The 101,356-nt window shown below is 36.2% G+C and overlaps 9 protein-coding genes and 1 non-coding gene across 13 annotated transcripts; 7 read left to right on the forward strand and 3 right to left on the reverse strand.

Annotated features, from left to right (window-relative positions):
- Positions 1-15,050: 15,050 nt before the first annotated feature.
- Positions 15,051-19,124, reverse strand: LOC126715642 (uncharacterized). 2 transcript variants are annotated; one of them, XM_050416370.1, is made up of 4 exons: positions 18,792-19,124; positions 18,288-18,679; positions 16,803-16,827; positions 15,051-15,776 (listed from the first exon to the last, which is right to left on the reverse strand). In XM_050416370.1, the coding sequence occupies exons 1-4, from the start codon at positions 18,907-18,909 to the stop codon at positions 15,340-15,342; spliced, it is 972 nt and encodes a 323-aa protein (XP_050272327.1). In that variant the 5' UTR covers positions 18,910-19,124; the 3' UTR covers positions 15,051-15,339. The 2 variants fall into 2 exon arrangements, with proteins under 2 accessions (XP_050272327.1, XP_050272319.1); XM_050416362.1 differs by having other exon boundaries at positions 16,785-16,827; positions 18,792-19,116.
- Positions 19,125-26,911: 7,787 nt separating this feature from the next.
- LOC126692565 (uncharacterized) lies at positions 26,912-29,595 on the reverse strand. Its single transcript, XM_050388208.1, has 4 exons — positions 28,366-29,595; positions 28,112-28,288; positions 27,632-28,035; positions 26,912-27,551 (listed from the first exon to the last, which is right to left on the reverse strand). The coding sequence occupies exons 1-4, from the start codon at positions 29,213-29,215 to the stop codon at positions 27,006-27,008; spliced, it is 1,977 nt and encodes a 658-aa protein (XP_050244165.1). The 5' UTR covers positions 29,216-29,595; the 3' UTR covers positions 26,912-27,005.
- A 1,465-nt stretch (positions 29,596-31,060) lies between these two features.
- On the forward strand, positions 31,061-39,930 carry LOC126715657 (ABC transporter G family member 7). The gene is made up of 12 exons (XM_050416381.1): positions 31,061-31,547; positions 31,764-31,954; positions 32,067-32,217; positions 32,984-33,116; positions 33,877-34,078; positions 34,811-35,087; positions 35,298-35,429; positions 36,437-36,657; positions 37,927-38,139; positions 38,277-38,361; positions 39,086-39,386; positions 39,458-39,930. The coding sequence occupies exons 1-12, from the start codon at positions 31,272-31,274 to the stop codon at positions 39,466-39,468; spliced, it is 2,193 nt and encodes a 730-aa protein (XP_050272338.1). The 5' UTR covers positions 31,061-31,271; the 3' UTR covers positions 39,469-39,930.
- A 1,400-nt stretch (positions 39,931-41,330) lies between these two features.
- Positions 41,331-41,816, forward strand: LOC126692571 (uncharacterized). The gene has a single exon (XM_050388222.1). It carries the CDS (start codon positions 41,331-41,333, stop codon positions 41,814-41,816), a length of 486 nt encoding a protein of 161 aa, XP_050244179.1.
- Positions 41,817-47,476: 5,660 nt separating this feature from the next.
- LOC126715661 (uncharacterized) lies at positions 47,477-48,119 on the forward strand. The gene has a single exon (XM_050416393.1). It carries the CDS (start codon positions 47,523-47,525, stop codon positions 47,976-47,978), a length of 456 nt encoding a protein of 151 aa, XP_050272350.1. The 5' UTR covers positions 47,477-47,522; the 3' UTR covers positions 47,979-48,119.
- Positions 48,120-57,252: 9,133 nt separating this feature from the next.
- On the forward strand, positions 57,253-57,335 carry TRNAL-UAA (transfer RNA leucine (anticodon UAA)). Its single transcript has one exon. It is a non-coding gene; the product is annotated as a tRNA-Leu (tRNA).
- A 2,689-nt stretch (positions 57,336-60,024) lies between these two features.
- Positions 60,025-62,585, forward strand: LOC126715669 (protein PIN-LIKES 2-like). Its single transcript, XM_050416404.1, has 2 exons — positions 60,025-60,207; positions 60,719-62,585. The coding sequence occupies exon 2, from the start codon at positions 60,749-60,751 to the stop codon at positions 62,105-62,107; it is 1,359 nt and encodes a 452-aa protein (XP_050272361.1). The 5' UTR covers positions 60,025-60,207; positions 60,719-60,748; the 3' UTR covers positions 62,108-62,585.
- A 3,776-nt stretch (positions 62,586-66,361) lies between these two features.
- LOC126715675 (golgin candidate 4-like) lies at positions 66,362-70,770 on the reverse strand. 2 transcript variants are annotated; one of them, XM_050416417.1, is made up of 7 exons: positions 70,479-70,770; positions 68,455-68,670; positions 68,255-68,326; positions 67,891-68,093; positions 67,590-67,644; positions 67,264-67,428; positions 66,362-66,703 (listed from the first exon to the last, which is right to left on the reverse strand). In XM_050416417.1, the coding sequence occupies exons 2-7, from the start codon at positions 68,647-68,649 to the stop codon at positions 66,602-66,604; spliced, it is 792 nt and encodes a 263-aa protein (XP_050272374.1). In that variant the 5' UTR covers positions 68,650-68,670; positions 70,479-70,770; the 3' UTR covers positions 66,362-66,601. The 2 variants fall into 2 exon arrangements, with proteins under 2 accessions (XP_050272374.1, XP_050272382.1); XM_050416425.1 differs by lacking the exon at positions 70,479-70,770 and adding an exon at positions 69,429-70,455.
- Positions 70,771-82,121: 11,351 nt separating this feature from the next.
- On the forward strand, positions 82,122-82,931 carry LOC126692578 (uncharacterized). Its single transcript, XM_050388235.1, has one exon. It carries the CDS (start codon positions 82,122-82,124, stop codon positions 82,929-82,931), a length of 810 nt encoding a protein of 269 aa, XP_050244192.1.
- Positions 82,932-88,261: 5,330 nt separating this feature from the next.
- LOC126715691 (protein PIN-LIKES 2) lies at positions 88,262-91,174 on the forward strand. 2 transcript variants are annotated; one of them, XM_050416442.1, is made up of 3 exons: positions 88,262-88,591; positions 88,827-88,938; positions 89,451-91,174. In XM_050416442.1, exon 3 carries the CDS (start codon positions 89,487-89,489, stop codon positions 90,846-90,848), a length of 1,362 nt encoding a protein of 453 aa, XP_050272399.1. In that variant the 5' UTR covers positions 88,262-88,591; positions 88,827-88,938; positions 89,451-89,486; the 3' UTR covers positions 90,849-91,174. The 2 variants fall into 2 exon arrangements, with proteins under 2 accessions (XP_050272399.1, XP_050272392.1); XM_050416435.1 differs by lacking the exon at positions 88,827-88,938 and having other exon boundaries at positions 88,263-88,591.
- Positions 91,175-101,356: the final 10,182 nt, after the last annotated feature.

Here is a 101,356-nt window from a genome sequence, read left to right on the forward strand (position 1 = left end):
TGAACTCAAAGAGTCTTGGACAGAACCTAGGACTTGCATGGTCCTCGGACTCAAGCCTATGGGAAAACCAAGCACGAAAAAGATATCTTATAAGTCTTGGGCAGAACCTAGGACTTGCATGTCCTCGGACTCAAGCCTATGGGGAAACCGAACACCTAAAAGAAAAAGTATAAGTCCTAAACAAAACCCTGGCTGTGCGAAGTCCTCGGACTCAGGCCTTTTGGGAAATCAACTACTCGGATGGAGAAGTTTCTCGACTTAAATACTGGAAAAGGTTAAGGCCAGTGTGTTAAGAATATGGCGTAACGAACCGATGACCGTTAGCCTAAGGAAATTGCTCAGTGAAAGGGTGACATGTCCTCGGATAATTACTTCTTACGCCTTATCAAGCACTTAGTCCCCATTGCAACAAATGTTAAGGGAAGTCTCGTTCCTCACTGGTCGGATTGTTATGTCGAATAATAATTTTGTTAAAGTTATTATGGCGTCATTTTATTAGCAAGTATTTTGGCCTTAGTTGTCATTGGTTCAAATGCTATACTACTGTGCCGAGCAGAACTTGCAATTTTATTAAAACATATAAACAGAACATGCGAAATAGAATGACAGTAACTTTTATTAATATAAAAAAAAAATTATTATTACAACGTACAAGGAAGGGCTTACACAAGCCTATACAAAAATGAACTGCCGAAGCAGTAATAACATCCGTAATACAGATAAGTAAACCGCCAGGTGTCTTCTGAAATCGCCTTCAAAGTCTCTCTGAAATCTTTGCCTCAGTACTGCTCATATCAGGATAAGAACCTTTTACAGAGAAGAAGAAGAAGGAAGAAGAATTGGAACACATGGAAGCACTTCAGCAAACTCTTGTCGCTGAAGAAAGCAAGGGAAAAATAAAATGGAGAACATGAGTAGGAAGGAGGAGAAGAAGAGGGAAGCAATGAAAAGAAAGTAAAAGGAGCAAAAGAGGGAGAAGGGGAGCCATATTAGGTATGCTCATGAGAGAGCGGATGGAGATGACAAGGGAGGTTTTCAACTCAGTCACACCGGAAATGAGGTGTGACGAGTCCCTGCTTCGGATTTTGGCTAAAAGAATGGGGAGGCAAATCTTGAGTCTCCGCCATCCTTGCCCTGACCGAGCCATCTCAAGTTTTGTTAGGACATGGCGTTTCTGAGAAAGGAAGGATTTATTCATGGCTGACTATCATAGAGGATGTATTATGGGATAAGGAATAACCATACGGAAGAGGTGAACTATGAGAAGGGCCTGAGGGATTCAGATATGAGAGAATCACCTTTTGTCTTCTCTCTTTATATAGGGGAGTAAGACGAGGGTGCGTAACACGTTCTGATCCCCAAGGAAATCTGTGAATAAATGTGCGTCCGTTTCATTCCCCCACGCTATCAGTAACCGTTAGATCGGGGAGGTCTCGTAAAAGGAAGATATTAAAGGCGTGCTACGGATAACCAAGCGGAATAAGCGCATCACGCGTAAATCGAGGGAAATATCTTGTAGACCGGCGCATTCCTCGTGGAGGTGAAGAGTCGCCAACGTTGATCAATGGCCGAATTAAATGAGCCACAGTTAAGGCTCGGTATTACCAAAACCCACCTTTCCAACCAAGACGTTGGACAGCAGGGTTTTGAGGGGCTATTGTGGGGCCCAATAGTTTATGGGCCCGACTCGCTCGCTTATAGGGAGTCCACAGGCCCCAAACTAAAGAAGGCCAAGGCCCAAGCCCAAAAATAGTGAGCCCGATGTGGCCCAAAGATACGTCCGAGGACCGCTCAGTCCTCGGAGGACCCAGAATCCCATTGACGAAAGTGGAGTACAAGCAAACTTAAAAGATCAGAAAATATCTCAGTGAAATAGTCCTTAATACCCTTCATTGACATGACATCACACCTAACAGAGTCGGATTCTTAGGCTTTATGGACCATCTCCCATAATTTCGGGATTAGACTGATGGGACAAACCTCTGTCCTGGAAAAGTCGACCCTACACGTGGACGGGGGATAATGAACGTAGGCTAGTATAAAAGAAAACGCAAGGTAACAAAGTAGAGGGCCCCCATCTCACTTCAGGAAAAAAGACTCCAGGAATGAGAATGCCCGGATAGTCTATACGCTCCACCATGGATAACCCATCGACGGGTAATCGGAGAATACACTAGTGCTCCTCGGACATTATCCGAGGAGCCCAATCCCTCAATTCATAAAGTTAAAGGGCTTAGATAACCGGACTAAAGCCTTTTCCAGTCTAGGTTTATCTAATGCCCGGCCTGTACTAACGTCCCGTGACCCAACTCCAGCCTTTCAAGCCCACTCTCTACAAAATTTATTGTGGGGGATCCATCACGCGCGAGCCCAACGACATCGTTGGGCCGCTTGAGAATCGTGTCCCCACAATGTCTTTTCCTAATCTTACTTTATATAATGTACAATTCATATTAAGATGCATCACAACAAAAAATGACAAGACATATAATATACTTATCCAAAATAGAATAAATTGCACAAATTTAGAAAAAAAAGGAATAAATTATTTAGAAACTAGTATACAGAAGGACGAAAATTGAATTAATCTCTTAAATTTTGTAATCATAAACTAAATAGTTCAGTATAGAAAGTTTAAAATTTCAAATATGGAGAACATAAAATAATAATATTGGAATGGAAAAAATAAAAGTATTGTGCTATATGTATAATACACTTTATGCCTAATTCAAGTGAGTTTTTGTGGCAAAGAAAAATACATATAATTAACCCTAAATAGATTGTTGAAGATTCATAATTGGCTTCAAAATTTTGTGATTAAGACTGTGTTGCTATATTGTTGGCTTCTTGTAGTTTTATGCTGATATAGTTTTATGAATTAGACGCACACTTTGGGAGCAATAAAATGGTAAGTTGGACACTCTCACACGATCACAAAAGCTAGATTCGTGAAATTATCATAATCAGTCAAATTCAATAACTTGCAGAATTAGGTGAGAATGAGATCAAGGTTGAAGAAGACTCACCAGTGCACCAACCTGCAGTCAAGAACTTAAGAAAAGGTATTCTTTTCTATACCATATGAATCTTCCTAGTTTCTCCCATTATTGTACATTTGCCAAATGCCAGCCAGTTCGCTTATAAACAAGATGATTTGCCCCTTGTCATGAATAGAAAATTAGGCAGTGTAACATTGCCTATTAATAATAATTGAACTTCTAATTATCAAGGTTGAATTATTGGTGGCAGAGGCACCCTAACAGAATTTGCTAATTCAATTTCTTGTTGCTTATAATTCTTTGATAGCAATTCTTTGAGCTATATTGTGCTATGTAACATTCATGAGGTAGTTTTATTGCAATAAAATCTATTACTTATCAAAGAAAAAAAAATATATACCACTTCTTTCAGGGTGATTTGCAACCCAAATTGCTCATAATTCCAACCAAATTTACTTGCAACCTCTCATAGGCCAGCCTTAGAGCACATGCTATATAGTGATTTCCTCTTACGTCCCTTGAACTCTCCTACAACTTCATCTGGTGAGAAATGCAAATTAAACTTCATGTCAACATCATCAACTACTCTCTCTTATTCAGCATTCCTTGTAGATTTCAGAATTGATTTGCAGATTTGCTTATTAAGATTAAGCCTTGCTTCATCATAGGTTCTGTGAACTTCTTCATAACGCTGGTTGTAGTTAGAAATGAAAGCACGCCTCCACCCCTGTAGAAGTAACCACTTTGTGTCCAAGTCCTTGATGGCCTATAGTACCTGCATACAAAAGGATTACTTCATCAATGCAACACAAAGCCTATGTTCTCATTCTCCACATTGGATCCAGGGGAAGGGAAAACACAATACCTTATGCCACTTTAGTTTTGGCACTCTCTCCATCTCTTCTCCTTCATCGTTTTCCATTTCATCTTCCTCTGGATCTTTCAATAGACTTAGCCACTGCTCCTTTCGATACATAGCAATAAAAGGAATCTGAGGGATAAAAAATCAAGTCAAATACAATAGAGTACTTTTAATAATTAGAGAGAAAATTTTGAAAATGTTAAGGGATTACATCACACTTCTCCACATGATGCAACTTTAAGAATCTTATAATATCTACCTTAAAATATTTTAACTCATTAGATTCTTCGCTATAAGATATGGACATAGTAATTAGAGTAGGTAAAATCTATATGAAAATTTGGCAATTTATGTAGTATTAAACTTCTATTGCTATAAGATATGGATATGTGTTTAATTAATTATTAACAGTACAATATGGATCTTACGTTTATTTAGCAGTTACATGTTTGTCATTGCAATAGATTATAAAAGAATTAATATCAAATTATTACAATGGTAACTTCAATGCAATAGCTATTAATTTGAAATTTTCATTGCAATAAATTGCAAAAACAAATGGTATCAATTTATTACAACGACTCTTTCATTTTAAGTTCTTGCAACAATTTTTTCTTATATATTAAAGCTTCTATTGCAATTGAAAATTATAAGTGATTTCCTCTTAGGTCTCTTGAACTCTCCTACAACTTCATTTGGTGGGAAATGCAAATTAAACTTCATGTCAACATCATCAACTACTCTCTCTGATTCAGCATTCCTTATAGATTTCAGAATTGATTTGAAGATTTGCTTATTAAGATTAAGCCTTGCTTCATCATAGGTTCTGTGAACTTCTTCATAACGCTGGTTGTAGTTAGAAATGAAAGCACGCCTCCACCTCTGCAGAAGTATCCACTTTGTGTCCAAGTCCTTGATGGCCCATAATACCTGCATACAAAATGATTACTTCATCTATGCAACACAAAGCCTATGTTTTCATTCTCCACATTGGATCCAGGGGAAGGGAAGACACAATATCTTATGCCACTTCAGTTTTGGCACTCTCTCCATCTCTTCCCCTTCATCATTTTCCATTTCACCTTCCTCTGGATCTTTCAATAGACTTAGGCACTGCTCCTTTCGGTACATAGCAATAAAAGGAATCTGAGGTAAGTACTTTTAATAATTAGAGAGAATTTTGAAAATGTTAAAGGCTTACATCACATTTCTCCACATGATGCAACTTTAAGAATCTTATAATATCTGCCTTAAAATATTTTAACTCATTAGATTCTTCGCTATAAGATATGGATATAGTAATTAGAGTAGGTAAAATCTATATGAAAATTTGGTAGTTTATGTAGTATTGAACTTTTGTTGCTATAAGATATGGATATGTGTTTAATTAATTATTAAGAGTATAATATGGATCTTATGCTTATGTAGCAGTTACGTGTTTGTTATTGTAATAGATTGTAAAATAATTAATATCAAATTATTACAATGGTAACTTCGATGCAACAGCTATTAATTTGAAATTTTCGTTATAATAGATTGCAAAAACAAATGGTATCAATTTATTGCAACGATTCTTTCATTTTAAGTTATTACAACAATTTTTCCTTATATATTAAAGCTTCTATTGCAGCTGGAAATTATAAGTTATTGCAACTTATTATTGTTGGTGCAATAATTTAATACTTTTAAGTTACTATTGCAACCATTTTAACTTGTAGATACGATATTTTGTCTAAAACTATTATATACATATATTTTTTTGTATTATTAAAATATTCATTAAAACTCCAACAAGAAGAAAAAGAAAAAAAATCAGGAGCTATATTATTATTATGTATTTACTTGATGAAATAACTTAATAAACTAAATGCGTATTGTGAGATTTAAATAATTTTTCATTTTTGTGCTGACTCTTATGCTTGGAAGAGTATACTTAGTGCATATTGGGCAAGAAAATCTTGATTTCTTGCAGAAAATGACTGGTTTGAATTGACATCACACAAATATGGTCACAAACACTTGTTCCAATATATATATATATATATATATATATATATATATATATATTTCTATATATATGTGTGTGTGTGTGTGTTATCACATATACATCAAGTTTTATGCCAATAATATAACTTAGATAACGTGCATGCAAAAACATTTCAATTTATAAAGTTCTTTCTACACTTCAACTTATCGTCATGGCTCATGCTGCTGTAAAGGAATTGTTGGCGTTAGGAAAGAAAGAAAGAAATAGAAAAAGCGGACACAGAATGTAATAGCAAGAGGAAGTGGTAAGCCTACTGCATTTTATTACTTCTTGATGGTCGATTTTGACAAAAAAGTGAAGAATGCAATTCTAACTTTAAATTTTTCATTGTGTTTATGCAGGTAAACCTTCCAACCAACAGCAATATCGTATGTTTATGTAGTATTTTTTTTTTTTTGGTAAACAATTTATGTAGTATTGAACTTCTGTTGCTATAAGATATGGATATGTGTTTAATTAATTATTAAGAGTATAATATGGATTTTATGCTTATGTAACAGTTATGTGTTTGTCATTGTAATAGATTGTAAAAGAATTAATATCAAATTATTACAATGGTAACTTCAATGCAATAGCTATTAATTCGAAATTTTTGTTGCAATAGATTGCAAAAATAATTGATATCAATTTATTGCAACGATTCTTTCGTTTTAGGTTATTGCAACAATTTTTCCTTATATATTAAAGCTTCTATTGTAGCTTAAAATTATAGGTTATCGCAACTTATTATTGTTGATGCAAAAATTTAACACTTTTAAGCTAATATTGCAACCATTTTAACTTGTAGATGCGATATTTTGTCTAAAACTACTATATACATATTTTGTTGTATTATTAAAATATTTATTAAAACTCCAACAAGAAAAAAAAAAAGAAAAAAGATCAGGAGATATATTATTATTATGTATTTACTTGATGAAATAACTTAATAAACTAAATGCATATTGTGGGATTTAAATAATTTTTCATTTTTGTGCTGGCTCTTATGCTTAGAAGAGTATGCTTAGTGCGTATTGGGCAAGAGAATCTTGATTTCTTGCAGAAAATGATTGGTTTGAGTTGACATCACACAAATATCATCACAAACACTTGTTCCAATATATATATTATCACATATACATCAAATTTTATGCCAGTAATATAACTTAGGCCACATGCATGCAAAAACATTTCAATTTATGAAGTTCTTTCTACATTTCAGCTTATAGCCATGGCCCATGGTGTCCGGCTCCTCTCCAGTTTAGTCTCTCATGTTTTCTCCTGTTTTTAAACAGATGAACGACACGTGGCGTCTATAAAATCCAATGGTAAAAACAAGGCCACATCAAATTATCATTTATTTCTCTTTTACCCCACTCTTCAGCAGTAACCCACTACACCGATCGAGTCTGAGAAACAGAGCTGCAAGAGAGAATGGGCTGAGAAATTGCAGAAGAACAACAAAGGCTTCTTGTGTATTTGTATGTGTGAACTAACTGCTAAATGCTAATTGCTAGTTGTGGTTGTGTGTGTTTAACTGGTTGGTTTATTCTTCATTTTTGTTGGGATTTGGTTGATTTTGGACTTGGTAGTTTGATACTGAGCTCTCTCTTGCCATTTCTACAGTGGATGGGTCTAGTTTGAATTGAAATGAAATGGATTTTCTCCCTTTTGTTTCTTTATTTTTTTTCTTTATTTTTAGAATCAATATAATTTTTTCTTTGTTTGTGCTTATGGGTTCTCTTCCTCTCTTGAGGCTCTCTATTTATGCTTATGGATTCTCAGATCCGGTGATATTTCTGGCATGATTTCTGACGGGTCCTTATCATCCACTGCCAAGTGCAGTGGGGTGTGAACAGTAGATTTATTGCTGAAGAGTGTTGGTAAAATAGAAATAATGATGCTGTGATGTGGCCTTATATCTTACCATTAGATTTTGTAGATGCCATGTGTCATTTATCTGTTTAAAAACAGGAGAAAACATGAGACACTAAAACGGGAGAGAAGCCGTCCCCATGGCCCATGCTGCTGTAAAGACATTGTTGGCGTTAGGAAAGAAAGAAATAGAAAAAGTGGATGCAAAACGTAATAGCAAGAGGAAGCGGTAAGCCTACTGCATTTTATTTCCTCTTGATGGTTGGTTTTGACAGAAAAGTGAAGGATGCAGTTCTAACTTTAAATTCTTCATTATGTTTATGCAGGTAAACCATCCAACCAATAACAATATCATATGTTTATGTAGTATTTTTTTTTTTTTTTTTTTTGTAAACAGTTTATGTAGTATTGAACTTCTGTTGCTATAAGATATGGATATGTGTTTAATTAATTATTAAGAGTATACTATGAATCTCATGCTTATGTAGCAGTTACGTGTTTGTCATTGCAATAGATTGTAAAAGAATTAATATTAAATTATTATAATGGTAACTTCGATCCAATAGCTATTAATTTAAAATTTTTGTTGCAATAGATTGCAAAAACAAATGGCATCAATTTATTGCAACGATTCTTTCATTTGATGTTATTGCAACAATTTTTCCTTATATATTAAAGTTTCTATTGCAGTTGAAAATTATAAGTTATTGCAATTTATTATTTTTGGTGCAATAATTTAATACTTTTAAGTTACTAGTGCAACCATTTTAACTTGTAGATACGATATTTTGTCTAAAACTATTATATACATATTTCATTGTATTATTAAAATATTCATTAAAACTCCAACAAGAAGAAAAAGAAAAAAAGATCAGGAGGTATATTATTATTATGTATTTACTTGATGAAATAACTTAATAAACTAAATGCGTATTGTGGGATTTAAATAATTTTTCATTTTTGTGCTGACTCTTATGCTTGGAAGAGTATGCTTAGTGCGTATTAGGCAAGAGAATCTTGATTTCTTGCAGAAAATGACTGGTTTGAATTGACATCACACAAATTTGATCATAAATACTTGTTCCAAAAAATTATATATATGTGTGTGTGTTATCACATATACATCAAGTTTTATGCCAATAATATAATTTAGACCACGTGCATGCAAAAACATTTCAATTTATAAAGTTCTTTCTACACTTCAGCTTATAGTCATGGCCCATGCTGCTGTAAAGGCATTGTTGGCGTTAGGAAAGAAATAAATAGAAAAAGCGGACGCAGAACGTAATAGTAAGAGGAAGCGGTAAACCTACTACATTTTATTTCCTCTTGATGGTCGGTTTTGACAGAAAAGTGAAGGATGCAGTTCTAACTTTAAATTCTTCATTGTGTTTATGTAGGTAAACCGTCCAACCAACAATAGTAACGTATGTTTATGTAGTATTTTTTTTTGGTAAATAGTTTATGTAGTATTGAACTTTTGTTGCCGTAAGATATGGATATGCATTTAATTAATTATTAGGAGTATAATATGGATCTTATGCTTATGTAGCAGTTACATGTTTGTCATTACAATAGATTGTAAAAGAATTAATATCAAATTATTACAATGGTAACTTCGATGCAATAGCTATTAATTCGAAATTTTCGTTGCAATAGATTACAAAAATAATTGGTATCAATTTATTGCAACGATTCTTTCGTTTTAGGTTATTGCAACAATTTTTCCTTATATATTAAAGCTTCTATTGCAGCTGAAAATTATAAGTTATTGCAACTTATTATTGTTGATGTAATAATTTAACACTTTTAAGCTAATATTGCAACTATTTTAACTTGTAGATGCGATATTTTGTCTAAAACTACCATATACATATTTCGTTGTATTATTAAAATATTCATTAAAACTCCAACAAGAAAAAAAAGAAAAAAAGATCAGGAGATATATTATTATTATGTATTTACTTGATGAAATAACTTAATAAACTAAATGCATATTGTGGGATTTAAATAATTTTTCATTTTTGTGCTGGCTCTTATGCTTGGAAGAGTATGCTTAGTGCGTATTGGGCAAGAGAATCTTGATTTCTTGCAGAAAATGATTGGTTTGAGTTGACATTACACAAATATGATCACAAACACTTGTTCCAGTATATATATATATATATATATATATATATATATATATATATATTATCACATATACATCAAATTTTGTGCCAGAAAAATAACTTAGGCCACATGCATGCAAAAACATTTCAATTTATAAAGTTCTTTCTGCATTTCAGCTTATAGCCATAGCCCATGCTGCTGTAAAGGCATTGTTGGCGTTAGAAAAGAAAGAAATAGAAAAAGTGGATGCAAAACGTAATAGCAAGAGGAAGCGGTAAGCCTACTGCATTTTATTTCCTCTTGATGGTTGGTTTTGACAGAAAAGTGAAAGATGCAGTTCTAACTTTAAATTCTTCTTTGTGTTTATGCAGGTAAATCGTCCAACTAACAACAGTATCGTATGTTTATGTAGTATTTTTTTTTTTTTTGATAAAAAATTTATGTAGTATTGAACTTCTGTTGCTATAAGATATGGATATGTGTTTAATTAATTATTAAGAGTATAATATGGATCTTATACTTATGTAGCATTAAACTTCTCTTGCTATAAGAGATGGATATGCTTGTATTAAGAATATAATATGAATGACTAGATTAATGCTAAGTTGGTCATATTAGTATAATATAGTATAAATTGTATAATATGCTTGGCATCTAAAGGTGGTTATGTTTGGAATTTATCTATTTTATGTTTATGCTATCTAATATTCACATTCTGAAAATATTCAGCTATTTCTCAACTTTTTGGAGCTATTCTGGAGTGTAGCTCTAGGCGGTTGTCTTTGCCTTTCTCGTTTATCCTGTTAGCTTTAGGCATGTTTGGATAAGCTATTTTAAAAAGTGCGTATTTAAAACACGCTTTTTAAAATAACTATTTTTAAAACTACAAAATAAGTGTTTTGGTAACATTAATAAATTAAAAAAAGCTGTTTTGGATATAAATTACCAAAAAAGATTTTCCCGTATAAGTAATGCTATAGTCACAAATTATTAATTCTATAATTTGTAAAAAAATTTGTATCTCTAATATTACTTTTATCGTATTGTTAAAAATATCTGGTCATTTTTTATTTGATCAACAATTTTTTAAACGTAAAATATGTTAGGATTGTTAACAATTGCATCTATAATAATAATAACTATTTTTTGGGTAAAAATAACTGTATTGTTATGTTCTTTTGCCATCTTCTTAGATATATAATATTAATTTTTTAATTAATAGGGTAATGGCAACAAGTACACTTTCACTTAAAAAAAAAAACATTTTATTAAAAGGTAGATATTTATTAAAAAAATGAAATTACAAGCGAAAATATGTAAATGACTCTTTTGTAGACAAACTAGTATGTACTAGTCTACAACATAGCAATACAACATTAAAGCCAACAACAAATTAAAAATGCCCTACCCCTCATGATTTTTTTATTTTTTTTTGCGCTAAACCTATTGATTTGATTCATTCTTTGTTGTACACTTAACTACTGTGTACAACAGTGGTAGTGTATTTTTCAGGGTTTGACAAATGAGAATAACTTAGATATGGAGGTTGTGTAAAAGATCCCTTTTACGCCAGCCAATCTAGAAACGCCATGTCAGCCATCAAACTTAAATTTAATACACCTATTACACATAATTACAACCCACATAAAACCTCCATCTTTCTTGTTCAAAGGAAATTGAAACCTTTTAGCAAAGGATATTGAAACCTGCAACAATACAGTAAAAAAGACCAATCACATGCATTTGACATTAAGGAATTTAAGCTAGTATCTAAGATAAATAATTTATAAATTTCAACGATTATAAAGAGAATCATATACAATTCACGTAAGAAAATACCTATATATTAATTTCTCATCAGATTTTACCACTAGGCCTTGTAGCCTAAGTGGTACCCGGTTTACGATATATTTTTTTTTGAGAAAATTTTCTATCCAATTTAGTGTATTTGAATATCACTTATTTTGTTAAAAATTGAAAATTAAAAAAAAAATTCTGATTACTGTTTATTAATGAAATCATTGTGCATTTGTCTGATTGCACTGTCCATGTCTTATGAAAAGGCAAACGCAGGAATTATAATTCCTATCCAAATGCCTTCTTAGAATGACATGAAAAACACAAACAAAAATCAATGAGCTTGCAATAAATCACTAACTTTTAAAATTTCAAAAGCAAACAAAAGGAACCCAAACAGAGGGGAAACCCCACATACCAAAACAACAATAAATTAGCAAACCACCCCATGCCTATATTTATAATAACTTTAAAGTTTCTAACAGACATTTTCACAAACATCGTCTGTGCAGTCCAAAAATTAACGTTAAAATTAAAATGAAAGCCAAACCCAAGCAATAAATTGTTGTAGTATTGTCACCAGTGGTGGTGAAGCAGGTGAGAAGCACTGCCAGCGATGGTGGAGTTGGTGCAAGCATAAACTCTGCCATAGCTGGATTTGGGCTAGAGAGAATGAGAAATCAGAGAGAACCTTAAGATAGGAGAAGGCCACAACGGCAAGCACCGCCAGTAGTGGTGGTGTGGGATTCGGTGGCATGGAGATTCAACCATGGGTGTCTCACAGAAAGGTACGATGGAAGAGAGATTTTGAAATTTGGTGAAGATGAAGTTGAAGAGAAAGAACAGGAAAGAGAGAGGTTTTACATGGGTTTTAATTGTGTGTAATAGGTTTATTAAATTTAAGTTAAAATGGTTGACGTGGCATTTCTGAATTGGTTGGCGTAAATGAGGCCTTTTATGCCACTTCCGGACCTAAGTTATTCTCTTTGTAATTTTATTTTGTGAGGAAGAAAGGAATTTTTTTTTTTTTTGACAGTAAAGCGATAGAAGTATATTAAGTCTAAAAAAAATACAACGATTTTAGCACCTGAAGGTTGTACAATTAGAAGAGCCAACTCAGTGGCTATCAACCTCAAGGAAAAAACCAAAAAAATAAAGAATTCTGAAAAAAAAAGAAAAAGAAAAACAGAGACACAAACAAATATAAAAAAGGGGATGAGTCCCACAAACAGAGCTCATCAGTTGGAAAATGCCCCAGTAAGTCTCTTGTACTCTTCCAGAAAAGACGAAGCACCTTTAAAAATCACACAAGGAGGAGAGTCTGCACCTGCTCAAAATGGAACTTGTTTCTAGCATTCCATATAGACCACGAAACCATTGCCCAAGTCTCCAGCTCTGAGGTTGTTAGCCGCGTCATCATCATTTGTGCTAGCTCATAGAAACTTAAAACCCCCGATCTACTCTTCTGCAGCTTCCCACGCACCAAGGCCCAAACATTTCGAGCATACGGGCAATCCCATAAGATATGAGTCGTTGTCTCATCATGCTGTCCACACAGGGTGCATCGTGGATCAACCTGGATCTTGCGACGGAGTAAATTCACTCGAGTGGGGAGGATGTCTGAGCTCGCACGCCATAGAAAGTTACGGACCTTAGGAGGGGTGTTCAGGGACCAAAACGTCTTCCACATTCTCACATCCTGCCTTGCATTAGAGTGCTCACCTGATGGAGGGTTCAGGAGCTTCACAGCGATCTGGTAGGCAGTTTTGACCGAGAATGTTTTACTCTTGTTCTCATTCCAACAAAGCTTGTCTCGTGACCCAGGCGGACCAAGCTTTAGGTGGAAAATATCACTTCTCGTGGAGTCATGGAATAGAGACTGGATTTTTGCTCGATCCCATTGCCGTGTGGTTGCATTGAGTAAACTACTCACCTTGAGGGATTTGTCTACCCCAGGACGAAAACATGGCGGGCGAGGCAGCCACTTATGACTTTCTATCCCAATCTGCTCCCCATCACCAACCTGCCATATTGAACCCTCCCGGATGAGGTCTCTCGTTTGGAGCAGACTACGCCAAACATAAGATGGATTTGATCCGAGTTCAGCATCCATAAAGGAGCAAGAGGGGAAATATCGTGCTTTGTATACCCTATAGAAGAGGGAGTGTGATTCATGAATAAGCCTCCATGCTTGTTTGGCAAGCATAGCAAGATTGAACGCATTAAGATCACGGAAGCCCATGCCCCCTCTATTCTTTGGACTACAAAGCTTGCCCCAATTAATCCAATGAACTTTCTTCTCATTTTTGGTTTGCCTCCACCAATACTTTGACAATGCTGAGTTTATGCTATCACAAATAGACTTGGGAAGTTTGAATATGCCCATGGAGTAAGTTGGTATAGCCTGAGCCACTGTTTTAATTAAAATCTCTCGCCCTGCCTTGGAAAGAAACTTCTCCTTCCACCCCATTACTTTATTTGCAATCCTTTCATGAATCTCCCGAAAGGTACCAACCTTAGACTTTCCTCCCACCATAGGCAAACCCAAATATTTCTCACACTCCGATATGATTTGGCCTCCTAACATGTCACGGATTTCATTCTTAACTTCTGGTTGGGTATTTCGGCTAAAAAACAAAGTTGTCTTTTGCCGATTAATTGCTTGACCCGAAGCTTGTTCATACTGAGCTAAGATGTTTAGGAGATTTTGACATTCAGTGACCCTTGCCTCACAGAACAGAAGACTGTCATCAGCAAAGAGGAGGTGAGAGATGCGTACACCCCCCCTACATGATAACAAACCCCGCAGATGGCAATTTGCAGTTGCCTTTTGTAACATGTTTGACAATCCCTCTGTGCAAAACAAGAATAGGTATGGGGATAGTGGATCACCTTGCCGAATACCACGTGATGGGGTGACAAAACCCTTTGGTTTTTTTTTAAAATTTTAATTGGGCTTAAACGGTGCATTTTAAACTTGTTAAAGTAAAGTTACTACCGATAGTGTTTAACAAAAGGATTTTATTGAGCTGAGTAAAATCTCAATCGTTTTGTTTTGAAGAAAACTATTTTCCGGAAATATTCTTCCCAATTTTAGATATTAGGTGCCACTGAAATTATTCGTAAAATTTTACCTCAAGAGGGGTAAACCATTTTCCACCTCACACACAACTCATCACCGTGACAGAAGAACCATGACATTGTCAAGGAGTGTATTCCAAATTTGTTTTCAGAATATTTTCACTACCAACCAAACGCATGAAAATATTTCGTAATATTTTATGTCAAAATAAACACAATTATTCAATGTAGGTAGAATTGAGTTTCTAACAACTTTTTTTTTTTTTTAAATTGAGGAGAAATTAAGAACTCACTAAAATTAAAATAAAAGATGAGTCAAGCTCAATTGAATGTAATAACTGATCTTGAGAGCATTTTAAGATTTTGAGAAGTTTCCTGCTCTTCTTAAGAATTCACACATTATTACATTTGCCAAATGAGATGTTGTTAGGTGTAACACTAATGGGGAAGAAATACTATAACATGATCCACACCGATTTTACTCTATATAACCAAAAAAAATGTCAAAAAAAATGTCTCCCAAAACAGCAGGATGGCTTATTTTAAATTTGCAAGCCATGCTTCTTCTGGTACGTATCCAGTGAATCTCAGATGGAGTTAACCGAGTCGTCATCACTGGCTTCAGTGTCACTACTGCTGCTACTCCCACTACCACTTCCGCTCCCGCTGCTCCCACTTCCGCTACTAGTACTAGAACTAGAAGTCGGCTCTTCCCTCACCTCTGCATTGACCTGGGCTCTAAGTGCTTCTGCAGCATTGGGCCCCTTATCCGCTTCATCACCACTATCATCTACATCTGCAATCTCATCATCACTGTCATTATGACGTGACATATTGATATCAAATCCAGTGTTTTCTTTTTCTTCAGCAGTTTCATCTTCTGGTGTTGCACTACCAAAAAGGTCCTCAATATCTATATCTTGATGATCCTCAGCTTCGTCATTCTTAGGGTCAGGAGAGAACATAGAAATGTTTGGTGCATCAGATGGGTAATCAACAGTCCTTTTACCAGCTGGTTTTGCACCTGTCATAACATAAATATTACATTAATGGTTTTGTGATTCTACAAGACTCATAAAAAGGGAAAAATTTACAGCAAACACCCTCAACATAGACAACAGAAATGATGAATCAATAAGCTGGAGAAGCTTGTAGATCCGTACTGAACCCAATAGGTAGCTGTTTAACTGCCTCTTGGTTACACAAAATGCCAAAAATATAGGCATCAATTACTGGTTCTTTTTTTTTTTTTTTTTTTTGATCCTTTTGAACTTCAGAGTTATAGATTCATTTTCATCTAGAAATATTTTAGTCATGGGGTAGAACACTATTGTTCAACCCAAAACAAGAAACAAATTCCATGAGTACACAAACAGAGAGAGGAAGTTAAATCAAAGGGCTCTGAAAGAGATCTGCTATAAATATTAGAAGGTCTCTCAAGTTGAAGGTATGAAATCAGAGAAAAGAAGAGTTAGCAGCAGCATTTTGGTAAATGCAAGTGATAACAAAGGCAGACCTGTACATATTTAAGTCACTTCTAACATTATGTGAAGCATTCCACTTCAATACTACAACAGAAATACTACCCTCAATCTGAGATAGTAGACTTAAACATAAAATGTTGAAGTGGCAAACCAGTTAATAAACTTATTTAAAATAAAAATAGATAAATGCAAAGTTTCTCCATGCTTTTAGATGACAACAATATAAGCATATGGACGGACTTAAAACAACAGCAACAATATAAGCATACAGATGGACTAAAGATAATAGCATTGCAGCAAATGTGGACAAATGCAACAAACTACAAAGTTTGACTCAAAAGTAAAGAACCCAAAGGGTAGCAAGGATAGAAAATCTAATTTCAAAGCTGCAGTGACTGTCAGAGTAGCAAATCATTTTGAGAATCAATCCAACTTAAAATATGCCAGGTTTAAAATAGATTTTAAAATACCAATAAAAACATCTAGCAACACATTGCCACATTAGAAAAAATATATACAGGAAGAAAATATAAGCAGATTACAGAAACCTGAATTCTCTGGCTCACCAATATCAATTCGTTCCACCTCAACCTGTACAAATCCAGAGCACATAAAAGCTAAAGACATCAGACAAGAAGGGAAAGTGTATTAGCAATTCTAACTCCTGTTTATTTCTTTTAAAGAACTAAAACAGATGAAAACACAGCTAAACAAAAACTCCCAAGCTTTGCTAAGGTTTAATTAACAATGAGAAATACTTCCAATATCAATGAAACAAAATACTTACAGATGCTTACAAAAATTTTTAAACAACTCAAGGCCTAAGTTACTTCGCAAAAGTTCCAAACAATACGTAGTATCAAATAATCTTTACTGGCATTCAAAAATATATGAACAAATACCATGGACATGCATTTTTGTCTCAAGCTTTAGGAGTTGCCAAGAATTGATATTTCCTCAAGTAAGAGTTAGCCCTTAGCAGGTATGAGGTTTTGGTCTGACTTTGTCAGGCTTGTGTTAGCTTCCATTGCTACATTTAACTAATTTAGGTAATCACCTGGTCCTAGAATTACCAGCCCTATTTTCTCCAGCGGTATCATATTATGATAACCAAAGAATAAGAGAATAATTATTTTCTTTCTATCTACCTCATGTTCTATAGTAATCAATCTTCTCCCTTTGCTTAATGAAAAATTTGGTCAAGAATTTCATTGCAACCGGAAAGGATTATTTGATAACTTAATGTGTTATTACACCCCAATGTACAAGTATAGGATTTTAATTCTAACTTTGAGAATTAAAAGAAATTACATAATATATTCCATTCTCAAAGTTGTAATCAACAGCACGTATTGTTGCTTAGCCGTGGGGTAATTTCAATTTCTTCCCTATGCATTTAATTGTGTCAATATCAGTACTTAACTTTCAACATCAAGTCAATTTTATCCTTAATCAAGTCAACTTGTGAGGATAATATTGACTAAATTTTGAAAGATGAGGTACAAAACTGACACAACTAAATGTATTGGGACAAGTTGAACTCTAACAAATGCAAAGGGACCAAAATTATAGTTTGATTCTGATCATGTAATATGCCAAATGTTCTAGCAAGTTGTATTGGGACAAGTTCAACTCAACCCAACAATGCCTTACTACACTAAGATGTGCCTTATTATCTTCAACAAAACTAGGGACACACTCAATTTCACAACTTATTGAAGTGGTCAATTATAATTGGCAGAAAGAAATTGGTGGGTCCATGTGAAAAGTAGTGGAAAGAAGCCAGAAAGTGTCCACCACTCACAGTCAACCACTTCAGCATGTTATGAAATTGGGTATATCCCTAGATTTATTAAGGTTCCATAGATAGCTTTTCACAACCAACACTTCCATCGCAATTCACTTGTACCTCAAAAGAGTTACAAGTTACATCGTAAAATTGGGTGTGATTCATTCACACATTCCTAATAACTAAATCACACACATTATACATTGTGTTTGCAATAGCTCAAAATTAAATCTTAATGCAAAATTCAATCTTAAAAACTCACCGGCACAGCTTGAAATGCGGGTTTACTCAAATGGGCCTGTGGCTGCGAAGGCTTGGCACCGCCCTTGGCAACCGGAGACAACCGCGGCTCTACCGCAGCTGCCGCAGCAGGGGGCGCCGACGATGCAGCGGCAGCGGCGGCGGCGGCAGATTCACCGGGCTTGCGGAGGTGGCGGAGCTGCTTGACGGCACGGTGAAGGCGCTCAAGACGGAAAGACTCGCCGTCGAAGAACAAAACGGCGTCGTTTTCTTTGTACTCCTCGCTGCTACCTTCGAAAGTGACTTTGGGTTTTCCCAATTGGTTGTTGTGAAATTCGACCGAAACCCTATTCTCCTTCGTCTTGTGTAGCGATCCCGCCTTCGTTTTATCGATCGAAGCCGGTTTAAATTCATCTACAATATCAAACCCCCAAAAAAAAAATACAAAGAAAAATCAGTTTTTTGTTTCAATTTTGATTAAACCAAACAGAGCGTAGAGTTAGGGGGTGGGTTTTATGGGACTTACAACGTAGGGTGCAGAATTTGTTGGAGGATTCGTTTTTGAAGGAAGGGCCTAAGGTGAGGTTGTACCACCGATCTGACTGAGGAGCTGACTTCGGTTCTTCTTTCGTGTTGTTCGCCATTGGGACCCCACCGTTTGATTACGTGGAGAGATGTGATTGGATGGGAACTGAGTTTGGAGTTTCGAGTTCAGAGGAGGAGGAGGAGGAGGATGAGGAGCTTTTAGAACTTGGAAGAAGTAGACAGCGACAGCAAGGAACTATTTTTTTGTTATTTTTTATTTTTATTTTTTGTGCGTGAAGAAATTATATAAACACAAGAAGTATCTTTATTGTTTTTCAAAAACAAAAAAACAACTTTTTTTCTTTTCTTTTTTGAGGATGAAAGAAAAGAGAGTATTTTTATTGTAGCAAAAATTATAAAAATATATAAACACAAGAAGTTGTCACAAAATTTTCATATTTATTTAGCGTTAGTTTATCATAGGGCACAATAAGATTAAATACTACTACAATAATACCAAAAAGGGATTTGATTTGAGAGAATGAAGGAGATAGAGCGAGAGAGAGAGGAGGGAATTGGGTATTTAACTATTTATCCCTCGTTTCCTTGTGTGAAAGGGTCGTTTTATGGTTCTTCTTTGCCAAAACTCCAAGTTCAACTAACCTTTTATACTTCTTAACGTCCTTTTTTCAAATTTTTATTTATTTTGAAGAGGTTGTTTTGTTGATAGGATGAGATACCAATAAAAAAAAATATATAATTACTCAATAGACTTGTAGTTCAATTGACATTTTTAATGTTTTTAAATAAAAGATTTAAGGTTCTAATTCTCTTTCTACAATTTTCAAACTTTCAAACAAATAAAAAATGTCATTACCGCCTAATATCTTTATTTTAACTGTGAATGGTTTATAAGACACTTTATCAATGTATAATATATACACATAACACCACTGTTTTTTTTTTCTTTTTTTTTTTTTTCTGGTCTGGTCTCTAAACTATTAACTTTTTATGATATTTTTCTTGGAAGAAGAATAATAATAATAATAATAAAGACTATACTCTCATATTTTAATTTGACCGCTCAAATCTAAATTTCTACTTAGCCAATGTGATGGTGGTGGCTAGGGTACCATCAAACAAAGAAAAAATATACAAAAGTGAAAAATGCTTGAACAATTTATTTTTCCCTCAAACCAGCTAAAGTTATATTGTTCTGGCCATAGTTCAATTAGTTGACATCTTATGGTATTTGATGAGGATAAAATTATGCTGGCCAGCGTGACGGTACATAACGGACAAGAGCGACGGTGAAGACCTAAAAAGAGACTGACGGCACATACTTAACAAAGGAGACGGTGAATGCCTTGCAATGGTGACGAGACGTTATTGCCGTCAGCATACCTTCTAGGCTGACGGTGACCTAAGGCAAAAGGACACAAAGACGAACGTCCTGAAGGTCATAGGATATGTGTAGACTGACGGGATGCATAGACTGACGGCGTCAGTCTATGAAACGCCTATTCTACACATTTACATGTACAAATAAATAACTTGCTCCCCACGTTTCATGGAACCTAAGGACTCCTATATGGAAAGGATCCCGTAAAATACGCCCAGGAAGACTCCGATAAGGAAAAGACTTCTACTCCAAGGAAAAGAGGGTCAGCCCTCTCTACTATAAAAACCCAAGCACCCTCACAAACCAAGGTACGCGTAATTTACCCTCTCTAGCACTCTAGAGCAGTGAGAATAATTCTAATTTGACCTTCAGAGGGTACTTGGCCGGTACCACACCGGTACTCCCCGCTAGGTTATTCTTTTTCGTTGTGCAGGTGCCATTAGTGATCGTACGAGGAACGTGTGACTCATTGGTGGTATTGTTTTCGGTACCATCAGTTGGCGCCGTCTGTGGGGAACGCTTTAGCACGTTCTCGCTTTCAAGACAAGAGAGTTACATGGTACTCACTCGCTCAATGGCGACCAACAACGACATTCAGGAAGAAGAAACCCCTACAACCGCGCTTGAAAGACAAGTGAGAACGCTCGCCGCCGCCGTAGAGCGCCTCACAAAGCAAAATCACGACCTAGAAGAGCAACTGAGACAGAAGAATGCAGCTCCCAATAACCAAGGAGCAGAGCAGGAAGGAACCAGCGCTGACAGGAGAAACCAGGAAGGACCCCAGGCCAGCAACGCCCCGAGCAAACCTGAACGACAGAACACGAGTATCCCCTCCCTCGCGGAAACCACTCCGCCCCTCGTCCTCGCAGAGATGCAAGCCATGAAGGAACAAATGGAGGTTATGATGAATGCTCTCAAGGGACGAGTATCGAGCGACCTTGACGATCTTGTCAACCGAACGGACTCACCGTTCACCACAACCGTCAACTCCTACCCGTTGCCGAGCAAGTTCCGCATGCCGCAGATAGACAGTTATGACGGGGTCAAGGACCCACTGGACCACCTGGAGACCTTCAAAACCCTAATGCACCTTCAAGGAGTAGCGGACGCCATCATGTGTAGGGCCTTCCCTACAACGCTAAAGGGCGCGGCAAGAATTTGGTTCAGTCGACTGACCCCAAACTCCATCAGCACCTTCAAGGAACTCAGCGCTCAGTTTACCGCACACTTTATTGGAGGCCATCGGTACAAGAAGTCTACGGCTTGCTTGATGAGTATGAAGCAGCGAGAAGACGAAACTCTAAGAGCCTACATCTCCCGTTTCAATAAAGAGGCGCTCTCAATCGACGAAGCGGACGACAAGATACTTGTCGCGGCATTTACGAATGGTTTGAAGAAGGGCAAGTTTTTGTTTTCCATATACAAAAACGACCCAAAAACCATGTCAGAAGTACTTTATCGTGCCACAAAATATATGAACGCTGAAGATGCACTTTTAGCTCGGGAAGAGAGGCCTAGAAAAAGAGAACGGCAGGAAGACGGTCGGCAGGACCAAAGCCGAAAAAAGGCAAGAACCGCGGACCGAAGGGACGAAAGACGCCCTAAGCCCCTGGGGGGAAGGTTCACAAGCTTCACTCCGCTAACAGCCCCGATAGATCAAGTCCTTATGCAGATCAAGGACGAGGAATCGTTGACGTTCCCAGGGAAGCTGAAGAGTGACCCCAACAAACGTTCACGAGATAAGTACTGCCGATTCCACCGCGACCACGGCCACGACACAGCAGATTGCTATGACCTCAAGCAGCAGATTGAAGCCCTTATTAGACAAGGAAAGCTGCAGAGATTCGTTAGCAAGGAGAGGGCGGATCCCCCCGCACAAGACCAGCACCCCCGACGGGACAATGAGCGACCAAGGCCCCCAATTGGGGATATAAGGATGATCGTAGGAGGGATAACCGCTGCCGGGTCATCCAAGAAGGCCCGTAAGACCTATCTCCGGCTGATACAGAATGTTCAACTGACGGGAGCCGTGCCGAAGATAGCAAGAAGAGAAGGTCCCGTGATCGGATTCTCAGAAGAAGACGCACGACGCCTTCACCATCCCCATGACGACGCACTCGTCGTCAGCTTGCGTGTAGGAGATTACAATATGCACCGGGTGCTCGTCGACAACGGCAGTTCAGCAGATATCTTATACTACACCGCGTTCCAGCAGATGAGGATCGACAGGGGGCGACTGATCCCGACAAATGCCCCGCTTGTCGGCTTCGGTGGGAGCCGAGTATTCCCACTGGGCGCAGTTACCTTATCCGTAGTTGTGGGTGATTACCCCCAACAGATAGCCAGGGACGTGACATTCTTGGTTGTTGACTGCTCATCAGCCTACAACGCTATCCTCGGGCGACCCACGCTCAACTCATGGAAGGCAGTAACCTCCACCTACCACCTGATGATTAAGTTCCCAACTGACTACGGAGTAGGGGAGTTGCGCGGGAATCAGATGGCCGCGCGCGAATGTTACATAGCCATGGTGGAAATGGAGGATCAGGTTCAGACTTTAAGTATAGAAGAGCACCGGACGGTAACGGAGCCGGTTGAGAAGCTAGAAGAGATACCCCTTGACAGTTCCGATCCTGGCCGAACGACCAGAATTGGAACACTCGCTAACACCACGACCCGTCAAGAGCTCATAACATTCCTTAGGCAAAACCAAGACGTATTCGCATGGGGTCATGAAGATATGCCAGGAATAGATCCTTCAATCATGGTGCATAAGCTGAATGTGTCGCCCGCCTTTTCACCCGTCAGACAAAAGAAGAGGGTGTTTGCCCCGGAGCGGGACCGAGCCATAGCAGAGGAAGTCAGAAAACTACGGGATGCAAACTTCATCAGGGAAGTGTACTATCCCGACTGGTTAGCAAATGTAGTGATGGTGAAGAAAGCGAGCGGAAAATGGCGAATGTGTGTGGACTTCACCGACCTTAACAAGGCCTGCCCCAAGGACAGCTACCCCCTCCCCAGGGTCGATGTCCTAGTAGACTCTACGGCCCAACATCGGTTGCTGAGCTTCATGGACGCTTTCTCAGGATACAACCAAATCCGGATGCACGAAGCCGACCAGGAGAAAACGTCGTTCGTGACCAGCCAAGGCCTATTCTGCTACAAGGTCATGCCCTTCGGCCTGAAGAACGCGGGCGCAACATACCAAAGGCTCATGAACAAAATGTTCGCGCAACAAATTGGGAGGAATGTCCAGGTCTATGTAGACGACATGCTAGTCAAAAGCCGAAGGGAGGAAGATCATTTAGGAGATCTCAAAGAAACATTCGACACCCTTCGCTCTTACAACATGAAACTCAATCCGGGGAAATGTGCCTTTGGAGTGACGGCAGGAAAGTTCTTGGGATTCATGGTGTCTCAAAGAGGGATCGAGGCAAACCCGGACAAGATCCGGGCCATTATGGATATGGCACCACCAAGAAGTGTGAAGGAGGTGCAAAGCCTCAATGGAAAGATAGCGGCACTGAATAGGTTCGTGTCAAGGGCGACGGACAAATGCTTGCCCTTCTTCCGAACATTGAAGAAATCCTTCGAATGGACTGACGAGTGCCAACAAGCGTTCGAAAGATTGAAGGCTTACCTCTCCTCCCCACCACTGCTAAGCCCGTCGCAGCCAGGAGAGGAACTTTTCCTCTATCTAGCCGTCTCCCCCGCAGCCGTTAGCGCGGCCTTGGTCAGAGAGGAAGAGAAGGTGCAGAAACCCGTGTACTACGCAAGCCGAGCGCTTCACGGTGCCGAAGAGAGATACCCGCCCATGGAGAAACTTGCCTTCGCATTGATTACGGCAGCCCGTAAGCTCAAGCCATACTTCCAAGCTCATACTATAAACGTCCTAACGGACAAGCCCCTACGACGGGCGATGAGCAGCCCTGAGACGGCAGGACGATTAGCACTCTGGGCCATAGAACTAAGCGAATTTGACATTCAATATCGCCCGCGGACCGCCATCAAGGGACAGATCGTCGCCGACTTTATAGCTGAGTTCACCCATGGGGAAGATGAGGGGGCAGCAGAGTCCCCTCAATGGAGCATGTATACGGACGGATCGTCCAACAGACAAGCCGCAGGGGCCGGCATCGTGCTGCTGTCGCCCGAAGGAGACACCATCGAATGTATGGTCCGTTTCGACTTCCCTGCCACCAACAATGAATCAGAGTATGAGGCTCTGATAGCAGGACTTGACCTTGCCAAAGCAGCAGGAGCCGCCAGGGTAGTCATCTACTGCGACTCACAGGTCATCACTAACCAAATAAACGGAGACTACGATTGCAAGGGCGAAAAGATGAAAAGGTACCTTGGCGAAGTAAAGACAAGGGTGGGAGACCTAGAAGCCAAAGTCGTCCAGATTCCCAGAGAAGAAAATCAGAGAGCCGACCGTCTTGCGAAGGCCGCTTCAGCTGAGCAAATGGTCATCCCTGGTAATGTACTCTCTTTTGTACAGCTTTCCCCGCTAATAGATCTCGGCAACATGCAGGAAATATGTTCTGACAGCAGCTGGGCAGCACCGTTAGTTTCGTACTTAAAAGACGGGGTCTTACCAGACGAGAAGGACGCCGCAAGGAAACTTAAAGTCCAGGCGGCAAGGTTCGTCCTGATAAAAGACGTCCTATACAAGAGAGGTTTCTCCCGACCGTATCTAAGGTGCTTGGGTACGGAAGAAGCAGACTACATCATGAGAGAAGTACATGAAGGAATCTGCGGAAACCACTCAGGGTCCAGATCATTGGTACACAAGCTTGTACGAGCAGGGTATTATTGGCCCACCATGCAGAAGGACGCCGAAGCCTATGTCAGGACCTGCGACAAATGCCAACGGTTCAGCAATATCATCAGACAACCGACCGAAGAGCTGACCCCAATGACAGCCCCATGGCCGTTCGCACAATGGGGATTAGACATTATGGGACCATTCCCTACAGCTATACGGCAGCTGAAATTCCTGGTAGTAGGCATCGACTATTTCACGAAATGGGTGGAAGCCGAAGCTTTAGCCACGATTACGGAGAAAAACGTTCGGAGCTTCGTCTGGAGATGCATCGTATGCAGGTTTGGCATTCCTAGAGTCTTTGTCTCGGATAACGGGAGACAGTTCGACAACGATCACTTCCGGGACTTTTGCTCACAGTTGGGAATAAAGAACCACTACTCCTCCCCCGCCCACCCTCAAGCTAATGGACAGGTCGAAGTCACGAACCGATCCTTGCTAAAGATCATCAAGACTCGGCTCGAGGGGGCAAAAGGTATATGGCCCGAAGAATTGCCAAGTGTACTATGGGCATACAGAACGACGGCAAGAACACCCACAGGAGAGACTCCGTTCCGCCTGACGTACGGAAGCGAAGCAGTCATCCCGGCCGAAGTTGGACTCGCAAGCTACAGGGTACACAACCACGATGAGAGCAGAAACGACGAGGCTATGCGACTACAGCTCGACCTAGTGGACGAGATCAGGGCAGCAGCAGAACAAAGGCTCGCTAGGTACCAGGATCGCATGGCCAAATGCTACAACTCTCGGGTCCGACACAGAGACTTCCAAGTCGGAGACCTTGTTCTTAGAAAAGTCATGGGCGCCGCTAGGGACCCTACCCAAGGGAAGCTCGGCCCCAATTGGGAAGGTCCTTACCGAGTTTCGTCGTGGCAGAGAAAAGGTACTTACCACCTTGAAACATTGGAGGGACAGAAACTACCACATCCGTGGAACACCGAGCACCTACGGAAATACTACCAATAGGAGCAGCAGCATGAAGACCAACTCCTTTTATATTTTCAGCAAATTATAGTTTAACTCCTCAGATTTATCGTTTATTTTAGTTTTTTCGCAACAACTTTTTTAGCCCAAAGGGCAGGATTTGGTTTTAATTACTTTTATTTAAATGCATGGCAATAAGAGGAGTTTTATTCAGAAATTGCTGAAGTGTATTTTCCTTCCGACGGACCACTAAGTTTGCAGCCCAAAAAACGACAAAGTCCATAACACACGGACTAAAGAAAAAGCCGACGGTCCAATAAGATGGAGTAACCATCACAGGGCCCAGGCCTTAATAGTTGACGGATTAATGAAAGATGTCAAGGCATCAAGGCTAAAAAAGCCAAGAGAACAATGGTCCGAAAAGGCTAAAAAGCCGACGGATCAACAAAGATGTCAAAAGACATCAACACCTAAAAAGCTGACGGGCTAAAACGATGTCAAATGACATCAAGGCCAAGGCCAAGAAGGTGACGGCCCAAAAAGGCTAAAAGCCAAAAGACTGACGGTCAAACAAGATAGAGTAACAATCGTAGGGACAAAGTCCTCAAAACTGACGGACCAAAAGGATGTCAAACGACATCAGGGCCAAGGCCAAGAAGGTGACGGCCCAAAAAAGACTAACAGCCTAAGGGCTGACGGTCCGATAAGGTGGAATAACCATCTTTGAGGCAAGGTCCTCAAAACTGACGGACCAACAAGGATGTCAAAAGATAACACTTGTAAACTGACGGTCTCAAAGCTGACGAGGTATTCAAACAGTTTAAAAAGCCGACGTATTAAAAGCAGACGGGAATTTCCAACATTTGTCTGAGATAGAGATAAAAGCGACGGAAATGAAATACGCGCAACTATGCATAAACGTCAAGGGCACTTAAACATTACAATTGTTTAAAACTACAATTACAACTGTTTAAAAACTACAACTGTTTAAAAAATTACAACTGTTCTCCAAAAAACCGTCTAAAGATTACAACTATTTTCAAAAAATTTTTACATAGCCATGGTTAAGCAGGAGGAGCGTCAGCAGGATTTCCGTCAGCCTGATGATCTTCAACATCCACGATAACGGTTGGAGAATCTGAAGCTGTAGGATTAGCAGCAGGCTGAGCCAGGACTACCGAGCCGTCACGCTCCGGAGTGGGTTCTGGCTGAAGAGAGACGTCGTCTCCATCATCCATTGAAATCCCAGATAAGTCCAGCTCTGGGAAGGCCGACGCGACCTGTCGAAGGCAGTCATCGAACCCAGTGCCGTAATATTGACCACATGAGTCAATAAATGACTGCGACGTTTTGAAGTGTCCAATCGCGTCAGCTCCCGCCGTCTGTAACTTCTCCTCCAGAGCCGTCACCTCTCCTTGGAGCTTGACGTTCTCGCCACTGATCGTCGTCAGTTTCTCCTTGACTTCCTGCAGCTCCTGGTTAAGAAGACGGACGGCTTCCTTATACTGAGCCTGCTGATTCAGCAAGTTCTTGTTATGGCTGCGAACTCGACTGACGACCCCCTCCTTCGCCACGCAACGGTCACGGAGGGCTTTGACACGAACCAAGGCCTGAAAGAGCATTTCCGTCAGATAAAAAGTACGCCAAAACAAGATACGGTATGTTCAACCCAAAAATGTGAGAAACTTACCCTGGAGAGATCAAAGAGGGCCGACGCCCCTAAATCCTCCGTCCCTACTTGATCACAGGGCTCCATGTCCGTTGGTTTTATCAGGGACTCAACCTCCCCGACGGCATATTCTTTGTGGGTTAGGAGACGGCACGGACCCTCAGTGACGGGACCAGCAGAAGTCATCACCCCCTTTCCCGCACCATGGCCAGACGTCGGAGGGGACTTTTCCTTCAATGGTTCGACTGACGGAGTGACGGCAGGCTTTTTTGAGGGACGGCCGTCACTCCCGTCAGGTTTCCTCTTCGCCACTTTGGCGACGGCCGTGGGGGTTGACGAGGCCTCCCCCCCTGCTTCCTTGGCCTTCCTCTCCTCCTTCTGACGAGCTGCGGCAGCCCGTATCCTTTGCTTCGCAGAATCCATCTCTACAACACAAAAGAAAACACTTTAGGAAAAGTGACGGAAATAATGAAACTGACGGAAAAATAAAAGTCTACTTACGACGTCGCGCAAACTCCTCCAACCTACGAGCTTCCGCTGACGGATTTGGGCCCCCACAGTATAGATGGAGGGTGTCAAGGGTAATCAAATCCCTGCACTTACGGTCCTCCAAAGGAATTTCTAGAATCCGATGGATGAACTCCTCCTGCTCGTCAGTTATATGCGGACGGGTATAAGCTGGAAAAAGAAAAAATAACAAGTGTTAGCACCGTCACTTCAAAAAACGCACGAGCCTCATGGGTGACGGGATTAACCTGAATCCTTGACAAAGGCCCAGGTATTGTCAAAGTAACCACTGGGCATCGTCGCCCACTCCTCCTGACGGCACACCCAGTCCGTCCCCTCAACGAAAAAATACCTACTCTTCCAGTTCCTATTTGAGTCAGGCATATCTGACACTAACCGTAGCCCTTTCTCTCGGGCATTAAAATGATAAGTCCCCTTAGACGAGGCAATGTGATGAGGCCTATAGCAATAAAAAAATTCTCCGAGTGTAAGCTGACGGTGCCCTCCACTAAAGCTGCCCCACAGGATTTCAGCTCCTATAAAAGTCCTCCAGGCGTTTGGGGCAACCTGGGTGACGGATATTCCAAGGAAGTCAGCTAGTTGACGGTGAAGAGCCGTCAACGGTAACCTCAGGCCGGCAGCAAACATGGCGTCATACATGCCAACGTCCGCTGTCCGCCCGGAGTAACACCTCTCACCCTCTCTAGGGAGACGGAGGGGGATGTGGTCTGGGATCTGATAACGGATCCGTAACTCCCTAAAAACTTTACCACTCATCCCAGGCAAAAATCTGTTGACGGCCCAATCCTCAGGAAGAATGAAGGGACGGTTATCTACGGTACCCTCCGAGGTTCCTTCACTGGATCTCTCCTCCCCGTCACTATTTCCTCCGTCAATATCCATTCCACCCCCGTCATTTTCATCCCCTCTTCCCTCATCTTCTCCCTCAGCAAAACTCTCATTGCCGTCAGGAGATTGGGCTGACGACTCTCTCTCTGACGGGAGGGAGAAGTCCGACTCGTTTCCGGAGCCAAAGGTCTCGTCGTAGCCCGCTCCTTCGCGGACTGACGACTCGTCACAAGACGCGTCACTCGACATCTGACTACCTACAAGTGACGGGTTCAAACTAAGTACCTAGGCTGACGGCCTCACTAATGAGGCAAAAATAAAGAGAAGGAGAGAGGATGAAAACTTACCGGTATGGAAGCCCTCTGGACGGCTACAGCAACGGATAAGCTGACGGAAGTTAAAGCTGACGGAAGGTGATCGACGGTCTGTCTCTCCACAAGTTCAGCAAGGATGAAATAGTGAAAAAAGTGACTGGAAACGCTGTTTATATATGGAAAAAATGGCGCGGAAGACGAAGCGACATCTCGTCAGAAGTGAGGCCAATGGGAACGAGCCACCTGTCCAAGGCATTAAATGCTCAGATCCACGCAAACGATGTTTCTGCCTCTTTTGAAAAACAAACTCCATAGCCCGTCAATACAGAGGGTGACGGAGTTATGGAGTAGGGGGCAAATGATGAGGATAAAATTATGCTGGCCAGCGTGACGGTACATAACGGACAAGAGCGACGGTGAAGACCTAAAAAGAGACTGACGGCACATACTTAACAAAGGAGACGGTGAATGCCTTGCAATGGTGACGAGACGTTATTGCCGTCAGCATACCTTCTAGGCTGACGGTGACCTAAGGCAAAAGGACACAAAGACGAACGTCCTGAAGGTCATAGGATATGTGTAGACTGACGGGATGCATAGACTGACGGCGTCAGTCTATGAAACGCCTATTCTACACATTTACATGTACAAATAAATAACTTGCTCCCCACGTTTCATGGAACCTAAGGACTCCTATATGGAAAGGATCCCGTAAAATACGCCCAGGAAGACTCCGATAAGGAAAAGACTTCTACTCCAAGGAAAAGAGGGTCAGCCCTCTCTACTATAAAAACCCAAGCACCCTCACAAACCAAGGTACGCGTAATTTACCCTCTCTAGCACTCTAGAGCAGTGAGAATAATTCTAATTTGACCTTCGGAGGGTACTTGGCCGGTACCACACCGGTACTCCCCGCTAGGTTATTCTTTTTCGTTGTGCAGGTGCCATTAGTGATCGTACGAGGAACGTGTGACTCATTGGTGGTATTGTTTTCGGTACCATCAGTATTTCTAACAAAAACATCTAGATTTTAAATATTTCATCTTCAACTATCAATGAATTAATAAAGTTATCTCATATTGAAATTACATAGCAAATATTATGCAGGGTATAGTAGTAACTTATGTGATAGCCACATGGGTGACATGTGTCATTTATTTATAAGTCCATTTGCCTTTTATTTATCTTTATTATTCAATCAAAGTTAATTATAAGTCTTGTTAGTAGTTGTTCCAGCCTAATAAATCTGATTATAAGGTGACATGAAGTTAGTCTAGGGAATTGTCATCTGTATTGGAAGTTGTCAAACATTTAGTTGTAAGCATTTATTTCACATGCAATATATCCACCTATAAATATCAATGAGAAATCAAAAGAAAAGAGAGAGTTTTACTCTAAAAATTATTTGCAAGTGTTTTTGCTTTGGAGTGGAGTGATTCCTTCTAACAATCAAGTGTGTGACTTGGCCTTATTTAATGACATCTACGATCAATAGTGTTGAGTTGCATCCGCCACCTCCAATTGAGTGACATCCCAAAACTATTCATCTTATCATTTGGTTGAATCTTTGATTTTAAGAACTAAAAAAAATAAAAATAAAAATCATTATAAAGCAATTGTATGTTTTTCCATCCCTAGGCCCATGACAAGAATAGAGAAGACACACACGGCCCAAGAGTGTCAAGTCCACTGGTAAGAAAAAACAGGTCTATTTCTTGATAGCCCCGTCTTATCCTCAAACAGGGACACGCGTCACTCATGTGCAGCTAAATCAGTTATCCACATTTCACTCCCGTTGGGCGTTCAAAACTTTTGAGACTCAACCCTCTCTGACCAGTAAAACTGAGACCAAATTCTATATCAAAACGACGCCGCCTAAACAGTTATACTCTTAAAAACATAAAATTTTATAATAACACTGTGAGTGAGTGAGTGTGAAGCAACAAAAGCTGAGACTCGGAGAGAGAGAGCTCAAAACCTCAGAGACGGAAATGGTGGTTTTTGGCGGGAAGAAGGTGGGCCAGGTGGTGGCCGGAATTGGCGGTAACGGTTTGGGCCAGATTCTTGCCGCCGTGGCCACAGCTCTCCTCTTCCGCCTCTTCTCCGGCCCAGGCCCAGCTCTCCCGCTGGAGGCTGATCAAGAAGACAGCGAAGACTTCGCCGGAGACTCCGAATCCGGCGAGTCCACCGCCGACGGTAAAGTCCTTCCGGTCACTATCCGGTGGCGCAACATCAATTGCTCTCTCTCCGATAAATCCTCCAAATCAGTCAGTTCCTTCTTTTCTTGAATTCAAAATTTAATTTTTTGTGAAAATCTATTGCTGCTTTCAAAATCTTAGACCAAAACTCGTTAATTATCATAGCGAATTTGAATTTGAATTTGAATTTGTTGTTGTTGTTGATAGCAAATTTTTTGTTGTTGCACTTGAGTGAACCAAATGAATGTGTGATGGAAATTGTGAACTAAACTCGCGATTCTTTAGGTGCGGTTTCTGCTTAAAAACGTGAGTGGAGAGGCGAAACCGGGGAGATTGTTAGCGATAATGGGGCCATCAGGGTCAGGAAAGACTACATTGCTCAATGTTCTTGCAGGTCAGATGATGGCGTCGCCACGTGTGCATTTGTCAGGCCTTTTGGAGGTCAATGGGAAGCCTAGCTCTAACAAAGCTTATAAGTAAATGCCAAAAATTTTGGGACAAATTTGTTGCTTTTAATATGATTAATGCTTTTGTTGTTGTTGTTTAGAGAGGTTTATTGGTAATTGGTTTTTCCCTTTTTTGTTATAGGTTTGCTTATGTGAGACAAGAGGATCTCTTTTTCTCGCAGCTAACTGTGCGGGAAACGCTGTCTCTTGCAGCCGAGCTTCAGCGTCTGGAGGTACCTTCCATCGAAGAGAGGGATGAATATGTGAACACTCTCTTATTCAAACTAGGATTGGTAAGATTGTATGGACTTAACTAGTGAATTAGCTATGGATTTTGTGTCTGGAACTCAAAATTTAAAATTCTACTAGGAAGCAGGATTGAGTGATGAATATTGTTTCCGGCTTCTTTTGGGCAGCCAATGAGCTCCAACTCAAATGTTACCTCCTCTCCTTGTATGGGCAAGTTGGAGGGTGAACTTGTGGGTTTAAGACTCACCAGACTTGTGTAATTTTGATAATTGAATGAGAAATAGCAACCTTTTGAATGAGAAGTGCATTTTTCAAAGTAGTTTCTGCTTTCACTTCAAGTTGGAAATGAATGAATTAGTTCCAATTGAACACTCTCTTATCCAAACTAGGCCTAGTAAGATTGTATGCACTTGACTAATGAATTATGTATATATTTTGTATTAGGAATTCAATTCTACTTGAATCTTTGCATTAGAGAAGCAGGATCAGGTGCTGAATATTGTTTTCAGCTGCTTTTGAGTAGCCAATGAGCTCTAGCTCTAATGCTACGCCCTCCCCTTGTAAGAGTAAGGTGGAGGGTGAAGTTGTGGGTTCAAGACTCCCTAGAATCTAATTGAATAAGAAATAGCTGTGTTGTGGATTAGAAATCATGATTTAAGGGGTTCAGTGCATTTTTTTGAAATAGTTTCTGCTTTCCCTTCGTGTTGGAAATGAAAGAATTTGTTTCGATTGAGCATTAATTTGAAATTTGTAAGCTTATGTTAATTTTTTATTGCCTTTCTATGACTGATTTGTTCTGTTTCTTTAAAGGTCAGTTGTGCTGATACCCGTATTGGTGATGCAAAGGTCCGTGGAATCAGTGGGGGTGAAAAGAAACGCTTATCTCTGGCTTGTGAACTCATTGCAAGCCCATCAGTCATATTTGCTGATGAACCGACAACTGGTAAGCATACCAATTTAAATTTTGCTTGTGCAATATACCTTAATGGCTCTCCTTTTTTTTTTTTTTTGGTACTTACAAAGATGTTTACATATATTATCAAGTTACACTTGATTGACATAATAGTTTTAAAATGCTTTACAACCGATCAAACACAATTACACTTATATTTGGACAATGGGCGTGGTCAATAATTTTCAGAAAACTTTTCATCTCCAATAAATCCACCTCTAGAAGAATAGTAAACATGCTGCACATGAAAAATATAATGCAAATTAGAGAAAACTAAAATCTAAGTTCACTCATGATACTAAACTACGGGCCAGTTTGGCAGGGATGTAACTTTATATAATATGAAAATCTACAACTGCTTTTAGAAGCTACCCAGCCTACCCTCAGATTGCTTCTCAAAAGCCACCAAAAAAGCCAAAACGCTTAAAGCTAAAGTATTGTTTGATAACTGAACAGGCTACAGGGTAGCTTCTGCTTAAAAGCTGAAGCACCAATGAAGAAATCACTAAAAGCTTATAGGATAGGTATAAAATCTTCTAATTCATAGCCTATGACATGATCTCTTGTATGTTAAGCAAATGCTATTAGAAGACACATTGTTAGGGAAGTTCCAAATTGTAATCACAATGTTCAGGCAGCTTCATTATTGTATCTGTCATAGACAAAAAAGCTATCCTATTAGTTCTTGTAAAACTAGTAAAGAAAAAAAAAAAAAATTTCTTGTTCACAAAATTTACTGTCGTCCTTTCAGGACTTGATGCCTTCCAGGCAGAGAAAGTTATGGAAACTCTTCGACAGCTTGCACAGGATGGACATTCTGTTATCTGCTCCATACACCAACCTCGGGGGTCTGTGTACAGCAAATTTGACGACATTGTGTTGCTAACAGAGGGTGCACTTGTTTATGCTGGTCCTGCTCATGAAGAACCACTGGCATACTTCTCTAAATTTGGGTTGTTAGCTGAACCTTGCTTAAATCTATTGTATTAATGTTATCTTTACCTGCTTCCTATTTGGGGGTGGGGTGGGGTGGGGTGGTGATTTTCAACAAAAAGAGGTGGCTTATACTCTGTGCAAAGTTCAGTAGTTGTTGTATTTAGTCCTCTCCTGTTTCATGTGGCCCAAATAATATTTATATCCTTAATTGAGATTCACCAAGTAATTCCATCTACGTGTGAAGATTAATCCATGGTTTCTCAATGGTTGCATTAGGATTATTGTGCCAAGAAATAATCTGTCACAATTATGACATGACCCATAACAAAAACTATATACTGTAAACTATTTCCTAACCCATAAATTTGCTTGTTCAATTTCATGGACCTTTCACTAGGATGAATCGTATAAACTATCCATTAAATGCATAATTTCATAAACAATGCCTAGTTTTGGACAAAATACTACCATGTGTTATGTTTCATGTGTGTGTTTCAAACATCACATCTTTTCTATTCATTTTGTCAGTACTCTCCTTTTAAAGGAAAAATTGGTCAATGAATGCTACTTTCAAATTTATCGTGTTTGGGGCTAGTCAACTGTACATGACTGATGACTAAGCTTTTGTTGTCCAATTAAGTACTGTTAAATGATTCAAATGCCATTTGGTTAATGTAAAGTTTGTGGAGCTGTAATATCATGGCTAGTTACTTCTGAAAGTATTGACTAATTGAAGGTTGATTCAACAGGTACCATTGCCCAGATCATGTTAATCCAGCTGAATTTCTTGCTGATCTCATATCCATTGACTACAGTTCTTCTGAAAGTGTCTCTTCTTCTAAGAAACGGATTGATGGTCTTGTTGACTCTTTCTCACTACAATCATCAACAATTCTTTATGCTACCCCAATTACCAGAAGGGAGGTCTCCAGAAGTGGCATGAAGTTAAGCAAGAAAACTATAACCAAGAAGAAGGGAGGTTGGTGGAGGCAATTCTGGTTGCTCCTTAAACGAGCATGGATGCAGGTTAGTCTTTCACTTTTATTGCTAATCAATGTTTCATGACACAAAGTTGTTTCTATCCTCAATTACTATGAAGGGTTTTGGCATTGGAGCAGCAATTAGTGAGATGCATATATGTAGTACAGTTGGTTTTATATAATCAACTGTATTGTCATCTCAATGAAACTTCAACTCCTTGTTCTTTTTGGTTGACACCTTTCCGTGACTGACTAGGCTTCTCGAGATGGGCCAACAAATAAAGTTCGGGCAAGAATGTCGGTTGCATCAGCTATAATATTTGGGTCAGTTTTCTGGAGAATGGGAAGATCTCAGACATCGATACAAGACAGAATGGGACTGCTTCAGGTGTGAAATGTTTCTGGATCCCTTGGAAACCCCTGCCATTTTTTCACTGCCACCTTATATTGTATCGTGCTTTTCAAACATTTCTATGTAACAGTTTACTACAGTGCTCCTAGTTGCTTCATATTCCACTCAGTTGGATTATTCCCTATTTCTGGTCTGCTTATTTGACATTCTAAAACGGCATTTCCTAATTCAATTGTCTCTAAATTTTGTTATTAAATCTTATGATAATGTGCTCCTCTTCTTTCAAAGAGCTTACTTGTACACTCTCACAACATGAGTCTAATAAAAAAAACCTTCTTGTTCCTCTTCCAATTTTCCAAATGGCATCACTTAATTTAGTCATTTGTTTCTGGATATATCACAAAACATGTCTAACAAACAAAACCTGGTTGTTTCCCTTCCAGATGGCATTGCTTAAATCACTCAGATTTCTGCTTACTAGGTCACATTTTGCAAATTGGACTTAAATCTAGTGATTGTGTGAATGTGTTTGTTGGGGATGGGGGGTGGTGGAGACTTCTTCTAAAATCCATTGTATGAAAGCACATGGTGAACAAATGAAGAAATGATTTGAATTTCACTAGTTGAATCAGTTTTGGTGGAGAGTGGATACTTTGTCCAAATTAAAGTATGAATAGCCCTACTGGCATGGCTCACCGGCTAAATAATGCAGAACACACAGTGGTTGACAGATATAAATTTCAGATAGTAAATATATAAGGTGGTTTTTTTCAACAGAATAAGTAAATTCATCAAATTAGATGATAATTACTTTCCTGTTGTATTTTGGAATTACCTAGCAGTCGTCTATTTTATTTTATACCTTTTCATGTCCACTCAAACCTTCCTCATTGTTCTGCAGCTACATCCCTTATTGAAAATCTGATTATATGATCTTATCAGACTTAAAAATTCAAACTTTTCCTGTAGGTCTATATCTCTATTTATTCTTAAAATGAAAATACTTTTTGTTTAATTGAAATTTCCTTTTTATCCTCTCTTAGGTTGCTGTGATAAATACTGCAATGGCTGCTCTTACAAAGACTGTGGGTGTGTTTCCCAAGGAACGTGCAATTGTAGACAGAGAGCGTGCAAAGGGGTCTTATAAGTTAGGACCCTATCTGTTTTCCAAATTGCTAGCTGAAATTCCTATTGGAGCAGCATTTCCATTAATGTTTGGTGCTGTGTTGTACCCCATGGCTCGACTTCATCCGACTTTGTCCAGGTGAGTAATATAAAGCTTTTTGGTTTTCTGACTTAAGACGTTAAGATGCAGTTCCACAATCGGCACATTTTCTAAATAAATAATGTGGGTGAACATGTAGTTTGGTCTTATAAGTCTGCCTTTTTTTTATTTTCTGACACAATTTGCAGCTTGGCAATTCCTCCTTTATTTTTAGGAAAAGTGTGGGTGAACATGGATTTGAAGAATTAACTTATGAAATGTTTGTGTAACTATCAGAAGTGGAGACAGACACATATCCTGCTTTTATGGAAACTATAACTACTCCCAACAAAAGGCATTGGTTACTCTGGAAGAATATGATGAAAATAGTATAAAAAATAAAAAAGAGTTCCTTCAAAATTATTACTCCGTATTATTGTATAAATTGCAGATTGTTTTGTCTGAATAAGTTATATGGCTCTTCTTTGCAAAATCCTTAAACAACTGTTAGGTGAAAAAAAAAAGTTGAAAACCTATGGAAAGGCTAAAATGGTTCAAAAAATGTTGTTCTACCTTTTTCTTTATTTCCTCTTTTTTGGAATTGTTGGGGGGGGGGGGGGGGGGTTGTGGGGAGGGAATGTGGTAGGTAAGTGGGGAGTGGGATAGAAGGTGAAGACAATGCATGAACCCTCAGCACAAGGAGATGTGAAGTCAGGCCTGCATGTTAGTTACCACTTACTTATAGATTGGCCAGTGGGCCTAAAAAGGAGGTTAATTAATAATCTTAAATTGAAATCCTTCAAAAGAACCAATCAGAGGGGAAACAAAGGGGGGGGGGGGGGGACCGGTTTTAGGTTTCTGCAGGTAAGTTGAAGTGGGACTTTCTTCATGTTACATTGACACTACAGATAAATAAGATGGTAATGTATATGTTGCTAAATAAATAGATGGGTCCATCAACTTTCAAATCCCCCAAAGATGGATTTGCTGAGTAATCTGGCCATCAGATTAAGCTGTCAAATGCATCCATGAAACCAAAAATTTGTGGAAACTTATTAGAGTTGTAGTTTGTAAAGCCTTGGATTATTGCATTACAGTGTTTGCTAAATTGCTGCAAGCATGTGCTTTTATATCTTGGTAGGTTGACCAAGTGCTGTATATCTTATTAAGAGTTCTCTCTTTATAGATCATTCTATGGTTCACCAGGTCCTTAATTTTGACTTTGATTGTTGTGAACAATCTGATGACAGATGCTTTATAATTTGAATGATGGGGGAATAATTTCATCACAAGGTATAAAGTTACTGACTTGGAAATCTGATATTCTAGATTTGGGAGGTTCTGTGGTATCTTGACTGTAGAATCTTTTGCTGCGTCTGCAATGGGTCTTACAGTTGGGGCTATGGTTCCAACCACTGAAGCAGCAATGGCAGTTGGGCCCTCTCTTATGACAGTATTCCTTGTATTTGGAGGCTATTATGTCAATGCTGACAATACACCAATCATCTTCCGTTGGATTCCTCGTGTTTCTCTAATAAGATGGTAAATATGTCATTATTTGCAAATGAGGATAAAAGAAAACTGTTAACAAAGCTTCTTAGATTTTGAATTAGATAATCAGGGTCATTTATTATGATTTTTCTAATTGATGAATCCTATTTTCATTGGCACATTTTCAGGGCGTTTCAGGGGCTTTGCATTAATGAATTTAAGGGTCTTCAATTTGATCATCAGAATTCTTTTGATATTCAAAATGGAGAACAGGTAAGAGGAGGGCAAGCATTCTTCTATTTTGAGTTGTAAATAGAATGTTCATCTAAAGATGCATGCCATATATGAAAAAATAGTTGTGCTATTTGCACACCTGGTATGCAGTGGACTTTTCCTAGTACCGACTATAGCACAAATAGGAGAAGACCAGATCAATTGACATAAATTATGTCACCTAAGAATAGGTACAGGTGCTAAGGATGGTTTAGATTAAGATCTTGGTGCCGTGTATTTGGACATGGAACATGACTGTTGAAGTACTAGGTTTAAATTTGTAGTTTTTTTGTGATTTAAATTATTCTGAAATACGAGACAATAATCTTCTTTAATAGAAATATTTTTAAAGCTATCACTATATGAACCCCAAAACACATCTTTTATGGAAATTCTTTGGTCCCTTTTCAGAGATTTGCAGAAAATACAGGTATAACTAATCCAGTTAAATCTGCACTGGCTTGTCTTCACCATGCTCCTTATTGTGCTGAATCTTTTTGAGTCCCCTTCTTTTTTAAATAATCTTTTTGTTACATCACCTCTATGCGTATGCCTTTATGGAAACAAAATAGTCAAATTTCACTTTGATTTGGGGACCTTTACATTTAATAAATGGCTGACAATGATATCTGTTGATGCACTAGGGTGTTTTCTTGATAAATTATTCTTAAATAAGTAATATTTATCAGAATCTTTCTTCCTTCTTTTTTTTGGCATTTTGCAGGCACTTGAGCGGCTCTCCTTTGGAGGAAGTCGCATTAGGGAGACGGTGATAGCTCAGAGTAGGATACTATTGTTTTGGTATTCCACAACTTACCTTCTCCTTAAGAAAAACAAGCCCAAATACCAGCAGCTTGAATTACCCCCTCCTGACCATATCCAACCAGAGCAACCGCTTGAGACTTTTACTACTTACCAAGTTGAAAAATACAGCCAACTTGAGTCACTTCCCATCAATCAGGTCGAATCAAACCAACATCTCGAATCACCGCCAATTGACCAAGTCCGACCATTTATCCTAGAAGGTTTGTGAATTCTTGGATATTACTAATGTTGTTATCAGATGTGCCACTATTCATTGATCTGTCTCATACAGGTGCTAATTAAGGAAAAAAGATGTCTTTGCATAAAGGGCGGGTCTCGTGCATAATGTGCTTCTGTAGTACTTTTGACTTGTCGTAATTATTGTATATGGACTCATTAGCGTAGGAATCTTCTTATGGAACTAGACTTGCAAATTACAAAGGATCTTAATGTCATATAAAGTTGTCATCCAGAACCTTCTCGGAGAGAGAAATTTGAATGCTCATTGCCGTTCATTGTAGCTGAGAGATCTCTTGCTTGGTTTCTTCTTAGTTTTCTAGACTTCTTTGCTTAGCGCAATGGGCAAAATTCCCACCTTTTTATTATGTTATTCATAGTGAGCAAGTGGCATGTAATTCCAATATTTGAATACCAAAATTCTGACCAGTGCATATTTCTGTTAATTAGATATGCTTTATTGTACAACTCTGATTAGGTATGCCTTAAAATAAAGGTTAAATCATATATACATGATTAAATTTACCATTTTCTATTGTCTTAAGCTTTTAGATAATCGATAATTTATCATATATCACCAATCTAAGGATCTGCTTATATTGCTGAAATTAAAAGGACAAAACTTAAGTACAATGTTTTAGGTGCTGTTCTTTAGGTTTTCCTCTTAAAGATTTGGCATGTGGCTATTTAATTAAAAAATATACTTTCATCTCATGAGAAAAAATCAACATAGCAAAATTTTAAAAGGGGAATCTAAGAAACAGCACCTAAGTCATGAGTACTATAAATAAATGCAAAAGTTAGCAAAAATAGTACAGTGAGATCCATAAATAAATAGTACCAAAAAATGCAGTGGAATTCATAAATAGTAGCAAAAATATACTTTCATCTCATGAGAAAAAATCAACATAGCAAAATTTTAAAAGGGGAATCTAAGAAACAGCACCTAAGTCATGAGTACTATAAATAAATGCAAAAGTTAGCAAAAATAGTACAGTGAGATCCATAAATAAATAGTACCAAAAAATGCAGTGGAATTCATAAATAGTAGCAAAAATAAGCTGAATAGTAAAATAAATCGGTAAAAATAATTTTTGCCAAACGAACACTAAAGTATGGTATCTTGACTGTCATCACTCATCTCTTATTTAATAAATTCAAAGTTTTAGAACAATTGGTAATATATTATGGTACCTAAGTGGATGGTTTTGAGTCTGAACTCCAAACAATGCATTAACATTTATCTATTATTTAAAAAATTAAAAATCCTATTCCTATATGTTGATTTTAAGCTTTGAAAATACGTCGTAATTTATCAACTAGCTGAAGTTTGAGAAGTTTCATCTTTAATAGCAGTGTTTGACTCAGTTGATTTAAGTGAGGTGACAGATACGTGCCTAGATGTGAATCATGTGATAGTGTCATCTCTAGATGGGTTTGCGAAGATTCATTCTAAATCGATTTTTTATATCTGACTTTTCAGATAATCAATCACATGTTAAAAAAGAGTTGAGCCTAGATCATGTATTGTTCATTGTATCTTCCTATATATAAGCCGCCTTTAATTTAACTCTTTGCAAGCTCTTTTGTTTTGTGTCTCAAGGGAAACTTCTTCGTGCAAGAGAGAGAATGCCAAATGCAACCTTCTCATAGGACCAAGTGTTCACATCTCTAGAAATCATCCCAAAAGAAACCACACGCCAAAACATGCCCCTTCTTTTTCATGTTTGACGCGGTGTGTCTTTGTCACGTTCATGAGTCACAATCACAAAGACAATTTCTTCGCTATAACTACAATTGTAGTTGCAACTACAAGCCTAACATTATAAATACAAACCACAACCCAAACTACCTTGCTCACAAGTCACGACTCACAATAACGTACTCATTAGACATACAATCACAAACTGTTTTTCACGTCCAAGAAAATGGAAGCAACTTCTCTACGTTCCCTTGTACTCTCACCATCTCCCTATGTTGGCAACTCACTTTTATTGCACAAGAGGATGGGGTTCATCAACTTCAAGTCCAGCCAATTGATCAATAGGCCTCATCCCAAAGCCAATATCGTTCATGCATCAAATAAAAGAGATGCATACGGTCGTGATTATGATGGCAAGGTGGTCGATGAAAATATGATCATTCTCAGAATGAGAATTCATGAGATGAAGATGGAGGAGACTCATCAGGAGCCACCTTCTCATTGGATGGAATGGGAGAAACAATATTTTGCTAATTATTATTCGGATGTTTGTGAAGCAATGGGGTTTTTGCAGTCCCAACTGATGAATGCTAGGCCTAGCTTGGCTTTGGGAGTGGTGGCTCTTGTTATGCTGAGCGTACCAAGTTCAATGGTGTTCATTATGTTTCATTTGGTGGAGATAGCTAAGGTTGTATTAGCTGGGAGTCCTTAGATGATTTTGGCAGATTTTCTGACATGTTTATACATAGATATTTCGGTTCTTTAACTACAGTTTTATCGAGTTTTGTAATGATAAAGTGATTATTTTCAGAAGTTAAAAATTTAATGTTCAATTAAAGCCTCTCTCTCTCTAAAAAAAGTTGACTAATTGCTTATTCATTCGTTTGTAGAGTTTTTGCTATAAAGAGTTTTAACTAAAAAGCTCATTGATTAGGTTGAGGATGTGGCACAAACAATATCTCGGTTGCAAGTTACAGTGTATTGAACCAATCAAATTGTTATCGGTGTTTGTCTATATGTGTTTAGCCCGTGGTTTTTCGCCTCTATCATAACAAGTTTTTCACTAGTTTCTTCTCATTTATTTCCAAGTACCCTTTAACGCATAGTTAGCCTTTTCTCATCAAACGATTTAAGGCATTTATCCATTCTTCCTTTCACCAAGATTAATGTCCTTTAAATAATCATTAGTGCCTTCCTTATCCTTAATGAAAGAAGAAAAATCCAAATAGGAGAAGCCAAATAGAAGAAGCCATGCTAGCATTTGAGGAAAGTGAAATGGTATAATTACACTTATAATTCTCAACCTTTCTCCCATCAGTCATATGCTTCAAAATGGTCTTAATCCTTTAAAATATTTAATTTTAGTCTTTATACGTTTACATTTGTATGAAAAAAAAGTCATTGTCATATTATATACTTGCTTTGATTTTAAGTTTTAACTTGAGATTGTTACGAAATTCAAGGGATTTTGATAGCACAAAGAATGGAAGAGATTAGTTGTCCAAAAACCTTGTTCACTTTTTTTTTTATTAATGTGAATAAGGATTTTTCATACAAGTTTAAAAGTATAAAGATTAAAATGAAATATTTTTAAAAATGTAGACCATTTTATAATATGGGGTAAAAATTAGAATTAAAGGTATAATTAAAACAAGCGAAATTTATTTAACATTTATACATGCACAAAAGACCTATTGCAAATTTGCAATTATATATAGATCCAAGTGTTGAAGACACAGTGATGGGTAGAGGTGTATAACCAACCCACCAAAATCGATTTGACTTGACCTAACCCAACCCGCCAGGTTGGGTCGATTTTTAGTGCTTGGTGGGTTGGGTTGGGTTATAAAATTTTTTTAATAGCGGGTCAGGTTGGGTGCGGGTCATAACAATCACAAACTTGCCTAATCCAACCCAACCCACTTATATATTTAAATTTTAAATTATATATATAGATAAATATATTATATAATTAATAATGTTTTCTTTTATTCGGCTCTTCCTATCTAAAACCCAATTACCTTACAAACCCTAACAATCTTATTTCTCTCTCTGCCACCTCCCACTCTCTCTCTCCCATTCCACTCCTATTGGTTTATAACTGAGTTGAGATACTAGTTTATGTATATTTTGTTTATCAACTCAGTTGAATATGTTTTATTTATAACTGAGTTAGAATACTAGTTTATGAATATTTCATTTATCAATTTAGATGACAGGTGAAATATATATTTTTCCTGCTCAAGTTAATAATAATAGTAATAGAAAAAAAATTTAAAAAAATTGTCAAACTCATGAGTTCAACCCGATCCAACTCAACCCATGTGGGTTGGGTTAGATTTTTTTTAACCTACCATGGTGGGTTAAGTTGAAAAATCTCCTCAACCTAATCCATGCACACCCCTAGTGATGGAGGAGTTTTATGTGATTTTTCTTTTTAGTTTTGTGTTTTCAAAACTTCTTCTTTATTTTTTTGTTAAGAAAGTTGTGTTTTCAAAACTTCATTTTTAAGGTGTTCTCAAAACTATTTTCTCAACTCAAAAAACAACTTACATTGTTTGGCATCAATTTTCTAGTTTTTTTTTTTTTTTTTTTCACACAATTAAAAATTCACCGCCGCACCCACACTAAGGCCTACAATAATGACTTTTAATCTAAACAAAAAACGTGTGGGATCCACAAAGCTTAGGTTTTTTATATAATGCCACTAAATGCCGATCAAAGCTTAGGTTTTTTTTTTATCACACAAAGCTTAGGTTTTCTGTATCCTTAAACACCGACCCAAAATATGTTTTCAGTTTTTTTTTTTTTTTTTTTTTTTTTTTTTTTTTTTTTTTTTTTTTTTTTTTTTTCAACAGAAAACTGAAAACAAATGCCAATCAAACATTTCTTTGATGGGGCCTACTTTTAAAAAAAGAAAGAAAAAAAAAAAAACACCCCAACCAAATAGGACTTCTCCCCATAATTGGTACGAAGATGTCTCAGTTGCCCTCCACACTGCCACATCAATGCCAAAAAATTAATTGGATCCGCAACAAAATTATCTCTAATTTATTTATTTATTTAAAGAAATAATCTCTAATTTACTTGGTTCAAGTCTATCTTTTTGATAAATGAATTCCAATCATTTTCATATAAATACACTTACGTGTAGCTTAGTATGATATAAACCTTAAGAAAAAAAAGTATGATATAATTATATAAATAACATAGTCATTATCTGTTTTATGTGCAAGAAAAAAAATTATATATATATATATATATATACACAGAGTAAACAACCTAGTCGTCACAACATAATGTACACCAATATTTTTAATATCTTCTTAGACAAAATTCAACAATGTTATTTAATTTTGAAGATATAAAATTGCACGTTTATTATAAGGGCCTGCTTTTTCTTTTTCTTTTTTGGATAGGATATTAAGGGCCTGCTTAAAAAGTCATTAAGTGGACAATAATTCACAAAAGTCATCCGTACGACCTTATAATATCCCATAATTTTTTATTAATTAAGAGATGAATTGGAAAGATAATTTCTTCTTAACCATATGATTATAATATACAATTTTAAGAATTCTTGTATGCATGCACTAATCCAACCAAGCAATCATACTTTTAAAAGTTTTGTCAACTCAATCTTCTAACATCCAACAAAGAACTTATTGGGTACAACTCTCTCCCCCAACTTAATTATTGTAAACAAAACAAAACAAAAATCTATTCAACATGAAAAATGATTTAAGACATTTAACGCCAACAAGAAAAATGTATAATATTAACGTTAGCATTGATAGAAAAAAACACCGTCCTTGCCAAGGTCAAGCTAATCCAAATTCCAATATAACTTTTCAATGTTCATTCAGGAAAAATATATAACTTTGTTCAATGAAAGATTCGTGAGATCAAAAACCAATCTTCATTTCCATGGTGGGCGCCGCGACGTGGGGTTGAAGTTTTTTTGGTGCAACACCAAAGCATACAATTAATAATTATATTTTTATCGAACTTAGGAAAAATTTTGATAAACCAATAAAAATAAGCTCTTCAAAACAATTACTTAGCATAGTTGTGAACAATAATTATATTTTTATTCAACTTATTTTTTTAACTTGATGAACCGATAAAAATAAGTTGTACAAAACAAATATATAGGATACTTGTGAAAAGATCTTTAACATTTGGTTTTTACTAACGTATGCCCAAAGAGCATATGTTAGTAAATTGTTGTAAGAAACTTTTTATGAAAAAATAAAAAAGTAACTAACTAATTTAATAGTTTTTTTTTTCTTCAATTTTTTATAAAAAATTTCCTAAAATTGATGGTTAATGTATGCTCTAATAAGAGCATGCATTAACTGGACCCCTTAACATTTAAATGAAGGTTTATTTTTACTAATAGCTGAGTTGGGAATGACTGTGATATTACAAATTTACAATTTCAAAATACTTCAACCTCCTCAGTTACCGGGTCATTATATACGGAGATTACTGCTATAACTAAAATGGCTCTAAATTTATTTGTGAAATCATTTGTGGTTCAAACACATTCAAAAGTTAATTTTGCTACTCATAATATTGTTAGATGAGTTTTTATGGAATCGAGAGGGAAAGATTTACGTCTCTTCCATCCCTGATTTTTGTCTATGATCTTAGTCCCAGATGATATCTTTCCCCACTCTTTAATTTCTCTGTTGGTTTTTTTTTTTTTAAATTTAATATAAGTATTTTATTATTATTTAAAACGAAAATATGAATCTTGTTGTAGATATTATATATTCTAAAGTTTTGATGAAAAGGGACAACTGTTTATAACTTTATATCATTTTTTTGCATATTTTTTAAAACATTTAATTATTAAACCAATGCATCTCTGTTTCTTTAGATGATAATACATTTCTTTTTAGGTTTGGCGCACATCAATATTTTTTAAAAGTGAATCTTTTTTTTTTAATAATGAGAAACTCCTACATCACTTACTAACTAAATAAAATGTAGAGATTAAAACTCATTATCATTTACTATTATATATTTAGAACAAAAAAATATTATATCTTATCTAGTTAAAAAAATACTAAAGGTAAACTAAACTTTTTTTTTTTTAAGTATTTAAAAATAAAAAGTAAATTAAATTTTTTTAAAGAGAAGTGCATGAACATTAATGTTAAACACCTAGTCTATTCAAAATTCATGTTGACTTTAGGAACCGTTCGTTTTTCTAACAGGTTTTTGTTACAGATAGCAAACCTTCCATGCACCGGTCATATTAATCGATCTATATAAATATAGGGACAATTTTTCAACAACTTCTCAGCGTGATTTGTGCATAATAATAACGATGTCAATAATTGACTCAGTGATGTTACATTAATTAATTTGTTGGTTTATGATTATGCAAAATTTCATTTATCTAGCTAGCATGGAAAATGCTATAGCTTACAACAATTTTCCTATAAAAATTTTGCAAACTGCATTTAAAAAAAAAAAGCCACAAACTACTTTGATTTTTTATGATAAATGTAGTTGGTGGTACTTCAACACAAATTTTTTTTTTTTTTAAAGAAGACTTAATAATTATTTTGTAACCAATAACGCGTCATTTTTATTGATTGAGAGTAATGCTAAACTTTTTTTTTTTTTTAAATTACAATTTCCGTCACAACTCATTATATAATGTGTTTTGAGTGGTGAAAATGTAGATCTATTATTTTACTTTCGTTGTTCACAACTTATCACGTAGCTAGTTGTAAACTTTTTTTTTTTTTTTTTTTTTTGTGTTCTTAACATTTTTTTTTAAAGATTTATACAACAAAATTTTTAGAACAGTAATTTTATAAAGTACTATATAAAATACTATAAATTTTATCACAGCTTTTTTACATATTCAGACTTTGACTGATCGGTAGATATTTTTACATGATTCTATCAAAAAAAATTTTTTTCTCCGTCACACTCATATATAGTCTAGACAATTGTCGTGTTTTACGTGTTCTTAGGATTTTTGTTTGTAAACTCTCACCTCACTGCTTTTAACATACATCAAATTTGTCCACCACGGACCTGATTCCAGGAATTTGTACTGTAGTCTCTCTATCTGGGATGGAACCCGATACAAATGTCATTTTCTCGATGTGACAGGTTCTACCGTCCCCGAATCTCATTCCCAAACAAATGTACAAACTAACGCGCTAAAACTTACGCTGTCTGTTACTGTTTATACTTTATAACACACGGTTTGGCCACATACCTTGTTTCCTAAGATATTGCTTAATCACATGATGCCCCACCACAATCTTTTTCCCTTAGATTTCTCAAATCATTGAACATAATAGTGTAAAACTTAAGCCTATAAATATATTTCTATACCACCTCGTTTATTAGTACCATTTCCAGTTTCATCATATATATTCAAGGATCAATGATGGAATCCACTTCCATTCTTTCTTCTTCTTTCATTACTTCTTTTCACCCAAAACATAGCAGCCTCTATCTTCATCCAAAGAGAGCATCATCATCATCCACTAGAATTTTTGCTTCAAGAAACGAAGCTCATGACCAAAACTATTATAGTGGCAGGCTAGTGGATGAAAGCATGATTGTTCTTCGGAAGAGAATTCATGAGATGAAGATGGTGGAGAGGAACTATGAGCCACCGAGTGATTGGATGGATTGGGAGAAGAGGTATTACACGAGCTACGATTCGACTATATGCGAATTGATGGGCTTCTTGCAATCCCAGCTGATGAATACTAGGCCGAGCTTGGCTTTCGGAATGATGGCTCTAGTTATTTTGAGTGTGCCAACATCGAGTGCTGTGGTTTTGTTTCATCTCATTGAGTTTACCAAAAGTGTTTTGGCTGGGATTTCAACTTAAGCTAGCTAATGGTTTTTTTTTTTTTTAATCTTCTGGAGAATCAAGCTTGCTAGTGTTTGTCTGAGTATTTGAAAGTTTTTTTTTTTTTTTTTTTTTTTTTTGATAACAAAGCAGAATGAAATGTCTTTTCTTTTTCTTTTTTCATTATATCCTCATTCCTCAGGTCAGAAACATAAATTGAGAACTTTCTTAAAGGTGAATTCTGATCGTTAGTGACCACTCTTACTATTTGTGTAGTTATAGAATAAAAAATTGGTGCTTGCTATATTCGGAGGAAACTATGTCTATTTGCTAGAGAGAGGGACAAGGTGGTATGTATCTTTAACGGAGCAATATTATAAGTGGAATTGATTACAGAAAATATGAATGAAATTAATTTACTATATCTACGAGATAAATTTCTTGGCAAATTTCCCATGATTGAAAGCAAAGCAAGTTGAACGTGTTCACTGATATTGCAAGAAACATACGATTTAAACATGAGCACATGTACATCAGATACGCTTCCATTGTAACTACAAATGAAAAACAACCAGAAAAAATAAAACTTTGCAGACGTTTAGTAAAGACCAAATATAAAGATGGTTCTAACATGTACATCTCCATTATGCATATCACAAAACAAAATATCATGTGCGCAGGCCCAGTGAACACAGCCACTTGTGCAAAAAAAAACTTTTCTACACCAAATTAATCACTTTCCTTTTTATAATTTGATAGTCGATAGTTGGAGGAAGGAGAATTCAACCGTGATCATTTGCTTGAAATATCAAAAAATATCAGTTGTGTTACAAGCCTTTGTCCACGAATAAATCACCATTGGCGACAAGAGAGTAAATGATATTACAAAAGAAATTGCAAAGTAAACTAGCACTGTGATGCAGAAAAACTTGGATTTTCATCTACTTTGAGCAGTTAATTAGAAGTTAGAACACATTCTTTCTCGAATGAAGGTTTGAGCCGGACCTTGATGATGGAGTAGGTGCTCAAAAGTCAGGAATATGCACAAAAATGGCAAATAGCTAGGAACTTCTGAAGGTTGAGGATGGGAAAAACCCAGAAATAGTATTATAATAACGGTCTTCCATCACAAACGATCAAGGTCAAACAATAAGTCAGTCTTGCATTAGAGCACCGTCTCAGAGACCAAGTCAAAGCTTCACATTTATACCCAAAAGCAATTGGATTTGGCTTCTTCTTTCCAAATACATGCACATCTTTCCATTGCTATAGACAAATTAAGAGACCTACATGCATGTGAAGAAATAATGAATCTAGTCAGTTAATCCATAAAAAAAACCCAAAAAAAAAAAACAGTTTCATAGCATAAACAAACTATATAATTTAAGTGCACAAACTTGGGTGTATCATAAAAATGAGGAATGAAAGAAGGTAGGTTGTGGAACTGAGGGGAGCTCCCTTCAGTCCAAGACGTGACAGGTTCAAGTGGAACACAGCTCCTGCATCGTTGGATCAAAAACACATCACCTTTGCTTCCACGTTTTGATGAATTTTCAAACCAACGAGTCAGCAGCTGAGTATCACCCTCTCAAACTGCCTCGGGCTGGACTGAAGAGAGCTCCTTCTTCCCATAACCCCTTAATTCTCTCTCTCTTTCTCTCTCTCTCTCTCTCTCTCTAACACACATAGCACAATAGCCCTAGAGCCTAAAATTAGAAACAAAACTCAAAAGAGTTGTAAAATATACTACTGTTGCAAAGAAGAAAAAAACAAAAACAAAACCCCAAAAGAGCCAAAAGTCTAGCTCACAAAACATGTTCTAATTTATCCCAGAAAAGAAAAATAAAGAAAAAAAGTTGTTCTTGTATTTCATGAAATCAAAGTTACACTACTTTCTCCATGAAATCAAAGACCCAAGAAAATTTTAAAGTACTAATTGAAATTTGGCACTCTCTCTAGAAGTATTTAACTCACAAGATATGATCTAAATTATCCCAGAAAAATATAAATATAAAAAGTTGTGCTTTCATTGCATGAAATCAAAATTACACTGCTTTCTCCATGAAATCAAAGTCCCAAGAAAATTTAAAATACAACTTGAAATTTGGAACTTTCTCTTTCTTCCACAACCCCTCCACTGTGTGTGTGTCTCTCTCTCTCTCTCTCTCAAACACACATATAACACAAAAGCCCTAGAGGCTAATTTAGAAACAAAAGCACCGGAGAAAAGAGTTGAAACACATACTATTGTTGAAAAGAAAAAGAAAAACCGCAAAGAGCCAAAAGTTTTCAACTCACAAAACATCTTCTAGTTCATCCCAGAAATTTTTTTTTTTTTTTTTTTTTTTTTTTTAAACGTTGTGCTTTGCATTGCATGTAATCAAAAAGTTACACTCCTTTCTCCATGAAATCAAAGACCCAAGAAATATAGAAATACCATATTTAAAATTTGGCATTCTCTCTTTTTTGTTTATTAATGCAGGCTATCAATGCAGAGACAAGCTTAACATGCATGAACATCATAAGACAAGTCACACATCTACAAATGTGGTAACAGTTTAATTTTTGCGTACAAGAAATCCCATAAACTGGTACAATTAATAAAACTAGAAAGGCCTGCATGAGAAAAAAGAGTGAAGTGAAAGGAGGGGTATAAATGTGCTAAAGCTAGAATGGGAAGGTACGAGGAATGAGGAAGAGGCTGGTGCGTAGTTTTATAATGAAACACTAGGGTTTGAAACGCCGACATGCAAATCTAAAGGCAGCCTGAGATGGAGATTTTGGACCAGGAATCATCATATATCATACGTGTTGTTTTGAATAGTGTCGCCATCTCGATCTTTCAACTCAAAGCAGACAAGTCTATATAATTTTCGTACACTGCTAATATCTTATCATACAGCTGGACGGCTCATTCATACATATAATCTAATGACACCTGCCTATGCCCTTGTGATATACACTCATTTCAATCACATTTGAGTTTCCTTCTTTATCTTTTTTTTTTTTTTCTTCTTCTTGTTTTTAAGGACCATCGTGTCTAAAACCCTAGACCTAGGCACAATGTTCAATATTCTTAGTAGACATAATGAACTACGGTCTACTCTAGGGTCAGGCCCAAAAAGTAAAGTAAAGCTAAGCCTAAGTTACATTTCACTAGTCATGATCATGATCTACCCGAGACTATTTGTGAATTCAGACAAGCGTTACTTGTTTTTAACCGGTTACCATGGCTTGGGGTGAATCATTCATGGGCTAAAAGTAAAAGGCAAAGGCTTAAAAAAAGCTGTGGTTCGCAAACTTGCACCATGGGAGTTACCACATCTAGCAGCACAGAAACGCTATTTTGCATTAGGGCATGCATTTCATACTCTGCTAAAGTATCTTGGTGTGATGTGTGTGATTGTAGATCGAGGTTGAGTTTTTTTTATTAGCTATGTGTAAATGGGGCTTTGCTATTCATATATAATATATTGTAGTATTGTACATGTTTGAGGTGATGTAAAATTTACTCATTCATCAAATACTAAAAGTCTAAAATAGCTGTTTTTATAATATTTTCCAAAAATATACTTTTTTCGGAAAAAAAAAATTAGAAAGGAACATGCTAAAAATACAAAGTTTTTTACAAACTGTTAATATGGCGAGTGATTATTGGTAAATAAAAAAATGATGTTATTGGTGGGTCTAGATGAAAACCGGTAAGAAGTTGGCCACAACAGTAATTTGTAAAAATATTATAAAATAGTTTGTGATTATAGCATTATTCATTCGAGAAATATTATGAAAACAACTCTTTGGAATTATACTTAAATGGCATAAAGACTACTAATTATTTGGAATATAATAAATGAAATAACTTAAATATATATAGTCATCCTTTTAGTATTGTATCTTTCATTAGTTAACTCCTTATATAGAAAACTTACTAGTAGTTTTAGCTTTTTTCATAAAAAAAGATGAAGAGAGGTTAAATATATATATATATATATATTTATTTATATAAATGCATTAGGTTAAATAATAAACAAATTTGTAAATTTTTTTTTAGGGACAAACTTATAAAGTTAAAAAAACTGACATTTTCTTAAATCATTTAAGCCTATGTTTGGTTGGAGTGGAAACAAACAAGTGTTCTCCACCTAGGCCTAAGTGGAAAATAGAGACTTGATTTTTTTTTTTTTAATACAAGATAGAAATTATACTCTACCCTAATTTAAGTGTATATGTGTGTAAAACTTCCTCTTAAAAACTTGAACCCTAGCCCTTGCCCCCACACCCTACAAACACTTATACTTGTAGAATAACTATCGCACTAAGGGTGTGCGGTGGTGAAACTTGATTTAAAATTACATCAATATGCTCATTTATAAGTTCAGTCACAACAGCTATGGACTATTTTATTATCTTTAGGAATATAAAAGTAAATTTACACAAATTATTTTTTTTACTCTCAAACTGTTTTTCTCAATTAAACAAATAAAATTTATATTAATTTTTTATTTTTCTACTTTTTCCATCTCCTAACTTAAACAAACATTAGCATAAAAACTATCAAATTTATATATTTTTTAGATCATATTTGGCAAATAAGCTAATTGATACACAATTGGACACATGATGAAAAGCATAAACCTTTTTTTTTTTTTTTTCACTTTTTTATTCTCTTAACATTTTTCATGATTCTAGTACTAGTGTACTACCAAATCAATATTATAAGGGAAATGTTAACAAACACCGCTTAGTGCTTGTTAAATGCAAAAAAGACAAAAAAAAAAAATTTGTCAAAAAAAATTTTAAAAAGAACATACAAAACTTTTTGTTAAAAAAAAGAGTAAAAAAAAAAGTACCATCATTTATTCATCAAAAAAATAAAGTACCATCATTTGGTTATCCAAAAAGTAAAATCAATTTGTTATTTCTAATTTTGACCGAAATAATAAAATCAACCTGAACCAGCAATGCTCTGAATTATGCACGACAAAGACGTACCATGTGCTCTTGAATGACACTGCTAAAAAGAGAGTTTTTTGAAGCTTATTTGGTTCCCAACCCAACCAAGCAGATGTGAGATGGCCTAGTTTCTTTTCCCAACCATTTTCCCATGGCTTTTGGGCTCTAGCTACTCATGATTGACACCAACAAAATTTCTCTCTAAATTAATTTAAACTAAATTTTATAAACTTCTTATATATTTTTATATTAAGTAAATTTTAAAAATTTAACAGTTGAATTACATATTATTATTATATCCTTTATACCTATAAAATTTCAAAAAAACCAAATTAGATATCAATTACTATATTATCAAACAACTCTCATATTGTTTTTCTCTATTAAAAAAATAAAATTTATATTATTTTTTTTTTTCTACTTTTTCCACCTCCCAACTTAAACAAACATTAGCATAAAAACTATCAAATTTATATATTTTTTAGATCATATTTGGCAAATAAGCTAATTGATACACAATTGGACACATGATGAAAATCATAAACTTTTTTTTTTTTTCACTTTTTTATTCTCTTAACATTTTCCAATGATACTAGTACCAGTGTACTACCCAATCAATATTATAAAGTACCATCATTAATTCATCAAAAAAAATAAAGTACCATCATTTGGTTATCCAAAAAGTAGAATCAATTTGTAACTTCCAATTTAGACCGAAATAATAAAATCAACCTAATTAAACCAGCAATGCTCTGAAGTATGCACGACAAAGATGTACCATGTGCTCTTGAATGACACGGCTAAAAAGAGAGTTTTTTGAAGCTTATTTGGTTCCCAACCCAACCAAGCAGATGGCCTATTTTCTTTTCCCAACCATTTTCCCATGGCTTTTGGGCTCTAGCTACTCATGATGATACGAACAAAATTTCTCTTCCAACTAATTTGGAGAAAATTTTATAAACTTTTTATATATCTTTATATAAGTAAATTTTGAAAATTTAACAGTTGAATTACATGTTTTTGTTATATCCTTTATACTTATAAAATTTCAAAAAAAATCAAATTAGAGATCAATTGCTATGTTATTAAACAACTCTCAAACTGTTTTTCTCAATTAAACAAATAAAATTTATATTAATTTTTTATTTTTCTACTTTTTCCACCTCCCAACTTAAACAAACATTAGCATAAAAACTATCAAATTTATATATTTTTTAGATCATATTTGGCAAATAAGCTAATTGATACACAATTGGACACATGATGAAAATCATAAACTTTTTTTTTTTTTCACTTTTTTATTGTCTTAACATTTTCCATGATACTAGTACTAGTGTACTACCCAATCAATATTATAAAGTACCATCATTTATTCATCAAAAAAATAAAGTACCATCATTTGGTTATCCAAAAAGTAGAATCAATTTGTTACTTCCAATTTAGACCGAAATAATAAAATCAACCTGAACCAGCAATGCTCTGAAGTATGCACGACAAAGAGTCCAGGGGCGGAGGCACGTTATGCTTTGAGGGGGCCATGGCCCCCCCCCCCCCCCAAATTTTTTTAAAACTTCTATAATAGCAGGCAGTAATAGGTGTCACACTTTCTCATTTAAGAGCTGGCCCCCTATGAGAAAAACTTGGCCCCTCCTCCAATACGTAGCCATAAAAATGCCCCACCCCAAATTCTTACTTTTCATCTTTTTTATTTTTCCTTTCATTCTCTAAAACATGTCAGCCATATCCCACATTTGTATTGGTATGGGAATTATCATTAGAGAGTAGTGAGACTGTGAGGGGGTACAGTATTAGACTATTAGTAGGAATGAAATTGATTTTGAATTTAGTTGAGATGAATGAAATTCATTTTGAATTTATTTTTGACCATAATAGTCTAATTTGGTTGAATTTAACCCTATTTATTTTATAGTTGTTTATTGTAACTTTGTTAATTTCTATAAATATTATTTCTTGTAAATATAGTCTAATTGTAGTTAGATTTAATGTTTTCTAAAACTAATGCAGGAAGACATGTATATATGTATATATGTCATACTTTGTATTTTTCTTGAATTGCAAATCAATATGATAATATTAACTCGGCCCCTCCAATAAAAAATTTCTGGCTACGCCCCTGACAAAGATGTGCCATGTGCTCTTGAATGACACTGCTAAAAAGAGAGTTTTTTGAAGCTTATTTGGTTCCCAATCCAACCAAGCAGATGGCCTAGTTTCTTTTCCCAACCATTTTCCCATGGCTTTTGGGCTCTAGCTACTCATGATAGACATGAATAAAATTTCTCTCCAAGTTAATTTGGAGAAAAATTTATAAACTTCTCATATATCTTTATATTAAATAAATTTTGAAAACTTAATAGTTGAATTGCATATTCTTATTATATTATTTATATTTATAAAATTTCAAAAAAATCAAATTAGAGATCAATTGCTATATTATTAAACAAATGTTAAATTTTCAAGTTTTTATGATCTAAAATTGTGTATAAAAAATAAATTTATTGATAAAATAGTAAATTACTTTCGATTTCAACAAAATTTAATATGCATGTTAAGAATATAAGGAACATGAATTCAACGATAAGATTTTCAAAATTCATTAAAATAAATAAAAAAGAGAGAGATATAAGAAGTCCTATGTAATAAAAGGTTGGATTTCTATCCTAACCAAGTTGGGCGTAGTTCCTTTCCAACCATTTTACAAGATTCTTATATAAGAATTTAGTTGAAGTTCTGCGAAAAGATAGTACTTTTGGCAGATTGGGGAAGCTCGTTCCATGGAGTTATTGATGTTTTGGATGACTCTCGTTTCTGCCACGCTCACTCTAAGAATCAGGGAGATTTTTATTCACTAAAAAATACAATCAGGGAATCTTAACCCAAGCACTATGACCAAAGTACTATCTTTTGTTTTTTTCTTGTCATTTCACTTATTTTTGGATACTCTCATTCGTCATTCTCAGGCTTTTTCTTTTGTCGAGTTTTGTTTTGTTGACCAAAAATGTCTTTGTTCCTAGCAATAATGCTAACACAATTATTTTCTGCAGAGGATTTCACAAATGTTAGAGCAGTTATTATTGATTTTATAATAAATTTTATAATTATTAAATTCTCAAGTTATTATTAATTTTTATATAAATTCATCATCAACACCACTTTATTGTATATCATTTATAACTTATTACTTTATTATAATAAACAATTTTTGTGAACAAAAATTGTAACTCTAAACTTATTACATGTTTTATAAAAAAAGGGGCTTATTACTCGTTTTGTTTTGTTTTTTGTTTTTTTGTTTTTTCTACCAAAATTCAAATTACACCATTTAATTACTTTTATGTTTGTTGAAGTGGTATTTTCATGTATAAAGTTTATGTAATGTTTGGTTGGGGTGAGAAAGGGATTAATGGAGAAGGGGAGAAGGAAGAGGGAGAGAAGAGAAGATTATGATGTATTGATGTTTCATTGTTTGGTTGTGGTGAAAGGGAAAGGAAAGAAGATGGGTGAATATTTCACTTGGATTTACCATTTTATTCATTCCAAATGGGAGAGAAAATGACTATGCACTGAAGATTACGAAAATACTCACATTATCCATTGTTTCAAATTACAATAAAAGTATAATGTTAATTTAATTTTTATCTTTTCACTTTTCTATTTCTTTATACTCCCATTTTTTTTCATCCTCTTAACAAAATAGAGCATTAAATTTTTATCATCTTAGTTCTTAAATTTTAATATTTTTTTTTTCAAATTATTCATTACCTCTATTAATTGTCATTACATTGTTAAATCCAATAAAACAATGTTGTGTTACATTTGTAAATAGTGCTAGTTTTATAAGAGTCAATTGATGGTATGACCAATTTGATTGGAATGTTAAAAGTTAAGAGCTAAATTGATAACAAGAACTAGTTTTGAACCTTATCAATTTAGCCTTGAAACTTTAACTCTATGTCAATTTGGTCATTTCTTCTAGTGACTGTCTATTAAATTATCATTAAATCCAGTAAAACAACATCGTATTACATACATAAATAGTGTCAAATTTTATAAAAGACAATAAAAAGAAGGATTCATTTCACAAGAATGTTAAGAGTTATTAAATAAAATGACAGGCATTAAACGTTATGAATAAAAATGATCATTCATCCAAATTTAAAAGAATGACTGGATTTTACTCTTTTTTTTCTTTTTCTTGTGGGCAAGTTCATGGTTTATTTTTTCATCTCAGTAGCTGGTTTGCCCCAGGGAAGTTGATGATTGTAAATCGAGAAATTGATAATAATGAAATTTAAACTGTAACAAAAGTTAAAAAAGAGGAAGCTAGGAGTCAACAATGGCTGGTTTGCCCGAGAGGTTAAGGGGGAAGACTTAAGATCTTCTGCACATAAGTGCGCATGGGTTCGAACCCCATAGCCAGCACTATGGAATTTAGCTTTTGTCTATCGGAGTTTTTATTTATGGTTTTTGTCAAATAATTTTTTTTTGATTGAATTTTGTCAAATAATTGGAGCTTGTGATTTTGAAAACTACTAGTTTTGAAGCACACGTGTTAACTAGTAAAAATATTACAATTAAGGTTAGAACGATAAAAAAAAGAAAAAAGAAAAAAAAAAAAAAGCAATACACTGATAGCACTATAAAGTTGAATGTTTGGTAACACCATAAAGTTGACAATAAAAAAATAAAAAACCTCCACTTTTTCTTTTAGCTAACAAATGAAGCTAGGAGCAACAAAGTAATTTCAACCAAATATGTCAGCAGAAAATTATAGAGGAAAAGACCAAAAAGGGCTCCAAGCTCCAAAGTTTTTTTCAATTCACATATATCTTTAAGCGCAACAATGTAATTTTATCAATCTGTTGAGCCTCTACCGTTTTAAGTTTTTTAATGTCATTTTGCCAAATACAAGCAGCTCAACTATCTTTTTTTTATATAGTGTATAGACATAGATATAGAAACAAAGTTGAGAATTAATTTTCCAACAATCTTACATCTTGCTAAATTTTCATCTAATCATTGAACTTCTCTTATGGTGAGTATTGAAATCGATTGTTTCAAGCAAAACATTTCACCTATTGAGGATAAAAAAGAATTTCCAAAAAATAAATATAGCCCACCTATCTATTTAAACGAACATAGCTGCACATGTTTGCTATTTTTACACCAAACATTATTTTGATCTCATATTTGGAAGGATTAAACAACCACAAAGCACGTTAAATTGGGCTGTGTAGAAACTGGGCTAGACAAATTACTAGAAAAGATCATAGGCTCAGGGAAGTTATTTTGGGCCTTGTATTGGGCTTTCTAAAATTTGACAAATCTCAAACCGAAGGCAGTACTACTACTAATATATTGTGGGCAATTGCGCTCGAAGAGTTTTATAGCATAAGTGGAATCTATCATCATCTAAAACTAAAACTCATCGTGTGAGTTATGAGTTATGAAGGACCACTTTATTTTTCAAATCAATGAAGGCAAGCCTCATCTTTGACAACAGATTGAGGCACTGCAGTTAAAGCATTTTATCACCAACATAACAAAGCAAATAAAATGTCAAAATTACGATCGATTTTATTGTGACAATCTTACAATTCTATATTTAATATGACAAATAATGTGACAATCTTACAATTCTATGTTTAATATGACAAATAACAACTTATACGGTTGGTATTTTCAAGAGCCATGTAGCTCATTAGAATTAACCATTTCACTTATAGATAGAATATGAATTCAAATTCTCTCCCACCTATTTAAATAGATCCTAAAAGCCGTTATTTGTTGTGTTGAGTGGAGACAAGCGGTTGCGCTATTTTTATTATAAAGATAGATTCTTCCTTTTTTTTTTTTTTTTGAATTATTATAAAAATAGTTCATATTTTAGATGAATCTTTATTACCAAAATATTAAATGCTTATATTAATTGTTAGGATAGCTTACGCTAGTTAAAATTCCAACAATTATTTATTATCTTTCAAGAAATTTAGAATTCTACTCCAACTAAATTCTATTACAAAAATTAAAAAATTTATTTTGATCAAATATCACAATTTTGTGTTTTAATATAATGAAATCTACACATTACATAATGTGCGAGTAAAAAATGATGAACTATCCTCCTAAGAGCACAATTAATTTATAATATGGAGCTACTAATAATTTATAATGGAAGATTTGAATAAGAACAAAGCTTTACATAAAACTATGCAAAGGTGACTATATTATTCATAAACAAGGGAAACAATACACTCTTTTCTCAATAACAAGCTCTAAAAAGGGCTCTAAGATTATGTTATTTCTCTACAATTCTCTTTATGAATTTTTTGGGTTACTTTATGTGTGTCCTCCTCTTTGCCCTTATTCTCCCTTGTATTTGCCCTACTCAGGGATGTGCTATCCTTGCACAACTAGAGGGCTTCTTGTCTCATTAGACTCTTACTTCTCTACTTTCATGACGAATTGAAACTTTTTGGACTCTTTACACTGTTCAGATTAGTCATTTATTAATAAATGCAATTGTGCCAAGCATGTGAGCCACATTAATGCAGTGGTGTCTGTTGCTTTATCACGAAGTTTCAGCAAACTTCCTCGAACAATTCTGCATTTTCCAAAATTCCTCCTTAGTAGCTTGACAAGTACATCTTCCTTGGAAGCTCGATAAGTGTCTCATCGTTAGATCCCTTATAGCATTCCCAATGAGAATAGTATCCAGTCCTAGATCATGGTCTAAGATCCAACTCTTTTAAAGAGGTCAATCATCAGAACGGGTTAGTAAGTATTGAGCCTATTTTCATTCTAAGCCCAATGTTATTTTGGCTCAGAAACCACTTCCTTATACATAACATAACATTCTTAGGCCAAGTGACTCAATATGTACATATTAATTCATTAAAATTTCATGTGACTCACTAATTATTAACATTTTTTCTTACAAGAAAATATTTTTTTAAAAAATTAATCTGCGTTTAAGTGTATTGCATGGCCGTATTTAAGATTTCCTTTTTTTTTTTTTTTGGGAGAAGCATAGATAATACGGTGTCGTAGTAGCGTTTGCTCGTTATAGCGTAGCAATCATTAGTCATAGAAACAGAATAATAAATACATCACTATTTATTCCGTACCAAATCATAATGGTTAAATGGGCCAATTTTATTTAATTAGCCATTCACCAATGCCAGCTCGTTGGTTAAGAATCAGTTAATCCAAGGTTGTTGAGGAATCCTCGTATGTGTTTTCTCTTCAACTCAAAACCTGTACCAGAATCTCTCTCCACTCTTTTTTGTGATCTGTAAGTTTTCTTCTTTTACACTTTTTTTTTTTAATCGCAAATTAGTTTTGATGTTATTGTTGAATGTTTGATAAAAGCATTGTTCTGGTTGATTTTCTTGTAAAATTATAGATACCCGCTTCGTCTTTTGGTGTTTAGAAAACCACATAATGTGTTTTTCGTTAATTTTGGACGCGGTTTGTGAAAACCCCATGTTGTATTTCTTTGATTTATAGGATGTGGTTTGTGCCTTTGTGGTAATCTTGTTAAAGTTGGTGTTTTTATGGATCTTTTTGCGTTTCTTGATAATCTGTCCAATTTAAATTTGAGATTTAGTTCATTAGGTTTGTGAGACTCTTGTATTGTGATTGATTATGATAATTTTATGGATAATATGCTGAATTCATGTTGTGGCAGTGCAAATTTTTTGGTGGGGTTTTAGATATTATGTTGTTGGTGTTATAGGAACCAGAACTACTATTGAATTTGATCTGAGTTTTTGTATTTGTATTTTTTGTTTGGTTCATTGCAGAGAGAATTTTTGATTTTTTAAGAAGGAAAAATGTCGCGATACTTAATTGAGCTCTATCAAAACAATATGAAGACTAGTGGTGAAGATATACTAAGTGCAATAATCCCTTTGATGAAACTTCTTTCCCTTACGGTTATAGGTCTGGTTCTTGCACACCCCAAAACCAAAATAATCCCAAAAGCGACATTTAAGCTTCTCAGCAAGCTTGTTTTTGCTCTCTTCTTGCCCTGCCTAATATTTACTGAACTGGGTGAAAGCATTACAGTTGAGAACTTTGCTGATTGGTGGTTTATTCCAATTAATGTTGTAATCAGTACAGCTATTGGTTGCCTCCTTGGGTGCATAGTCGTGCTAATTTGCCGCCCACCTCCACAGTTTAAAAGATTTACCATTATCATGACTGCATTTGGTAATACTGGAAATATCCCTCTTGCACTTGTTGGATCTGTCTGTCATACTAAAGATAATCCATTTGGGCCCCATTGTCATTCAAGAGGGGTGGCTTATGTCTCTTTTTCCTCATGGGTTTCTGTGATTCTTGTTTATACCCTTGTGTATCACATGATGGAGCCTCCACTGGAGTACTATGAGATTGTTGAAGAAGGGGCTGAGATTGAGATTGAGGAACAAGCAGTCAATGATGCCAGTAGGCCTCTCCTTGTTGAAGCTGAATGGCCGGGTATGGAAGATAAAGAAACTGAGCATTCAAAGCAACCCTTTATTGCTAGAATTTTCCAAAGCATATCAAGTGTATCTCAGTCGTCTGTTCCTGACCTTGAGGTTACAGGAGAAGGAGCTCCGAACAGTCCCAGGTCCATTAGGTGTTTGGCTGAGCCTAAAGTTGTCAAGAGGATCAGAACTGTTGCTGTACAAACTCCAATACGGCACATACTTCAACCCCCAACTATTGCTTCTCTTTTAGCTATCATTGTTGGGATGGTGCCTCAGATCAAGGCTTTTTTCTTTGGATATGATGCTCCACTATCTTTTGTCACTGACAGTTTAGAGATTTTAGCCGGTGCAATGGTGCCTTCTGTGATGCTTGTTCTTGGGGGTATGCTTGCTGAGGGGCCAATTGATTCAAAACTTGGTCTTCGAACTACAATTGGTATAAGTGTGGCAAGGCTCTTGGTGCTTCCTCTTCTTGGAATTGGTATTGTTGCTTTGTCTGATAAGCTGAATTTTTTGGTCCATGGTGATGCAATGTACAGATTTGTGCTTTTGTTGCAATACACAACACCGAGTGCAATTTTATTGGGAGCAATTGCCAGCTTGAGGGGATATGCAGTTAGTGAAGCTTCAGCACTGCTATTCTGGCAGCATGTGTTTGCCCTGTTCTCCCTTTCCTTGTATATTGTTATCTACTTCAAAATAATCTCATATGTTTGAGGTTTGCGTCATATTTTTCTGTCGTAAAGGCCCTCAGTCTATTGGTTAAATGCCATCAGATTACTGCAGTCTCTCTGTTCATTACAGCATATTTGTTTAAGTAAGGTTTACTTGCTTAGTTGCTGCTCTATGTTCTCTGGTGGGTCTGGTGATGGAAGTGAATGATGCTTCTCCCCTGTAAATTGATGGTTCCTTTATGAAACTTGAGTAGGTTCTTGTCTGTAAAAGCTATGTAGCACCCAATCTAGTCATCTTATTTTGATTAGAAATTGTGTATAGCTCAGAAATGTTTGTTAAATTATGTCAATGCCTTGTTTTCACCTGAAAATGAAAGGCTTAGACCCGCCCTCCCCTTTTTCTTTCTCTTCATTTGATACTGAAAGTTCAAAACCATGCTTGTCGTGTTTTGTGTTATAAATCCAGCTTGTACTGATGGTTTTCCAATTAAATAAATGAATGAATACATCATTTATTGAAAGTTGACCCATTACCCAAATTGTTTGTATTAGATCATTTTTAGAATTATATGTTTGTTTTTCTGTTTGTTTGTTTGGTTTTTTTTTTTTTTTTTTTTCCTTATGGAATAGTATTTCATTTCATTCAGAATTTAGATAAGGAAAAAATCTCCACATAACAATGCCAAATTTTCAATTAGTTGACATTGTCTAACTGAATCCTAGTGATCAGTCTGTTAAAATACTGAAAAGGGGAAGTACAGTAAAAGTTAAATGGGAAGTGGATCTAAAGCATAATTTCTTTTATGCTTAATATATGTCTTTAGGTTTTTTGGAATTTTTTTGGTAGTACCAGATATTAATCGAGCCAAAAGCAGTAAATAGTGGCTATGGTACCATGGACCATGAACGCTGAAACTCCCAAGTTACTGGATTGTACAACCCGGTGGCTGATTCCATATACTCAGATCACAGTTACTGAAATCAGAGATATGATTGATTTTGGTTCTTTAAACTGATTTTGTGATTAAGACTTGAAAATTTAGCAGACAGGCAGAAATATGCATTAAAAGCCATTTGAAAAATGATGTATTGGACTGCTTGTTTAGGATTGAAACATGCTAACCTACTTAGATCCCATTTTAGGCCTTTTCATTTGACCTTGGAAATCATGCATATTCGTCTTACCTTCAGAACTCTGGAGTTGTTTGCATTGACAATATATGTTAGGGTGCTGGTTGAGATTGATAGGTTCACCACCTAATTTTATCAGTTTGCATTTGTTGGAAAATAATTTTTGTTGTAGATCTGTTGTTGGTATCATGGATATATCACTACTAACTTATTAATTTGTTGTCCAAAATTCTATGAGATTATCAACAAAAATCTCATAGTAATGTGGAAACTGGAAAATAGATATGGAAAAAGTATCTTTTTGAGATGGTCTCATAAAACCTCTCTTATAGTATGTGTGAGTCTTACATGTGTAGGTACTACATATTATGAAAGGGCGGTCTCATAAGACCATCTCATAAGATACCCTCTCATAGTTATGAGGTTTATGTACTACTTTCATTGTTGTAGTCAATCTCATAAGATACCCTCTCCTTATCCTTTGTGCCATTTTTTTTTTCTTTCTTGTACTTTTTAGAGTCGTTGAGAGTTGAGACAAAGTTTGTTAGACGAATACCACTTGTATAAGGAGAATAAAAAGAACATATTCTGTATAACCTCTTGTATAAGGAGAATAAAGAGAAGATATTTTGTAAAACGAAAAATGTAGTACAATGAGTGCATGGAATAATTTTGCTTTGCTCTCAAATTGGGAGTAATGGAGTTATATGACTCCAAAACACGTACTTGTTCCTGACATCCTAACTAGTCTCAAACACCGATGTAACATTGGTTTTAGTGGTATTCTAAAAGTTGTCAATGTTGAATGTGTTTGATTCGACACCAGAATGAGACATTCTAACTAGTCCCAAACACCAATGTAACATGGGTTTTAGTGGTATTCTAAAAGTTGTCAATGTTGAACGTGTTTGATTCGACACCAAAAGGAAGATTGGCCATAGAATTTGTATTTCCCTCTATGATATTCTCCTCATCAATCAGCCATGTCATCTACATGTTATCTATACTGTTATATTTGAATGCATAGTTTTAGTAAATGTGAAACCTTTGGTTTACACCCATACATTATAGCATAGATACTAACATATATATCAATCTCGCATCACTGTAGCCTTGCCAAATTGACTTCATTCTGTGGGTTTAGTTTATCAGATTTTTTTTTTAAAAATTTAGAAGTTTATCATTTGGTTTCCTTTAATAATTATGTGTATTTACAAACATTGGAGATGTTGGTCTGGAATTTTATTATGTCTATATGAATTTAATTGCATAATTATGTTGTCAAGATTAAATGTTGTAGTTTACATAAAAATAAAAATAAATAACAAGATTAAATGTTGTACTTCTCCCCTTACTTTCAATTAATTCCGTCAACTCCTAGCACACTTCCCTAAATTTAATTAAAAAAAAAAAATCCTAGCATACAGACGCGTGTGTATGTCAAAATATAACTATAGAAGCTTGCAGGGACAAATTACGAGAAAATAACGTTGTTTGGCGTACCATTTTCTCTTTATAATATTCCAGTGCACTACAAGTCACACCATTTCCAACTTCTCAAAAATGAAACCAAGATGACACTTATTTAATATAATTTATTCAAATAAAGTTTTCATTAAAAATTATTTACTACAATTTTTTTTTTGAGAACCTATTTTCCTATATTTTAGTAGTGATAAATTCTCATTTGGTTATTAATCAAATTAATTTCATGTACAATAGTACTTTATTGGAAAACAATTTTTGACAAAATTCAATAGTTATATTGAGAAGAGAAGATTTGAATTCTGGATATCATAGACACATAAAAAAGTGTCAACTAATTAAGTTACAATGATTTTGTCCGCTTTATTTATAAAACTCTTACATGAACTAAATTATTAAATATTAAGTTATTAAATTATGTATTTTAGTTTCATTTAATAATAGTATGTATACTTATATTTAAAAACACATATATGAGAGATAGTAATTTGGAATTTTGTTATGACTATATGAATTAAATCACAATAAGATTGTAGGGACACGATTCTCAAACGGCCCAACAAGGACGTTGGGCTTGCACGTGAAGGATCCCTCACAATAAGATTTGTAGAGAGTGGGCTTAAAAGGCTAGCGGCTGGTCACGGGGCGTTGGTCCAAACCGGACTTTAGGGAAACTCAGATAAGAAAAGGCTTCAGCCTGGATATCCAAGCCCTACAACTTTGTAACTTGAGGGATTGGACTCCTCGGATCATGTCCGAGGAGCACTAATGTCTTTCTCCGGTTATCCGGCGGTGGGTTTTTCGTGGTGGTGCACTTATATTGTCCGGTCATTCTCATCCCTGGAGTTTTACCCAGGAAGTCAGATGTGAATCTCCCTCCACTCCCCTCTCTCTAATTAGTTTACCTTACCTTTTATACTAGCCTACGTTTGTTGTCCCTCGTCCACGTGTAGGGTCAACTTTTCCAGGACTGATATTTGTCCCGTCAATCTAATCCCAGAATTGTTGGGGATGGTTAATAAAGCCTAAAAATCAGGTTCTGTTAGGTGTAAAGTCTTATCAGTGAAGGGTATTAAGGACAACTTCCCTGAGATATTTTAGATCTTCTTACGGATTTGTTCTTATATCTCTCTTTTACCCCTTCTGTCAAGGGAGCTTTAGGCTTGCCGAGGACTAAACCGTCCTCGGCTGCATATCTGGGCCATCCTCGGCCTTATATTTTTAAGCTTTGGGCCATAACTTTTTTCAGCTTGGGCTTGCGGGCTTCCCACGAGCAAGTGGGCTTGGCCCATAAACTATCGGGCCCCACAAAGATTATGAATAATGCTAGAGATACAAACATTTTTACAAAAAAATTTACAAACTGCTAATGTGATAAATGATTATTGGTAAATGAAAAAACAATATCAATGGTGGATCTAGGTAAAAACTAATAAAAAATTAACCATATTAGTAGTTTGTAACAGTAACATTACTCTAAGATTATATTATGTAAGAGTGAGTAATTATTATTATTCTTTTGTATTTTAGCATTTATTTTACTACAAGGACATTTGTCTAGAGGTGGTAATATTTGTAGATGCCCAATTTGTAAGAAGTGACACGAATAGTCCTTGACAACTTTTATATCCGAGACTCTATACACACATGACAACGATCATGAGATAGTACCAGTGTACCACACACCACAACGATCATGAAATAGCACCACACTCAAGACTGCATAGCACCCACAATTTTTGGTTCCGGTAAACAAAATCGAAATGAGACAATATAAGATTTGTTTATCCGTGTTTTTTATCATTATGAAAACTCCAAAATGTAGTGTGAAAAAGACAGTTCAAATTGTTTGGCCCCCCCTTTTTACATGAAGAGAACGTAGGGTGTTGGGTGCATCAGCAACTGCAGCATTTGAATTTCTTCAATGTGAATCTTCTTTAGGTCTCCCAGCATCATCTTCCAAATCCCTTCTCTCTCTTTCAGTTTCCTTCAGAAGAAAATCGACCCACAGAGCTGCAAGGGACTGGTAGAGATAATATATGCTTTAGACTAACTATATCCCTTGCTTAGTAGACAGAATTCACATATGCATACTTGATATCTGGCTAGAATGTTAATGCTTACAGTACATGCCAGAATGGCAGCATTTTGTTATTATTATTATTGATAAGTTATATGCACCCAATGGATCTTGAACCTACAACCTCATCCACCATCTCATATCTCATGATTATATGAGAAGAAAGTGCTCAGTCAAGCTACTCATTGCCATCAAGATGGCAATATAAACATTGTAACAATTTGATCAGCCTCAGTTTCAGAACTGGGCATGTTTCAGGTCAGCATATTTTGTTGATAAGTATTTTTCAGGCCATATGAGAAACATGAACAAAATCATATCTGCCCCCAATCTAGCCTAGAGTAAAGATCATGCCCAAATGACCACATGCAAAAAAAATATATATATTAAAAAAAAAAAAAAAAAAAAACCCACCAACAATGGAAAGCACCAAAAGATCCTGAGCAAGCAAAATGCATTTTTATAGACATCCACCAGCCAAATCTTTAGAAAAAAATGATTACCTGGTTTTCTGATGCCGCTGATTCAGCCAAACTTCCTCCCAAGATGCCACCAACCAGGCGGCCAGGTAGCCCTAGTACTCCACGAACAACACCATGTTGAGCTGCACCAATTCTTTGCTTTTCTTCATCAGAGAATTGCAGAATGCGAACAATAAGATCCAGAACCTGCCCAAATATAAAATAAAAAATTCTAAGTAGAAGAAATGTAGGGCAGTGGATTATGCATCAAAACTGTCTCAATTTTACACATGTAAAACATGGGAACAGAGATTCCATTCCCAGCGTGCATACTGAAGGAACTATAATCTTAATATGAAAAAACGTACCTCGTTGCTGTGATTTCTTTGGAAGTAGGTCACTAGTAACTTGATCACAAGGCGCCTGCCAACATTTACCAGTCATATTATTATGTGTTTACAGTCTCCCACCTCACACGAGGCAATGTAGTGGTGAAGACAATGTATTCATATACAATAATAAAAGTCATATTATTATGTGTTTACAGTCTCCCACCTCACACGAGGCAATGTAGTGGTGAAGACAATGTATTCATATACAATAATAAAATGATAACGGATAACCAATGTCTAAAAGCAATAGTTTAATTCAAAAATTAAACCTACTAACCTGTCAACATGATTTTTGAAATCCATTGACAACCGATTAAGAGTTGCTATACTATTCTCAAGACAACGCTGTACTTTTGCATTGTCTTCCTCAAGCTTATGTACTCTGCTTTTCCATTCTTCTAGCATCTTTTCAGCTTGGGAAAACTTTGCCAATATTTCTTCCTTTTCTCGCTTTGATACTTCTGCCTGTTGATTTGCATCCTGGAGATGACAAATCAAAAGAAATTTCTTCCATAAGTATATAAAAATTTATGGAGCAGACATTCACTTCTAATAGAAAGTGCACACCAGCTAGCTTTAAAAATGTGCATATAAAAAATGACTTCAAGAAACAAAATCATAAGAAGGAAGGAAATCCTTACTTCCAAAAGCTTTGAAAGTTTAGCTGCTTCTTCTTCTTTTGCCCGTGCCAACTGTCCTTTGAATCGTCTCTCCTATACATCAGTAATCAAAGTGAATGACCTAACATGTCATGTGGGTTTCTATTGGTTACAATCCCCCCAAAACACACACACACACACACAAAACAGAAAAAAGGAAAAAAAAGTATTCCTTTGTTTACCTGTATATCAATTTCAGCAGTGCAGCCACCCAAAGCTTTTTCTAGATTTAAAATCTCAGCAGATTTTTCACGAATTAAGTCATTCAGAATTTCAATGTTCTTGGACGAATCTTGTTTTGAAATTTCCTGCTGCAAATACTCTTCCAAATATTGACAATGTTTTCGTAGTTTAACGATTTCATTATCCTCGTCCATTTTTTCAGAGACTTCAAATTCCTATATTGATGAAGGTGGAAAGTTTTAAACTAGATAAATTCAGATGCCAAATCCATCTAGAAAACAGAAATCTTACTATCTATAAATGTAAATGCAACATAGCAACAATGCACTGTAAATCCAATAATTAACCAAAAAAAAAAAAAAAAACATAGAAAGATCAAGAAAACGATACGTTTTGACTAGCTACTGTAGCTATGGCGGAAGATTCTTGCTGCATTTGCTGCATTCTTTCCTCTAAAGAGAGGGTTATTTCCTTTAATTTATTGGAGATTTCAAGCAAGAAGTGATGAGTCATCATGATGGTTGCCAAAGGAGAGGAGAGGAGGGAATTTTATATTCTTGATAATTACTTAATGAAAGAAAGAAATACCTACTCGGTTGTTAAATAGGAAATCAAAGCATGAAAAGCTAACAGAATTACCTAACAGACTTTCACACGTGTCTTGCAATTTTAAGAGCAAGCCAAAAACTAAATAAATAAACCCACCCTGAATTTTTTTATTATAAAAAGACTGATACATTTCTTTTCCAGAAAATAGTAACCAATAGGTTGTCACTAGGGACTTATACTAATCAGATGCTATTAAGAATTAGTACTGACCGCCTCCCCCTCTCCTCCTCATCCATCTCTCTCTCACCAAACTTTAAGCAAAGTAGTGTACATAATTTTTCTTTCTAAACAAGAACCTATAGCCTTATAAATGAAAACCAAACAAAAACAAAGTCAAAAGCCGTAATATCAAGAAAATCATAACCTGATTTCACAATCACTTTGTCTCTGTAGTGATTTGAGATCCTCCTGCAAAGATTTTTTTTTTCTCTCTCAAGGATAGAAAAAGTAAATATCAGACATCTCAAAACAACAAATTGTTGAATGTGATGCAAGACAGCCTAGAACAGCTCCATCTAAGGGTTTTTTGGGCTCACCACCAAACAAAAATGAAATTTGTAATGAATTTGTGAATATTATTAAGAGCTTTCTAGAGCTTCCGGGAAAGAAATAGATAAAGATAACAAGTAATCCTAGCTGAACTCAAATACAAATCCAAACTAATCCAAATACAAAACTAAATTCTATCTAAGCACATGAAATTTCATCCTAATCACAACTCAATAAATAAAAACTTAAAATATGAAAAAAAAAATGCAAAAAAAAAAAAAAAATTTGTAGCTTCCTCCTAGGCCTGCGTCATAATGATTTCTAAATCTTCAGACAGCACACATAACATATGTCCTCAAGTTCATTCATTATTAAAAATAATAATAATAAATGGGTCTTTTTCTTTTCTTATTTTAAACTAAGAAACAAATAATGTGATCTTTTTAATAAGGTGGAAGCAGACTCAATTTTTTTTTTTTTTTTTTTTCCAGAATAAATTCATTGATAAAAAAGGGCGAGACTCAAGTAAACATGAAGTATATATAAACAAGCCACTCTAAAAGATTAAAAATGAAAAAAAGAAGTCGTCAATTACAAAGGCCTCTTCACGCCTGATTGAAGTAAAGCTTATATTTTTAATAAATAACGTGATAAATTTGAAATTAATTATTAAGGAACAATTGAAACATAGCATTATTATACATACTTCTCGTGTTTTACAAAATATACACAAATAATGATATTTGATAGTTATGAGACATGGATGAATCACAATATACCTAAAAGTCAAAAGGACAAAAAGAACCAGAAAGTTAATTGAAGATTTCTATGGCTATAAAACAAAATCAATGCAATCCTAAAAATGCATAATCATCATCTTTGTCATCACAAGATTAGTAACCCAATCGTAATGTTTTACACAAACCTTTTTCTGCTTCTAGCTTTTTGTTGAAATCCACTTTTGCCTCGCCCTTTACCTGGTACAGAAGCACATTTTGGCCTTGGGTGGCCATGGCTCCGCTGACATTTTTTTTTTTTTTTTGAAGCATATATATATATCAGGGCTTTTTCAAATTTGGACTCAAGGAAAATAAAATCAGAAGCTAACATTTTTGAGGTAGATTACACCAATGTCTGCAGAAAGAGAGACAGAGTTGAAATTGAGGAAGAAACAAGAAGGTTTTTTTTTTTTTTTTTTGAGAATCGAGAAAACAGAGAAGGTAAATTGGATATATGAAAAGAGAATGGCGTAGGTGACATATAAAAATGACAGTGCCACGTTTTGGTTTCTAGGTTAGCCACCATATCATTTCTCTTTTTTTTTTTTTTTTTTTTTTTTACGAAGCTAGTGCCACGTTGATTTGAATAAAAATAAACCACATCACGTTTTTTTGATAATAAGTCATTTAAAAAAAAAAAACTTAATAAGCCCATAATTAGCCAATAGAATAAAAAGACAATGTTTCTAAAAAAACAAAAACAAAAGATAATCACCTTAGGTTTACCTGAATACATTTTAAAAAGAAAAATTCTAGGAGCACGTAACAAACTACAACAATTCTTGTCGCAATTGTTCATGTGGTAAAAAAAAAAAAAAAAGATTCATTTGAAAGAAACATTTAACTAATTACATTCTACCACATAAGATAATTGTGACAAAAATTGTAATTTTTGTTCTAAAAGTTGTGACAAAGCTAATTTATAATTAGTACAAAAATTACTCTTTAAAAAAATGTATAGTCATTGAGCCATCCGATCTATATATATAATAATAGGTAAAATTGAGAGAAAATTCAATTATATTTCAATTTGGAATTTAGTCAAAGACTAATTTTATGCCATGTGTCCCATCTAATCTAAGTTTTTAAATATTTGTATCAAGTGAGTTAATTCAATGTAAAAATTAGATTTTAATTAGAGTTTAATTTTATGTCATGTGTCCCATCCAATTTAAGTTTTTAAATTTTTGTGTCAAATGAGTTAATTTAGTGTAAAAAACGAGCAGTCCAATATAAGTAAACTATAAAAATATATAATTTTTAAATGATTTTATATTAATGAGCATTTTTTTGTATAACTAAAAACAATTAAAGTTTATATGTCATATATATATATATATATATATATATTAATAGCCAAAACTAAGAGAAAATCCAATTAAATTTTAAACTAAAATCTAATTTTACACCATGCATTTCATCTAATTTTTAAATTTGTGTTTCAAGTGAATTATTAAGTGCAAAAATTAAGGAGTCTAAATTCAATTAGATTCTAAATTGAATTTTAATTGGAGTTCAATTTTGTGCATGTGTTCCATTTAATTTTTTTAATTTTTGTGGCAAGTAAATTATCGAATGCAAAAACAAAAGAGTCTAGATCTAATTAAATTCTAAATTATATATGTAGGGACACGATTTTAGTTGACCAGATCCTGGGTGGTCAAGTCTTGGCCCAAAAAGTCCCACACAATGAATTTTTGTAGAGTGTGGGCTTAAGAACTTGGTTCCAGTTGGTTTAAATGGTTCGTTGCATGGGCTCAGGAGATATAGAGACAAGAATGAAGAAAGTGGATGTGAAGGGGGAAATTTCATTCATGGTATACATTCGTACAGTGAAATTTTGCTCCTCTGTTCCTTTTCTCTTTCTTTCTCTCCGTCCCCTTCTCTTGGGGGACTCTTACATATTATGTAGGCCCTCTTTTATTATCTGGGCCCTACACTTGTTGATCATCCAAACCCCTACTTGAGCACCTGTCCCATCAGACACCCTTACCAGTTCTTTGTGAATTGCAGTGACCAATGTAGCACTGTTCAGGGGTCTTCTCTTCATTAATGCGGCCAGGAGAGTAGTTGTGGTGCATTTAATGTGGTGGTGACAGCCTTTGCTGGGATATTTTGGGTCTCCTTTCTTTTTACGTGCTTGGAGTGAGGACTATAGTAGCTGGGATGCACCTTTGACCTGGATTTTGGAATGTCCGAGGAGTAATTACTCCTCAGACGTGTTCTCTTTGCTCCAGTGGGCCTAAGCAAGGATTCTGGGTCGCGACGTCTCCTCGAACAGAATGGCCCTCGGACGGGCCCAAGGCCCAGCCAACCTATTATTCTGGGCCGGTCCCCACAATATATATATATATATATATATATATGTATGTAATTTTGATTGTTTTTAAATATATCCGTGCATATACACGGGGTTACACACTAGTTTAATATAAACTAGCCTCATAATTCGCGTTCTGCATGTGTGATGAGGCTTTTTTATTTATTTATTTTGAGTTTAAGGTTATTTTTCAATTTGAATTTATTTATTGTTAGTGAGGTTACATAGGAATGAATTTTTAAGAAACTAAAATTTAAGATTTGAAAATAAGTAAACGGTTAGATTTAATGTGGGCTAGTTTTTAGAAAAAAAAAAAATGTATTAAACGTACGTGAGATATATTCAAATAGAGAGTACTAATATTTATGAAAAAAATTTATCTGGTAGTTTTTTTTTTTTTTTTTTTTTTTTTTTTTTTTTTATATTTTAAATTTTGTCAAATTACAATTTTAACCCTATTTATTTTTTTATTTTTTAAGAATATGGATTATCTAATTAGATTAGGAGTATTTTTGACTTTTTTGAAGTCATAACTAACTTTCTAAACCCTTTTAATATATAGAAATAGTTATATACAGTATAACACAATTTTTTTCTCTCTTATCATAAATTAAAAAAAAATCTTTTTAATTAATAGTTAAAGGTTGTTGTGGGGTCCAATAGTTTATGGGTTCGGCCCACGCGCTTATGGGAAGCCCACCGGTCCTAAACTGAAGGAGGCCAGGGCCCAAGCTCGAAACTAGGAAACATAAAAAGTGGCCCGAAGACACAGCCGAGGACGGTTTCGTCCTCGGAAGGTCCAAAACTTCATGGATAGAAATGGAACACGAGTAAGCTAGAAAGATCAGAAAATATCCTGGGAAGTTGTCTTTAATACCCTTCCCTGACATGACACTGCCCCTAACAGAGCCGGGATCTTAGGCTTTATGGATCATCTCCAGCAATTTTGGGATTAGACTGATGGGACAGATATCTGTCCTGGAAAGATCGACCCTACACGTGGACGAAGGACAACGAACGTAGGCTAGTATAAAAGAGAATGTTATGTGACCAAAAGGAGGGGCTCTCCCATCTAGCTTCTGGAGAAAGACTTGATGAAAGAGAATGCCTGGATAATATACGCCGGACACCACATAAAAACCCACCGACGGGTAACCGGGGACAGCACCATCGCTCCTCGGACATGATCCGAGGAGCCAAATCCTCCTGGATACAAGATTGAAGGGCCTGAATATCCAGCCCAAAGCTCTTTCTCATATTGGTTCACCTATAGTCCGGCCCGAAATGTCGCCCTGTGATCCAACGTTGGCCTTTCAAGCCCACTCTCTACAAATATTATTGTGAGGGACTTTCCGTGTGCGAGCCCAACATCGTTGTTGGGCCGTTAAAGATTTTGTGTTCTTACAATTGGCGCCGTCTGTGGGAAGGCTTGCGCGTTGGCGCGAGTGGCGCATAAGTCAGCTCTCTAGCAAGCGGAGATTCACGAGTCTTTCTCATTTTCGGCGACGTGCAGTTGTTGCTCCGCCATAAACTTCTGCTAGGGGTTACGCCTTGCACCGCTAACGGCGCGGGTTTCTCTAGGGGCTTCCGACCCCAAGTCTGCTCCCCCCGTCATGGCCAAGGGGCTGACCTCCAAAAAAAGAGATCTTAAAAAAAAATTTTGGACAGAACCAAGGCATTGCATGGTCCTCGGACTCAAGCCTATGGGGAAACCAAATACAAAAAAATTTTTGGACAGAACCAAGGCATTGCATGGTCCTCGGACTCAAGCCTATGGGGAAACCAAATACAAAAAATTTTGGACAGAACCAAGGCATTGCATGGTCCTCGGACTCAAGCCTATGGGGAAACCAAATACAAAAATTTTTTTGGACAGAATCAAGGCATTGCATGGTCCTCGGACTCAAGCCTATGGGGAAACCAAATACAAAAATTTTTGGACAGAACCAAGGCATTGCATGGTCCTCGGACTCAAGCCTATGGGGAAACCAAATACAAAAAATTTTGGACAGAACCAAGGCATTGCATGGTCCTCGGACTCAAGCCTATGGGGAAACCAAATACAAAAAAATTTTGGACAGAACCAAGGCATTGCATGGTCCTCAGACTCAAGCCTATGGGGAAACCAAATACAAAAAATTTTGGACAGAACCAAGGCATTGCATGGTCCTCGGACTCAAGCCTATGGGGAAACCAAATACAAAAAAATTTTGGACAGAACCAAGGCATTGCATGGTCCTCGGACTCAAGCCTATGGGGAAACCAAATACAAAAAAATTTTGGACAGAACCAAGGCATTGCATGGTCCTCGGACTCAAGCCTATGGGGAAACCAAATACAAAAAAATTTTTGGACAGAACCAAGGCATTGCATGGTCCTCGGACTCAAGCCTATGGGGAAACCAAATACAAAAAAATTTTGGACAGAACCAAGGCATTGCATGGTCCTCGGACTCAAGCCTATGGGGAAACCAAATACAAAAAATTTTTGGACAGAACCAAGGCATTGCATGGTCCTCGGACTCAAGCCTATGGGGAAACCAAATACAAAAAATTTTGGACAGAACCAAGGCATTGCATGGTCCTCGGACTCAAGCCTATGGGGAAACCAAATACAAAAAAATTTTGGACAGAACCAAGACATTGCATGGTCCTCGGACTCAAGCCTATGGGGAAACCAAATACAAAAAAATTTTTTTGGACAGAACCAAGGCATTGCATGGTCCTCGGACTCAAGCCTATGGGGAAACCAAATACAAAAAAATTTTTGGACAGAACCAAGGCATTGCATGATCCTCGGACTCAAGTCTATGGGGAAACCAAATACAAAAAAATTTTTAGACAGAACCAAGGCATTGCATGGTCCTCGGACTCAAGCCTATGGGGAAACCAAATACAAAAAAAAATTTTTGGACAGAACCAAGGCATTGCATGGTCCTCGGACTCAAGCCTATGGGGAAACCAAATACAAAAAAATTTTTGGACAGAACCAAGGCATTGCATGGTCCTCGGACTCAAGCCTATGGGGAAACCAAGTACACAAAAGCGCCATCGGAGTTCCCTACTTCCCAGTCGATTGCTCGGATGGATTATTTAGAAATCATCAGCCTTGGACGATATTCACGCGCTTATCACAGAATATCCAACTGATATCCCGGTTAGTTCCTTAAGTTTGATTTATTATGAATTATCGATATAATGCCTGGTAGTGTTGGTAAATTGGAATTAGTTAAATTATGCTTCAAGCCATTTTGCTCTAAATATTCTTGAAGAAACGCACACATAGGGCATACCCATTCAAGAAACAGTGTTGTCAAAGAAACAATGTTCAAAACAAGTAAAGAAATTTCCATTCTTACTAAAACAAAGAAATAGTACAGCGTACAATGAAAAAGCAGGAATCAGTTTGTGTCGAAGCTCACTACATAACCAAGAAGAAAGGAAAATACAAGAGAACAAAATGAAGCTGAGGAGGTAGATCAGAGGAGAGGTTGGCTACAGCTCCAAGACCTTGTTCTTCCTCAATGCTTTCACATGCCCACAACTCAAACAGCAAAAGAGACCCAACTTGAACCTGACACCGTTGAAGGAAAGGTGCAGGGAGTTGGAGGTGGTGGGCCTTTCTCTAAATATACGCCTGCCGCAAAGCAGAGGCGCTGATGGCGGAAAATCTTTCTTCTGCCACACCAAAATTCTGGCATGGACAGAACCTGCTTCGGATTTTGACTAAAAGAGGGGAAGATTCCCTTCCCCCTCGGTCGAAATGAAGTATTCTCCTGAACTTAAACTTCCTGTGCCCATACCGTACTATTCTGAGTCTCATGAAGGCAGGGTGCATCTGCGGCGGAGAAAGTTCTTTCTTCCCAACCCTTGCCGTAAACATGTTATGCTAAAGGAGGAGAGCTCCGGATATGGAAGCTGTGATGTGGGAGAAAATCCGAAGGATTTGTGCGTATATAAAGCAACTTTCTCTCCCTCCCATTTATTGGAAAAGACAAGGTGATGGCAGTCAACTCACGTGGCGTCCCAAGAAACGCTACAGACAAAACAGTCCTGGCTCAACTTCCAACATCAACTGCAACCACAAGATTAAAAAGCCTCGTAAAGGCGCACCTCGGTCACCGTGACATCAGAGAGTACCACGTGGCCAGAAGTTGCAGAAATATCTCTTAATTCATGGGCTAAGTGGATTCGTGGCCCCGGGCCCGCTTTGCGTAAGGGCCCAGGTACTGTGGCCCACGCCGAGCAATGGCCATGGCCGAGGACAACCCCTGCTCGGCGCCTTGGGAAATGCCTTATGAAAGGGAGAATCAGAACTCAAAGAGTCTTGGACAGAACCTAGGACTTGCATGGTCCTCGGACTCAAGCCTATGGGAAAACCAAGTACGAAAAAGATATCTTATAAGTCTTGGACAGAACCTAGGACTTGCATGGTCCTCGGACTCAAGCCTATGGGAAAACCAAGTACGAAAAAGATATCTTATAAGTCTTGGACAGAACCTAGGACTTGCATGGTCCTCGGACTCGAGCCTATGGGAAAACCAAGTACTAAAAAGATATCTTATAAGTCTTGGACAGAACCTAGGACTTGCATGGCCCTCGGACTCAAGCCTATGGGGAAACCGAGCACCTAAAAGAAAAAGTATAAGTCCTAAGCAAAACCCTGGCTGTGCGAAGTCCTCGGACTCAGGCCTTTTGGGAAATCAACTACTCGGATGGAGAAGTTTCTCGACTGGAAAAGGTTAAGGCCAGCGTGTTAAGAATATGGCGTTACGAACCGATGATCGTTAGCCTAAGGAAATTGCTCATTGAAAGGGTAACATGTCCTCGTATAACTACTTCTTACACCTTATCGAGCATTTAATACCCATCACGGCTAATTTTAAGATAAGTCTCATTCCTCACTGATCGGATTGTTATGTTGAATAATAATTTTGTTAAAGTTATCGTGGCATCTTTTTATCAACGATTACTTTGGCCTTAGTTATTATTGATTCAAATGCTATACTATTATGCCGAGCAGCGCTTTCACATTTGTTAGAATATATAAACAAGACATACGAAATAGAGTAACAATAACTTTTATTAATATGAAAAATTGTTACAACGTACAAGGAAGGGCTTAATCAAGTCTATACAAAAAATGAACTGCTAAAACAGTAACAACCTCCGTAATACAAATAAGTAAACCATCAGGTGTCTTCTGAACTCGCCTTCAAAGTCTCTCTGAAATCTATGCCTCAGTACTGCTCATATCAGGAGAAGAACCTTATACAAAAATAATGAAGGAGAAGGAAGAAGAATTGGAACACATGGAAGCACTTCAGCAAACTCTTGTCGCTGAAGAATGCAAGGGGAAAAGAAGATGGAGGACATGAGCGGGAAGGAGGAGAAGAAGAGGGAAGCAATGAAAAGAAAGTAAAAGGAGCAAAAGAGGGAAAAGGGGAGCCATATTAGGTATGCTCATGAGAGAGCAGATGGAGATGACAAGGGAGGTTTTCGACTCAGTCACACCAGAAATGGGGTGTGACGAGTCCCTGCTTCGGATTTTGGCTAAAAGAATGGGGAGGCAAATCTTAAGCCTCCGCCATCCTTGCCCCGACCGAGCCATCTCGAGTTTTGTTAGGACATGGCGTTTCTGGGAAAGGAAGGATTTGTTCATGGTGGATTACTATGAGAGAGGTATTATTGAATAGGGAGTAACCGGATGGAGGAAGTGGATTCTGGGAAGAACGTGAGGGATTCGGATATGAAAAAGTCACCCTCTGTCTTCTCTCTTTATATAGGGGACGAAGAAGAGGGTATGTAACACACTCAAATCCCCAGGGAAATCCAGAGTATAACGTGCCGCTTCGTTCTCCCACACCATCAGTAACCGTTATATCTGGGAGGTCTCGTAAATGGGAAGATATTAAAGACACGCTGCAGATAACCACGCGGCATAACGGCAACGTACGCAAATCCAGGAAAAACGGCTCGTAGACCGGTACGTTCCTTGGGGAGGGGGAGAGTCGCCAGTGTTGATCAAGATCCGAAGAAAGTGAACGGCAATAAGGGCTTGACATCATCAAAATCCACCTGTCCTACCATGACGTTGGACAGCAGGATTTTGAGAGGCTAATGTGGGGTCCAATAGTTTATGGGTCCGGCCCACGCGCTTATGGGAAGCCCACCGGTCCTAAACTGAAGGAGGCCAGGGCCCAAGCTCGAAACTAGGAAACATAAAAAGTGGCCCGAAGACACAGCCGAGGACGGTTTCGTCCTCGGCAGGTCCAAAACCTCATGGATAGAAATGGAACACGAGTAAGCTAGAAAGATCAGAAAATATCCTGGGGAAGTTGTCTTTAATACCCTTCCCTGACATGACACTGCCCCTAACAGAGCCGGGATCTTAGGTTTTATGGATCATCTCCAGCAATTTTGGGATTAGACTGATGGGACAGATATCTGTCCTGGAAAGATCGACCCTACACGTGGACGAAGGACAACGAACGTAGGCTAGTATAAAAGAGAATGTTATGTGACCAAAAGGAGGACCTCTCCCATCTAGCTTCTGGAGAAAGACTTGATGAAAGAGAATGCCTGGATAATATACGCCGGACACCACATAAAAACCCACCGACGGGTAACCGGGGACAGCACCATCGCTCCTCGGACATGATCCGAGGAGCCAAATCCTCCTGGATACAAGATTGAAGGGCCTGAATATCCAGCCCAAAGCTCTTTCTCATATTGGTTCACCTATAGTCCGGCCCGAAATGTCGCCCTGTGATCCAACGCTGGCCTTTCAAGCCCACTCTCTACAAATATTATTGTGAGGGACTTTCCGTGTGCGAGCCCAACATCGTTGTTGGGCCGTTAAAGATTTTGTGTCCTTACAGTTGTGTATATTTTAATGGTATTAGAAGTTTAAAGTATGAATTATTGTTCTTTTCTCATATGTAAGTAATTTGGTATTTTCTAATTAATTTGTGTTTTTTAGAAATATAGAATAATTTTTAGTTGTTGGGGATGTATTTTATGTCAAATTTATCATTTTTTTTTAACAAATTTAATGATTCTTTGACATACATCACATTATTATTGACCTTTTATCTTATTAATCATTTTGCTATTTAAATATTTAGGTGCCTTTCTAGATAAATTGTGTTAAAAAATAGGTATATTTGTTTCTTAAATATAAACTATATAATATTATCTTTTTTTTTTTTTGGTTAACGGGATATATAAAACCAAATCCACAGAGTTGGCACTGCCGTAGCAGTGCCTTAGGTACACATACCTGATAGCATCTTGGTACAAAGGCATCCCAATATTAGCACTTAGCAGGAGGGACATTAAACACAACAAAATTATCCTCCATAGTAGCACCACTTCTAGCAAGAGAGTCAGCCACAGCATTGGCTTCCCTAAAGCAGTGCTTCACCTGATGCTGAGGAATTCTCCCAAGTAAAGCCTTGCAATCATCAACAAGCGGGGATAAACATTTAGAAAAGGCCAAAACTCCAGAGATCATGCTAACAATTAAGAGAGCATACAACTCAATAATAACAGTAGGCAAATGCATGTCAATAGACAGCTTTGAGACCATCCCTAAGGGCCCAAAGTTCTGCCATAACACTGGTGGTAATACCAACGGATTTGGAAAAACCTCTGATCCACTTCCTATTGTGATTCCTGATAATACCCCCACCTCCTACTAAACTTGGATTATAAAAATAGCTTCTTCTTCTTCTTTTCTCTTTTTTTAAAGTATTAAAAATAGTTTATACTTTAGATGAATCTTTATTACCAAAATATTAAATGGCTTATATTAATTGTTAGGATAGCTTATGCTAGTTAAAATTCTAACAATTACTTATTATCTTTTAAGAAATTTAGAATTCTACTCCAACTAAATTCTATTACAAAATTTTTAAAAATTTAGTATTTTATTTTATTTATTTTGATCAAATATCACAATTTTGTGTTTTAATATAATGAAATTTACACATTAAGTTTAAAATGATGAACTATCCTCCTAAGAACACAATTAATTTGTAATATAAGGCTACTAATATCCCACAGTTGGAGATTTGAACAAGAATAAAGCTTTATGTAAAATTATGCAAATGTGATGATATTATTCATAAACAGGGGAAACAAGACACTCTTTTCTCAAGAATAGGCTCTAAAAAGGGTTCTAAGACTTTGTTCTTTCTCTACAATTCTCTTTATGATTTTTTGGATTACTTTCTGTGTGTCCTCCTCTTTGCCTTTATCCTCCCTTATATTTACCCTACTTTCTTCTGAAGGATGTGTTGTCCCTGCACAGTTGGAAGGCTTCTTGTCCCATCAGGCTCTTTGCTTCCCTACTTTCACGATGAATGGAGACTTTTGGAGCTTTCTGCACTGTTCAGGCCAATCATTCATTAACAAATATGATTGTACCAAGTAGGTGTGCTTCATTGATGCGGAGATGATTGTTGCTCTATCAGGAAGCTTCAGGAAGCTTCCTCGGACAATTCTGCATTTCCCAAAATTCCTCCTCGGTAGCTCAGCAAGTACATCTTCCTTGGTGGCTTGGTAAGTGTCTCATCCTCGAATCTCCTATAGCATCCTCAATGAGAATAGAATCCAGTCCTAGTTTGTGGTCTAAGGTTCAAATCTTTCAAAGAGGTTAATCCTCAGAACGGGCTGGTCAGGATTGGGCCTATTTTCATTCTAGGCCCAATGTCACTTGGGCTCAAAAACTACTTCCTTACACATAACATAACATTTTTAGGTGAAGTGACATATGGGAAGAATGTTACTAGGATGGAGAAGACTAAGTTGGTTACTAAGCCCAGCCCACAAGCTTCAGTGAAGGGAAAAGAGGCAGTAGCTCGGTCAAGGGTTATGACTAGTGTAGTTGACAGTAGTTTAGGCTCCCCTGATGTTCAAGTTGCCAACAAGTCGCTGCCTCTCCTCTTCTCAGCTGCGCCTAGCCGTGCGACCACTGTTGGAAGTTCAGAATAGGAAGCAAGTTTTAAGGTCCAGTCCATAAATTCTGAAGAGCCGAAGCACGATGGTGAAGGTTTTGGGGATTGTGCTGATCGGAATCCGTGCGCCTCTGTTTTGGGGATGGGGCTGGTCCAATCAATGGAGGAGGAAAGCATGGAAGATGCCTCTACCATGGTCCGCTGCAGGGGTGAGGCTGGGCTGCTTCAATCTGGTGGTCACCGTGTGGAAGGGGTTGAGCAACCCGTGGAGGATATGGTCTTTGGAGCTGCTGGAAATGAGCACAGTTTCGATGATTGCATGGATGATTCTGGGATGGCCCTTGAAGGTGGTGGCAAAGCATCTACCTCTTGTTGAATCTTTGTTTTTATTCTTGGTTATATTTCCTCATGAATATAATTGCCTGGAACTGTAGAGGTGCGCGTAAGCCCGCCTTTAAAAATCATGTTAGAGAGTTGGTCCGCATTCATGATCCAGCTATTTTAATAGTGATGGAGACTCGGGTTGGTGGAGTTAGGGCGAAGGAGATTACGGATGAGCTGCCGTTTGATAAAGCCATTCACACCGACACAATTGGTTTCACGGGTGGGTTATGGCTTTTGTGGAATGAAGATAGAGTGGATATATCTCAATTAGCAAATACGGAACAGGAAATCCATGTGATTGTTAAGGTACGATGCTCAAACCTTAATTGGTTGTTATCTGCGACTTATGCTAGCCCTAGGTGTGCTGATAGACAAGTGTTATGGAGTAATCTTAAGATGATGGCAGAAGTTCATGAGATGCCATGGGTAATGGCAGGCGATTTTAATGAGCCATTAATGGAGGATGATAAATTTGGTGGAAGGGGGTTGAGTGTTAGTAGAGCGCTTCAGTTTAAGGAGTGTTTGGATGCTTGTAGTATGATTAACATAGGTTTTTCGGGTCCGATTTTTACTTGGACGAATAGACGGGAGGTGCAGGCTCTTATTCAGGAGAGAATTGATAGATTTTTTGTGAATTCTCAATGGTGTTTGATGTACCCTGAGGCTCGAGTGGTCCACCTCACAAGGTGCCACTCTGATCACGCTCCTATTCTTTTGGAATTGCAGCCCAGATTTCATGAGAATAGGAGAAATTATTTAAATTTCAAACTTGTTGGCTGTCTAATTGCACCTTTCCTTCTGTTGTTACCCATGCTTGGAGACAGTGTACAGGGTTGGCGTAGGCTATTGAGGCATTCTCTAAAGAGGCAACCAAGTGGAATAAGGAGCAATTTGGAAACGTTTTTTATAGGAAAAAGAATATCATGGCCAGATTAAATGGCATTCAAAGAGCTTTGGCTGTGCGCCCCTCGGTTTGTCTTCTCAACCTAGAAAATGACCTTCTTAGGGACCTTGATACTGTTCTGAATCAGGAAGAGGAAATTTGGGCATTAAAATCTATAGTGAATTGGATGATTCAGGGGGACAGGAATACGACTTTTTATCATGTCTCTACTTTGGTGAGAAGAAAGAGAAATAAAATTTTGTCTATCAAAGATTCGATGGGTGAGTGGCTTTACCAAGAGGAGGATGTCAAAGATTTTGTGAAGAATGGGTACTGTGATATTTATACTACTTCCTTCTCTAGTGTTCCAGCCCTTCCCCGTAGGATTTCTCCTTGGCAGGCTAGACTTTCGGAGGAGGAAAAAGATTGTATTAATGGAGAGGTGTTGGAGGAGGAAATAAAGGCTGCATTATGGTCTTTAAAAGCCTTTAAGGCTCCTGGGCCGGATGGGCCTTATGCGGGGTTTTTTCAAAGGTTCTGGCCAACTGTAGGTAGTTCAGTTATTAATGAAGTTAAAAAAGTTTTTGCTGATAGGAGAGTTCCGGATTATCTTAATACTGCACATATTGCCCACATTCCTAAGATTCAAGGCCCGGAGATGCTCAGCAACTACAGACCCATCAGCCTGTGTAACACGGTGTATAAAATTGTGTCGAAGATTATTGTTGCCAGGTTGAGACCGTATTTGGACAAGCTCATTGCTCCGTGCCAATCGGCATTCATTCCAGGGAAAAAGGGTATTGATAATGCCATAATAGCTCAAGAGGTCATCCATTCCCTCGGCAAAAAAAAGGGGAAGGTTGGTTATATGGCTTTAAAGATTGATCTTGAGAAGGCGTATGATAAATTGGAGTGGAGTTTTATTCGAGATATGCTTATTAGAGTCAATATGCCTACCGATCTGATTGAAACCATCATGAGTTGTGTGACGACGGTCTCTACTTCGATTGTTTTTAACGGGGAAGCGTTGGATTCGATATACCCGTCTAGAGGGCTAAGGCAAGGGGATCCTCTTTCTCCCTACCTCTTCATTCTATGCATGTATTTTCTTGGGCAGCTAATTGAGGAAAAATGTAGCGCTAAGCTTTGGAAGCCGATCAAAGTTTCTCAAAGAGGCCCTTCAGTCTCCCACTTGATGTTTGCGGATGATTTGGTGCTCTTTGCTAAAGCGGATAATATTAATTACTGCGCCATCAGAGATGTTCTAGATGAGTTTTGCAAGATGTCTGGGCAAACAGTCAGTGAAGCTAAGTCGAGAGTTTTATTTTCTTCCAATGTTGATTTGGATGATAGGGAGGCCTTCTGTGATATTCTGGGTTTTGCCCCTACTTCTTACCTAGGAAAATATTTGGGTATTCCCATTAGACAGCCAGGTATGTCTTCTCGAGAGTACAATTTTATTCTTGATAGAGTAAAACAAAAACTAGCGGGTTGGAAAACAAATTTGCTCTCATTGGCGGGGCGTGCGGTGCTTATCCAAGCGTCTTTAGCGGCTATTCCTTCCTATGTGATGCAGTGTGCTGCCCTTCCGGGTAGAGTTTTGGATGGTATAGATAGGGTGAACCGAAATTTTTTGTGGGGTACTACGGAGAATCAAAAAAAGATGCACTGGGTTGGTTGGCAAAAAGTTACTAGAACTAAGGAGGAAGGAGGCCTTGGTCTTCAAACGGTAAGAGGGAGGAATATTGCGCTCCTTGCAAAGCTGAATTGGAGATTGCATACAGAGCAAGACATGCTTTGGACAAGGGTTTTGAAGCAGAAATATTGTACTGGCAGGAGAGCAAGTGCTATTAACGCTGACCGTCTTCCGTGCTCTCAGGTTTGGTCTGCTATGAAGAGAGGAAGGGAGGTGTTCAACAAAGGTAGTATGTGGCTGGTGGGAAGAGATAGCAATCAAATTTTCTGGTTTGGGAATTGGATCAAAGGGGGTCCCATTCGTCATAGGATCCTAGGCCCTCTACCCCATGAAGCTGAATTACTTGAGGTTAAGGATGTTTTGTTTGTTTCGGGCTGGGATTGGGATCGTATTCCTTTTGTGCTGCCTGTGGAAATAAAAAATTTGATTCAAGCCACTCCGATGTCGATCACAAGTAGAGGGGCTGACAGGTTAGTTTGGGCAGGTAGTACTAGAGGTGGTTTTGATGTTAAAAGTACTTATAATTTAGTTGATAACTCTAATCTGGTGCTTGCCTTATCCTTGGGGTGGATTTGGAAGCTGAACACCTTACCTAGAATAAAAACTTTTATTTGGAGATGTATGCATGATAGCATTGGTGTCAAGGGCTGCCTGGTTAGGAGGGGTTTTGGTAATGATGATCTTTGTCCTATTTGTCAAGAAGAAAGGGAGTCAGTTCTGCATGCTCTTTGAGATTGTACTCAGGTTAGAGCTATCTGGTTGCAATTGGGAGTTAGTTACATGAATCAATCCTTTTGGGGCAATAACCTTCAAGAGTGGCTAAGTGTGAATGGGAGTAGGGGCAGCAGGGTGATGTATGGTAGAAATCATTGCAGTACCCTCTTTTCTTTTGCAGTTTGGATGCTCTGGAAAAGCAGAAACCAGGCGGTGTTCTCTGGCAAAGCTCAGAGTCTGAAGCTTTATTATGAAATTGAGAATATGTGCACTGAGTTCATGTACTGTGTTAGTTCTCCTAGGTGTCCCGTGCAAAGGGTGGTAGTCACTTGTCGGTGGGAGAAGCCTCCTGAGGGATGGATTAAGCTTAATACGGATGGGTGTGCTTCAGGCAGTACGGGATTGGTTGGTTGTGGTGGAGTTGTGCGTGACAGTCATGGGGAATGGATTTTTGGATTTTCAAGGCATATAGGGACTACAAATAGCTTTGTGGCTGAATTATGGGGCTTAAGGGATGGGTTATTCATGTGTAGTAATCTGAACATCCCCTTTCTTATTGTTGAAATGGATGCTAAATCCATTGTGGAAATTTTTTGCAAGTCGGGTTATGTAAATGATGTAATCTCCCCCATTTTGGATGATTGTAGGATGCTGATCACTAAGTTCCAGCAGGTGCAATTTAGACACTGCTTCCGCCAGTCGAATCAATGTGCTGATGCTCTTGCAAGGTTAGGTGCTAATCAAGACTTAGATTTTATAATTTTTGATAGTCCGCCAGTGGACGCTTCTGTTTTCTTTGAACAAGACACTATTGGTCTGGGTTTTAACAGGCTGTGTCCTGCTTCTGTAGTTCTTTCTTAGTTTTATGTAATGGTCTCTTTCACCAAAAAAAAAAAAAATCATTAAAATTTCATGTGACTCACTAACTATTAACACATTTTCTTACAAGAAAAATACTTTTTTTTTTTTTTAATTAATCTGCGTTTAAGTGTATTGCATTGCCATATTTAAGATTTAAGATTTCTTCTTTTATTTTTATTTTTTGGAGAAGCATAATTAATACGGTGTCGTTTTAGCATTTGCTTGTTATAGCGTAGCAATCATAGTCATAGAAACAGAATAATACGTATAGGAAATACAGTCAGAAAACAGAATATAAAGAAAATTCCTAAATGAAAGAGGGATTATATAAAACAGTTTATAAATGTGACATTTATGCAAGGTACTTGGAATATCAACCAAACCAAGACCAATTCACATCAAATGTAAGACAATCCACATGCTTGGTGAGGAAGGAAAACAAAGCTGACTTGAATTTCTAGTCAGTGCTAGTTATGCCTAAGTAATAGAAGACAAGATGTAATTTTACTTTCATCTCTGAATAATAAATAGAGGATATATAGTAATAGGCCCAAAATAAACCACTCCTTAGATAGAGGATGTATAGTAATAGGCTCAATTGGCTCACCAGTTTGCTGCTCCAAGTCAGACAGGTTAAAAATTTAATCCTATCAATTAATCTACATTAAATTGATCACCCTGCTACAATGTGAAGGAATGCAACATATATTTGATTAATAATATCTCTTCAAAAACATATGGCAGGCAAGAAGAGCAAGCATCAGTTGGGGTTAGTTCTCTACAAAAAGCAAGTACAACAAAACTAATATGAATTAAAAACTACAAAAGAAACTTCAAAATAAGAGAATCATAAAAGTAAAGAAATGATAAGAAAATCAGAGTTTAACAAGGACAGTATCAATAATAAGTAAAGGAAAAATAAATGATAAATTTTTATGGGAAGGAGGCTAATTAAAGAAGATATCAAAGAAAATGTGTTTTATGTTGCCATTTTGAAATTAGTAATGACAAAGCAGAAGCGTTTCACCATTATTCTAAATTAGTTTTTTTATTGGAAATCCACACCATGTGGGTTTTAAACCCACGACCTCTGTTCCACTATTGAGGCTGAAGAAGTGCTAATCGTGCTAGAGCCTATTGGTGAAATTAGGTGGTATGCTTACCAAAAATTAACTAATGATATGAATATTTCTAGTCATGTCCATAGATTATATATGTTTTTTTTTTTAAAGGAAAGCCAAGATTATATACCAATATGTGCATACTGTTACCAAAAATCATGAATGGTCCAGAGCTTCAGCAAAATTTGTGATGTTCTATCAGCCAGCTGTCATGTATTAGCCTAGCATTACAAGTCTCATGCAAGTGAACTGTTAGACTATTTTACCATTCTTTAGAGCATCCACATCTGGATCTTATATTTCATCTTATTTTACCATCCTCAAAAGTTACTTTACCAATTATACCATACCATTTTACAATACATCTAACATCTCAAAACTCTATTATTTTACCATCTTATTAAAATATTGTTATTTTAATCTTTTTTTATTATTACTTTTCCAACCGTCATTTCTTTTTTCAAAATCAACTATTCCCAGCTTTTTCAAATGCTTGCATTTTCAATGGTCATCCTGCCAGCAAGAGAGAGAAGGGTTGAACGGACTGTGCACTATTAAAATGATTGTTTTTTGGAATGAGATCGCACTATAGCAATATGCCAAAAAATTTTGACCGGTCCCAGATATAGCTATCCAATTGTTGGAGTAATTTAGGCCAAATGTCAAATATATTTTACAATTTGACATTTAAGAAGCCCACTGTTGATGCTCTTAGGCGCCCACTGGCCAACAGTTGCCAACAATTCGTGCCGCCATTTACCACCAACTGTCACATGCATGGTCCACCTGATTCCCGGGCAGGGCATCATTACATGCCCGTTGCCAACCATTGGCTACCAGCCCTGCCTGTTGCCATATCTGCTAAATGACAAACGGAATCATACATACGTCACTACTTATTCCGTACCAAATTATAATGTTTTGTTTTTTTAACCGTAAAAGGGAGATAAAGATCAAGTAAATGTAAAGGATACAACAGAGCTGGATTAGACCAGGTTTGGTGGATTGGCATTATAGTTTGCCATATCTGCTAAATGACAAACAGAGCCAAGAACGACTTTGGGAACAAAAAAAGAAACTTGTAAACTAGTCCATTCTGCTGAAGGGAAAGAAGATCAGCAATCATAGTCTTCTCCTTCCATTGGTGTGCTTTCCGTGTTGCAAACTCGTTGGACTAATCTGTTGCAGTTGCCTAAAAACAAAACTCTACAAAAACCAAGTTTTCTAGCTTTTATAGCTGCATCCACCAGAGCTTCCTGAGCTGCTCCATAGGCACTGCCTGCTGCACTGCTAGCAACTCCAGAAAACATAATCTCTCCCTGTAAGCTTCTAGCTTCATAGGCATAGGCATAAGCACTCCTCCTATGGTTAAATGGGTCAATTTTATTTCATTAGTCATTCACCAATACCAGCTCTTTGATTTTTCTGTTTGGATCTAAGAGAGTCCCTGTTTTCTTGAACAGGCTCTTCTTCCATGATGTATCTTTTGCTTTTAATTATTAATGAAGTTTGTGTGTTTTCTATCAAAAAATAATACTAATAATAATAAATACCAGCTCTTTGGTTAAGAATCAGTTAATCCAAGGTTGTTAAGGAATCCTCGTATGTGTTTTCTCTTCAACTCAAAACCTCTGTCCCAGAATCTCTCTCCACTCTTTTTTGTGATCTGTAAGTTTTCTTCTTTTACACTTTTTTTTTTTTAATTGCAAATTAGTTTTGATGTTATTGTTGAATATTTGATAAAAGCATTGTTCTGGTTGATTTTCTTGTAGAGAATGAAAAATTATAGATACCCTTTTCGTCTTTTGGTGTTTAGAAAACCCCATGCTGTGTTTTCATTAATTTTGGACGCGGTTTTTGAAAATCCCATGTTGTATTTCTTTGATTAATAGGATGTGGTTTGTGGTAATCTTGTTAAAGATGGTGTTTTTATGGATCTTTTTGCGTTTCTTGATAATCTGTCCAATTTAAATTTGAGATTTAGTTCATTAGGTTTGTGAGACTCTTGTGTTGTGATTGATTATGATAATTTTATGGATAATATGCTGAATTCATGTTGTGGCAGTGCAAATTTTTTGGTGAGGTTTTAGATATTATGTTGTTGGTGTTATAGGAACCAGAACTACTATTGAATTTGATCTGAGTTTTTGTATTTGTATTTTTTGTTTGATTCATTGCAGAGAGAATTATTGATTTTTCACTACAAAGTGGGAAAAATGTCACGATACTTAATTGAGCTCTATCAAAACAATATGAAGACTAGTGGTGAAGATATACTAAGTGCAATAATCCCTTTGATGAAACTTCTTTCCCTTACGGTTATAGGTCTGGTTCTTGCACACCCCAAAACCAAAATAATCCCGAAAGCGACATTTAAGCTTCTCAGCAAGCTTGTTTTTGCTCTCTTCTTGCCCTGCCTAATATTTACTGAACTGGGTGAAAGCATTACAGTTGAGAACTTTGCTGATTGGTGGTTTATTCCAATTAATGTTGTAATCAGTACAGCTATTGGTTGCCTCCTTGGGTACATAGTCGTGCTTATTTGCCGCCCACCTCCACAGTTTAAAAGATTTACCATTATCATGACTGCATTTGGTAATACTGGAAATATCCCTCTTGCACTTGTCGGATCTGTCTGCCATACTAAAGATAATCCATTTGGACCCAATTGTCATTCAAGAGGGGTGGCTTATGTCTCTTTTTCTTCATGGGTTTCTGTGATTCTTGTTTATACCCTTGTGTATCACATGATGGAGCCTCCAATGGAGTACTATGAGATTGTTGAAGAAGGGGCTGAGATTGAGATTGAGGAACAAGAAGCAGTCAATGATGTCAGTAGGCCTCTCCTTGTTGAAGCTGAATGGCCGGGTATGGAAGATAAAGAAACTGAGCATTCAAAGCAACCCTCTATTGCTAGAATTTTCCAAAGCATATCAAATGTTTCTCAGTCGTCTGTTCCTGACCTTGAGGTTACAGGAGAAGGAGCTTCGAACAGTCCCAGGTCCATTAGGTGTTTGGCTGAGCCTAGAGTGGTCAGGAGGATCAGAACTGTTGCTGTACAAACTCCAATACAGCACATACTTCAACCCCCAACTATTGCTTCTCTTTTAGCTATCATCATTGGGATGGTGCCTCAGATCAAGGCTTTTTTCTTTGGATATGACGCTCCACTATCTTTTCTCACTGACAGTTTAGAGATTTTAGGCGGTGCAATGGTGCCTTCTGTGATGCTTGTTCTTGGGGGTATGCTTGCTGAGGGGCCAATTGATTCAAAACTTGGTCTTCGAACTACAATTGGTATAAGTGTGGCAAGGCTCTTGGTGCTTCCTCTTCTTGGAATTGGTATTGTTGCATTGTCTGATAAGCTGAATTTTTTGGTCAGCGGTGATGAAATGTACAGATTTGTGCTTTTGTTGCAATACACAACACCGAGTGCCATTTTATTGGGAGCAATTGCCAGCTTGAGGGGATATGCAGTTAGTGAAGCTTCAGCACTGCTCTTCTGGCAGCATGTGTTTGCCCTGTTCTCCCTTTCCTTGTATATCGTTATCTACTTCAAAATAATCTCATATGTTTGAGGTTTGCATCATATTTTACTGTCATAAAGGCCCTCAGTCTATAGGTTAGTGTTTAAATGCCATCAGATTACTGCAGTCTCTCTGTCCATTATATCATAATTGTTTAAGCAAGGTTTACTTGCTTTTGCTGCTGTGTTCTCTAGTGGGTACTGGTGATGGAAGTGAATGATGCTTCTCCCCTGTAAATTGATGGTTCCTTTATGAAACTTGAGTCGGTTCTTGTCTGTAAAAGCTTTGTAGCAATTGTATATAGCTTTGATTAGAAATTGTATATAGCTCTGACATTTTTTGTTAAATTATATCAATGCCTTGTTTTCACCTGAAAATGATTAGATCCACCCTCCCCTTTTTCTTTCTCTTCATTTGATACTGAAAGTTCTAAACCATCCTTGTCATGTTTTATGTTATAAATCCAGCTTGTACTGATGGTTGTCCAATTATATAAATGAATGAATCCAGCATTTATTGAAAATTAACCCATTGCCCAAATTGTTTATATTAGTTCATTTTTAGAATTTTATATATATATATATTCTATATTTTCTTTTATACTTCTTCTGGAATAGTGTTTCATTTCATTCAGAATTTAGATAAGGAAAAATCTCCACATAACAATGCCAAATTTTCAACTAGTTGACATTGTCCAACTGGATCCTAGTGATCAGTCTGTTAAAACACTGAAAAGGGGAAGTACAGCAAAAGTTAAATGGGAAGTGGATCTAAAGCATAATTTCTTTAACATGCTTAATATATGTCTTTAGTTTTTTGGAAATTAGTTGGAAGTACCAGAATATTTATCGAGCAAAAAGTAGTAAATAGTGGCTATGGTACCGTGGACCATGATCGCTGAAACTCCAAGTTACTGGATTGTACAACCCTGTGACTGATTCCATATTCTCAGATCACAGTTACTGAAATCAGAGATATGATTGATTTTAGTTCTTTATATATGATTGGTTTTGGTTCTTTAAACTGATTTTGTGATTTGGACTTGAAAATTTAGCAGACAGGCAGAAATAAGCATCAAAAGCCATTTGAAAAATGATGTAATGGACTGCTTGTTCAGGATTGAAACATGCTAACTTACTTACATCGCATTTTAGATCTTTTCATTTGACCTTGGAAAACATGCATATTCGTCTTAACTTCAGAACTCTGGAAGTGTTTGCATTGACAATATATGTTATAGGGTGCTGGTTGAGAGATAGGTTCCCCACCTAATTTTATTAGTTTGCATTTGTTGGAAAATAATTTTTGTTGTAGATCTGTTGTTGGTATCATGGATATATTACTACATAAATGATTAATTTGTTGTCCGAAATTCTATAAGATAATCAACAAAAATCTCATAATAATGTGGAAAATAGATATGGAAAAAGTATCTTTTGAGATGGTCTCATAAAATCTCTCTCATAATATATGTGGGTCTCACATGTGTAGGTACTACATATTGTGAGAGGGCGGTCTCATGAGACCATCTCATAAGATTCCGTCTTAGTTATGCGGTTTATGTATTACCTTCATTGTCCTATTTAATCTCATAAGATACCCTCTCCTAATCCATTGTGCCATTTTTTGTTCTTTCTTGTACTTTTTGGAGTCATTGATAGTTGAGACAAAGTTTGTTAGACAAATACCTCTTGTATAAGGAGAATAAAGACAAGATATTCTGTAAAACCTCTTGTATAAGGAGAATATAGAGAACATATTTGTAAAACGGAAAATGTAGTACAACGAGTGCATTGAATAATTTTGCTTGTACTCTCAAATTGGGAGTAATGGAGTTATATGACTCCAAAAAACATACTTGTCATCCGGACTAGTCCCTAACACCAATGCAACATGGGTTTTAGTGGTATTCTAAAAGTTGTTACCTTCTGCCTTCATGGTAATTGTGCTTGTCTTTATCCCTCTAGCATATTGATCAAAGAAGATGACCATATTAGCTATTATTATTCTATGAGGCATTCTTACTGATATTATTCTATGAGGCATGCTTGCCATGACTCCAAATAATTCTACACTTGTGATTTTTCTAACTGTGGAAAGGTTAGTTGGTGCATCTGTTGGCAGATTGTGGCTTTGACATCAAAATCAATTTTACTTTTTCATGGCATTGAAAAATCCATCTATGCACCTTTGTTGGTGGCCTGCTGTGATTGGCACATAAATGCTTGGGTAACTAAATAACTAAAAAGATTGGTATGTTCTATTAGATTACTGCTATCTTCCTGTTTGTAACATGTAGTGTTAAGTTCTAAGTAGTTAGGAATTAATGTATTAGAACTTCATTTTATATGTTGGCAAACTATGATCAAAACAGGTTTAGTCTTGTTTTAGACTGGCTCAAAGTATAGGCTTTTTATGTAAATTTAGGATCGAGTTACTGCAGAATTGAGTGTGCAATTCTGTCTGGCTCGATCGATCGAGAATTAGACTCAATCGATCGAAAGTAATACAAATTGTTTTTTCTGCAGAATTTCTAACTCAGCCCTAAGTTCATATGACGTGTAGGGTTTTATATTTTGCCTTAAGTATAAAAGGGAAACCCTAGCCACGTTTTTGAGGTTGCTCCTTATGTTGTGTGTATGAATCTTTTGTGAGATCTAGAAGTTTTTGCCTTCACACATATTTAGGGTTTTCAAGATTCAAGATTATGTTAAGAACTTGGTGATCATTTAGTTGCTGCATTCAAGAAGCTTAAAGATACACAAGCTGATGTGCTCGTACTTGTTGGGAATCCAAGAAAGAAGTAGTCCGTGGATTCGGAGCTGTCATGTGGTCGTGGTAGTAAGTTTCCTACTCGATGTAGTAATAGGATGTTAGTGGTTTAAGTCGTTATTGTGTAAACTTCAATTCTTTCATAGTGGATTCAAGTTTACCTTGAGGATAGTTAGGTTAAATCCTCCCCAAGTTTTTACCAGGTTGATTTCCTGGGTCATCATATCATTGTTTTCTTGATATTTTCGCTGCTTTGCATGATATGATATATTTGTGTTAACCTAGATATGCATAATTTACCTAAGTTAATCACTTGGCTAAATAACTAGGTTAATTTGATTGTGTTTTAAGGGGTCTAAAAACAAACATGTAGAATGGGGATCACTTTCTCTGGGTTTTCCATTTCATGTTGGTGATGTAGGTGAAGACGTGTATTTGAGATTAATCCATCTCAATTTGTGTGTGTGTGTGTGTTTTTTCATTGTGCAATCAAATAAAGTGGATCTTCTTCAGGGAAAATGATCACTTTATAGGAAATTAGTGATGATGGAGTTACCTTATATTCAAGCCTAATAAGCCAGCTCTGAAGGAGAGAAGTGATAGCCTGTAAAGCATTCATCACTAACAAAAGAAAAAAAAACATATAATAGGGACCTATATAAGAAAATCCAATTGATAATGCCAGAGATTTCATGCATTGATGATTATCAAAAAAGAAATTTCATGCATTGATGCCAAATACTCCACCATCAAAATTGAATCTTGTCCAAACCTTTAGGTTATATTGAATGACATTGTTGTACGCTACATGTAATAATACGACACCATTTAGGTAGGTGCTTATTCTGTATTGACTTGGTAGAGTAGAGATGATATTATATCTCTGAGAATAGCATCTATGCTATTGGCTCCACCTTTGTGGTGGCTTATGTCTGAAAAATTATTTCATACTTGTGGACTATTCTTTTTCTTTCTTTCTTTGGTTTTTCCCCCTTTTATTTCACATAAAAAGTGAGTCTCATTTACCAAATATTGTGTTATTCATGTACGAGATTCACTAGTGAGGTCTACCTTTATGCGAAAGTTATTGGTATGTGATGGTGGACATGTGAGAGCAAAACTACATACTTTGGACTTCAAATTTTGGGACTGTAAAAATTAAATTCGGAATGGGGAATTGGTTAAGTCCTCACACATATCGTTTGTATGGAATTTTAGTAATTACTATTAATATTCTAACCTTGTTAATGATTTATGAATTTGTGAAATTTACAGCAAAAGTTTATAATGTAATTTCTGAATGAAGTCTTAATAGTGTTTTTTTTTTTAATTATAAATTTAAATGAAGTACTTAATAGTTATGTCATAATAACAACAGATACATCTGTTTCAATTTCAAAGGTTGAATGCAAAAAAATTGACACAGTATTTGGCTGGAATGTGTCAATTCAAAGGGTGTTTTTTTTTAATCCATTTTGTCAATTCAAAGGTTTGATCAATGTTTATTACATTGAAATTACTAATTTTTTTGCATGGTCAAGTAAGTTTGTCCTAAGGTGGGTAATTCTTGGCCAAACATTGTTTTACACCTTTTGTTCAAACTTCTAAGATGCATTTTGACCTTCCACTTTTCTTATAATTGAAAGGTTGATTAAACTTTAAAGAGCAATATTAAGGGAACAACTTTTTTCACAATTTGTTAAAGTGATAAACTGTGATTAGAGTAATATTATTTTCACACGTATCTACATTAATACAACTTTTGTTATGAATCAATTGCAATAAGTCACGATAATAGTTTAAAAATTTTAGTGACCCTTGAGCTTATTGTTGATCAAATTCAAAACTATGACTCACTTTCAAATCCGAGAATGCTCTCTCTTGTTTGAATTTTGGAGCAGCGCACATGGAAAGCATGTTAGACTATACACATTGCTTGGTCAAACTGAAGTTGGTTATTTCTTAGAGCTTGCCTTTCCACAAACTCTTATCCTGAATTTAGATTTGTATGGTCTAAATTCATTGACCATAATTATTGTCATGTATCTTGTAATGTAATCTAATTACACTAGAGGTGTGTTTGGATATCACTTATTTGCTGAAAACCAAAAACTTATTACTAAAAACATTGTAGCAAAATAATTTTTAAATATGTAAATAATGCTGTGAGACCCAAATTTACCTAGAAATATGTGTTTTGCTGAGTTTGGTAATACGTGAATAGTACCCATAGGACCTACTAAAAAAACGTTGAACAAGCGGATTGGGCAAAACGCCCAATCCTAACGCACGCTAGGTATCATTTAAATAACATTATTATTAAGGAATAAGAAATTTGTGATGAACCTTGCCTAATTAGTCCTTGTTTTATTTTTATCTTTTTCTTTTGGCCTACATGGTTTATTATTTTTATCTGAATGGTAAAAAGATTGGTGGGATAACTTACTTATAATGCAAATACAGTCTTATTTGTTTAGTCAAATGGTTCGGATTATAACGAATCTCCCATAAAATGACATAAACTACACTATGGCCTACAAGAGGTGGGTGTTGTTTAAACTTTCTCGATATTGACTCTTGGTTCCAACTTGAGTAATTCCTGTTATCATCCTTGCCACGCTTAATTTCTTAGAATTAACAATTTCCCTTGTCTTGAAGTACTAATCAATCACCACCACAAACTAGAACATGCTTTTGTTCAATGTAAGACATGTGGGTCACCCTCTCTTATTTGTAACTACTTCTCCTCTTAGTTTTTCCATTCTTGGAAGGAAGATGGGGTGAGACGAATTTTGCCTGTTTAACCTAGTTCTGAATATGTGTTAAAATTATTTATGTATAAATTAATTAATTAAATTCCATTTCCGTCTCATCTTGTCATGCTTTGAAGAAATATATATAAATTTAAATTTTTTTTAATACATAATTATACCAAGAGAGTAGATCGAAGATAACAAATACCTTCCATCAAAGCAAATTTTTGAAAAAGATTATCTACCAATCATCTTTTTTGTACCTCGCAAAAGTAAAAGTTTTATGTTCATAACTTCATTCTATTATTATAAGCTTAAAATATTTGTTTATCAATTTTTAAAAACCGTTTCATTAATGTCAAAACCACCTCATTAGGAATAATAAAATAGCTCCACTGACTTGTCAATTGTCACACTTTCCATGCTGCACAAATTTTTTTCAATCCTAAAATGAGGATAGAGCATCCATGATCTCTCCCATACTGCACAAATTTTTTTGATCCTAAAATGAGGACAGGACATCCATGATCCGACCACGTTCACATCCGACCGGACTAGCTATCTTTCCTAATTGTAAATCATGCTTATTGCAAAAATTTCTCTTTCTCCTTGGGTTTTAAAAGTCTTCAAATTCAGATTTCCCATTTTGATTCAATATGGACAAGATGGCCCACTGATACAACATAGGACCAAAGCTGAGGAGCCAAACAATTGACTATCCCAAGAAGATATCCATATCCTGGTAAAACTAACTCTAAAATCTTCAGAAGCTGAAGAGGACAAAAGTGATGTTGGATTATAAAAAATCCTTGAACATGGGCCTCTCAAATTGCTTGTCGCTTGTCATAATCAAATCCCAGCAAGTAACAGCCCTCTATAGTGCCCCCAATAAATTAAAAAAAAAAATACATTAAAAACTATATAAATAAGAGTAACAACTGTGAAAATAAATAAAGTTTTAATTAATAAATTGAAAGATCAAATCAAATCTAGCATATATAAAAAGTTCATGGAAACGAAATCCAGAGATTGGTAATATGCGGAGAATTGTGGAAAAAGCAAGCAAGTTTCACGCCTTGTTTCCCACTACCTTCCTAAAATAATAACAATTCAATTTGATTCCATTCATATGCGGCCATGTCCAAAAGGACAACCTAAAGTAACTCAACACCATGATGTTCGGATGCTATAATAGTATTGGCCACCCACACCCTTTCAAAAAGTGCCTTTGACCCTTTCTGGATTTTTAGTCAAATTTGGGTATCCCAAATTCCCAATTGTATTTTATATTCTCATTCAAAGCCTATAAACTATGCAGTGTATATACACAACTAGACATGGCAAAACGGGCAGGTCGGGTCGGATTCGGATCAGATCAATTGGGTCACGGGTCAAACGGGTCACTGGTCAAAACGAGTCATTTTAATTGGGTTGAAAACGGGTTCGGGTCAATCGGGTTTGGGTCGGGTCGGGTTGACCCGTATTTTTTACATGAAATTTTTTACTTTTTATTTTATTTTATTTATAAAGAAAACAATATGTATTTGCCATTTGGATAGTTATGCAACATATTACTTGATGTAAAATGCATTATTTTGAATTCACTACTTATATTAAGAATAAACTCAGTTAAACTTATTAATACTTATTCAATAATTTTAAAATTATACAAATCCTAACATTGCTATCTAAAACAAAACAACACAAAAATAAGTAAAACAAATATACAAGTTTTATTTTTACACAATATCAACATTCCAAAAAAAAAAAAAAAATTACAAATGACTTATTGGATAACTCATTTGATAAAGAATAAAAACATATAAGAAAGTTACAATTTTAAAAATTAATTTTATAATCTATTATCAATTGTGGTTGACACTTTATTTCAATTTGAGATATACATTAAAGTTTGATTGCTTACTTATTTATACCTAATCTCTTTTATGAAAATCATATCATTGTTAAGCAACACACACTCTAGGAAATATCATAATTTATTTTGAAAAGCCATTTATTTTGAACATAAATTGTTAAAAAATAGATCTAAGCATTCATAATTTATGCTAATTTGATACTTTGGCTTTACTATTTTCACACTTGTGAATGTGTCTCACACATATTTACAATTTTAAATTAGTTTTTAACTTTACTATAACCATATTATCTTGGCATATACTTTGCTATTTGATATCTAAAACTCTTTACTCATTACAGAATGCTTAACAATTTATTTTTCAATTAATTTGCATGCAGTTATGTAAATGTATCAATTGTTTCCTTAAAGCTCACAATAAACAATTAAACCAATATTGTCTTAATTTCACTATTTTTTTTTACCAAAAAAAAAAGTTTTAAAAAAATGGTTCGGGTTCGAGTCGGGTTGGGTTGACCCGCAAAAGACACGGGTCGGTCACGGGTCAACCCGTTTTTGCTTCAGGTAAAAAAAAATCGGGTTCGGGTCCGATATTTTTCGGGTTGGGTCAGAAAATTCTGACCCGTTTTGCCATGTCTATATACAACTCTCTACTCAGCTTATATACAAAAAAGTAATTTTAAATAAGATTCCTGTTATTTCAATTGCATTTATTCTATAAATTGTTGCTGTAACAAATTTTTATTGAGTTTCATTTTGGTCTATCATTAATATCATTTTTTCACTCACCAATAATTATATCAGTAGTTTATAAATTTTTTGTAGATTAGTTTGTAACTCTAATATTTTTCTTCTATCATATGTCTCTAAATCTCTTTCCAATTATTTTGCTTTGAAGTCATCAATTGCATGGACTTCAAATATTATAAGAGAGATGATATATATTCCGAATGCACAAAATACTTTTTTTCCAAAATCATCCATATTAAGCATCCATCCATAAAACTTAAATGTTTTATGTTAGAGAAATTGTAACTTCTCAATAAAACTGCACCTCTATATTAATAGTTTTTTTGAATGAAAAATTTGATGGATTATTGTTATTATTATTATTATTATTTCAAAATAAGGAATAGATTGTTGGCCTAATCACAAGCCTCCCAAAAAGAAATACCATAAACTCCTAGATAGGAACGGACGATTTTAACTTACCAGAAAGTTAATTTATTTATTTACATATTCATTTTTAAAATACACTACACATCTCATTCCTTATTTTGTAGTACAACTCATTAAAATAATTATATTTTTATTTTCTTTCCCAAAAACATCATATTTTTTTCCCTTCCCCAAAACTTGTGGGTGGCAAACCCGGCAACCACAACCGAAAAAAACCTAAGAAACTAACACAAATCCATTGCTACCCAACACATATCACCACCCAATGCAAAATAGCTAGTGGCACATGGCAGCGTGTTTGTGGCTCCATACTATAATATTCAAATTTTAGAGAGGTCAAATTCATACTTTTATGGGGATAAACTTTTTATATATATAAATAAAAGGTTGATTTTAAGTTATACATAATATAATTCTAAGTAATGTTATATCACCTAATAATTTGTTATTGAATTCATATTTTGAAAATCTCACTGTTGGATTCTATGTTCTATATATTCTTAACATGCATGCCATTTTTCATACAAATTCAATACTATTTACCATTTGATCCACATATATATATATATATATATATAGGGGTTCAACATGGCTATCACCAATTCCACCCCAAACACAAACCTATCCATCGACTCTAAAACCCATGGCCCGTTGCACTCCAATTTGCAAACTCATGCTACTGCAAAGTCGCCTCCACAATCTTGTGCAAAGTTGTCTCCACAATATCAATCAAAGATTACCCAATTGTGTCTCCACAATCTTGTTGGAAGCCGTCACCCATGCACAATGCCAAACCTCATCTCCGCCATTGCTGGCCCAACATATTTTCTATGTAGGTCTAATTGGAGAGAGAGAGAGAGAGAGAGTATCAAATGTGGAGGTAATTTTGAAATATTTGGTGAACACTGTTCTCTATTTTACATTTTAACGAGTTTTAAAAGACGAGCGGATGAGAAAAATAATGTGTTTAAATTGATTTATATTAAAAGGTAGATTAAAATATATTTATATATCTAATTTTTAAAATCGCACATATAATAATGAGTTAGTGAAAAAAATTATAATCCAAATATTGGCTCCTGAATCTGGGGAGTCCGGTACTCCAACCAATGTCAATGAAATGTGCTTGATGTAAACTATAAACTGAGTCATCTGTGATTAATTTTTGTGTCCAAAATAACTTTGCTTAGTGGAGAGCTCATGCAAATGAAAAGACCATCCCCATCACGAATAGGGGAAAACAAATAAAAAGACCACCCCTTGTCACAGGCTAACGGTACGATTTGTTTGTGTATATATAATGGGGTATTTCATTTTAAGATATACCTAAAAAAAAAAAGTCATTTTCAGGAAAGGTTAAGATAATCTCTCTCTCTCTCTCTCTCTCTCTCTTTTTGTTGACAACTCTTATCATTAGTTCCTTTCTGGATTTTATCTTTGAGCTTTTTAAGTTTAAACGAAAACAATGTACTGATCCAAAAGAGAGAGAGGATCCTTTAAGTGAAATCTAAAAATAACTCTTTTCATTTAGTTGTATTTTTTCTAATACAATGATAACTTTGATGCAATAGTGTGGACAAATATGTACGCTTTGTAAGTTTTATTTATTTTTTAAATTGTTAAAATTTCAAGTTTTGTCATTTATGTACTAAAAAATCATAACAAAATATGAGTCTATAATAAATAAAATTAAAACAACTTGTAATTCAGCAATGACATTATGAAATTATTAATTCAATATAAAAATGCCTTTTATTTTATTTTATAGAATATATAAAAGATATTCTTCTCAAAAAAGAATATATAAAAGATACTAATAAGTGGGAGTGATGTTAACGCAAAGTTATTTCAAATGTAATTTAAACTCTAAAATAGAAAATAGTGAAGAATTGTGTAAACATGTATTATTTGTAGTTTCCTTGCACGTAATGACATTTTTAGATCATAAAAAACTCATGAACAGGAGGGTGGGGGGTTGT

Source organism: Quercus robur, chromosome 1 (assembly GCF_932294415.1).
Source record: "Quercus robur chromosome 1, dhQueRobu3.1, whole genome shotgun sequence".
Taxonomy (NCBI): domain Eukaryota; kingdom Viridiplantae; phylum Streptophyta; class Magnoliopsida; order Fagales; family Fagaceae; genus Quercus; species Quercus robur.

What these genes read in the sequence shown, in the direction of transcription:
- LOC126692571 (XM_050388222.1), top strand. Translation starts at nt 41,331, where the DNA reads ATGGAAGCAACTTCTCTACGTTCCCTTGTACTCTCACCATCTCCCTAT.
- LOC126715642 (XM_050416362.1), bottom strand. Translation starts at nt 18,909, where the DNA reads ATGGCGAACAACACGAAAGAAGAACCGAAGTCAGCTCCTCAGTCAGAT. An exon ending in CAAATTCTGCACCCTACGTT is followed by an intron (nt 18,680 to 18,791) that starts GTAAGTCCCATA and finishes TTGATATTGTAG; the next exon opens with ATGAATTTAAACCGGCTTCG. An exon ending in TGGTGAGCCAGAGAATTCAG is followed by an intron (nt 15,777 to 16,784) that starts GTTTCTGTAATC and finishes ATGTTATGACAG; the next exon opens with GTGCAAAACCAGCTGGTAAA.
- LOC126715669 (XM_050416404.1), top strand. Translation starts at nt 60,749, where the DNA reads ATGTCGCGATACTTAATTGAGCTCTATCAAAACAATATGAAGACTAGT.
- LOC126715657 (XM_050416381.1), top strand. Translation starts at nt 31,272, where the DNA reads ATGGTGGTTTTTGGCGGGAAGAAGGTGGGCCAGGTGGTGGCCGGAATT. An exon ending in GCATACTTCTCTAAATTTGG is followed by an intron (nt 34,079 to 34,810) that starts GTTGTTAGCTGA and finishes TTGATTCAACAG; the next exon opens with GTACCATTGCCCAGATCATG. An exon ending in CTTCATCCGACTTTGTCCAG is followed by an intron (nt 36,658 to 37,926) that starts GTGAGTAATATA and finishes CTGATATTCTAG; the next exon opens with ATTTGGGAGGTTCTGTGGTA.
- LOC126692565 (XM_050388208.1), bottom strand. Translation starts at nt 29,215, where the DNA reads ATGTCGAGTGACGCGTCTTGTGACGAGTCGTCAGTCCGCGAAGGAGCG. An exon ending in GGAGGAGTTTGCGCGACGTC is followed by an intron (nt 28,036 to 28,111) that starts GTAAGTAGACTT and finishes TTTGTGTTGTAG; the next exon opens with AGATGGATTCTGCGAAGCAA. An exon ending in CCCTCTTTGATCTCTCCAGG is followed by an intron (nt 27,552 to 27,631) that starts GTAAGTTTCTCA and finishes ATGCTCTTTCAG; the next exon opens with GCCTTGGTTCGTGTCAAAGC.
- LOC126692578 (XM_050388235.1), top strand. Translation starts at nt 82,122, where the DNA reads ATGGAGACTCGGGTTGGTGGAGTTAGGGCGAAGGAGATTACGGATGAG.
- LOC126715661 (XM_050416393.1), top strand. Translation starts at nt 47,523, where the DNA reads ATGATGGAATCCACTTCCATTCTTTCTTCTTCTTTCATTACTTCTTTT.
- LOC126715691 (XM_050416442.1), top strand. Translation starts at nt 89,487, where the DNA reads ATGTCACGATACTTAATTGAGCTCTATCAAAACAATATGAAGACTAGT.
- LOC126715675 (XM_050416417.1), bottom strand. Translation starts at nt 68,649, where the DNA reads ATGGACGAGGATAATGAAATCGTTAAACTACGAAAACATTGTCAATAT. An exon ending in AACTTTCAAAGCTTTTGGAA is followed by an intron (nt 68,094 to 68,254) that starts GTAAGGATTTCC and finishes TGTCATCTCCAG; the next exon opens with GATGCAAATCAACAGGCAGA. An exon ending in AAAGAAATCACAGCAACGAG is followed by an intron (nt 67,429 to 67,589) that starts GTACGTTTTTTC and finishes ATATTTGGGCAG; the next exon opens with GTTCTGGATCTTATTGTTCG.